General features: G+C 32.8%; 7 protein-coding genes and 1 long non-coding RNA gene across 18 annotated transcripts in view; 7 read left to right on the forward strand and 1 right to left on the reverse strand.

Moving 5' to 3' along the window:
* LOC117688856 (uncharacterized) overlaps nt 1–885 on the reverse strand; it is a 4,060-nt gene extending 3,175 nt beyond the window's left edge. Inside the window, exon 1 of the mRNA XM_034467550.2 lies at nt 790–885. Coding sequence (XP_034323441.2) covers nt 790–834 — 45 coding nt within the window. The 5' untranslated portion in view covers nt 835–885. The remainder of the gene's footprint in view (nt 1–789) is intronic.
* Nucleotides 886–15,577: 14,692 nt separating this feature from the next.
* Nucleotides 15,578–16,538, forward strand: LOC136275360 (uncharacterized). Its single transcript, XR_010713917.1, has 3 exons — nt 15,578–15,732; nt 15,925–16,093; nt 16,298–16,538. It is a non-coding gene; the product is annotated as an uncharacterized lncRNA (long non-coding RNA).
* Nucleotides 16,539–35,837: 19,299 nt separating this feature from the next.
* On the forward strand, nt 35,838–37,505 carry LOC136275607 (GATA zinc finger domain-containing protein 14-like). Its single transcript, XM_066085202.1, has 2 exons — nt 35,838–35,932; nt 36,635–37,505. Exons 1-2 carry the CDS (start codon nt 35,838–35,840, stop codon nt 37,503–37,505), a joined length of 966 nt encoding a protein of 321 aa, XP_065941274.1.
* LOC105338277 (myb-like protein D) lies at nt 37,506–38,160 on the forward strand (the record flags this gene model as incomplete). The annotated part of the gene is made up of 1 exon (XM_034483030.2): nt 37,506–38,160. A coding segment is annotated over one exon (522 nt), but the record flags the coding sequence as incomplete, so codon positions are not given.
* LOC136275608 (GATA zinc finger domain-containing protein 14-like) lies at nt 38,031–38,904 on the forward strand (the record flags this gene model as incomplete). The annotated part of the gene is made up of 1 exon (XM_066085203.1): nt 38,031–38,904. A coding segment is annotated over one exon (858 nt), but the record flags the coding sequence as incomplete, so codon positions are not given.
* Nucleotides 38,892–40,765, forward strand: LOC136275609 (GATA zinc finger domain-containing protein 14-like; the record flags this gene model as incomplete). The annotated part of the gene is made up of 1 exon (XM_066085204.1): nt 38,892–40,765. A coding segment is annotated over one exon (1,809 nt), but the record flags the coding sequence as incomplete, so codon positions are not given.
* Nucleotides 40,766–52,978: 12,213 nt separating this feature from the next.
* Nucleotides 52,979–103,903, forward strand: LOC105338278 (uncharacterized). 8 transcript variants are annotated; one of them, XM_066084233.1, is made up of 85 exons: nt 52,979–53,155; nt 62,674–62,924; nt 63,079–63,260; nt 63,560–63,666; nt 64,172–64,446; nt 64,642–64,797; nt 64,936–64,976; nt 65,080–65,177; nt 65,742–65,925; nt 66,154–66,231; nt 66,620–66,733; nt 67,609–67,722; nt 67,926–68,039; nt 70,605–70,718; nt 70,843–70,956; nt 71,436–71,549; nt 71,679–71,792; nt 72,652–72,765; nt 72,895–73,008; nt 73,374–73,487; nt 73,637–73,750; nt 73,989–74,102; nt 74,786–74,930; nt 75,324–75,505; nt 75,721–75,865; nt 76,503–76,681; nt 76,896–78,323; nt 79,358–79,502; nt 79,826–80,004; nt 80,402–81,283; nt 82,268–82,412; nt 82,734–82,912; nt 83,221–84,123; nt 85,060–85,204; nt 85,534–85,712; nt 85,908–86,052; nt 86,332–86,510; nt 86,835–86,909; nt 87,019–87,149; nt 87,474–87,628; nt 87,735–87,879; nt 87,979–88,174; nt 88,535–88,794; nt 89,094–89,358; nt 89,596–89,838; nt 89,939–90,070; nt 90,192–90,395; nt 90,532–90,786; nt 90,891–91,089; nt 91,367–91,533; nt 91,697–91,858; nt 92,159–92,278; nt 92,377–92,505; nt 92,628–92,750; nt 92,834–92,950; nt 93,057–93,308; nt 93,413–93,544; nt 93,631–93,756; nt 93,858–93,995; nt 94,088–94,219; nt 94,362–94,613; nt 94,844–95,083; nt 95,225–95,353; nt 95,469–95,591; nt 95,720–95,974; nt 96,201–96,461; nt 96,645–96,767; nt 96,866–96,985; nt 97,220–97,342; nt 97,434–97,553; nt 97,746–97,865; nt 98,320–98,442; nt 98,548–98,670; nt 98,792–98,914; nt 99,034–99,156; nt 99,320–99,580; nt 99,689–99,811; nt 99,901–99,927; nt 100,034–100,140; nt 100,266–100,327; nt 100,414–100,595; nt 100,750–100,849; nt 101,354–101,370; nt 102,220–102,370; nt 103,258–103,903. In XM_066084233.1, exons 1-85 carry the CDS (start codon nt 53,057–53,059, stop codon nt 103,442–103,444), a joined length of 15,432 nt encoding a protein of 5,143 aa, XP_065940305.1. In that variant the 5' UTR covers nt 52,979–53,056; the 3' UTR covers nt 103,445–103,903. The 8 variants fall into 8 exon arrangements, with proteins under 8 accessions (XP_065940305.1, XP_065940306.1, XP_065940307.1 ...); XM_066084234.1 differs by having other exon boundaries at nt 83,224–84,123; XM_066084235.1 differs by having other exon boundaries at nt 83,251–84,123.
* Nucleotides 103,904–123,950: 20,047 nt separating this feature from the next.
* LOC105338251 (homeobox protein Dlx6a) overlaps nt 123,951–144,179 on the forward strand; it is a 21,520-nt gene continuing 1,291 nt past the window's right edge. The window contains exons 1-4 of one of the 4 annotated variants that reach the window (XM_011443269.3): nt 123,951–124,146; nt 133,268–133,442; nt 133,675–134,033; nt 135,199–135,377. In XM_011443269.3, the coding sequence (XP_011441571.1) occupies nt 133,730–134,033; nt 135,199–135,377 (483 nt within the window). In that variant the 5' untranslated portion in view covers nt 123,951–124,146; nt 133,268–133,442; nt 133,675–133,729. The other 3 variants (XM_034467678.2, XM_034467671.2, XM_066084241.1) reach the window with 3 other exon arrangements.

Raw genomic sequence — 144,179 nt, forward strand, 5'->3', positions numbered from 1 at the left:
TCATTCTGTTATTATTTTGTTTATTAATTGAGATTTGATTTATAAGTCTCTATGTGTATAGTCTCCTGTTTAATTAATACGTTATGAAAGACTGGTCATTTTCCCCAGTAACAGGGGTGTCTGGGTCTGAATTGGGTGGATAATTTTGGTAAATATATGTCGAGTTTCTTAGAAAAACAATTGGAAACTGGACCTCTCGTAGACCTATAACTGATTATTTCTTTTATTCAATAATAGATATGAGGGTCTCCTAGATAAAATTCCAGTTTTTGATCTTAAAATAAAGGATTAATAACATGCACAAAACTCGTGTTATTAAAAACTTTTAAAGGTAAGTGAGTTGGTGTCTGAAGCCGGTGAGATGGGGGGGGGTCCTGTTTTACACTGATTTTCTTTTTTATTCAACATAGTATAATAATAAATAATATGAAGTCGTCCCAAAACTAAACCACGAATACAATTTTGAAGAAAATTTGTCCATTAAACTAAAAATAATATGATGCTATTTGAGTTGCTATGGAGAAGATACTAATTTTTCCTATGCAGAGACAAAATTGTAAAAATAAAATCTTCGTTAACTAAAACATTGCCAAAAACTACACAAAGCCACAATATAAGAATTGTTGGATATATACCGTAGAAGTTTTGAAGCAAAACCGATAAATCTAAGATTTCTGTTAATCATGGCTGCTGCAGTTTTGAACGATGGCGACCTATTCATCAAATTATCTAAACTGCACGTGATCTCTATGCAACTCGCGAGAGAAAAGATCTCAAAACAATCTTTACCCTCTTATTCATGCTTGGAATCATTTTCTCTTTCGCTCCAATCATTTTTTCTATCAAATTAGCAATTTTTATCTCTCGGCATTCAGACGCGTCTGTTCGCTTCGACTAATTCGTAAAGAATGAGTCGTAACCACAAACAAAATGTAGCTATATAGGTATGACGTTGTCACTGGCAACGTCATTTACGGTATCGCATAGCCCCCTAACTCCGTCACTACCCTAACTCCGTCACTTTCGGGAAACTCCTCGCCGTTTGAAATCAAGTACGATTATGACGTCATTTTTTACATGTCAAAAATCTTGAATCAAATGTCAACAATTTGCAACGGTTAAATTTAAGAATGTGTCAAAAAATAACAGAAATAAACATTGTTCATTTTATGCACCATTAATTGCGTGAAATCAGCTAAAACTTTTTCACGGGTGCACTAAAATATCGATATTTCTGACATGTGGGCCCATTCGATCATTTACGGTGGTCAGCCATGTTTAGAGAGGTCAAGATGAAACATTTCACATGTAAAACATTTTTGTTTAAGGTAATTAATACATTTTTTTCAGTCCGCAATAGCCTTTATGCACTACTCTTGATGATAACGTCAAATCGCTCATGCCGATACTTTTGCCTTATACAGGGTATAGATATATCCGGTATATCGCTATTTAGAATATGCTACATTTCTAAAAATGTAATAAATAAATAATATAATAAGTAATATATTAATTGATGATATAAAATATATGAAATATGTAAGGACATAAATCAAACGGCGTCCATACATTCCGAAAAGGCCATTGTGATTGTTGTTACATGGACTCATTTTTTATTCTGGCGATCATTTCATTTCGATGAAATTAAATACAATTTAAATTGTATGCATCATTTTTACTTACTATAACTTGGCCTAGATACAAATGGAGTTTTAACTAAATTGTTAATGGGTCTTCATTCCCTGTTATATCATAGAGCATGTGGGTGACGGAGTTAGGTTCATAAGATATAATAGGCACGCGTGGTGAACGTCGTATTCAGAAGGCTTATTTGAATAAAAATAAAAATATTTTTGTTAATAATTTTATAAATTATATTGTTTCAGATTATATTTAGTGATTGCAAATGATAAAAACCACAAAAAATAATTTACAGAGAAACGCGGGAGGTTTTCTGATTATGGTGACGGAGTTTGGGTACTCGGGGATATATGCATGGATCCAAGATTTTTTTTCCAGAGGGGGGTCCGAGGGATATATGTGTGCTGGGGTCGGAGGGTTCTGAGGCTTTTTTCCGATAATTTTTACTATGTACATTTAAGAAATTTGAAATATCCAGGGGTTCAGACCCCCCCCCCCCCCCCAACACGCATTCCCCATTTCCCAGATCTTGATCACAAATTTGAAAAGCAAGGAAAGATCTAGGCTATGAACCTTGTATACATTGTAATAACATTTTTAAAAAATCTTTGGTTCCAACATTAGATATCAACTGGAGGAGTGGAGAAAAAGAGTTGGCTAGTCAGCGTTGTAAACGTTACAGTACTGTGTTGTTTTTTTTGTTTTTTTGTTTTTTTTTAACTGGGCCTATCTAAAGTCTGTATTATCATCTACATATATATTTATTTACATGTTTTTACATCACATGCTTACTTACCTTTACATTATGCACAACTGAGATAAGCAAAAATCTTTTGAATGATATTTTGATAGGTAAACAGGAAGTTGCCGTCTGCTCAGGTAAGGGATATCACTCTATTCAGATATAAAAATTACTAATAATTAATTAGAGTTATCTTTCTTTTCTATAAGTTTGTGATAAAATATGTTATTCACTAAATTTGCGAATATAGCTACTTATTGCCACATGCACGTGTAATAAATGACCTACCCGAACATATTGATAATGTAAATTGTAATAAAATAATTTTGTACAATAATGTAACTAAATGCCCATTTGTACCGGGGGGGGGGTACATACCGGAAGCACGACTCCCCTTCCCTACCTCCCCCCCCCCCCCCCCCCCCACCAACACCACCACCACACACGTAAATGTACATTACCCACTTGAACTTCAAATTTCTTTTTAATTAGAGGCTGAATAAACTTGAGTAAATCAAATGTAATTGAGAGAGGGGGTAGAATAGATGTCTAAGTTTGTTTTATCGATATAGAAATAGAATTTTAAAAAAGACACCAGAAATTAGAATTAAATCATGAAAAAGATGAATATCAAATTGGAAAAACATTAAACAAAAAAAACTTGTTTAAAAAATTGAAATACAAATAAAAAAAAACTTAAATCATAATTTTTGTTCTGATATTCCTTCATAATATCAAACACGGGGTTTGATACATTATGAGAAAAAAAGTGGGCGTTATTCATCCCCTTTTTTGTTAAGATTGAGTCAAAACCCTGTGATTTCTAATTAATGGTTCATCCAAGCAAAGCTCGGAAACAACCGGAACTGATAGTACGTTTAAAAGAAAAATTAGAAAAATATATAGGAGTGTAATTCTAGTGTCAAATGTACAAAGGCCTTTCATCCACAAAAAGTTCATTGATTAAACAGTGAAAACCATACATTAAAGACAGAAGTCAGTGTTATGAGTTCGACGCCCAATGATGTCAGCCGTTCTTAATATTTGCCCAAATTTCACAATTTTTCTACACTTTTATTCACTAGCACAACTCATCTTGAAAATATTATCAATTGCAATGGATAAAAACACAATTTTTTTTTATTGTGCTTATATTATTCATCTATTAATTTTGTTGATATACATGTACATACTAAGCATGCGACCTTTAAAGATTATATTTTTCCTGAACATGAAATAAATAAATGATCAGTTTTAAGATACCCGTTTTGTTTAAATGAAAATCACTCTTTACTTTAAAATAAACTTGTTTCACAACTTAAGATCGCATCTGCTGTTCTTTAAAAAAATTTGGTTGAAGTTGCTTTATAATTTTTAAATGCTTCTTGTTGCTAGGTATTTACATAATAATGGAAAGCGTTTACAAGATTTATGTGCATGTAAGCATACTTTTATTTTTGTTTAGTTTTGTAAATCTCAAAATATCTAAAAGATTAAAGAAACAAAATCTTGCATTTGCTGTGTTCATATATTGAAACATGGATAATTTAAGAGGGAATTGTAGTGTTAAATTGTTACACACATAATATTTTAAAAAAGATATATGTCTGTTGAAAAGGCTCGTCTGGCTAGAAATTCCTATGATGTGTATGATTCATTTCTACTGTGTGTGATCCATTGAAGTAATAAACATAAATTATCAAAAAAGTACATATTTCCTGTTCTTGATATTCACCTGTATATATCCATGGTAAACGATTAAAAACAGATAACCATAGTTTTCTCATTATTTGAAAATGTTTATTTCTCTTAGTGCAAAGAAAGTGAGCGCACAAGATTGTAAGTTTGCAGGAATCCTCGACACGAATCAATTGGGATTTAAATGTCTATAACCTCGAAGGGCTAATGTTGAGAGTCGAAGTACATGGCTATTCCGGCTATTAAAAAACTCACAAAGCTTTCAAAAAATGGCAATGAGAGGTAAACCGATAACTAGTTGGAAATGTTAATGTAAACATATTTTAATGAAGTTATATTGTGTATATCCTAAAAAAAACTAGTAATAAGAAAAGAATTTATTTATAGTGTTCATACAGCAGATCTAGAAATCAATAAAAACAATTAAATTTACCGGTATATTATAATTCAACATCATGTTATAATAACAAACATTTAAAACAAAAAAGTTTATTTTTTGTTTAAAAAGACCACCAGTTGGATTTGAACCCAAAACACTGAATGACTTGTATGTATTCACTAAATCCAGGACAAAACCACTGAGCCACGGAGACTTGTCAATAAATGCTCTATAAAGTACTGTTTGAAACAACACTGTCATATCAATGGACTTTGTTTTTTATCCTTCAAAAAATAATTTGAAAAAGTACATAATTAGTCATCTCTGGGTCATCTCTCCATCTTTTTTTTAAAAAGCGACATTTTTAATGTTGAAATATGTTACCTTTACACGTTTCAAATTTGTGGAAAGAAGACCCAGAGACAACAAAATCATTTAAAAACAGTTGTAAATAAGTAGGATTTTGCATGAATTGCATCGTGCTGCTATATTTATATAGACCATATTATAATAAAACCTTTTGCATTTCAAATATTTTCCCACTAATTCCACATCCAACAGAAACCAAATAACGGTTATAATTCGAAAAATATTCAAAATTAATTGATGAAATTTTCACTCTCCTTGTGCGCCCAGATTCCTGCCGAATCTACATCTTAAGCGCCCACATTCAAATTTGCAAGAATCAATTGACAAAAGCAATGAAGTGGATCAGTATTCACAAAAATTTTCATGTATAATTTCAAGTGTTAATTAGATGCGCTCGTTTGTCGAAACTGCCTCAAAGTAACAGTCTTCTGTGCATTCAAAGTTGATTTTGTTTGAGATATCTTTACATGTATATATCAAAAAGTCATACTGGAAAAAGTAAAAACTGATCAGTTTGAGCCATCAGCGTTTAGAAGGAATTGATAAATTAAATTTTGCATTTTATAGTACTAGTAATACATTTAAATGTGTAAGTGAAATATATTTATGTGAGATGCAGGTCATTTTTTTCATCGATTGATTTAATGTCCTTTGGGGTAAAGATACATGATTAAAACTAGATTGAAAAAAAAATTCCATACAGCACTTTTTAATTTTTTTTTGCCAAGTAAATGTAACAGGTATAGAGGAGCTATACCGTTTTAAATGATCGTAAATTCATGTATATGTTTTACGGTTTCGCGAATATGTATTTGACCTAACAAAGAAATTCTTGGCACGTGAAGACGATTATCAAATGACCCCTTCTTTATCAGGCTACAAATTGAAGTAATAAGTTTTCAATTTACAAATTTTACGATGTCTAGATCTACAAAACAATTTACTGGTATTTAGCAACAAAAAAAATCCACAGGAACAAACATAATTTTCCTTCATTATCATAGCAATCACATTAATCTAATTATTCTAAAAGATTCAGAACAAATTCCATATGATTTTTTAAAAGCACGTATATATAGAATCATACTATTTTTGTTTTTGTATTTTTATCAAGCATCTTTACATGTAACTATATGGGTTAAGCGAAATCGATCGCAAATCAATAAATATTGACAGTTAATCATGAAATTATTACAGATTCACTGAAGGATAGCATACATTTATGCGTCTATTGATAATGCTTCATACACTTATGCATGTAAAAGTTACTGTAAAAAAAAAGAAGATACAGTGGCATCAGAGGCAGATTAAAAGTGGGGGGGGGGCTAGACTTATCAAAAAAGAAAAAAAAGGTCTTTGGTTCTGGTGTTGTACATGTATAACTTTGCAAAAAAAGTGGGAGGCTTAGGCCCCCCCCCCCCCCGGTTCCGACGCCTATGAGATAATATATATAAAAGATATAGATGTAACTCGTTGATGTTCCCAGACACTTCATACAAAGATCTTTATCTATTTTTGCAAAGTGTGAACAAGTAAATGTGCACCGACCAGACCTACATATCTATAGACCGTGTGTGTCTGTAATGTAGATCAACAGATATAAAAATTCCTAGACTTATCAAAAAAGAAAAAAAAGGTCTTTGGTTCTGGTGTTGTACATGTATAACTTTGCAAAAAAAGTGGGAGGCTTAGGCCCCCCCCCCCCCGGTTCCGACGCCTATGAGATAATATATATAAAAGATATAGATGTAACTCGTTGATGTTCCCAGACACTTCATACAAAGATCTTTATCTATTTTTGCAAAGTGTGAACAAGTAAATGTGCACCGACCAGACCTACATATCTATAGACCGTGTGTGTCTGTAATGTAGATCAACAGATATAAAAATTATCTGTATAATTTTTAAACTAAAATGCCAGTCATCTCGATAACAAGTTAAAACAAGTTATCTCTCTCTCTCTCTCTCTCTCTCTCTCTCTCTCTCTCTCTCTCTCTCTCTCTCTCTCTCTCTCTCTCTCTCTCCAGTTTTCTGAGATTTGATTGCATATTCAAACTGAAAGTTTTAAAACTGAATGTTGTTGTGGTCTTTTTTTCATATCAAAGAATTAAAAAAGGAATACTGAATACTTTAATTCATATGAGTATAGTTGTAATAAAATTTCGTCAATAAGCAGAAAAAGATCTTTTCAGAGTCCTGAAAAGTGTGTGAAACTTTTTGTCGAAATTTTGAACAAATTTAGCCCACCTTGTGACGTCATTGCATTTGTCTTGCGAAATGACACAGATGGGTGAGGCATTAGAATAATATGTACAGCCATGAAGGACTAAAGAAAAAAAGAAAAGAAAAAAAAAGATGGGCGGAATGACGTCATAAGCTTATTGACCCGTGATCTACCACGCTCTATGAGTGGTCATGCATCATCTAAAAGCTGTCACATTTCGAAAAAATTTTTTCTACCTCAGTAATCAATGTAATAAAATGTAGACATTCCCACTGTCATTTTCGCCTATATACATGTATATCCGCGTAAAGTTATATGGCTTATGACATTGAAGAGTACAACTGATCTTTTTAAATTTCAACTCCACTTCAATATTAACCTACAATCCCTTGAACTCTCTTGTTTATTTTTTTTTGGCGTTTTTTTGGTTCAAAATAATTTTCATTTAATCTAATTTTTGGAGAGGAAAATCACCATGGTCGTTGCAACTAAACCAAGTATTTCTTTTTTTAATTTCAATTTAGTTGCTATTATTCTCGAAAAATTTGATGGATTTTGAAGTTAATAATGAAGTCAAGTTTAAGGTTGTTTCTACATCTACAGGGGCGTAGCTTCCATTGTGGCAATGAGGCAACTGCCTCACTAGAATTTTTCTGATCATTTATGGGATTTTCCCTTCCACATAGTAGAAATTCTTTCTTTTGTAAATTTAAGAATTAAATCTATAAAATAAATGTTGATAATTTACTGTCATTTCAATGTGATCAGGATCAAACTTTATCAGATCATGCTCTTGATCCAATAAAATCGTAGAGATTTTTTTTTTTTTGGGGGGGGGGGGGTCTGGATCAAAAGAAACTCTGGTCAAGAGAAAAACAAACAAAGCTTACATCGTTTATAAAGAAAAGGAAGAACGACAGCCCAGAATCGGCATCAGGTACTTTACAGAAACACATATAAATCACTCAATTGTTTTATTAATGTTTAATTACTCGAATTCAAAATACATTTTAGCAGTTATTGCCAAACACTGTTTCAGATTTAAAAAAAATAATAATAACACCATTTCTCTTAGTTTAGTAATTTATCACCCCAATATTTTCTCACCAGGAGATGAACATGTAAAACCAGATATAGATATTCTATAACCCGAGCATAAAGATTATATAGAGAGGAAAAAACGCAAAACAGATTCATTGGATCTTGTGAATTTCGTTTAAAAAGTGTTAGATGACAGTGAAAAATACCAAATACTTTCAAACAAATGGAGCCCTATCTCACATTTTTTAATCATAAAGAATTCAAACATTGAGTACACGACAATCGCGTTCTCAATTTTTGAATTTCTTATGATTCAAAAATTTGTATACGACAATACTGTGAATAGATGCTGGTCTGAAATGTAAAATAACAAAACTTCGTTCCGGACATTCTAAAACTCCCAAATTCATTTTCCGTAGGGGGCTTCGCCCCTTGAACCTTCCACTAGGGCTCTGCCCTGGACCCGCTAGGGGCCTCAGGCGGCCCCAGACCCACTGCCGCAATAATTTTGCCTCACTAGAATATTATCTCAAGCTACGCCCCTGATCTATGTATGTACCTAAATAAAAAAAAATTCTTTTTTCATATACACTTTCAATATCGATTATAATCTTGAATTTTCAGTCTGATAGACTGTATGTTGCTGTCACTTAGAAATACAAGATTCATCTCTGAACTTCCCCATAGGCCAATTTCCTCGCCGTTGTTATGATACTATTAGTTTTAGACATAATTTTCTTCTTTATCCTTATAGATTCCGAATTATATCAGGGGAATCTACTCGATTCCACACAGAGCCTGAAGGACTTGGTAACATACCGGTAAATGTGTATTTAATCATGTGATTATCTTGTTTCTCATGTCGAAGCTATATATGATTTGAGTAAAATTTGGTCTTTATGATTCAATACTTTTTTAAAAACTCTATATCAAACTTGTTGAAAGGGACATGATCACGATTTTAATAAAATTCTATTTTTCTGTTTTTCTTATTTACAATGCTTTAGGACTGCATTTCTTATGATCAAATGAAATGAGAGTACATGTAAGTCGTCGAGTTATGAGCAAGTTACAGGGCTCACAGTTCTTTGTCATGTAAACAAGGCTCGTATTCTGTTTTTGTTTACGTAGGTTCAATATCTCAGTAAACAATCTTTTTTCAAGCTGATTTATCTATCTTCATATTCATTTCAAGCCTAAAAAAAACAGTTCCTAGCGTTTAACACATTTATTTTTAGTTCTAACACTGGAATTTTTACTTCAACATTAAAAATGTAAACAATTTATCTGTAACTCGCTTAAAACCCAACGAATGACACTTAAATTTTGGTTGCCTATTAAAAATGCCAAACTCAAGCATTGTAATATTACAGTCGAAAAATAATTTTTGACCAAAATCGTGACCATGCCCCCTGGCATTAAGAGACACTGGTAGTATTTGACACTAGACCCTATTTCTTTGATCCAATCAAAATCGGTAAAAAATATGCTTTTTTATGTTTTTCGGATGAGAAATAGAAGGTGCAGCTGTGAACAAGCAAAATAAGTCTTGGATGCATACATTTCTTGATGAAAATATTTTGCTTACGTAAGCCTGTGCTCGATGTTTTCTGGATGAAAATCTGACGTTATTTGGATCAAAATGAAAATTGTGAAAATATCTTTCACATAAAATATTATCAGATAGTTCTTTACGTCAATTTTGTTGAAAAAAAATACACAGTGAAATGTTGCAAAATTGTTTTGTTGAAATAATTACAATGAAAATTGTTTATCGTATAAACCCTTTTTATTACGTCATTTAATTAAATGATAAAAATGAATTATAGCAATGACATATTTTCCACGTGATACGTGTATGGTATAGGTGTGTCACATCATTTCTTTTTATTCCTAAAAGTTTTCATTCAGGTAGTTCAAAACAGATAAGCAAAATTTTCTTATAAGTCAAATTGTTTGATGAATTAATACATTGTATTGTGTTCTTTGTAATGAAACCTGTAAATATTTAAAATATGAAAGAAATATGACCTCAGAGTGTTTGGCCCATCGGCTCGAACCTAAAATATCAACCCCCTATTGGTTGCTTGTAAAATGAAATATTCATTGTTAGAATTTGCTATGCCAATACTTCAATACTTTTGAAGATATTACAAATGTTTGTGCTGCTATTCATACAAGAGACCTATCTGTTTCATTGAAATGTATTTAAACTGGTAGTTTAAGTAAAATCTGATGTAATATGATGTACGAAGACGACTTGTGAATGATCTTTAAAGTCAGACGACACGTTACTCAATTTTATAGAACGTTTTTCGGGAAACTGTTATTGATTAACATAATATAACATGTTCTCTCTATGCGTTTATTTACAACCAGGGACATATCAGCAACTATATCGAAAGTATATTCAAAGGTCGCAAACCCTTGGACTCTTTGCTACAAATAATGCACGTCGCCTTAGTTTTTTCAACAGAAATAACAGGGAGAATGATGTTTGTAGATGTAGAAGGATTTTTACGAAAATTTCGAACATTATCATCATTCACCGTTCATTCCATTTAACTCTTTTCCCTATCAACAGCTGCATCCTTTGTATAAATGGACTTACCTGATGCCGGGAAGACAAGGGGAAGGATTTCAGACTCTAACTGACCCACCCCCATTTTTTCTAATCTATAAACCTTCCTCCTGCATGCATTTTTAACATAAAATGTTACCACTACACACATTCTTTGCAAAGAACGAACTGAATCTACTTAACAGTACTTCACTACCAATTATACCATTTTCTACAGATGTCCTTGAAAATCAAACGCAACAATATTTGCTTGGCATGATTTTTTTATATGGCACCTGTTTTGAGTAACACAGAGTAAATTTAAAGAGCAAGTGTGCATTTAAGGAAGAAGATCAAAATCAAGTATTCAAAATGCGCCATTTTGCATAAAAAAAAGTGTTTATAATTGTTTGAAAAAGAAAAAGTATGCCCACAGATGGAATCAAACCAGGTCACAAATCATCACTTTTTACATAGCTAGCGGTTTAACCTACTGAGCTATCCAGAACTTACATTATCGGGTGTAGATATATAGACCACTATGATGAAAATTAGTTTCAGAAATGTTTATCGTTTTTTTTTGGAAAAAATCAGGGCCAGGATGCACCTAAAAAATTCTATCTAAATTTATTCCTTTGAACAAAACATATCAAAATATCTTAGATTTTTAAGGGAACCGGTGTTATATAGTGCCTTTTCCCCCTAGCCATCTTTCCCCCCGGAAAAATGGCTATAAAGCAGTTCTTCCCCCCGGAAATATGGCTATATAGCAGTTTTTCCCCCACGGAAAGCTGACTATATAGTGGGCTTTCCCCCTTTTTATAGCCAGATTACCCCCACGGAAAACCTACTATATAGTGGATTTACCCCCATTTTTACTTTCCGGCCATATTTATTGCGGACCACTCGTGACAATAATTTGCAATAACTGATATGATATTAATTTCTCACAAAAAAGGATAATTATGGCATTTATTAATACATAGAATAAAATACATGGTTTTTCAACCCCAAATATAAACTAAGGCATGCGCCTTCATAACATGCATGTGTCATCATCGTTTATTTCACCTGTTCTCACCCCTTTTTGGAACACCTTTTACACGGATCTCGGAATACCTCGAATCTTTTTCATCTAATCGATGCTTATCTACAGTTTTGACTTCGACGTTATGAACACGCGAGAACACATTTGAGTGAAAATACGCTGGTTTGGAAATTTAATTTTTCAATGTATTACCATCAATGTATAAGCTTCTCCCAGGGAACTAACTGACCAATCTTGACATAATTTTGTAGAGGAAGGGAATAAAAAGCGGAAATGTATTACTCCCTTCGTCCAAAAGGTTATCAATTTTTAATTAATACCGTTAGAATTGAAGATCTTAAAAACAAATATATATTTCTTCTGCTAAATATCAAACGGGAGACAGGATGCAATGATATGATGAGAAACTGAAATGTTTTAGTTTTACTTTGATTGATGGGGTTCTAAATCATGGGTAAGGGGTATTTTAATTATGTATTAAAAGCATATGTAAAGTTAGTGTTTACCATTTCGTTTTAAAGTTACGCATATTCATATTTTTAAGCACATTTCTACGAAACGCGAGATATTATGATTTAAACATTTTAAAAAACAATGAAATGCCTTCACAACCAGAACAATGTCCGTATCTTTGCTGGTTACTTTGGAAAATGTGAAATGGATCCTGAACTTACTTTATGTTTATATTGTCACTCACTATTTGCTAATTTTTCCACTTTTAAGTTTGCAACGTGATTTATAAATATACAATTTTGAAAACGATGTCATATAAATCAAGATGTACCATTCCATTACCTAAAAATTTATACTATTTGTTTCATATTTTTGTAAAAGATTTACTTGTGTACCATATTATTTCTTCGAACAATTAAACAAGGGTAATTAAAAATACAAAACAAAAAAACCTCAAAAAACAACCAACACATATATTGTGATGAGCTGACTTTTTTTTTTAATATAAGCTTGTTTTTCTAATCAACCAACAAGTAAAAAAGTCGTATATGCGCTTAGGTTGGTTATTTATTTTTGATTTTCGGTTTCTCCTTTTATGAATAAACGTTCATTGATTTATTTATCTAATTATTTATTATATCATTAGTCATCTTATGAATTGATTAAATGTTTTGAAGAATAATGAATTTTACCCGCGTACCTGTTTAAAAAATTTTGTTTGTAAATTAAAAAAAAAAAGCAGCAGAATTAAACGTAATTTTCAATCATTTTGATAAAGAAATATATGAGTGGTTGTGTATTTTTAAATGGTGGTTTTACTTTTAAATGACCGTAAAAATATGTTCATGTGGTCATCTATAGTTTATGAGATATGGGGCCCTAAAAATACATATTCTTTATAATTGGATTTCAAACAATCGGGCTCGAAAACAACAAAGGCTCCTTCCCTGCATGGGGGCTTGAATTTCCGGTGTCATCTACTAGTGGTATACCACTATCACTGTGAAAATATGGTTAATTGGTCATCTCTAGAATTTGAGATTTGGGTCACCACTCATAGAACACTATTCAATCATTAACATCGGGCCCTGAAACATTAAGGGCCCCTACCCTGAGGGCTGAAATTTTCAGAGTCATCTTTAAGTGGTAAACCTTTGCCACTATAAAAATATGGTGATATGGTCATCTCTAGTTTATGAGACATTGGACCCTAAAGAACATGCACTATAAATATTATAATAGGATTTTAAAAATCGGGCTCTGAAACATCGGAAACAAAATTTCTCTAAAACAGAGGTTTAGCTTGAATGAAATTTTCACAAACAGACAAACAGTCTGATAGATTTATCAAGAAATTCTTAAAACATTCTCGTTTAATACAATTTCAGAACACAGAATTATGAATATAAGTGTATAACTTGTAAAACTTTTTAAAATAAACTACCTAAATTAAGTTCTATGTGTGATTCCATTACACACATGTTCAACTTTCAGCATCGTCTATAAAGATAATAAATCGGCAAAACGAAACTTAACCTGTACAGATGAATGCAGATATACATGTATGCAACATGGGAGTGTAGAAACATTGATTTTAATCCTTACTGGATTTCCATAAATATTTTTTTATAAAATCTGAACCAAAAACGTGCGGGAGAAACCCTACTATGGGGGAAAAGCTACTATATAGTAGCTTTTCCCCCCGGGGGGAAAGGCTACTATATAGAAGGTTTTCCGGGAGGGGGGGGGAAGCTACTATGGGGGAAAAACTGCTATACAACACCGGTCGTAAGGGATATTTAGGCCAAAAGCAATGCAGAAATATACGATTTTACTGAGAAAATGCTGTTTTCGCCAACTTTGAAAATTAATTATTAAATCGCAAGAGCAATTTGATATGTTCAAAATGCAAATTCGAAAAATTTAGAAAACACGTACGATAGAAAATAACAAAAAAAACTTAGATTTTCAAAAGGTTTTTTTTCCAGTGAAATCCATCTCCGCTATAGGTCAATTCAATTGTTATTCGCAATAGATTCGTAATATTGTCATTAACTTATTGTTAAGATATATCAAAATAAGGAAAATTTGACGATGGGTTTTAGATTAATTACGATTTTAAAATATTTGACAGGTGAATTTTTTAAACATCCAAGATGAGGTCATAATATTTGTCTTTTGACATTGAAATTTGATGTGCATAAAGCCTAAAAATTTATGATAATTGTGTCCAAATTTCAGGTTTGATATAAAAAGTTATACATTTTTAAATGATATGGCCAAATTGCACAAACGTCAAAAATGTAGGTTTAGAAATTTTTAAGATACGCTGTACCTCATTTTTTCCGTAAAAGTAATTCAATGATGCGCATATTTTATAAATTTTAAAAATTAAGGAATACATGTACATAGCCTTCAGATTCTTTTTTCATTTTTGAGTCAATTTTTCTCCCATAAAATCAGTTAATTGTTGAATAGTTGAATCAGTTAAAATAATTTATTTATTGGTGTTCTGTTTTCCCACCAGTGATCCAATGTGATCTGTTTTGAAATAAAATCCAAACAATTTCTCTGTGTTTTGCGTTTTCAGTGACTATAAAATATTATGATGGCTTTTTTCTAAGGAAGAGACAAAGTATAATTTGATTTCCAAAATATAACGTAGTACTGACATCATTTCTACCCCAGAATTTTCTTGCCATATTAGCCAAACAATTGGAGTTGTCTGAGGTTATATAATTTGTACTATGAAATACCATTTAGAAAGTCGTACTGTACCGTTTAAGATAAATGTGCTTCTAGAAATTCATACCATTCTTTGCCATCTTATCAGGTATGGTGGATTAATTGGTGTTCACTGAATTTAATAGCAAAATGGCTTTTAACGCATATTTCTTCCAGTTGTACAAAGGAAAACATTTTAATTATTTAGAAAAACTGAAATGTAATTATAAATGATTTTACTTATATGCAAGTATTTTAACATATTGCTGATTCTTTAAAATTGTTTAAACGTTGGCCCCTGGACGATTCTTGGGCCTCACAAGGGGTTCAGAGTTTGATGTAGGTTTATATCCTGTATATAAACAATTGTTTAGGATCTTTTTGAGAACTGCAATGCTCAACATGTGAAATGACTATAAAATCATCTTGTTAGAAAGGGACTTCATCATAAACATAAGAATATCCCGGGGGATGGATTTTTATTTACACAGGATCTGCATGTATACCACATTTCCAAGATATTTTTTATTATGACTCCATTAAGCTGATTTTATCTCGCTAGTGTTGTTCAGGTGAACGATGCGGCCCATGGGCATCTTGTTTAAGTAAAAAACGAATATTATCAATAACACCCATATAGATCATTAAAATGTAATATATCTACATGTATATATACTTGTTTATGGGAACAGCTGGGCTTTTTTTCGTTGACAGTAGTATAAATATACATGTATAACTGTTTCATCTATTAATGCGTAATAACTATTTTCACATTGCCCATCGAAAAGGATCATGGCCACCAGCATAGCGGTGAAGATCTTCACTTTTAGTGTGCTCCTTGCAATAACAACAGGTATGTTAGGTTTTTTAAATCTAATAATACATATTATACCTAAAACTTGAATTAATATTTATATTTTAAAGGATGATTCTACTATACTTTATTTGTTATCTTCAGAATTACATGTATTAAGTGCGCTCTTCCTTTACTTGGAATATATTTTTCATGATTTTTTTTTGTAACGAATGATTGTAATAATTGAAGCGTTAACTGATGATGAAATAGCACAAGCGGCGTGCGCAGCGATTGCTCCCAGTGGTTTTGTGTCTGCCATTCGAAAACCGTGCAATAGGAAAAACCCATCCTGTAACACACTTTGTAGAGATGCCGCTTGCAGCATGAGAAAAATATATGGAAATCAAGGATCAACATCGTAAATTTCAATTTCATCTTGACGCTCTTTTTGAATGATAATTTTATAATAAATGATTTGTTCCATACTATTTATTTAAAGAATAGTAGCGTTAAAGAAAACCGATATGATAATTTTAAAAAAGAAAAATAAATATCTTTTTTCAACGATGGATTTCTTAGCCTATATAACCAATAGATGATTCGTTTTTTTTTATTTTGCCAGGGGAACCTGTTTCCAAACTTTCCATATTTACGGCGGTCGTAATCCTTTGGAAAACTCGGACATGGGCAAAGCACACATGGCTATGTATAAATACGGTAATGGATGTGGGAGTACCAATTGCGGTCCTAATTTCTGTTGTTGTAGAGCTTGGTATTAAATGTATTGTGTTCAATTCATAAAATAATGAATTTCACAAGCATTGTAAATTATATTGAAAATAAACAGTCAAAATGACTAAAAATGTTTGTTGATATCAAGGCCATTGCATCATTAGTCCAGCAAAAAGTGAGTGATTAACAGTCACTGTGGCAGATCCAATGGAATGGGGTACATGTAGGTCCGGCGCGTGCTGTCCTCTAATATTGTCAAAATTAAGAAACAAGTGTGTTCAACGTATCGAAAAACGTTGGATTCATAAGATGAACTACATTGTACATGTATCAACCGCCTGTAGCAATTAATGGTAAAAGTTAGTCCGAGTTCTTGAGTTTTTGAGGATATCATTATTTCTTTTTTTTTGATTTGTAATAAAAGCTAGCTTAGTATTTGGTATGTACGATGTATAAATATATATTTCGTCGTTTCTTAGAACATTACAAATTCCCTATTCTTCGTTAAAAAGTAAACGCTCAATCTTTTGGACATATATTCCGACAAAGATTTAAAATTTTGAAACTTAAATTATGGCACATCAATTATTGAACAGTAAACATACAAATCCTGTCTCCAAATGAAAGAACTATATATGATAAGAGTTAAATTTGGCCCCCATAATTCGCCATTTTTTAAGTGTTTCGGGTACCATAAAATGTTAACTAATTTTTATAGAAGAGTTGATATAAAATATATTTTTCATCTATTTATTTGATTTATTTGCACTCACTGGCAGTATATGACGTCAGAAGTGACGCCATTTCTATAATTCAATCAAAATCAGCCAAAAATTGACATTTTTCTATTTATCTATTTACGAATGGGAAATATAGAGCGCATGCTTGAACAAGGAACATTTTTTTGTCACTTATCAGTCTTGGCTAGATACATCTCTGATTAAAATATTTTATTTGTTTAAGAATGCGCTCTATGTTTTCGAAAGGAAAAACTGCTTGAAAACAAGCTGTTTTACGCTAAAAATGCAAAAATGGCTGGCGGGAAACGGTCGTCTTTACGATGTAATATTTCTAAATTGTGGGCACTTGAACCAAAATGAATATTATGTAAACACATCACATACATATCTGTACTAAGAAAACAAGGAATGATAGTAAAATGATGATGTTCAGTTTAGGGGGCCATTTTAGGCCCTTATCATATATAGTCCTTTAATTTTACATTTAAGAATTGAATGCTTATTTTATAATTTCATACTGATGTCTATTTGTATGAAATACATGTATTATGTATCGCCGCTATAAAGCCATTATCTGCGCTCTTAGTGAGGGATATGAAAGATACATGAAAAAGTATGGAACGCCATAGCTGCCTTAAGGTCAATTTCATATTATATGAACTGGTATTTCATTTATATGCAATAGTAAACACTGGCGTCGGAAGCAAATTGAAAGTGGGGGGGGGGGGGGGCTAGACTAATACTCAGAAATATTGAGAAAAAAGTAATTCCCAAAATCATGGAAATCCTAATTCGTGGGGGGGGGGGGGGGGGGGGGGAGGTTTACCTATACTTTAAAAAAAATAAAAAAAAAATTTACTATTTTCCCCAAAATCATGAAATTCCTAATCGGGGGGGGGGGGGGGGGGGGGGGGGGGGGGGGCTAGTATGCTTCTGAATCCAACTTCTCAATCATTCAAGGTAAATTTAGGAACAATAATCCTTCTTGCGAGAAAAAGTGGGGGGCTGAACCCTCTATCCTCCTATGTTTCTAATGGTTAGGTATAACTTTGCAAAAAAAGTGGGGGGTGGGGGGGGGGGGGCTAAGCCCCCCTGTTCCGACGCCTATGGTAATATCATTATATGCAGTGGTAACATCATTACATGCAGTGGTAACATCATTATATGCAGTGCTAACATCATTATATACTATTATTTCACCATTATATTCAGGGGTAAAATCTTTATATGAAGTGGTAACATCATTACGTTATGTCGTAAGATCATTGTGTGCAGTAGTTTATTCATTATATGCTATGAATAAATCTTTATATGATATGATAAACTCATTTCATACAGAGCTAAACTCATAATGAACTATTGTTCAATCGTTATGTTATATGGTACACTCTTCATGTGCAGTTGCAAAATCCTTTTATGCAGTGCAACTTCTTGACATTCGGTGATAAGTTCATTATATGCAGTACTAACATCATGTTATTGTGTATTAAAACCATTATGTATGGTGGTAAAACCTTAATGTATTGTTGTGAAAGCTTTACATGCAATTGTAAATCCTTTATATGATGTGACAATTTTATGATATGCCGTTGTTGAGTCATTATATTATGAGGTCAGTTCTTTACATGATGTGATCATTTCATTATATGGAGTGGTAACTTCTTTATATGCAGTCGTAACTCTTTATGATGATGAGGTTGTAAACTGGTTCTCGCTGAAAAGTTTTAATGGGGAAGAGGTCCAGTTTTATTTTGAAAAAGATGCCGCGTTCATTGTGACGATGCTACGAAAGCCGAGAAGGATCATTCGAGATTCGAGATTCAAAATACGAGATTCGACATACGAGATTCAAAATTCGAAATTCGAGATTCAATATCTAAATTAACCAATCAAATCATGGATCTGAAACCTGTATCCTAGCAACATCAAACTGTTCTAAATAAAGATCATTCGTACATGCTCTTTCCTACAAATAAATGTCTTAGTAGCTCTTATATAGTAGCTATAAAATGGTTAAATTAACATTGATAAATTAACCCCACACAGTATAAACAATTAAATTAATGATAACACTGTGGACTTTGCGAATCTATGTAATTTTGTTTGTCCGGTATGTATTTTACCCCCGACCCATTTAAACCGTTGTGTATTCGCCCCAACTGTGTAAAAATCGGCTCGTGAAGAAAGATTTGTTTAATCTTAATCAAAATAATTAAAACTGAGTGTGGTTTTAGCTATGAAATGAAATTCAATGTTCAATGAAATAATCGACATGTCAAAATTTAGGTTATGATAAAGTTTTAATCCATAGAAGATATAATGATTTACAACCACAACGACAACAATCCATATAGGAATAGTGTATTGTAAGGTATCAATGCCATTACCGATATGAGAGAGAGAGAGAGAGAGAGAGAGAGAGAGAGAGAGAGAGAGAGAGAAAGTTTTGTAGTGCCAAATTCAATTTTGATTTAGACAGAGGCAGAGACCAACTAGCAAGCTTTAATTTTAATGGTGTTAGCGCACCTTTACATCGACTCTCTCTCTCTCTCTCTCTCTCTCTCTCTCTCTCTCTCTCTCTCTCTCTCTCTCTCTCTCTCTCTCTCTCTCCTAGCATTTCCGTTTCCGTGAGGGGGTTTGGGATATTTGTGATGTATCTAGCCATTATTTTGCGTATTTGAGACACTATTTTAAATAATCAGATTTCATGATTGTATTGAAATACATTAATATCATGGGTTGACAATCTATCTCCTATGGCATGTCTCGCCTCTTTAAGTTACCTTACTGATCATCTAGGTCAAGGTGTGCGTTAACTCTGTATTGTCTTGGATACCTTTCATCTCTGAGTCATTACATGGGTTGTGATTTTGATTGCATGGCTTAATTCTTTTAAATACTCAAAACTGTATTTTATGTTTATTGCACGATTTTTTTAAATGGAGTTTCTATTTATCTAAATGTTTTTCAATGACTTGATCCAAACATTAAACTGAACAATCCAATAAATTTCTCATAGAAGAATTACAATTAGTTACAAAGAGCAAACAAAAAACCCTCTCTTAAACAGGTGAGGCCATAAAGTGAAACAAGCCGGTTCTAGAGAACTGCATAGCCGACTGAGTTACTATCACTGCTGAAGAAAATATTTGGATCTTTGAGATAAACTTCTTTTTTATTTCAAAACCTTTGCATGGCTAAATAAATTCTTATATATGCAACCTCAGAACCAAACCTTAATGTTAGTTATAATTATCAACCCTTTTCAGTTGCAAGTATGGCCAAGTACAATAAATATTGTTAACTGACACGTCCACTCCTTTCAACAATGTGACAGCATATAGCAGCATAGTTCTATGCCTGTGTATCGATATTATTGATAAAAGATAAAAATATAATTAGTCCAGACGGAACAAAATTATATCTATGTCCAAACTTCTGTATAATTGGTCGATATTTGAGGAACTGTTCTCCTGAGAGTGTTCTATCCTGTCAATATTAAAAAAAATGAATGTATTTTTGGATAATATTGCAGCATTTTAATTGTTGACTATGTATATATATATATATTGTATGTACATCTTAAGATGTACATCACTGAATCTTATAACATGATGTTTATTACGTTTCAAATATGCGATTCGATGAATTGCACTATTTCATTGGTTGGGAAAGTCACGTGACAAGACGAATGAAACTGAATATATAATTATCATTTAACTATATAAATGTCATATACATACCCTATCCTGTCTCTTTGGGAACATCGTAAACTTTTCCGTGGATTGTATGAACAAGTCCAGACATGTACAGATGACGTAAACATATGGATCATTTTTCAAAGAGTTTAATCTTATATTATAATTAAAATTTCAACAAAATTTAAGAAAAAGATGAACAAAAGAAATACATGAATGTTATTTGATAAAAAGAGTATGCAAAATCGATAATTAAAACATGAATATAATTTTTACAAGAAAAATCACAATTTCAATGCCCTTCGGAAACTTGATATTTTTTTCCAAACTGAATCAACTTTCGAAAGAAATAGAAAAACAAAACACTAGCAAGAAGAAGAAAAAAGCTGGCCAAGATGGAGTATTCATTTATATGTACTTATTGACTAGTGGTTTTCATCAATATATGATTTTACAAAATATGTTAACTATATGTTAATGTTAAAGTTAACTTCTTTTCGGCCTCATTAATCATGCGAGGCCAATATACACATTACGACTTCATCGTCATGGAATAATATCTGCTTTGTCATGAAATATCTTGAAATTATATAGAGCATATCTAACTTCTTCGGTGTAAATCAACTAAGACCACAATTTTGTTTTTTAAATGTACAGTATTAAATTTCCTCATTCCAGTTAACTACAAAAATTGGAATACTAATGATAGCTACTTGTATAAATAAGTTTATTTAACTGTAAAGGGGTAAATCTTCAACTTATTTTGAGTAACTGTAGGTGTTCTATGAAAATCTTGTTTTGTATACGGAAAAAACAATAGTAAATACACTGAGATTCCTCAAATTTTATATAAAAAATTTCAGTTATAAACAAACATTTGTTTAGTGTTGTTCAATAACCTAAACTTGACAAATGTATTGCTATTAAACATCGTCATAGGAACTCTTAACTTTTGAAATCAGAACGAAACCAGATCATGTATGCATCTTTCATTTAGATCTTGTTCTTTAGAATTCACTTTATCATAATTGTAAAAATCCTCTCTTTAGCAATGTTTTTCAATGCTTTGTACAAAGCTTATTTACAAGAAAAAAACCCTGAAAATAATTACAAAAAACATTGAACATGTCTAACCCAACTTATAAGGTTCTTTAACAAATAGAATAATAGCAATGATCAGATAGATTTAAAACCATCATCCACTACATATTTTCATTTAATTTATTTAAGGGGGCTGGGTGGTCGAAGCCATTTTAAAGCAATATTAACCTTCTTTTCACGAAAGACTCTAGTTGTATACAGATAAATCTAATATTCAAATTTTAATACCAATGAATAGTTTATGGATACATTTATTTTATGTAATTTTAATATATAGGACATATCTGAGGATCAATTTATTGATCACCTAGCCTCCTAAATGCATACATTTTTTGTTGTTTTATCTGGGCAAAAACAAAACAAACTAAAGCGATAGCTACTTCCTGGCGAAACATAAAATATCAATTCTACAAAAACCATAAAGTTACATAAATATGATAAAACGAAAATAAAATAAAGTTACGAAAGTATTCTAAACTTAGTCGTCATGTTAAAAAAAGATAAGTACATGTAAACTCTTTCAGCGAAAACAGTTTTTTATTCTCATTTCCTTACACATCAAATGGTTGATGATATCGCTGTGTCAGAAACTGGCGCCAATAAATAAACAAAAAGCAAAGCAGGTAAGTTTACAAACTGAAAAAAGTAAAGAAGTAAGGATTTAAAAAAAGAACCTTGAGTTCTTATTCAATGTATTTCCTTAAAACTCACACAATGATTATCGTTGAACAGTATGTGCATGTCATTTTTATCCATAATTTATCATATTTTATTGGACAAACAAGTGTGTAACTAGGATGTAATTTTTATGAGGCGAAAAGTTGGGGTGGAGTCTGGGGGCTGCCTAATGCTTCGGTAGCCTTGGCCTAAATTGGGTTTAATCTTTGATTATAGCAATTCCCTAGCACGTTCATTTTCGTTTATTATAAACTAATATTCTTTTTTTTTTTACTGAATCAGGCAATAGGGCGGTTGTCGAAATCACAGTAAACTAGATTAATCTACATAAAACGTTTATAATATAACGTAAGGTTTAGGATCTAGTATAGTGAGAATATTGACTAAAACATTGAAAAAAGATCATTTTGAAACAAAATTTTCATTTATTTTACCAAAAATTATGATTAAGTGACCATCATTTCTACCCCCCCCCCTTTTTTTTTTATTTCTGTTTGAATTTGTTAGGTCAAATTCGGAATGTGACATTTTCCTCTTGATTTGTCCATATGTAGTTACGGCACTGCTTGAGCAATGTATAAAGAGGAAAAATTGAAAACAGTAAAGGTCCTACAACTTTTTAAAAATTGTCAAAGCAAGCTATTTAAAGAAGACATAAACTTAATGATTTTATAATTGGTATTTAAAAGTAAAAATGTTAAAAATATTTTATCATAAGATGCACTAAGATATTTTTGTTTACAAATAATAGAGGTAAAATTCATATTTCATATTCAATTTTTTTATGAACCCTATCACATGCTATTCATGTCATAAAAATCGACGATTTGCATGTTCGTTTTACATGTCTTATTAATTCTAAAGCTGGTGTGAAAAATTCATGATAGGCGTTTTTGAACTTTTCTTTTGCATTTGCCATTCTGCACTTTATGATCAGAACTAAGATTATCATTAAAGATAAGAATTTAGAGATGATTGTTAAGCACTTTAAATTTTCTATTAGTTATGTGTACTTTGTTTGATAAATGCACGAACCTTGGTGGTTCAAAATAGTTTGTCTGTGATCAGAAGTACACATCAGTTAATATTTTCTTAGACTAGATTTTACAACAAAAACGATGTTAACAATTACTTTTTATTCCTAGCAAAACGTTTAGTTATTGTAAGTCGTTGAACGTTACACTTACAAATATATGATGCAAATAAAATATCAATAGTGTCACAATGTTTTCTCTCTTTATTAAAAAAAACTAGCAAAAGATTCGAGAGCCTTATCTCATATGCGATTACAACATTGACATTGAAGTGAAATCCAAGTTGTTGAATTAAAGTATCATGGGTTGGTCAACTTGTCTGGCACCCAGGTTAATGTCAAACAATTGCTTCTAAGTTTAAATTTTATCAATATCTTTAGAAAATTTTTGTTTATTATAGAAAACAACAATTTTTGGTGAATGTTAACCAAACATGTAACAAATATAAGAGAGTATATGACATATCGGAAATTCAAAGAACTTTGTATTAAAAGAAAATTTAATGGATATGCATAGAAAACCTACATTTTATCAGCAAAACAAAGGTGTGCGCCATTCAGAGAGCAAAAAGGAAAAGTATAAAATAATTTGTCAATTGCCCATTGCTTTCTAAGAATGATAGGTTTATACGCCAAAGTGTTGCTGTCACATATCTATTCATATCTATAGTGGCTATTTTGTACCGAGACAATGTAGATATCAAAAGGGTTCGTACTAAGAATGGTGGTTGTGAAAAAAACCCTAAAGTCTCATTTTTATATTAATATAATTTTTTTCTATCGAAAATTTACAGAAATCATAAAATCCGAACGTTTGAAAACCAAAAAATAGAGGAAAGGATAACCTCCTAAGATCTGCTTTTACCTGCAACGTGACAGGTGCACACACCCGTGAAAGGTATTACAATGCACTTTCGAAACCTTCATACTCCACGACCTCGACATGGAAAAACGATTGTGATAATTGTTTCAAAATCAAAAATTTGAAAGGTGGGATTTCTCATGCAAATAAGGGTACAAGCTAGTTTTATTTGCATATGAAATCAAGTTCAACAATATGATTGAAATCTGCTTTTCAAAAGTGTAACAAGAAACTCCTACATATTTTGTTTTCTTCAAAAACCGAAGATTTTCTAGAAAGTTTGCTTTTTTTCTCCGACAAGTATCCAAGATACATCTGGTGTTCAATATACTGGCCATAAAGATGAAATATTTAGCCATATTTTTAACTTTTACATGTGCAATCATAGAAATTGGAAAATCTGAGCATGAGTTCCTAGGCAGTGTCGTTAATTGGCGCCATCTTGAAAATGACGAGGTAGGCCTGAAATAACTATATTTCATTTATTTCTCATATCATTGATAAGTATTAGTCTTTGTTTTTATAACTGCATGAAATTCTTTGTTTTGTAACATGATAAAACGTTACAAAATCTAAAAAGATATCTTTAAAAATGTGACTTAATGATTATGCAACTATCAGGAATAAGTCTATTTGACTTTTTTTAACCATTTCCTGATTTTCTTTTCACTATTTACAAAGATAACTACCCAATGCAAAATGTTTACAGAACGAGAACATATTGGGTCTTAATTTTTTTTCGTACTAACTGAATTTGATTTTCTCCTCTGTATTTCGCTCATAATGAACTTGCCTTTCTGATTCTTGCATTATTACCGACCCAACGGCGAAAAGTGAGGTTTATTTTGAAAATCTTTTTATTTATTTTAACTGAAATTTATGTTAAATCTAGCGTGTGCTTAAAAGAAAATACTCGTAAGTTTAAAATGAATTGGAAAAATGTTGAATTTCGTCAATGCTTATAAAATATACCATAAAAAGAGAGGAAAAATTAACTAACACTTTATATTGAATCTACATGTAAAATCAATCCACGAATTCATGAATAGATAATATGAAAAGAACTGTGTGATAAACATATGTTTACCTATCATTATAAATGATACATTGTTACTTAAGTTTTTACGTTGATTCTTCATAATTTTTGAAATTATTTCAATTGTAATATAAATGATATGTTGCCATATGAAAATTAAGTGGTACAACCATTTCTTCCTTAATCGTCGAGGCTTATCGTGGATGTTACATAATAAATATTATCTTGATCATGATCTGCACTGCATTTGTAAACGGACCATGAACATGAAGGGATCAAAAACTGAACCTGTACCCCACAACCGAGTGAAAACTCATTAAAGTAATGAATAACTACACTTGCTTTGATATGCTTCTATTACATTCCTTTGGATATGACTTGCTTTGTGCAGTAATTATTTAAGCATGAGACCACCTAAAGGTCGCCATTTGGATTTCACCGCGGTGAAAACATTAAATTGCAAAAAGTACATGTGTTCTTTTATGGAATGATGAGTCTTAATTCAATCATTATAGATGTCATTGAACCAATACTGTTGAAAATGAAAGAGAAATTATGAAATTTGTTGTAAATGATTCCTCTTTTACTTGTAAAGAATTGGGGGGGGGGATTTCTCAATGATGAATAAATATAACTAGAGTTAAGAAAAACCCGAGTAAACATCTTCTATTTTAATGAATTCGTATCTTATTTTCAAAAAATAGTATCATTGAATTTTAATTAAGATTCCCTCACTTAAACACTAAAACTCGATTGGTGGCATGCATAGTCACTAGTTTTTTCTTCAAGTTTCGTACTTAATATAATTTGATAGACTAAGAAACAAAACCCCATTATTTATTAGTTTTTAGTCCACGTTACGACAGGAAGAGATACTAAAATTAACCAGAGTAGTGAAACTACTAAGGGGAGTTAATTTTTGTAAGTTATCGTTTAACCGATGTATGATCATTGCTGATCATTGCTGATTCAGTCTCAGTTGCTTAACTGAAGGGAAGTGTCTGAAAATTTCTCATAAAATTTTACCCACATTTTTAGTCAAAGTGTTACTTTTAAACATAAAGCAGAATCTGATATTAAAATAAAAAAGGAGGATTTTTATCTTTGGAATTGTTATGCATTTTTCGCAAGAAGAATAGGAAGCTTTATTCCTATATTAGTTATTTTAAGATATATATATATATATATATATATATATATATATATATATATATATATATATATATATATATATATATATATATACATAAAATACAGTTTCATTACGATTACCTAAGGGGTCTCTCACAAAAAAAAGTTTTTAAATAGTGAACTCAAAGGGAGTTTGTTAAAAATGCGCCAAAGTTTGACAATTTTAGAATTATTTTTGGTAATTTTCCTTTAACAATTTTGTTTCCTTTCGAATGTATGAAAAAAGTTACCAATGGGTTATCGACCATCTAGATTGGCTCCAGGGATCAAACTATTTTTTTCCATGACCCATCAATGACCCATCGCTGTTAATTTGGCATATCGCGGTATAGATTGACGATGAAGAATTATTTCATACAGAAGTAGAACTCCATATATACTTTTTTGCGATGTCCTATCGACAAATTCTTAGTAAAATATCGCACGAAAGTCATACTCTTTTAAACCTTTCAAATTTCATAAATTGTATTTTATTATTACATTGTTATCGTAACAAATGGTGTCAAATTTCCAAAAGGACATTTTTTCTTTTTAAGGAAATTAAAATTATTGTAAAGTATCTAGTTATAATTCATATTCAAAGAATATTTGATCATGTTATCCTGTTGTAATACGGGAAAAACACGCGGTAAGATCACTAAACGCTTCAAATTAGTGTTTATTCTATTTCAATTATGGTTTGAAGATGTTATGTGTTTCCTGAATAAAAATGTTGTGTTCTTTTTATCTCTCATAATTTTCCTCCGGCTTATGCATGTACATGTATTTAGTTTCCTTTTTTTGTCTTATAGATTAAGCATTTCCAGTTATTTTTTCTGCCGTTTTATTCCTTAAAGAGACAGTACAGCTGAAAACACATGTGCGAGTTTACCTATTGTATCGTTGGGAAATAAGAAATAACGTTGATTGTAATAGTTGGAATACATAAAAATCCCTTCCACATACTTAATTAACGTAATTATGAGCTTCCGGGAATTTAAGGGTCGTACGAACCAGAGTAATCTTATATCGTTTATTTGTACCTCGTGGACTTTGATTGACAGTAAATGACACGTGCTGAAAACTACAATATCTTCGTCCGACTACGGTCATCATGGTATACGAGGTTAAAGGCACTCTCTAAACGGAACACATCAGCACTTTCTCGATAATTTATAAATGGTTTACCAATTTCGGTTTATTTTAAAATGAACAGACAAATATATATATATCGAATAACCCTTCAAGGGGCATCTTTTACAAAATGAATTTAGGTTGTAGCAACTCCTATTATAAACACGCAAAATACATGCTTGCAAAATTATAATTTTGGTTATTTTAAAAACTTTGAACAATTATTACCTGAGAGAAGTAAAAAAGACATATTTTCATCAACAAACATGTCCAGGAGAATCTTCGCGAGCCCTGCATGTGTTTTTTTTTTTTTTTTAACATTAAATACGCATGCGTAATAGTATAAAATGTTGAACCCCGTAACACGTTGTGATGTAAATATGTATAGGTTGTACGTAATTATTATTTTAAAAAAATAATAAGAAATATTTTATGAAGAATTTTTTAATCTTCTGAAAGTTTATACATTCATGAGTTGTACAAAAATACAGAACCCGATCGGAGAATTTTTTCAAGTCAGTGTTTTGATAAGATGCGCCGTACTGTCTCTTTAAAAAACCTTATGCATTATCTAGACATTTAGATTTTATGATATTGCGCAAATTGTTTATTCAAAAATTACCTTTTTATCAGCCTTCTTTTAAAGATGCTATTTCTTACTATCTTTTATAAGTTCTTGACAATTTTAATTTTTTTTTTACCTTTTCAACTCTCACATAAATGTATCAACATTTAAATCTTAAGATGTTACACAATTTGTGCGCTTTAATTCGATTATGCTTTTTAAAAACCACCAATATTTCTATACATTGATATCTAATGATGATATGCAAACTGTGCGTTCAAAAATAGCTTGTCGACAGTCTTCTTTCACATAAAGAATATTTAATCATCCACCATTTTTCTCGGAAAATAATCAGCCTAAATATTGAAGATCTGAAACAGAATGAGTAATTTAGTAAGTACATTGTGGAACATTCCGGGCGTCAACAATTAATTCATTTTATTAGATGTACACATATCACCAATTTGGTATGACGGGCGTCACCTTCTCAACAAATTGTTTTTATTTTTACTCTTATCTCTAACTTTACATGAACCGCCCATCCACATATCAAAAAAACCAATTGAAGAAAGCATTAAAAAATAAAACCAATGATTTAAATTTACAACGAAAAAAAATAATTTTTTTTTATCTGTAATGACTCCACGGTATTTTTCATTTAAAGGATCAAGGTTAAAGCAATATTGATTTTATATTTCAAATGTTCAAAAGTTCTTACATGCTACATTTCTTTGCGAATTTTTAAACAACAGATCAAAAAATGTGTCAATATTACTTTGATTGTACAAATATCACGCAATGAAAAGTGAAAAAAGTTTGACTAATTAACCAACGAATAAAAAGAAAAAAAATATATGAAAATTTATTTTAGAAATTTAACGAATAATTTATTGCAACATTTAATAAACAATGCAGTATAAATATAATTTTAAATAAATGAATTTAAGATTGAAAGCAGTACTAGTCCAACTTTATTTACATTTCCATTAAAAAAATAAAAATATGTGTCATTGGCGAAACCTTGAAATTCCTCGTCAATTATTTGCTTATTTGCATCCGTCCTATTATTCGAACAAGGTAACACTTTCACATGATTTGTGTTAAATTGTCTGCTTCGGTCCAATTACAGATAAAAAGGTAAAAAGTTAAATCAATGATGCTTGAGCAGTTACTAAACTCCATAAACTTAAAAAAAACCACATTCGCTCGACAGATTTTGAAAATCTTTATCATAAAGGTAACCCAACTGCTTTATTTATTCATTTTCACTGAACAATAAAGGGATTATAATTATAATAAAAGTATACAAATTTCATTGAATAAAGAAGTGATTATTATATAGAATTACTTAAAATTTTATGCGAAATGTGATGTCTTTATTTATTTTTTATCTCACTTTTCTCTGATCCTTACTTTTGTTTATGTAATCATCCCGTGCCTGATATTTAACCCATTGACGTGTACATCTCACCCAATCAGAGGTGTTCAATTTGTGACGTTTCACTTATTAATCTTCTTATTTTGGACAAGAAGACACGCTATTGATGTAAAATCAAATCTGTACCCACTGCCCACCTCTTTCTACCTCCAAAAATAGTAGATGAATATTAGGCCTAATGTTTGCTTGACCTCATTCTAGTTTTGTGGATCCCCACCCACCTTTTAGTGGGCAAGCAGTTTTTATGCTTATTTTCACATATGCTTTAACAGTAGGTGTCTGTCATGTATTTTTTGTATATGTGTTGCAGAATCTGTCTTGTGTTTTGTGTAGATATTTATTTTCATATGTGTTTATAATAAGGGCCATGATTGCATTTAGCACCACATGTATTATTACTATGGTAACATGTTTATGTTCGAATAACCTCCTGTTTTGTATACATATTTTAGGACATTAACTAAATGGCATCATTCATGCTTATACAAGTATTCTGTTTTTGCCTGCTTATAGCCAAAAAAAAAAACAAAACAAAAAAACAACAACAACAACAAACAAACCAATAAAAAAAAAACAAAAAAAAACATGCTCAGTCTCTTTGACAAGGTTCTTCAAGCAAAGTAACACAAAAAGTTAAAATGTGATTATGTGAAACCTCGTTAATCAAGTAAAATCAATGAAGACAATCCAACTTGTGTTGATAAGTAGAAAATTGCAAGATAAATAGAAAATTGGTTAAGATAACAAACAGTTTTCTGTCAAAACTCGCCAAATAAAATAAAAATTTAACAGAAAGGAGTGTAACAGAGAGGAGTGTAAATCAATTCAATTGTTAAATTAAAAAACTATCAGTATTAAAATTTATCAATGAAACCTCAATCAATTATAAATTTTCTCTAAATAGAAAACATTATTTACAAAACGATGTTTAAAAATTAACATATTAAACAATTGAAAATCCAATCTTTAAAACATGGCTTCAAAAAAAAGACATCATTTTAATAAAAAAAATCACATAAATAAACAATTATCATTGAACTATAAATAAATAGTTTTACTTTCTTCTGTTTTTACAGGTATTCCTGAGTAATAAACTTTTCATTAAAGGAAGCTGTCTGTGCCAGCCTTCTATGGATAGCAAAGACGGAAATCTGTTTCCCATATCTAGGGTGATTTGTGAATCGGGCTGTTTAAACGACGAAGTGAATTTTAAATCTGTTTTCAAACAGTGTTCCGTAGTCAGCACGTTCCAAAAAGTGACTGCTGTCAAAGAAGGATTGTTATTAAGGATAAACACTTTAGACAACACCAATGTAACTATCAGGTATTTTTAAAATAAAACAATAAGGGGAAAAAAAATAAAAATAAAATCTACCTGTTTGAGTGATTTATTAAAAGAGTGTAAATTACCATCCGCTCATGAACTCCTCATCACATGCCAATGATATTGAATTAAGCACAAAGCTCCAACACGTATACTTGTTTAATAAAAGTTTATCCTTTTTATTGATAGCTTGTACAGTGAAATGCAGTGTGTCGCAGTTATTTCACTGAAGAAATATGGTAAGTTATAGTGAATACTTCACTCAAGAAATATGGTAAGTTATAGTGAATACTTCACTCAAGAAATATGGTAAGTTATAGTGAATATTTCACTCAAGAAATATGGTAAGTTATAGTGAATACTTCCCTCAAGAAATATGGTAAGTTATAGTGAATACTTCACTCAAGAAATATGGTAAGTTATAGTGAATATATCTACACTATAAGAGAAGTGACGCAGAACGCTGCAACTGATAATACATACAGCTGTCAAGCAAATGTTATGTTAACTAGCATGTCATAAAAGTATACAAGCATATTAATAATTATGTTATGAAAGACGATAGATTTCGTGATTTACAATATCATTTAAAGTGCATCGAAAATATTCTAAAAATTGCGAAAACATGTGTTCAAGAGATTGTGGTGGTGTTGTTTTAGGAAGATCGGTTCAATACGGAGAACCATCTTTGCTTCGAAAACGTCGGAGTAACAGAAACTCTGATAGAACAAACGAAGGACATGATGGGGACCAAACCCGAAATCAAAATGGTAAGGCAAATAATGTTAGGCAAATCCTGATTGAAAATCATTGATCGCTGTGTAGAAATAGAAAAATATCGATAACATTTTCAGGAAAGAGCAATGATGAACAAGGAGAAAACACAAATGAAAGGAAAACATCGGAGAATAATGGAGAACATCAGACAGCCGAAAACTCCGATGATACAAACAGTGAAGCCAATCACGTGAGCCCAAGTATGAGAACATAATTTTAAACCTTATGAAGAAAACGTAGAGAAAATTAAAATATTATCAAATCCAAAAATAAAAAAAAGCATCAAAGATTTGAAAAATATTTTTTTTTATCTGACGTATGTTGAATTGAGTAATCTTTGACGCACATTGCATAACAAACAAATTTAAATGTAAATTCGTTGTTATTCAAATCAGAAAATATGCAATTGTCCCTTTTTTAATTGTGTTTACCAATATTTAGATCCAATCACTCAACGATGCATATCAGACCTAAACTTGTTTTGTTTAGAAAGAGAATATTGACCATTCATATACATTCTATATGTAAAACACTGATGATAAGAAGGAAAGGGTTGAAAAAGGGGACGAAATCTGCGTAACATTACAATTGTCTGATTTATAGGTCGCAGTTGTAAAACAAGACAGTCTACCTGCAATACCAGAAGGAGCGGAAGTCAGAGTTCTGGAGACGGTTCCTGTCACTGTGACCTACTTTGTGAAGAACGGAAGGACTGCTGTGAGGATGTGTATGTCGTTTGTAACAGACGTAAGTATTGAAATTAGCGTTCAAGGATTAGGCCAAATTAATTTTGGATGATTTGCTTTTTAACATCACAATCGTTTTGGTTTTCCTTAATTTATAGAGCCTTCCGTTACAACTGTGGAACCATCCCTTCCTATTACATTACCAGAGGACGAAGCTAATAAGCAAGAAAATAATGCGAATATCGAGGAAAGTCAGACAACAGGGAATACTGATGAACGGCTAGAACAGACACTGCAGAGTACCGATGGGAGTCAGACAACCCAGAGTACCGATGGAAGCCAGACAACCCAGACTACCGATGGAAGCCATACAACCCAGAACACTGACAAAAAGAATAAAGGTACATGTATGGTATGACCTATGCAATCCAATGTGTTCAAAACACCACATTCAGTCCTTAATGTAAAGCATATTTAAGGATTACGTTTACTCAGGGGCGAAAAAAAATCCACTAATAAGAACGAAAAATTACGTATTGTACATTGTAGCCCCACTAACGTGGTGCTAGTTTTCACTTTCAAATAACTAGGTCAATTACCGACTTTTTGTGGCGTCGGTAGCAGGGTGGTTAAGGTGCAGGACTCATGACCGAAAGGTTGTGGGTTCGAATCCTGGCCGCGGCAAGTCGACGTTGTGTCCTTGGGAAAGACACTTTACATGTATTTCCTCACTCCACCCAAGTGTAAAATGGGTACCTGGCTATAGACAGTGAAAGATATTGTCGGAATGTGAGTGTTTGAGCGCCTTAACGGCTGCCGCACTGAGAAGGCTTTGGAATGCGTTAAGGTCTGCTGGGGTAATAATTGTAAAGCGCTTTGAGAAATGGTTCGCCAATTTTAAAAGCGCTATATAAAAACTTGCAATCATTAATTAATTATTATTATTTTATGCTACTGACCTCTGAAAGTTTATTGAATTTTTTTTCAAAATTTGTTAAAATTGTCCACCCTTTCCAAGGTTTTCTTTATTTTGTAATTATTAGGAATTATAAAACAATTTGTATGTTTGTAAATGATAAAATACGAATAGCTTTACTAATTTCGTATTTGAATTAATCGTTTTGAGCTTACATTTTAAGGTTATTTTAGTCCGAATTTCCTCTATCAATTTTCAAAATTGTATCAATTTTTGATCGGGTTTTATTACAAAAAACAGACTATTAGGAGCTCCAAACCATTGACTTCGTAAAACAATTTTTATTTTCTGTATTCTGTTGACATTAAAATCATATAAGGTCATTGATCAAAATTTCGAGATATTTTTTCTTGTATTGAGTTTATGTATTTTAAAGATTTTTCCAATCGCGTGCCAGCCAGTGATATAAAATTATTCACGAGAAAATACAACCTTTAAATATGTAAAATGATATGGATAATCACATAGAAACTTAACTTTTGCAATTACACTGCAACAGAAAATTTATTAGAGAAATTAGGAAAAATGAAAAATTAGTCCGAATTTCCTCTGTTTCAATAGTAATCTTCTATTCACAAAAGCACATCTTCCTAAAAAAAAACCCAACCCCCCCCCCCCCAAAAAAAATGGATATCAATATCGATATTTGTTAATAACATTGTTATTTTGTGTTTTTAAAACAACTTTGGACTTCAGGTATTGAACTTTGAAAAATATTGTTTGAAATTTCGAACCCTGAGTAAACGTAATCCTTAAAAACTAAATGAAATACAGGACAATGATTACGTGACTTTCATTGCAATGAACCTTTTGTGTGCTATCTCTAGTATGACGTCATAATTGATTGTTTAATGTCATGATTTGATAACATAATTTGATAGATCTTTTTCCCGTACTTTACGGCTCTGAAGTAGTCATTTTCAGGGCATGAGTTGGTAACATTTTCAATTTCAGAAATGAAAATATACAATATCAATCGGTTAATAGAATCACATATATATATTTATTCTGATTATTATTCTGTTCGTGTTCATTAATAAATCTAAAGAATGTATTACAAGATTGATTGTCACAAAAAGTCAAAATTTAAGAATAAGGGGTAGGGGTGATTCCTATTGTAGCATCACCATTGAATGCCAAGAAAGTTGCCATGAAATTTTTATTAATTAAAGCAGATGCTAAGTTGATATATGATTTTTTTTAAAAAGTCATTCAGAATTTTTTTATGTGCCATCCCATTTTGTTCAAATTTTTTCAATTTAAAAAATAGTTTAGCAATATTTTGATAAAATTATGATATTGCCATGTAAAAAAAGCCAGTCATGTTAATAGTTTTTAAATTTGTGCTTCCGTTCTTAAAATCAATGATTATAATTTGCAAATAAATTCTATCAAATAAAATAACAATTGCAGAAAATTGAAATTGTCAAAAAACCATAAAGGGGAACAATTTCTATCAAAATATCTCCCTTGAAAGATAAGAAAGTAATCAGGAAAATGATGTATGTTGTAGTGAACAACTTAATGTTAATGTGTCAACCCTCAGTTAACTAATTTGAAGATGCTGTAAAATTTTAAAGTGGTTGAGATATTGCACTTGTGGTTTTCCCCCTTTCTTAACCATCGTATTCGTTTGAGCATGATTAAACAAAAGTAAGTTGAAATATTACATATCATATATATTAATAGGACATATTTTTTTCTAATTGAAGTTCTTTATATTATTATTTAAAGAAATGATGATCAATTGGGACCTTTTCAATTGATTCTTAAGGATGTGCTTTGAGCATAATAATTCTACTTTATTGGATAGTTTAATACATTGTTTGCTTATAATAAGGGGGAGTTGAAAAGATAAATGGCATTCTAAAACTAACCAAAGCCTTAGCTAAATGCAAACTTAAAATTATATTGAAAGCCAAAAGAAATTGCGATGACATAATGATTAAAAATAAATTTTATTTAGCAATCAATTATTAATAAAATCTTCACCTAAAATCTTATGGCCCGTTCTCTGAAATAAATGCCTGACTTCGGATATTTTAATATGCAGTATATAATTTTGTATCTTGTAAATTCGATTGATATTCAATGGTTTATCTACTTTTTGATAATAAGATAAAAGCGACAACACTTTATTCTTTAAAAAAAAAAAACCCGAATTCTGATTTTTAAGGTAGTTGTGCGAAAAAAAAAAATATCTGCGATCACGATGACAGGAACAATGAAGGGAACTCTGCAGACAACTCGTGTCACTGTGACCTACGTTGTGAAGCCCGAGATGACTGTTGTGACGATGTGTACGACGTATGTGAGAGACGTAAGTAAACACTTACACGTTTGTAGATCATAATACTTATTCAAAGAATTTAAATGATTTTGTATCTGGAAGAACTTTTGTCTTTTTAAAAGACAGTTAGAAAAAAAGTAAAAAAAACCCCAGTTTTAATCATTAGAATGAAACTTATCAATCAATATAAATATTTGAATTGTAAAATTCTATAAAAACTAATTATGTCAACGGTAAAAGGTTGTATAGGATACTTTTGATTAAGGCCATATTAGGCGCTTCTCAATTTTGGATTCCAAATATTATGAATATAATTAATGTATTCCATTTTAATTTACATCTAAACTTTCTTACGCTAAAATACCATGTTCTGGGTAGATTACCAAGTTGTTTTTCAATATAGGTGTATATGTACCACAGACAATGGTCATAGAATATTTTCTATTGAAGCTATACATATAAAATAATACATGGTTTCGAAATAACTCAAGGAAAATTTTCTATTGCTGAGATATGAATAAAGGAAAATACTAAATATCGGATCTGACCATAGAACGTGCGACAGGACTAATTTTTTTTTTGAATTTTAAACACTTTTTTACAAAAATCAGTTTAATCTTATATTAGCAACATATAAATGGGCTGTTTTAGTTCTACTGTTAATAAGTTTATGTAATTATAAAATTTATAAAAATTTTACAATTTCAAATTTAAAACAGCAAGACCAACTATATCAACATCGACAATGACAAGTTCAACATCAACGGAACCGACTCTATCAACGTTGACAGAAGCCATAACAACAACAACATCAGAAACACAAACAGCAACATCGGCAGCGGCTATAACAACATCAACAGAACAAACAGTAACAACATCGACAGAAGTCATAACTACAACATCAGAAACACCAACAACAACATCGGCAGCGGCTATAACAACATCAGCAGAACAAACAGTTACACCATCGAAAGAAGCCATAACAACAACAACATCAGCAACACCAACAACAACATCGACAGCAGCTATAACAACATCAACAGAACAAACAGTATCAACATCGACAGAAGCAATAACAACACCAACATCAGCAACAACATCGATAGCAGCTTTAACAACATCAACAGAACAAACAGTTCCAACATCGACAGAAGCCATAACTACAACATCAGAAACACCAACAACAACATCGACAGCAGCTATAACATCATCAACAACAGAACAAACAGTATCAACATCGACAGAAGTCATAACTACAACATCAGAAACACCAACAACAACATCGGCAGCGGCTATAACAACATCAGCAGAACAAACAGAAACAACATCGAAAGAAGCCATAACAACACCAACATCAGCAACACTAACAACAACATCGATAGCAGCTATAACAACATCAACAGAACAAACAGTAACAACATCGACAGAAGCAATAACAACACCAACATCAGCAACAACATCGATAGCAGCTTTAACAACATCAACAGAACAAACAGTTCCAACATCGACAGAAGCCATAACTACAACATCAGAAACACCAACAACAACATCGACAGCAGCTTTAACAACATCGACAGAACAAACACTTAAAACATCGACAGAAGCCACAACAACAACAACATCAGAAAAACCAACAACAACATCGACAGCAGCTATAACATCATCAACAACAGAACAAACAGTATCAACATCGACAGAAGCCATAACTACAACATCAGAAACACCAACAACAACATCGGCAGCGGCTATAACAACATCAGCAGAACAAACAGTAACACCATCGAAAGAAGCCATAACAACAACAACATCAGCAACACCAACAACAACATCGGCAGCGGCTATAACAACATCAACAGAACAAACAGTAACAACATCGACAGAAGCAATAACAACACCAACATCAGCAACAACATCGATAGCAGCTTTAACAACATCAACAGAACAAACAGTTCCAACATCGACAGAAGCCACAACAACAACAACATCAGAAACACCAACAACAACATCGACAGCGGCTATAACAACATCAACAGAACAAACAGTAACAACATCGACAGAAGCCATAATAACACCAACATCAGAAATACCAACAACAACAATGACAGCAGCTAAAACAACATCAACAGAACAAACAGTAACAACATCGACGGAAGCAATAACAACAACATCAGAAACACCAACAACAACATCGACAGAAGCCATAACAACAACAACATTAGAAACACCAACAACAACATTGACAGCGGCCACAACATCATCAGCGACACCAACAACAACATCAACAGCAGCTTTAACAACATCAGAAATACCTACAACAACATCGACAGCACCTTTATTAACGACATCAGGACCAACAACATCAACGACAGCAGCTACAACACCACCAACAGAGCATACATCATCAACATCGACAGCAGCCATTACAACAACAACTTCAGAAACATCAACAGCACCATCAACAGCGGCTATAACACCAACAACGGAACAAACAGTATCAACAACGATAAAAGTCATTGCAACAACATCAGAAACACCACAAACAACATCGACAGCAGCTTTCACAACAACATCAACAGAACAAACAGTCTCAACATCGACAGAAACCATAACTACAACATCAGAAACACCAGCACCAACATCCACAGCAGCCATAACAACAGCATCAGACACACCACCAACAACATCAATAGCAGCTACAACAACGACAACAGAACAAACAGACTCAACATCGACAGAAGCCATAACTACAACATCAGAAACACCATCACCGACATCAACAGCAGCCAGAACAACAGCATCAGAAACACCAACAACAACATCTATAGCAGCTACAACAACAACAACAACAGAACAAAAAGTATCAACATCGACAGAAGCCATAACTACAACATCATTAGAAGAACCATCAAAAACATCGACAGCAGATATAACAACAACATCAGATTCACCACAAACAACATCGACAGAAGTTAAAACAACATCAGAGACACCAACAACAACATCGACAGCAGCTTTAACAACCAACTCAGAACCAATAACAACATTGGAGGCAGCATTAACAACAACAACAGAACAAACATTATCAACATCGACAGAAGCCATAACAACAACAATATCAGAAACACCAACAACAACATCGACAGGAGCTTCAACACCAACAACAGAACAAACAGAGTCAACATCGACAGAAAAATTAACAACAACATCGACAGAGACCAGTACAACAATAACAAAACCAAAAACAACATCGACAGCAGCTATAAGAACATCAACAGAACAAACATTATCAACATCGACAGAAGCCATTATAACAACAACATCAGAGACACCAACAACAACATCGACAGCAGCTTTAACAACATCAACAACAGAAGCCATTACAACAACGTCACCAGAAACACCATCACCAATATTGATAGAAGCCAGTACAACAAGAATAAAACCAACAACAACATCGACAGCAGCTATAACAACATCAACAGAACAAACAGTATCAACATCGACAGAGGCAATTATAACAACAACATCAGAAACACCAACAAAAGCTTCGATAACAGCTATAACAACAACATCAGAATCACCACCAACAACATCGACAGAGGCAAGTACAACATCAAAACCAACAACAACATCAACAGCAGCTTCAATAACATCAGAAACGCCAACAGTTTCAACATCGACAGAAGCCATTACAACAACAACATCCAAAACACCAACAACATCGACGGCTGCTTTAATAACAACAACAACAGGACCAACAACAATGACAGCAGCTATAGCAACAACATCAGAAACACCACCAACAACATCGACAGAAACCATTACAACGACATCAGAAATACCAACAACAACATCGACAGCAGCTTTAACAAGAACATCAGATTCACTTCTAACATCATCGACAGAGGAAAGTACTACATCAGAACCAAAAACAACATCGACAGCAGCTTCAACAACATCAGAAACACCAACAGTATCAACAACAAAAGCCATTACAACAACAACATCAGAAACACCAACAACATCGACAGTTGCTTTAAGAACAACAACGGAACCAACAACAACATTGACAGCAACTATAACAACAACATCAGAAACACCAACAACAACATCAATAGCAGCTACAACAACAATAATAGTACAAACAACAACATCGACAGAATCAATGACAACGACAATATTAGAAACACCAACAACAACATCTACAGCAGCTTTAACACCAACAACAGAACAAACAACATCCACATCGACAGAAGCCATTACAACAACGTCAGGAACACCAACAACAACAACAACATCTCAAACAGCTTTACAAACAACATCAGAACAAACAACATTAACACCAACATCAACGGCAGCTTTAACATCAACAACAGAACAAACAGTATCAACATCGACAGAAGCCATTACAATAACATCAGAAACACCACCAACAGCATCGACAGCAGCTTCAACACCAACAGTAGAACAAACAATATCAACATTGACAAAAGCCAGTGCAACAACATCAGGAAAACCAACAACAACATCGACAAAAGCTTTAACAACAACATCAGAACGAACAACATTAACACCAACATCAACAGCAGCTTTAACATCAACAACACAACAAACAGTACCAACATCGACAGAAACCATAACAACATCAACAACAAAAATACCAATTACAATAGTTCCAGCGGCAAGTTCAACATCAGTAGAACCGACCATATTAATTTTAACAGATACCAGCACATCACAAGATCCGCTCATTTCGACAGCGGCACTAATAAGTACAACATCTGAAGGACTATCAATACCAACATTAAAAGAAGCAATTACAACTTCAGAAGAACAGTCCACTTCAGAATCAACCGTGGCAAGTTCATTATCAGAAGGGCCATCCATTACAACATCAACAGATGCTAGTACAACCTCAGAAAAACCGACCATATCAACAACACAAGTGGCTAGTACAACTTCTGAAGAAGCGTTCGTTTCAACATCAGCAGATCCAACCTTATTAACATCGACAGAGGCCGGTACAACATCAGAAGAACGAGCCCTATTAACGTCGACAAAAACCATAACAACATCAACAGAACCGGTAACATCATCTAAGACCATTACAACAACAGCAGAAACACTTTTATCAACATCGACAGAATCAAGTACAATATCGGAAGAACCACCTATTTCAACATCGACAGAAGCAAGTACAACATCAGAAGAAACTATCATTTCAACATCGACAGAGGCAAGTACAGCATCAGGAGAACCGACTGGTTTAACATCGACAGAGGTCAGTTCAAAATCTGGACAACCGCCCACGGAAGCCAAAATAACATCAACAGAAACGACCATATCAACATCAACGGATGATTTATCAACAACAATGCCATCAGGTAATTCTTTATTAACAACATCAACAGATGATCCAACGACCAAAGTAGTTAAAGCATCAGAAGAACCCACAAACACACTGGAAACAGAAACAACAACATCGAAAACTGCCACAACACCATTTAGTATTACGACAACCGAATCAGTGTCCATATCAAAAGATAAAGATTCAATTACAAGTATACCAGACGAAACACAAGTGACCAAAGCAACTGAAAATTTGTTATCCATTACAGACCCTAGCACTGTTGCAGGTGAGCATTAAATCCGGTTGACAATTTCATAAATTATCAGGATTTCTCTTTTTTCTATTTCTATTATCTTTCTTCACATTTACGAAAATTGATTTACATGCCAATATATGCTTGAAAACAGAAAACTTCGAAGCCATCGTCGCAGTTGGTGTAGCACTACCGATTTTACTTTTATCGCTACTCTCTTGCTGTTTGATTTGCCTCATTCTGGCAAGAAGAAAAAAACGGAAAGATAACGAAAAGGAGGACACAGAATCAACCAGTGGAAGCAGGTATGTAGCTGAGTTACTACATTTGTAAGAATATATAAGCACTTCTTGCAAAAAAGTTAACAAAATACAAAATTGCAATCGTTCATCAATTTGAGAGCAGTCAAATCTTGTACTTGCTCTGGAATTCGACTCGAAAGTTGTTTGATATATGTTCATGATATATTAGTTCAAAAGTAGGATATACTATCAATTTCTTTTTAAATATAATAGTCAGTCGAGTGAATTGCAGTGGTTTGGCAATAAACCAATGTTTGATAGCACCGGTAGAAGCGGAACCTTTAGCTCCCCTGCGATTTATGAACCTACAGGTACAAAACCATATACAAAATATTTGATAGGTTAACAGTCTCTTAAAACACTAAATCTAAGACAGGACTGTTACATATTTTTAAATCTACTAAGACATGAAAATAGTATAATAAATTAATTTGATACAACAAATTTTGAAACTGTTTCATTTTCCATTTTTTATTATAGTTTACAGTTTCAAAGATCCTTCCCCATGGGAGTGGGAAGACGGAAATTCCAATTTATCCACACAGGTAAAAACAAATCCAGAGCATTTGTCAATATGTGGAATTTATTCTGCTCCTGTCTCCTCTATGCAATAGTGATGTTTGCGTTTACATGTTCTTAAGTCGTAAATTGGGCCTAAAAATTAAAACTTAATAACCTTTGACCACTAACATTATTTTAAACATAATGCTGTAAATGGTTCTTTCAATCATCGATGAAATGTTTTAATGTTTATTTTTTTTTCAGTACTATATACCAAGACCACTGGTTTCAAACACATAAATTGTAAGTGTTAATTACCTTCAGTTCTATTCATGATAATATCTATTATCTTAATGGGAAGGAAAACCATAAAAAAATTTTAACGTAGAAATAATAGAAAGTATCACTGTTTTGAAAAAGATTTTACCGCAATGAAAATTTACTAGTTTAAGAGTGTTAAACTGCTTAATTTACTAAAGGAATGAATTCAAAAGCCAACAAATTATTGTATTTCAGGAATTGCTAATATTTCAATATTTTTTTTTAAATTTAGAATTTTGGAAAAGAATCTTTGGATGTTCTGAGGAGTGAAGATAACATTTTGATTAACTAGTCAAACTTATGAGTGTTTGTACAGATTTAACAGATAAATAACTAAAACATATACACGTATTCGTATGACAATGTACCAAATGCTGTTCAATATATAATTAACACATTCATTATTCTTATGTTCTTAAAGACCATGTTTGTTGTTTATGTAATAACTTATTATATTAATTTATTTTTCGTTCACATTTTGTATGATATTCTGGATATTTTTCTGTTTGTGTACTTAAAGATATCTATGTAACAAGATTGTATTTATTGTCAACCTAACATTGACCAATCACCTATAAATGAATGGGCATTATGAGCATACCATGGAACAATAACGAGCTTCCAATTGATTTTTTCCTTTAATTTGTGTCATTTTTACTTTATCAACTATTTTGAATTATGTGTTCTTTCAAATTTCACGTCATGTGTTCCGTATTTATTTTTAAAACAGTTATGTGTTCCTTGATATTTCATAATTTTTACATATACATAATTATTATGAAAAAAGGAAACTATTATGATTTTTTTATGATTTCCAGAAAAAATTAACATGAATATAATAAAACTGCTTAGCTATTACTTCACATTGTTCTTTAAAGATACGTGTATCTAAATCCAAGAGAAAAAAGGTAAACAACATGTTTCTTTTCGTTTGTTGGGTAACATTTTTAAAAATTGCAACAGAAAAAGACTAGTAACATGACTAAGGTGGCACGGAACAGTTTATTTGGATACAGTAACTAGCTATAGCAAGGTGATGTGTGACTTCATAACTCTGTAAGTAGAATTTTCAACTCCCATTCAGCCCAATTTCCTTTCATTTACTCCTTGCAAGTCCCAGCAATAATTTATGAGGAAAATTACAAGCAAAAGCAAAACGAAGAGGCTTTTTCTGAGATTTTGACCCTATTCTATTTGTCAATTTTTTATGACTTTTTAGCTTTTTAGACTTTCCCCAGGTAGTTCCTTGCAAAGAGTTATCCGTACCATATGTATATACAGTGATTTGTTTTACCTCCTGTAGCTTACAATTTCACTGTGTAAAGCCAACACAACATTCAAAGTCGCAAGTTTCGCGTTTCTGATTCTTATGAAGTTGCATGTTGCATACAAATTTCAACAGTAGACATCCCTCTTTAATTAATGACTATTAAAAAGCCATTAAAAGTCGAATTTCATGAATTTTAGCAACATTCATGAACCTTAAAATACAGCAATTATCAATTTTACAAAAATATCGGATCGTTATTTGGTAGTTTTATTCAGTAAAATTATGTTTTATTAAGCTTATTATTTAGTTCAGTTTTTAAATCCAAACCCTTTCCCCACCTTTAATACTTTGTTTCAATTGATCTGCAAACACATGGATGCAGATCCAGACTAATCCATTATGGTGAAAAATTTGTAAGGCTGAATTCTTTTCTTTTACAAAATCCTTTTCATTGCACATCTTTGAATACCCACACTTCAAAATGTATTCATTTATGCTTTTGTTGAATTACAGCGATGTGCCATTAGTAACTGCTATTACGTCACCTTAAATTATAGCATATTCACGTGACTATCACGTCATACAATTTAAACAACCTGGCTGCTGTCCGTATAAAATTGAGTACCGAATTAAAAGGAGGAATCGTTTCTCTGCGCATAGAATAAAAATACTCAGACCTAGAATTTCATCCTAGTTGACTGATATTGCAAGTGGGGTATTGTTGAAAACATTCGTCTAAAAGGTAACATGCAAAATTAAGTGAAAGACACAGTCATAAGCTTTTGAGGCTGATTAAAAAAACATTCAGAGAAAATTATCAGACATCACAGCATTGTTTTATGGGCTCTTATTTTAAAAGGAGAATTTAATATCAACAGGGATATTCTAAAAAGGTTGGACGGAAGGAAGCGCTTTAGAATTCGAGAACCACACGTAAAAGCACGGCGTTCGTGGTGTTGAGGAAACAAATTTTAACTCTTGTTAATTACTGAAATAAAGTGATATTTAGTGATGAATGCAAAATAGATGTTAAGACTGAAAACATTGTTTTAATTTGGTGAAAGGCTTGTGTAGAGTGGATGCAATGTTGTCTATCACAATCTCCGACACCGAAGTGGAGTTTTATGTTATGGGACTGAATTTTTTTTAATATTGTACAATATGTAAGTTCTATGACTGTTTGTGGTGGTTATACTATTGCCCGAAAATATATTGATATTATTTATAACTACTTCCACCTGTTACTGCCCGTCATTTTCCAAGAAATAATTACGTTTATAAAAGCGACAATGCCCCCATTTACATAAAGCTCAAATCATTCAATTCCAATTCAATTCAAATAACAAAATAATATGCAACCTATGGCTTTGCCCGCTCAGACCCAGATTTGTACCAAATCGAAAATATCAAGTTAAGCATTTAACGTGAACTTAAACAACAATGAAATATTCATCTGTAAAAATCAGCTGGTGGCTGCAAACGACGTATCGTAGCTGGATAAACACCCCAAACATACTATGTTCAGAGTCCCTAAAGGTCGATTCCTACACAGATACAGAGAGTACTCAAGTCAAAAGGCTATACACTACAGAATATTAACTAAAGGTAAGTAAACATATTCCAAAGTTTTTTTCTATGAAACATCTGATAGGTTACTACGCGGCCATTTTAAATATAGTTGATCACTATCGGCACATTGCTGTACATATTTGCAATACTTTAAAAATCAAAGTACTGAAGTACTAAAGGCCGGGCTCTTTTGGTGTATCGTTATGCATATCGTGTAGTAAAGACTGAAAGTCTCTCTCTCTCTCTCTCTCTCTCTCTCCCAAATTTTGTAGCCTTGAATTTTGCAACAAGCATTATATATTCAATCCCCATTTCTTCAACGCCCAGCAAAGTAGTTCAGGGAAATTCATGCGCATTGTATGTGTCCAAAATGCATAGTCTTGATTTTAAAACACGTTATTAATAAGAAAACTAAAAAAGATAGACAACTCTCTCGAAATTAGAAAAAAAAGAAACAAAATGCCAACACTTTTGACAAATCGTGGCTTTTTGTGTAACTATTTGGTATAGCGGAAGCTTTTACCTTGACGCTGTTTGGTTTTTTGTTTACTTTTGAAGTTGTGCTATTTATAGTAACGAGCGATTTGCCTGCCTACAGCCGGGACATTGCTTTCAGCAGTGCCCGGCTAAAACGATGCAGATTTCTTAATAAATAAATATGGCCTATTAGTACAAATGATAAAAAAAATCTTTTCCCAGGCCTACAAGATACAGATTGATTCAAATGTTCATTAGACCCAAGAAATAAACCTGTCTTGTACTAAATAAGAAGACAAATGAACATAAGTTACGAGGTTTCATCTGTTTATTATTTATCCGTTGATGGTGCCGACGAGGCTACAAGTGAAAAAAAATTTCATTGAGTATAAAAGTCATGCAATAAATAACGTGTCATCAATGAACAGTACTAAAATTTATCAATAAACCCTATATCTATATTAAGAAGTCACTATTAATATGTGGCGTAAATAAACAGGTGTTTTTTTATTAATCAAATATAACGAATTGTTTTCAGTTCTTAGCCATGTGACCTTAAAGTTACATTTAAAAAAATAGTTAGATGGCTTGTCTATATAAATAGAGAAAATACATAACATTATCCATATTACACCTTGTATCAACCCAAATATATCAATACCTTGCTATTGGTTGAGGGCTGATACATGGTATAATATTGAAAAGGTTATGTACTCTTATATTTATTCCATACTTAGTAATAACATCGAAGACATTTTCTGTGCCTCAGCAAAATTAAGACGTATGGATCATTGCCTTAAAAGTTAACCTAATCTAAAGGGAAAAAGCCACACGAGTACTGTAAGGGGTGTGATACGAATCCTATCAGCCCTGCAGATCGATATTAGCCCTGGAAGCTGATACGCTAATTATAAAATAAGCTGTATTGCATATGTAAAAACGCTGTATTTTTATTAGGTATGTATTAAAGTTTAAGTAATACTCTATCTGCTGTCGAGATCTCATAAATAAGTATAAGGGTTATAGGTACGGTTTTATTAGGTTATTTGCACTCACGTTGAGCAAGCTGTTGGACAGACAAGGGATCCAAGTCCAGCCACAACACTCTTGCAGAGACTTTCACAAGCTCCTTGCTCCATATCTGGGGTCACCAAATGTTTGATCTGGTCAATGACACCATTAACTGAAAGAAAACGAAACTATGACTTACTTCACTCACTCTCTGAACTGGATAAAACACATGTAGTTTTGGAAATTACCAATAAACTGTAATATTTATCACAAAATCAGGAAAACTGTAAATATTGATCTATAGTTTATTTCTTCGTGTCTTTTTAAAACTGCATACATATATATATATATATATATATATATATATATATATATATATATATATATATATATATATATATATATATATATATAGATGCTGTTCATATCTCTTATATAATAATAAAACAATGACTTCTCTTCGAATTTCTACACATACACACTGAAAGTCAAATTTTTGACAATATTTTTATACTTCGTGGTCACACGTGGCACTTTATGTTTTCGTTTGTTTAAAAAATAGATGCACTCCTAAAAAACGTAGATGGGAGCCTGGCTCCACATATGAAACTTACGATTAATGAGCCATCTTTTGTCGAGGTCAGATGGGGCACAGAGCACCAATGGGATCAGACACAACAAAAATACGGCAACCTTCATGTTTCCTGTGGAAAACAAAATTTGATGAGTAATAATTCTATTGTATTAAGTTGTGCATCCTTTGAATTTTTATTCTCTGTTTTTCTGACTTTTTTGCAGTCTATCTACTGAGAGTACTTCGTACTTTTTATCTCTTCTCAAATTTCTTAATTTAGAGTAGATCACAAAGCATTGTGTAGTAATAAGAAATTGTCATATTATGAAAAATTAAGTATTTACACAGTCTTAGTAATTTTAAAATTTTAGGTAGGAAGAATCTTTATCTATAGAGGTTATGCAAAAAGAGAGATAAGCAGAGATATATGAGAAAATTTATGGCAAGACTAGATCGGATTTAAAATATAATTAAAATACAAAACAATAATAATAAAATAATATTTCTTTACATGAATAAGTGATGTCTCCGATACTCTCATAGTTTCGTGAATAAGATACGGTTTAAGAAAAAATATAATTACCAACACTATTCATAAGTTTGAATGATAATTTAAAAGAATTCAAAAATATGTCAATTCATGCATTTAAAAAAAGTCGTACGAGAAACTTTAAAAAAGAAGAAACAGGGAAAACAATGCTAGATACAGCAATCTTCTATTCAAAGGTAAGTAAATATATTCCAGTAATGATGTATACATCGTATACTATCAAATTTTACTTGTTCAAAAGAAGAGCAACATTGCATGCAGCAAATGTGTTTAAAATTTATACATATTTCTGTTATGAAGCTTCTAAAAAAAATCATAGCGCTTTGTATGCCATATCAAATTATTTTTAAACAATTAATTTCCATGTTCTTACCTCTCGACAGTCTTATGGATAAATCTTTAGACTGAAAATGGACTTTATATATTAAACTCTTATCTCCAGAGTCATGACTGTAGGTCACGGGGCCACATGGGGCCACAAGGTCATGGCAGGGTCATCGGAACGTGGACAATGGACATGCCGATGCACATACATAATAAGCAACCCTCAGACGATATCAAACAGTTGACAATAACGAATCTGTAAGGACTGTGTCATAGATAAAAAAAACCCACTTAAAATAAATAGATTTCGACGACAATTTTTATAATTTTTACGAAGATATCAACTTTTCTGGAAATATTATGTAGACTAACGACCTAGATAATTTTTTCAAACTCCACTGTAGAAATATAAAAAAAATTGAAATTGGAAATGAAGAAATGCAAAACGTTCTTAGTTTTTGTTTTGGGTTTTGTGTGGGTTTTTTTCTCTTATTTTTGTCCAATAATTCATAGAGCCCTAAAACTTCTCTTCGGACATTTTTTTGTTTGAAATTTCCATAACTGTTTGTTAGTAATACATGCTATTTGATTACTTGTTTGAGTAAACTTGGTATTTTGTCGGATATACTTTCGCCGAATTCTGTGTAACTAACTCCAAATAAATTTTATGATGCATTGTAAATATGATATTTTAGATGTTCTGTGCGTTTATCATGCAATGCCTGCATTATGTTAAAAATCGGTTGTGTATCTTATTTTGCGTGCATCATTTAGGGGTATATTGTTATTGTATGTCATGTTAAGCATGCCATCAACGTTTTGATTTTCTTATCTGATATAGATATGAAGATTCCTGCAAGTAATCGCTTGATTCCCGTGAGAAAAGGTCAATACTTCAAGTCTTTCATATGTACCTTATATTCAATAAAAGTTCATAGTACCAAAATATCATAGGTTTAAGATTCTTACAAAGTTAGCAATCTGCAAATAATAATTTAAACCTTTACCCTATAAGAGTTAATTTAACGAGTGACTGTACATGAAATGCATTGATCAAATGCATTAAAGAATCATTTCATATCAAAATTCCGCCACTCAAAATAAAAACAAGAAATATTCATAAACAGATACGGTTTACAATGTACATTGCTTTTGAAAATAAGTTAGGTTTTTCTTATTTCTGATTTTAAAATAAATGTAACTACAAACTAACTCTTTTCTAATAATTAACACTCTTTTAACATTTGATATGAAATATCTATAATTTTTTTTTTTTTATTCTTTAGTTAATGCAATAAAAATCAAAATTATTTAAATTTTTCGAACTACTCACACAAAAGAGTAAAACATGTGCTAAAAAAGGAATTAGCACAATCGGCCATTGCGTAAATTAATTGTACTTAATAAACAAAAGAATGGGTTTGAATGAGGCAAATTGTTAAACGAAAGCATTTAAAAGACCAAAAAGTACAAATAAATGTACATTAAAACAAACTATAAAACATAATTATAAATTACTAAGGCGGGCACTTTTCAAAGACCATAAAACACGCTCCAACAAGTAAATACAAGTAGACGCGTACATTAAAAATGTGAAACATTAGCATACTTTAATTAATTAGACAAGTGTATTAAACATACTATAGCACATGAACAAAATCTACTTAAATCATAATTACATAAGCGCTTTGAAAAGATGAATACAATGTAATTATTTGAACAAGTAAATTTTAAAAAAAGTTCAAAAAATGATTAAATACTGATATAGGGCTTTACAACGCCAACTACATGGGGCAACATTAAGCATAAGCGTGGTGGTATCAGAAGAAATGGAGACGAGCATAAATAAAGATCAAAAACACCCATCTGGAATCAACATTTTTTTGAAGTATTCAAATTTGGCACAAAAATTGAAGTTATAAAGCAGATCACACGACAACACAAATAATCGCTTTGTATAAAGTCAATATAATGATTACCACAAAACATTGTATTTGACTTTTGTGCGATCTTGGTTTTCAAATTGAATGAACTATCCATGTCAATAGTCTGTAGCTTCTAAACTTTTGGTGCAATGTCGACATAAAAATGGAGATAGTGTCTGAGTTGAATTAAGAAAGCTTTCAAGGGCAATAAGGTTTGGAATCCAGTGTTATCAAAGAAGAATGTAAATATTCTGAACACTTAAGACAGTTTCGAATCTTCACAATGAACAGTTTTAAAGAGTGAAGTGATAACAAGGTTTCTCAAGTCGATAACTGTCTTTTAAGTAGAGTCGTCGGATCAGAGTGTGTAAAGAAGACGACTGACATAATTTAAATGCACCATGAATGTCGATTTCATTGCAGTTACCTTTTTGTTTACAATTCATGTAATTTCAAGAATATTAGGCAGCAGAAGAGGTAAATGAACGTTATATTAGAAGGGGATGAGAAAATGCAACATTTCTTTTTGCGAACAGGTATTACATACACCTGTATGTAAAGTAAAAACAAAAACACAAAATAAACCAAAAAAAAAAAAGAATTCAGAGAAAAATTTCGCAAAAAACCCAATTTAGTCACAGGAAAGGGATTCTCCATCACATTTTCTAATTGACGTTCAAACCATTAGATCAATGATCAGACTGCAATAATATGAAACATGAAAGATGGACAAGAAAAAAATCATGATTTTCTTATTTTTAAATGTGTATCAATATGCATAAGAATATATAATCAATCTGCATAAGAATATATATTCAAGAAAAATCTTCTGTCACAATTCATATACTAAGGATACACTATTCTTGTCATCATTAAATATATAATATAAAACATATCAATTTTGTTTCTTCATAACCAAAAAAAAATGTCGTTGATTGATAAAAATATTGCTATAACGTAATATAAGGTATATATACATGTATATCAAACTTCAGTGATGCCTTGCACTGTAATTTTTTTTATGCAAATGAGCCTGAAGTAGACTATTTCCCATACAAGAGTTGAAATTCAAGCACATTAACTTTTGATTATTTACATTTTACCAAGAGTGAAATCATTTTTGTGTGGTTAAAAAAAGGAGTTAAAGCACAAAAGTTTAAAATAATCAAGAGATGGGGGAAAAACTTATGATTCGATCTTTCGTAGAGTGGGAAGTCGTTGTGATTCATGTTTTGCAGCTGGGGGTAAATATGTGTGATTTGATTTAAAGTCAGTGTGACAAAGGAATGATCCATACATAAAAGAAATACACCTACCTATCTTTCATACAACGCTTGAAACTTAGTCTTTTTTTAAAATATAATTGAAATTTTTCCGAATTATTAGATAGAGTACTTAGTTAAGTTAGCGTTATAAAGGGTAAACGTCTACCTAACAACTATAGAAGATTTTTGTAAAATGATTACATAGTAAGTGTATAATGTTTTTGTCTCCCAACAATGTATAAATATACATGTATGTGAAAAGGAAAAGAAAATTATTTACATTACAATCCCTTGAAATTTTACCACTAAGAGGTTAAAGACATAAACACAAATCCAATCAAAAAACTAAATGTCATACATGTGATTGCTGCCATCTTTCTACTGTATTTCATACGTCCTTTTGATTAAATTATTAAGGGTTAATCGGTTAAATTATTAAGGGTTAAGTAATACCTAAAGTATATAAATAAAGTACCGAAGTTTTGAAACACTAATTGAAAATATCTACAAATGGTCCATAGTTCTTTTGTCTGAGTCCTTTCTGACAAAGAGGTCATTTTGACGATTTTTTTTAAATCTAAAAACTAAAATATGCCTAATTTTCATAATCTTTTTGACAATCAAATGTACTAAAATAAGGACAAATAAAAAAGTTTCACACAACCATTCCTGTTTGAAAACTGATATTTCTGAGGAATACTTAATCTTTTCTTGCATGTTCCATTTTGAAAAAGGTCTTATTTGATTAAATAGGCATACTCATGCTGCATCTTTACAAACCACGCCTTTAATCACAAGATTGGCCCCTGTTATAGCTATATTTATCAGAAAGTTGCAGGGAATTGCTTATGGAATAAATTTTAAAAAAAAATCGACTTGACGGAACTTTCGGTTTGTGAACAGGGAACTGTTTTCTAAAGTAAGGTTGCGTAATAAAGGTTTGTGTTACACATAATTCAATACACATGTAAACTACTATTATCGATCGTAAATGAAGGTATTGGGTTTTTTTAAACCTGCTTGCGTTTAGCACGTTATAATATGTCTTATCTGTGTATAAAAACGATGGAAATTGATGTCTAAGAAGTGCATTTATATGACAAACATTATCACCTTGACAACTCATTTTTTTTCGAATTCCAATCAAATGTTAAAAGTTTAGATTATCAAGAAAAGGCGATAAATCATGCATTCCATGCCCCATTTGTTTTAAACCAAGCCGGATATCCATTTACAAAAGAACAATTACATATCAAGCATTAATGGACTAAAAAGAACCCCCGATTTTTAAAAAGATACTAGATACCAATGAAATACGCATGCTTAGTATATATAATTCAGTGCAGGGTATTTAAATACAAGAAGGAAATCTTTTAAACACTTTGCAGAAGTCGCATGTAAACGTGCAATGCCATTCAATTCAATTAGCGGAGTTCTGGTCAATAAAGGATGAGGCTTCTTTTGTTTTTGCTACTCTTTTTTGGTACAGCCTTGGGGTCCCATTTCCGAGGAGGTATCTTTACATGGAAACACCTTTCTGGAAATCAGGTATTTGAGGTTTAACAACTATTCTCACAAATATCTTCAGCATGTTAAGAATTTATGTTTATATTAATTTTGTTACCAAACTGTAAAAGGGAGTGATAGATTCTTACATGCAATTGAATTTGCTTTCGGCTAAAAGAAACCTTACAGGGGCCCAACAGGGATAGAGAAAAACACAATAATGATTAAATTAAGAAGAAATCCATATTTTTTTCATGTTGACTATTTCTCAATAAACAAATGTATTTAAAATGAACTGACTGGTTAAATTTAAAGATATGAATATAAATTAACCAACACAACATAGTACCTATAAATATATTTAACTTTTATAATAGAGGTTGTGTAAAAAAAAAATCCTTTGCAAAAGTTTCTGACGCAACAGAATATGCGTAGAAACATATTTTCTTTTGTGTTACTTTGTAACCCGTGAAAGTCTCAAAATCAAGTTTTTTTTAAAATAAATAAATAATGACTTTTATAGCTTTCCTCTGAAGTAAAAAGGAACATGCATTTTTTTATTTGCATGGCAAAATTCCAAAGAAAAACATTAACCGAAACTGAAATCTTCATTTAACAACCGAAAGTCAATCTTTTAAATTTCATAGCTAACTCAGAAATGCAATCATTGTTAACTTAACACTCTGAATTGACACAGGAAACGCTCGAGTGTTTTGCAAAACAAGGTAGAAATCTGCAAATGAAGTTTTTAAACAGACCTATATCATTTTTGATATAGGTCTCAAGTTAGCATAAATGATTTAAAAACGTGTTTATTAATAATTGAATTAATATAATAAAAATAACCTAGGTGTATACGTCTAGGTGTATTAAGCATATCAATTTAACCAAAAAAACCCCAAAAAACAATCGTTTTTCCTTTGACGAAAGTATGTATTCTGTTGAGAATCTTGGTTACTTTAGTTTTTTTTTGTTTCAAGATAAGGTTAACTTTTAAAACTAGGATCTCTGTTCATAATTTGAGATTGTTTCTAGTCTTCTTTCATCAATATGTTCTCATTGCACGCCCCCCCCCCCCCTTCCTTAAAAAATCTATCATAATGTAGTTTTAATGTGTTTTTGCTCGTGAATATAATATCCAAATTTTGAATAAAAATACGAAGTTTTATTCCCAAACATCTGATTTTACTACAGAATCGTTATTAATAAGAGACTTATGAACGTTAACGTTAGGATAATGTTTTTGAGAACTTAAAATTTCTTTGACGTAGATATTAATCAGTTTCTTTGTAGAAATCTATACTACTATATTAGAATAATAGATTCGATTTTTTGGGGCTTTTATACCGAGAAATTGGAAGAGTACTGTCTTTTGTTTTATATATTTTAAACATCAGTGGCACTTGAAAATTACCAATTTGTTTTTATTTTTTCTCAATCAAGCTTCGCTAATTAATAATTAACGAAAATTCTTGTAAAGAATCCGGAAATCATCCGTATTTTTTGGATTTTACAATCTTGCGCTTGCACATTTATTTAAATATCACAGGAGGCTCTTTAGTTTATATTTCCACAATATCACATTTGCATGGATAAACTCAGAAACGAAATCACAAATAGGTGTAAATTTTCCTTGCAGATTTGTCATATATTCTGTTTATCAAAGGAAATACGGGAGATGACTCTTACATAATAATACAGATTTTTTTATATGAAAAATTCGAGAGTTCCAAATGTCAACATGGTGTGTAAATTCGAAGCGAGAAAAAAAAAGTTGGTAAAAAAGTGTTGAATTTTTCATTAATATGAATTAAACTTTTAGATGAAAGGTATTTACTGCCTCAAAATGGTTTGTTATGAATAATTTAACTGTTATTTTCAATGCAGCTTCATTAATTTTCTCCAAAATCGTTTCGGAGCGACTCTGAAATATTTTGCTACAATACGGGGTATGGGAGGCATTTTTACTGTGGTGAAGGCCTGTCTCGAGACACAGATTATTCCAACTGAGCAGAGTATAGTGAAATTAATAGCATTATTGTAGGCTTAAGCTTGGTTATGCAAATGTCAACAATACAGTGTGTCGATGTATATATTTCGTAAATAACCGATATAATATGCAATGTCAACCCGTGCACGCAAGGGTCAAAGTCTAGTGTTTAGAATTTCAGTGACAAGGAATTTTAGTTAAAGCAAAAGAGTCATATTTCTCAAGCACGCCCAAGTGCACATTACACCTTTACCAAACTGCCTTAATGATAACATTTCTACTTTAAATAAAACATACACGATGTATTCCGGAAAATCAAATCTTTTGTTTAAATCCAAGTATCCTATTGCATCTATGGAGTGTCATGTCATTCAGGCATTTTTATTAGCATTTTATGTAATACGTTCAATCCTGATTTAAACGTTTCGGTTTCACAATTATAAGACCAAAAAGTGATATTCTAGACTGCTCAAAAAGCGCATTACCAAGAAATATAAAAGATATATTTATACAAGTCTGCTAATTTATTCTTCCCCACCGACTTCTGGATTTTCTATCATTATGGTGAGCCATATATTTGTACCTTTGCCAATTTTTTTTTTTTTTTTTTTTGCTGTTTTAAGGTATATCAAATCTATGATAAACCTTTTCAAAAAAAGGCTAGTAAGCAACATATATAAGGTTAAACAGATTTAGAGCGGAGAGGGTTTTTGTGTTTTCGTGTTTCCTCGCCAACAATAAGCTAACCATAATTACAAAATAACATGTAAAATCAAAGTACTGAAAGACGAGGTTTTGAAAGATTGAATTTGTAATTGTCCTGGATTTTTATCGAATATGCTTCCAAAATTTATGAGTTTGAATTAGTTGTTACAATCTATGTTAATTCGGCTTTTATGCAATTGTCTGATACTTTGTCTAAATTTTACTCAATCCCGGCCTTCATAATTGTAGAAAATTGACACAACGGTATATTATGTAAAATAAGACCCCAAGGAAATTTTTTACAAATTACTACTAACCGGGAAAATCAAACAACTATATCAAGGTAGAACATTTTAATCATTAGATTTATTCAATTTTGTGATCCAAGGGAAAATCCACAAGTCGGACGGTATCCGTAATGAAAGTTTTATGAAAACACCGAAAACTCCAAAACTGCTGAATAACAAACAAAGTGAACATTTGTATACCGATAACAAACACAGGCACCTGACGTTAGAAATATTTTTTTTTACAATAAGATTCCAAGAACTTTGACAATAAAAAGATTTTGTCACGGTCGCAATTTTGATTTTTAAGACCGACTTATCTGACACGATTTTCTTCATTTGCGATTCATGCAAAATTAATAGATAAAAATAAATCCGTTCGCCACTTACAACTTTTTTGTGTAAACTCGTGCATCACCTACACGAATTACGATACAACCGTTCATTTCATTAAAAATCATACTCCGAAAATCAGAGACATACATAACAGAGATTGTCAACTCCGCCATTAGCGTGTAAATGTTACGGGACCAACCTTACTTTGAGAACTACAAGTGCAACAGCAATCTTGTATAAGTCATTAAATTTGGACCTGATAGTGAACTTGAACATGAACCTGTAAATATTTTAAGCATGTTTTATTTATGAAATATTTACAAAAACTCTTTGTTTAGTTTTTAAATTACTTTTTAAAAACTTATTGACTTTTCAGAGAGTAATGGTAATGCATTACTTTACTCATGTAATGGTAATGTATTGCATTACTTCAAGAAAATTAAGTAATGGTAATTTAATGCCCTAATTCATGAAGTAATGGTATTGTAATGCATTATTTTACAATGTAATTCACCCCAAGCCTGATTCCAATTAAGCCGGAAAACATGAACATTAATATCTAACTTGGTTCTTCAATCGATAAGATTGTATATATTATATGATGTATAAGTCTTCCAAAATGTATAATCTATTATAGATTTTGCCTACAATGTATTGTTTAGAATTTAAATTCAGTTTAATCAACTAAAGAGCCAACGAACGAGAAGGCAAATTCAGACTTGTTTTTATTTTCTTTGAGAGACGAACAGCAGTCATACCGCATGTAGACTGGAAGCCAATGAAACACCTATTTAATTTGTAAAACATCTGTGTATAATCCGTTCCGATTTTAACTTGCTTGCGCATGAAGTTTGGTAGTATTAAGGTGAAAGATTGTCAAAATGAAATTCACAACTTTTCAAAAATGGCACATTGCGTTTGGGAACTTTAATTTCGATTCCACCATCAACCTCTTCTATTGATTAATGAGCTCGTACACCCACTGAATCGTCAACGACGCTGTGCATTCAGTTACGTAACTCATTTCACATTTCAACCCGAGCAAGAATATTTTTATCAATAAAACGCTTTGTTTATTTTCTAAATAGAATTTTGTTTATACACAGATGACTTAAAAGATTTAATGCGTGTTTTTATAATACATATTTACTGAAAGGCATGAAAACTTTCTGCTCTATTTTCTTACGCGTAGAATCAATTCATGTGTTCTACGCGTGCCTTCCGGTTTGAGACTTTGGCTGACAGTAAACCAATTATCGCATTGTAAGCATGTAAGAGAACTGTTGCCTTCTTAAACTGAAGACTGGTTAAAACAAACCACAAATTATGTTACGCATATCACCTTTAAATAAAAAAAATCTGGATAAAATTATTCACGGATAAAATACATAAACAATATATATAAATTAAACGAAGCGTTACTCATTGACCATACAATTTTTTACAAAAATCAGAATGATGATTATTCGGCCGTTTATAAATATCATTGCATTATTTTCTCGCTATAATATACAAAAAGTCAAGACAAAACCACTGATAAATTTATTAAAGTTAAGATAAATATTTATAGATCATTAATGCAAATCAAGGTCTAGCTCTTTATGAATTTGTAACAACTTAACATGTGGCAAACAAACCTTATACATTCATTTTTAGATTTTGCATGCATTCTACCTTAATGCCTTTGTAATGAATGATATTTTAAACATTTACACTTACATGTATGTCCCCAGTGGGATCCAAGCAACTTTGTTGAAACATTACGGAATCTTTTATGAAATATTAACTCTATGAACCTAGTAACAATTTTGAATTCATATATGATTAATATTGATTTGTCGCCTTCATAAAAAAAAAATTCTTTGTTATGTATACATGTATATCCTACGGTAAGTTCCTACAGAAATTTTGCGTCTTAAATAAGAAGCATGTTAATTTTGATAAGCTGTTTTATACGTCGACCGAATAAATTTGTCAGACCTTTTTCTGTTAACAGACTTTCTTTTTAAAAAATACTGACTTGACTGTTATTTTCCTCTTCTTAAAGTTTGAAAAACGTGGACAAAAACCAGAACTATACCACAAAAGGGTTTAGGAATTTTGAGCCTTATAAGGTTTCTTAAATATGAATAATTAGCTTAAGGTTTCAAAATGGTTAAATCGAACTATGACTTTCATAATAAAGTTTCTCAGATATCGGAAACGGCAAAACCACCATACCCTTCAACAATATTTCGGCTCTAATGATGATTTTTGAAATAAATGAGTTAGGGGCATCGAAGATAATGTGAAATAGATTGAATTTTGGCTGATCATTAAGTTTTCAAATTAATATATCAATACTGAGAGAAAAAAAATAGGAACGTATGTTTTTCTTGTAATTATTTAAAGCTTTCAGAAATTAAAACAATGTCTAGCTATTAAATGATATAAATAGCAATCTATTCTGTTCGACAATTAGTTCTATAGAGTTCTGCCAAATTCTATTTCGAAAGCGAAACCAATTAATTCACTTCCTTGTTTTTGTAAATTGAAAGAGGAATTCGACCTTTAGTTGTACTCAGTAGATTACTGTACTAAGAAGATACAACTAATAAAATTCTTTCAAGATTTAATGATGATCGATGTGGGGTATAACGATCAGATATGTCGACAGCTAGGTTGGCATTATGATATAGATTAAGGCACTGTATGAACAGAAGACAATCAAGCTGCCCAAATATAATGTTTAAACCTGAAATACACGTTGATTGTTCTCAAAAACAAGACAGGTGATTTAGATATGTACTAGTAGAATTTTTATTCTATTCGATATATAACTAAAACAAGTTTAGTTTCAACAATATTTATTGATATTTTACACTAACAAGTACATGTATTTGACATAATGTACAATAAGATTGGAAAACAAGCCAAAAGGCTTATACAATCACCCCTCTCTCAGATAAGAAAAAAAATGAGAGGTTCAAATTACATAAAACAAGTTTTATTGTCATTGTTCTTCTTGAATATTTTTACATCAGTTCTTGCAACAGTTCTTTACATGTTGACAATCCTTGGTCTGAACTTCTAATGGTAACTTTCTACACGCTTGCATTGCAATTTTTATCTTTACGCAAGTCCTATGGTCGATACAATGTCCTTGTCAGAAAGTATAATGTTTCATTGAGACATGCTGACTGACGTCTTTTATACTTGTTAGATCACCCGAACCCATCTCTATCTTTTAAGATGTCCATGTTGCTCTGCTTTTAATTTGTTTTTTGTTTTATTAATTTTTGAGATGGTTGGCGGTTTGTCATTTTCATTTTTATAGCACCGCTCTGAATGATTATGAAATTCAAAAGAAAACCTCCTGTTTTTAAGAACAAGTTGTTTTAAAGTTGTTTTTCGAAACCGCTGTTTAAAGGGATCTTTGAAGAGATTATTCATTTGCATTTGCAAAGAGAAGGGTGTATTAAATCTGCAGGATAGAAAAAACACAGGGGCCAAAATTTGGATAGTTACTAGTGGTCCACCATAACCGAGTCTATCTGTGGAAGTTTTAATAAAATATACTATATAGATATCATCAGTGCCATTGGATATTTTTTCTTAGCTATTGTGGATAAAACAATAAATTAATTATCAGACAACGATTATAAATCATTAACTATCAACGAATAAGTTGAGGATTGGGGTACTGAAGAAATCTAAATTACGTTAACTCATACCATACACAATCAAACTTAATTCAATTCTGAACAGTGATTTGGTCTTATAAAGATATACATCTTTAACCTTGCGTCTAGCTTAAAGATGACATAAGATTATAAGCCCAAAGTTTAAAAAATGCTGAATGTATCAAATATTTAAAGTTCTTCAGTCTTTTGTTCGAATGAAGATGAGAGATTAACAACACGACATGCACATTCGGCATATTTTCTTGCACAACAAATTGCAAAACAACCAACTGAATGACTTTAAAAATTATTCAGTTAAGTTTCGAATTCTTGATAATAATAAGACTACCAAAATACTTTTGGAGACAATTCATTTCCTCAGTGATTAAAGAGAATTTGTTCAAAGTTTTGGGATGTTTAATTGCATGTAAATGTATAAACAGAGTAATAAAAAAAAAATGAAAATAAAAATATGAATCGATGTAAACCAAAAAAGGACTCTAAAAATAAAATTCAATGCAACCTGTTTTTGCTATAGAAAAAGAAGAACAATATACTCTTATAAGATGTAAATGTATGTTAAACAATGAAAACTGCGGTAATATGATAGGTACAGTATTGAATATCATAATTATATATTGTTTTGTTACCAAGCATAGGACTCATTTGTCATTCTTTCTGTAATTTCATAATTTTTGGTTTCTAAAAATATCTAGGTATAATTCATCTTTTGAATGAATATTTCAAAAGGTTACCGAAACTGGGCTTTAAATGTTTTGTTTCACACTAAAAACATGTCCTTACATAGATATTTGCAAATATTTTAAGTCTGTAAACCTCTGTATTTTTTATCTTTAAAACAAGCAATTGCCGTCATCACTGGGGAACACTTGGTATAGTACATTTTCTTAACAAATATCAAATGCAGACTATGTGAATTATTTGCACCATAATGAATCTACACAAAGAGTTACATTTGTAACATTTAATTGAATACATTAAATTACAGGATGTTTTTAGAAAAAAATATCCAGATTTTAGAAATGTTTACTGGGAGGAGAGACACGATTAAAAAGCTAGATTTATAAAACAATAAATATTAGACTTATTGCTGCCAATGATATTACCAGTCAAGTCTGAACACAGCCACGACTGTTCAGATTATTCAACGGTCATACTATCTTGATAAATGAGTGAAATTAAAAAAAAGGCAAAGTTCTCTGGAAATTTAAAAAGTCTCTATCAACAGATTAGGAATATGTTACTTTAATCAAGGAAGAAACTAACAAAGTGAAGCCTCACTATGCATACCCCATATATAAGAGAAAAATGTTCACCAGAATTGACAATGAGATTACCCAGTTTACAATTACTGATCATATTTTCCTTGATATTTCACATTAAAGGTAAATATTTACATTCTACTCTGTTTTTCCATTAAATTCTGTGATCTTTAAATTCCTCTAAATGAAACAAATAACCACTGCGTATGAATTTACATGTAATCTACATAAGTAGTTCCCAGAAAGTGATTTCTGTGTTATCAGTTAAAACATATTTCATACATGTTTTAAAATAATTCAACAAAAAAGTTGATTTTATTGTTATAAGCAAAATTTCAAGAGCTTTTTTCATGGATTATATTTTCATGCTAATCGATTTCAACTTGATAACCATTTTAAACCGGTTTTGTAAAACAGCTGTTCTTGCTTTTACTAATTTACTCCCTCTGTGATCTGCAATGTGTATCGATTTATCTAGGTAAATAATTGTTTTCAGAAGTAAGGGAATGTAAATATAAGCACTTAATGATTTATTTACCTATTTCATTTTTCGAAATTCCATAAAAGATCAGATACAAACCTAATACTATGACATAAAATATGTATTGTTCAAAATGGTACAATAATAGCACATTATTTTTACCCACAAAGAGGGTGCAGAGGGTAATCTAACATCACCCTCCCTTTGTTTGCTCTGTTCAAAATTTAGGGACAATACATAAAAATGATAAAGAATTTTAAAAAAGGCATTACAATTTGAGAAATTTACCAAAACGCAGATGAGAAATCTTAATTTTCAAATGGATCATGACCAGAAACACAATATTCTTAGATACCTAATTTTTTGCTGATATATTAGAACATAATACAAAATTCTCATTCTAAAACCAAGATGGTGTGAATAAGAAGTACAAAAAATCTCAAAAAATCTTTAAACCAATCAAGATGGAGAATTCCTTGAAACGGTACAAACTTTGAATTGCTAGGAATAAAACTTTTGGTGAACTAAAATGATATAACAAAATTAGATAACAGTGCAAAACCAGATTATATTAATTAAACAATAAAAAATATACAATGGTTAACTACTCTGGGTTTGAAGTCATTTAAAGAAATATCCGAATATCAGAGTTGTGGACATGGAATAACTCATGCCTCTTAACAGACATGTTGATGACATTAGACCATGTACAATAAAACCTTTTCCTAAAATAATATAGTGTTTTATTTTTTAAAAAGCCAGATATACATGTTACACCCTCTCTGTAAAGTGATTTTGAACTTTCGTTTACTTTAGGTACAAGTTACCCACCGCATGTCCTGGAGAAATACTTTTTATTCCCCGGTGTGTGATGATAGTTACAAAACCAACAGAACACAGAGAACGTTTGGCACTGTCAGTTGTTTTGAAGGTTGTAGCTTATACAGTTGGAGCAGTCCTTCAATAAAATCAATATGCACAGACTACAGCACATCGGAAGATTGGGCAACATATGAGGGAGAATTTAACGTCACTCTACCATCTAGTTCGACCTCGTACTTCATTGGGTGTGTATATTGCAACACGACATGTCAACATTATCAAATGCAGTAATTTTACTTAACCGAGTGAGCAATTACAGGAACAGGTGAAACAAATACCTATTCATTATCCACAGTTTTTTGTAGTGTCTAATATAATTGTTGTATATATTAATTTTAGGTATTCTTCGTGTTGTTGGATAAGTACCCTTCTGTTGAATTCTGACTCTAGTTGGACTATAGGAACACGAATAGATCTTGCTTACAGACAGGATATTGGCCGTGTCAACACATCGCCCGTCACTGCCATGCAGCCTATTGTTCGACTACAGCGCGGATGCAGCCATAGCATCAAAATTCCAGGTAAATAACGATGAGCAACCCGAAAACTAATTATGAATTTGACTTAAATTGAAGGTTGATATCTTATTGTAAAAACTTATTTTTTTTAAATTTATTCTTAAAAGGAAAATGGCTGATTAATTATTTGTGTTATTCAATAACTTTAAATTTTATACCACGAAGAACACAGTAAGCTTAAACACTACTTTGCAACACCGAATTCATTGATGATTTTTTCAAACACGATGATTCTGTTTTATTGTCGATTTTTTCAAACACGATGATTCTGTTTTATTGAGAAACATCTTTGTTTTATTTAGTTGCTGATGATGATGGTGACGACATAAGATGTAGATGGGCAGTTAGTTCACCCACCGACGAGTGTGATGGGATTTGTGGTTCTCTCTTCGGGGCTGTTTTGCATCAGGTATGGTTTTGTGTTTTACTATAATTTGTCCTGAGCACAAGTACACTACCTATAGATACAATGCTAAATATTATTTGTGAGAATAGAAACAATGTTATTTGGTGGACGATATTTCTTTTTTTGTAACAGAGTATAGACTTTCTTTCTTGCGCTCGGTTTTTACTTGCTTTGATATGTGTACCTAACAACAATAAGCCAACACAAAGACGTGTATTGCTTAATTTACTTACTTGAGTTGTACTGAAATTGAAATATCTTTGAGTTAATTTTAATAGGTAAAATAGTTATATAGGTAGTGGCATTCTATTTACAACACAATTCCATCATTTCATAATTGTTTAAAAAGAAACGCTCACTTTTGTGACATATACGATGAAACAGGTAGCTTCAGTGACATGACATGTTGCATATTAATATCACTTAAAGTACCATGCTGCACAAAAAATGGAAACAGCAGACAAATTTTAAATCCACCTGTATGATAATTTCTTATTCTATAAACCAGAGCACGTGTACTCTGAACTACTCCGCTTCAACAAGTACCTCGGGATATTACGCTGTAGCCATTCAGATTGAAGATTTTGCCTCCTCCTCTTCTTCTACCCCATTGAGCAGCATCCCTCTCCAGTTCCTGGTCGAAATATTTGATTCCAATAGTGGGTGTGCCTCGGCACCTACATTCATTTCACCAACGCCGCCAAATGGAGGTTGTTATGAGGCAGTCCAAGGAGTGGCTCTCACTATCGAGATTCGCATCAGAACGGGAACTACCAGTCAACGGTAAGATAAACATTACAGGATGTATTCATAATTTGCTTCTGTGTTAGTATCAATTTGGCGTACAGTGTTTGAGACGTTCCATTAATTACTTTACATTCCTTTATGCTAAGTTTTTGAATGAAAACTTTATTGCCGTTCTCTTCTACGGAAAAAAGAGAAAGGAAGAGAGAATGAATAAATCAAATTGATTTTCAGAATCGAAGAAGTCACCACGCAAACTCCAGTCGGCGTCACAAAGTCCAGTATCCAATCAATTTCATCGACCGATTATTACGTCATCCTGAGCTGGACACCAGCAAGCACTCAGCAGGGATCTTATATTATCTGTTTTACCGCAGAGGACAATTTGGGGTAAACTTTTAACATTTTCCACAACAGATATACGGTATTGTGCAGTTACTGTACACCCAACGTTCTATTGTATTTTGTGTCCTCTTTTATCCACAAACAGAGATGATTATTTTAGGTATATATGACATCCAATTTCAGATTAACCACAGAGTCAAGATGCATCACATGGAATGCTGTCCGTGAGTAGTCTTTAGTTATACAATGACAAAATGACATCTTTATTCCTTTAATCCTATTTTGTGTTTCGTGAATGGTTACTAAATGTTTACCTGTAAATACCAGGTTCGAGTACACTCCCGACAATCGTATCAGGCACTCAGCATCCAACAGGTCTTGTGTATGGGGACAATAGAAATTGGTCCGTTCAGTATTCAAATTACGTAAGTGTTCTAAAAATTGTATTGAAACTTAAACATTCTATTGTGATATGTAAGTGTTATACCCGTACATGTTTTCGCTTCCTGGTAATTTTTACACACAAACCTTTAACAAGTTATAAATAGTTTTGAACCAGTTGCTGAGATAGGTTATGATAGCCCCTATGGAACATAATGTCTCAGATGGAATATTACTTTAGTATTATATTAATTTTTTCCCTAAATGTCATGTTGTTAGAACGTTATCCCAATACTGTTTGTAAAACATATTTTTTTTTCTAAATGCAATGAGTCCGACTTTTATTGTGTGAATGAGTTAACAAAGATACTAAATATGTACATTATCTATTGTGATATATTTAAATAAATAAATTACTATTTTTACACACCATTCATGCATTATATGTACTTGAAAAAGATATTAATATATGCCTACATATCAAAGTTTTACAGCATTGATTGTGCTTTTGAACAATATTGTGGTTATCATTCACAGTACATAACTTTGTCAATACCGTCAAGTTTCTAACTCAATACAGAGTAAAGAATTTAAATTTTTTTGGTCAGTTTGTGCGTCCCTCAACATCAACTTACATTCGAGTTTACCAATCCAATGGTGTTCTCATGGAGTCCATTGACGCTATGTCATCAGCTGTTGTTTACCCACAATCCACAAGCGGAAGACAATTGTCCTTTACGACTTCCTACAACTATCAAAGAGGCATTACTTATAATATACGGTTCGATGAAGGTATAACCAAAAACAAGTATTTGAGTATAACAAAACTCTCGTTCACTTTTTATTTTCTGTTTCATTTTGATTTACATCAATCTGATATTGCCCAAAATCTACATGAACACTTCTTGAATTCTTCATAGTGTGACATTTTTGAATGTTAGGACATTTGGTAATTTTCATACCAAAAAAAACCCCTACGATTAAATAGATGTTATCTTTTGTTTTTAACAATTCTTTTAGGTATAGCCAATAAAGAACTTGGCTGTAGCGTGAAGTCGCCAGCAATTACCAGTACAACATTTTGGACGTTCTCGATATGTAAGATGCAATATGTGTTTCAAGCGATTAAAACTGATTACGAGATACAAACCTAATTCTAGATACAGCTCTTTACAACATGTATTTTCTAGCGAACCAAATTGTTTACTTAAATTTTTTTTACTAGACGTTGTTTTGAATACACTAGATTACAAGAGTACAACATTTCAGATTTGACGCATGAAAAAAAAGAGTTTATTTTCGCTGCAAAAGATTATGTATCGGATTTAGCGAAAATTTATGTTTTATTAAGATAACCTTAACTGCAATTTTATATGTTTTTACTCAAATATAAGCTGTTTCAATAGAACAAAAAAAACCACACAAACAAATTTTGTTTTTTCATATGTTTTATTAGAGTGTTATTTCCTCTATTATACTTTTGTAGACTTTGTTCGCTGCAGTGATTATCCGTGTATAAACAGTGCATCGTGCACTGATTTGGTAGGAGATTACTTCTGTCATTGTCAGCAAGGGTTCACTGACAAGAACTGCAGCACTAGTGAGTTGTTCAATGTTTTTCCCCTCAAAAGTTCCTTGTTTTAGTATGAAATTATTTACCGAGTCTAAAATTTAAAACAAAAACTTTCTTCAAGTAAGTATGTGCCTGTACTACACATTTTATAATTGTAAATTCTTAAAAAAACCACAATCTGTATGACAGAAATGAAAATGTTTATAAGTTTCGTCTTAATGACAGAAAACCGTATTAATATGCATTATATTTGTATTTGATATACCGGTAAATGAAATCGAATACATTGCACAGATATATAGGCAAACATTCTATGTGTTTAAAATGGCTTGGTGGTTAGCATACTTATCAAATATACCTTCAACTTTAGATAGATTGTTCTCAGTGTAGGGAAAAATCTTATCTATTTAGATGATTTGTTTTCCTTTATCTGTATGCAAAGATATTCTATTCAAGAATATTTTGAAAATAGTAGAAACAATTAAGCTTTCTGAAAATAGGTATTTACAATTTTAATAAGTGACATAGGTTAAGATTTAAACTCGTCTCCCTGTTTGGATACATGTAAATCCGGTTAAGCGAAAAGGTGAAAAACATGGAATAATTGCTGTTAACGTTTTTAATTTATTATATTCTGTACAGTATTTTAATGATATTGATTGTGATGATAATTCAATAAGTGAGCGTTGATTGGATTTAGTGTATTTCTAGATTAAGGTATTTTATACATAAAGTGCATGTAAGACCAATGTTCCTAAAAAAAACCCTGCATGTCAATAGACTGCCCAACCATATATCATTTGTAACAATATTGCACGACACCAGCAATTGCAAGTAAGACTGCTTAACAAATTGTTTCGCTCTACACTTGGACACATCACCTGATTTTTTTTTTCTTTTAGATATCAATGAATGCGCTTCTAATCCATGTCAAAATTCTGGGACCTGCTTAGACGGAATCAACTCATTCTCTTGTAGGTGTGACGTGGACCATTATGGACCTCTATGCGAAAACCGTATGTAAAATACCCTATGTTTCTTGGCAAAAAAGATTTCGTTTTTAACCAAAAAAATCATACAAAAGAAACAAAAAGTCAAATGTTATAAAATTTTCAATTGTTTTCTGGAATACTATTTACTGAATAACTGCTTTTGAAACAAACGAATCACATTTACAAATTGAAAGTCAAATATTTTAGAATCTAAATTTGTTTTCTAGGTTACACCAGATGTAGCGACGCTCCTTGTCAAAATGGAGCCACGTGTTCTGACGTCATAGGTGGATACCGGTGTCAATGTCCCCTTGGATATAGTGACTTCAATTGTTCTACTGGTAACAATATAATTCGTAGAGAAAGGCAACGACATCTACAATTAAATGTTGCAAAAAAAAGCTCACAAAAAGAAGAATTTTGATATTATTAGACGAAAACAAATTAAAAAAAAAAGAAACAAAACCACAAAAATGTCTAATACAGTAACAGTTTGAATTCTAGGTGATCAGCTTAGGTTGATCGATTATCATAGTTTCTGTTATTGAAGTAAACTCGATTCCTATGTCTTCATAGCTAACATGTGGATAGAAGTATGTATTTATTTACATGCACACGTATAAATTGAATCTATAGATAATTTTGATATCAAATGAATTGAAAACTTCTTTGTTTAATAAATACAAGCTCAAGTTAGGTTTTCTGATTACCTTTTGTCCGGCGTTCTTCTGTCTGGGTGTCTCTCCTTACGTCTGTAAATACATTTTTACTTCCTCTAACTAACCACCCGGTTTTAACTCATCTTGGCATAAAGCATTCAAAAGTAAAAGGAGTTCAAATTTGTTAACACGATGGACCATGCATTGTTTGCTGGGGAAATAATTTTGTGCTTTTGATTTTTTTTTATTATCTTCAAAATTTTATTATCAAAAACCATATACATTCGGCCTTAAAAGCTTATAGCGGGAAAGCATCCTGAGTAAGTGTAGACTCAAGAATGTTCAAATAGTTATCTCTGGAGGAAGGATGGAGCCATAAAATTGGGTTAATTTTTACATAGAAATAAAAAGTGGAAAATCTTTGAAAATTTTCCTCACAAAAACATTTGACAAGAAAAGCTATTTTGTGGAAGCATCCCCAGGCAGTGTACATTTAAGTTTGTTTATATCATATTAAGGGGGTTAGGGTTGGGCCACAATAGGGGTACGGGTAAATTTATACATAAAAATACTTCTTTAAAACAAGAGACCCATGGGCCACATCGCGCACACCTGAACAAAAGTTTCTTGTCTCATTTTATTGCAGATTTTAAATATTTCCTAATATAACTTTGGATTAAACTCTGAACCCCTGTGGGCCCTCGTAATAGTATATCGTCACAATTCAAACAATTTAGAGTCTACTTTTTCTTACATTTCTTGCATAGTAATCTCACTAGTTGTAGAATTGTAGTTATTGAGAAGAAGATTTTCACAATATATTTCAATTTCAAATTTTGGACCCCTCTTTTTGGACCCAGTATTAATCTGGGGTTCATGTTTTTAACAATTTAGAATCTAAGTTTTTGGCAGATGCTTGCTTAGTTATCTCACTAATTTTAGCATTGTAGTTCATGAGACGATATTTAAACATTTTCCCTCATATATTTCTATCCTAAACTTTAAACCCCTCTTGGGGCCCCAGTATTATTTCGGGGGTCACGATTTCAGAATCAACATTATGTAATGTCGCATGTATAGTAATCTAAAAAATTGTAGCACTGTATCTCTTATGAAAAGGATTTTCAAATATACCCTCCTTATATATCCGTGTTAAACTTTGACACCTCTCTGGGCCCCAGTATTAGTTCGGTAGTCACGGTTTTAACAATTTAGAATCTAAGTTTTTTGAAGATGCTTGCTTAGTTATCTAAAAAATTTAAGCGTTGTAGTTCTTGAGAAGAAGATTTTTCAAAATGTTCCCGAAATTTCTATGTTAAAATTTGAATCCCTCTTTAGGCCCTAGTTTAAGATCGGAAGTCACGCATTTGACAATTTGAAATCGATGAATTAATTATTTGTAGATGCTTGCATAGTAATTTCACATATCGTAACATTGTAGTTCTTGAGAAGATTTTCAAATTTTTTCCCATATATATATATATATATATATATATATATATATATATATATATATATATATATATATATTTCTTTGTCAAACTTTGAATCCCTCGTTTGGCCCCAGTCTTAGTCCGTAGGTCACGATTTTAACAATGTAAATTTTCACTATATATACAAGCTTTGGTGTAAATTTTTGGCTTCTTGCTGTTGTAGTTCTTGAGAGGAACATTTTTTAAGGCACGTTCATTATTATTTTTGTTTCGCAGTCATTCCCCTTTTTAAAGGGTTTTGGTATTCACTTGAGCTGAATTGAAGCACCCTCAGGTAGTGTAGGCAAATCATAATACCCATGGTTGGTTGAGGCTTCAACTAGGGTTTGAGTTTTGACTTATGAATAACTGAAAAAAAAATTTGATCTGCTTCTTATCAACCTTGGGCCAGAAACGCTGAAACCTGAGTGAAAGTTTGTTCAGATAGAACAACCAAGGGTTTGATGTTTACCAAATATAAATATGTGCAGAAAAATTTGAATAATCTTTTAGAACAAGACATAAATGTACTCTTTTTTATTGTCAAGATAATTTGAATTTGAACCATGAAGTTGATTTGATCAAATTCATAGCTTATGTTACTCAGATGAACGATGTCGCCCTTAAGCTTAGGCCTTTTGTTTTTGTTGTAAATTAAACTAATTGCTTTGGTGAAGAAGTGTCCAGTTTTTTTATTGATGCATGTAATATACTTATCTTGGTTAAATAACTGTCTTTTATAAAAGAAATAATTAAATAATTTTCTTTTCAATAGATATTAATGAATGCGCTTCCAATCCATGTCAAAATTCTGGGAACTGCACAGACGGCATAAATTCATTCTCTTGTACGTGTGACGTGGACCACTATGGAACTCGATGCGAAAACCGTATGTAGAAAACCCTGTTTCTTTGCATATTTCAGAACAGGAAAACGATTTTGTTTTAAACCAAAACAATCATACAAAAGAAACAAAAAGTCAAATGTTATAAAATTTTCAATTGTTTTTCTAGGTTACACCAGATGTAGGGACGCTCCCTGTCAAAATGGTGCCACGTGTTCTGACGTCATAGGCGGATACCGGTGTTTCTGTCCTATGGGATACATTGACGTCAACTGTTCTACAGGTGGGTGTCTAGTTTAAATAAATGACAAATAATATATCAACAATCAAAGTCAGAAACAAAACACAACAGGTATATTTAATAAACACTAATAGTGTATTATATTCTAATTCTATAAATATCGACGTAACATTTAGTAAAAACAAGTTAAGGATATTGGCACCGCAAATACTAGTAATGTCAAACATTCAAAAACATCTTAAATATAAAGATGGGGACCTAAGATGTTCATTAATTTTATTTATGACCTATGTCACATGGCATTTTTTGAATATGGGGAAACTGATAATGATAAACTGCACACAAATAGACATACATATGATGTCCTATATAAAAGTAATGATAAGTAGGAATTACATCTAACAAAAATTGAGATGTGACATTAAATATGCTACTTTAAGGCAAAAGAGTCAAATTTTTTTTGACTTCTATGAAATAAAAGCTAGTTATGCCAAAAAATATCGGAATTTATTTCTTTATAGAAATAAATGAATGCATTTCCAATCCATGCCAAAATTCCGGGACATGCGTAGATGGCATCAACTCATTCTCTTGTTTGTGTGACGTGGACCATTATGGACCTCTATGCGAAAACCGTACGTAGAAAAGCCTATGTTTAATGTCTTACGGTGAATAACAACTGTTTCAAGCAATTCATCACAACTAGGTAGTGGGGAGCCAATAGTTAAAAGAGTGACCCTGATAATTTTGTTGTGATTTTCCAGGTTACACAAGATGTAGAGATGCTCCGTGCGAAAACAACGCCACGTGTTCTGACGTCATAGGTGGATACCGGTGTCTCTGTCCTATAGGATATAGTGACGTCAACTGTTCTACTGGTATGTACTCATAAAATTGGTATATACTTAAAGAAAGAATTTACAATTTTGTCACAACTCAAAAAACAACTACGACAAAAAAAAATAACGAAAACAAATTGCTTTACTAGTAAACATTTAAAAAACCGTATAAACGATATAAGTCTCGGCGGTCGGCTTTGGTTGATTGATAGTTTCGGCTGCCTTAAATATTTCTATTTGAGACAAACCAAAATATTTCCATCCGTATTTATCTTCATATTATAATACAATTCATTTTTTAAAATTTCTTTATCCACTGATCTGATAGTGTTCAGTGTCTTTACATCTTCAGTTAGAAAATATACACCTGTACATCGTTTTTCTCAGACATTGATGAATGCGCTTCCGATCCATGTCTGAATTCTTGGACTTATTATTTTAAAAATCTTATCGACCTAACATTAGTTTTAGACTAGTAAAGCATTATGTTTAACAAATTATTGAACGCATTATTAGTCTTCTATTACTTAAGCATCCTAATCTGGTTATAAACTACCTTTAAACATGATCCAACGCACGTTCTTTATATACTACGATCCATCACAATCGTCAAAAGATTGTGGTGATAACACATAACTTCGTGTTTAATAGAATGGCATCCTAATTAAATCATGTTTATATTAGAAAAAGTTTTGTACAGTTTTTAAATTTATTTTAATGGAATAATTGGGATCAAAATTCCTTCATTTTTGTTCCAAGCGCGCAATTTGCAACAGACTTATCTCTTGTAGTTGTGTTAATGTAATCTTTCACAATCTTGACGTAAGCTACTTCTATTAAAGTTTTCCTATATATTATCCCATAGACGCCACGAAAAATGTAGTTTATTTCTTTATAGATATAAATGAATGCATTTCAAATCCATGCCAAAATTCCGGGACCTGCATTGATGGCATCAACTCATTCTCTTGTTTGTGTGACATGGACCATTTTGGACCTCTATGCAAAAACCGTACGTAGAAAAGCCTATGTTAACTGTCTTACGGTAAATAACAACTGTTTAAAGCAATTCATCATAACCAGGACGTTAGGAGCCAAAATTCGAGAGAATGACCCTGATAATTCTGTTGTGGTTTTCCAGGCTACACAAGATGTAGAGATGCTCCATGCGAAAACAACGCCACGTGTTCTGACGTCATAGGTGGATACCGGTGTCTCTGTCCTATGGGATATAGTGACGTCAACTGTTCCACTGGTATGTACTCAAAAAGTTGGTACATACGTAGATAAAGAATTAACAATTTGTCACAACTCAAAAAACAACAATGACAAAAAAAAAGAATAACAAAAACGATACAAATTGCTATACTAGTAAAACATAAAAACCTTACAATCAATATCTGAGTATCGGTTATCGGCTCAGGTTGATTGACAGTTTCGGCTGTCTTAATTTTTTTCTATTTGACACAAACCAAAAATATTTCCATCCGTTTTCATCTTCATATTATAATACAATCCATTTAAAAAAATATCTTTATCCACTGATCTGATAGTTTTAAATGCCTATACATATTCAGTTAGAAAATATACACATGTATACATGTATATCGTTTTTCTCAGACGTTGATGAATGCGCTTCCGATCCGTGTCTAAATTCTGGGACCTGCACAGACGGCATCAACTCCTTCTCGTGTCTTTGTGATGTAGACCATTATGGACCCCGATGTGAAAACCGTACGTAGATATGCAACCCTTTGATCACCGATTTTGTTTCAGCTATGTAATTTTTAAGTCAATAATACACAAAGCTACATGTAATATTGAAAATGAATAAATCACGTTCTCTACAGTTGATCTTTACTTTACTGTTCACTCTTTTGAAGGCTACATACGATGCAGGGACGCTCCCTGTGAAAATAACGCCACCTGTTCTGACGTCATCAGCGGATACATATGTCATTGTCATAGAGGATATACTGACGTCAACTGTTCTACTGGTTGGTATCTAAGTAAATGTTACAGACAAAATGACAGTGGTACAATGTTGAATAAAAACAGAACGTTTTATTTTATTTTTTAAAATGAAGTAATATAATGATTTAGAATGTTTTTCTCAATTATAAATCTCAAGTCTTTTAATTATTATCCTTGTTTTGTCGACATTGCGTCATATTAACAATGTGCTGACTATATTCACTGCTTAACCAACGTAAGAGTTTTTTCCCCTTATTTTAGATATTGACGATTGTGAGTCTGTTCCATGTAAAAACAACGCTACATGTATAGATGGTATCGATGAGTTCTCCTGTCAGTGTTCTCCAGGATACTACGGTGATAACTGCACTGAAAGTAAGGACCACATTCTAATACATCATTATGTAACAATTGTTTGTGAAAAAAGTTATCTAGATTTTAACTTTACTTCAATAGACCTAAAGCTTAATAAATTCGATTTTAATTATTCAATTATAAGGCCATTTGCAAAAGGTCAAACATAATATAGAGAAATCTACCACGCTGCCACATCACAAAAACTTACGGTATCAATAATTTTGACCTTTTGAACATATTTGCAAAACACACCGTCGCGCCAACAAAATATCGCGCAACACACGTGCTATAATAGCAATTACACACACGTTGCGTTTGTGCTATCACCCAACACCCCGACTTGCTAACGTAACTTTGCAGAACTGGCCGTTGCGCTGTCACACATCACGCCAGTGCGATAACACTCTGAATTTATGACAGCGCAGCAGAAAGTTGGGTTACAGAGTGACAGAGAAGATATGTTGGCGGGACGGTGTGTTGTGCGTTTAATTGAGTCAGTAGAATGGCGAGTTGTATGACGAAACTCATTATGAACGTGCTATTCGGCCCTATCCGGACATTTTATTTAAGAAATGTGTGTTTCGTAATTTATTAATCAAAATTGATGACAATAAGCAGAAATGTGTCAATGCTTTGGAAACGATTTGATCGTATCTCTTTTAGGCAGTTATCACAGTAATATCTTCTGCTTCTTTTAAAAGAGAACTTAGTACGGCTTGTGGATGGTGCCACGCCCCATGAGGGTAGGGTAGAGATCTACAATAAGGGGGTGTGGGGGACGGTATGTGATGACTTCTGGGATGACCGTGACGCAGCGGTGGTCTGCGGGATGCTGGGATATTCAAGGTAAAAGACACAGAGAATATTATTTACTAAACAACACCTGTCTTTCATTAAGTATATACTCATATATTCAAAACAAGTTTTTCTGATATTTATTGGCAATTTTTAGATTTTATAATGAAACAAACCCACTTTTTTCAATCTTATAAATGTAAAAATTGTCTTAAAGAAAAGAAACTCTCTTGTTAAAAATAAGAATGCTATCTAAGGTAAAAAAAATCACCGACGTTGATAATAAATTTGCAACTGACTAATTTTGAACATATGTCGTATACAGTTATAACCAATCGTCAAAAGATATATATAACTTAATTTAGGAGAAAATGTGCGAGTTGTCTTTTTGGGACACTTTTGGATGGTTTAATTGTTTATCTTTGAACTTTTTGTAATTTTCAGAAAAAATGCCAAAGGCTTGTGCTGTGAAGTCTACGGCAAAGGCGGTCCACAGATATGGCTGGACAATGTTGAGTGTTTTGGGACCGAAAGCGATATCTTTCACTGTCAACACATCGGTTGGGGAAACCATAACTGTGACAATCACGAAGATGCCGCAGTGCAGTGTTATCCTAGCGGAACCGGTACAACAACAACAAAAAAATTAAAAATTTCTTTACAGACACAGCGTCAACAATTATTTACACCAAAGAAATGTGCTTTGACAATCTCCAATTAATTATATTAAACAAAATAAACTATACGATGCGTGTATTAGTGCAACCAAACTAAATAAACTATGGGTATGGCAGTTATTTTTTAAACTGTAGTTTCATTTTCTTTTTAACCCGGTTGACAGGAACACCTGTAAGACTTGTGGGAGGACAGACGCCGTTGGAGGGGAGAGTTGAGGTGTTTTACAATGGTGTCTGGGGAACCATTTGTGACGATTACTGGGACGACAAGGATACAACTGTCGTCTGCAATTCTCTGGGCTTTTCAGCGTGAGTTAGGCATTTAATATTAACATAGAAAAGGACTGGAAGGTCCTGGCTATTTTTTAACTTTATTTCTTTCCTTTAGTAATAGAAAAAAAAATTAAGCTTATTTATGTGCAGTGGTATGAATGATATTAAAGAAGCATAAGACTGCCACAGACCAAGCAATCAGTATTATTATATGATTAATTTCTAGTTCTCTGATTGGCTCATATCCAACTATCTTGAAAAACAGAATGTTATATTCACCTGCACGTGACCTATGAGGTTAATATAACATTTAATTTTCTCTACATTGGACTTAAAAAATAGACCGTCCAATGACGAGTTCAATAGGTTCGGCTATGGCTTCAAACTAAAACGTTGCTTTATAACACTCAATTTAATATATGTCTGTATCAATTCATCGCTGAATCATTTGTAAGATATTATTGCTGGGTTTTCTTTTCGATCAATACGATGATTTAGCTACCCTAGAAGTACAATACATATTCACCTCGGCTCCGGCTCGGTTCGGTGAATATTGTACTTCTCGGGTATCTAAATCATCGTATTGATCGAAGAAAACAGCAGTAATTGTATTATATATAGCTATAATCCTAATAAATTGTTTTAAAAAGAAAATCTTTGGTTTTTGTTGTAGGCGTGGCGCAATTTCTATGAGCTGTTCTACGTTCGGTTTTGGAAATGGACCAATCTTGTTGGACGATGTTGATTGTTTAGGAACAGAAACCGATATAGGAGTTTGCAAGCATCGGGGATGGACCATTCATAATTGTAATCATGTAGAGGATGTGGCTGTCAGATGTTCGCAACCAGAAGGTAAAAATCACTCATCTTAATTTATTTCTTTATTATACGGTTTATAAAATCCATGTTCAATCTGCTTAAAAAACATTTGAGGTAAAATTTATCACTTGACTTTTAATACTATTTTCTGAACACTTTTTGCAAATGTCTGTTTTCAAAGAGATTTTAGACAATAACAAAAATTATCTTGTAATGTATGCGTTTGTATTAATTCTTTTATCTAAAGTGAGTGTAGAAACTACAACAACTCCTTGTCCTAAAAATTCTACGACCCCGCGAACAGCAAATGGACAACATATCCAAAGCTCAACTACAGAAGCTTCAACGACAACCACAACAAAAAGCGCTTCAACTACGACCACGACGACAAAAGCTCCAACTACGATCATAACAACAACAGAAGCTCCAACTACGACCACAACAACAGAAGCTCAAATTACAACCAAAACGACAAGAGCTCCAACTACAACAACAATAACGGAGGCTCCAACTACGATCATAACAACAAGAGCTCCAACTACGACCACAACAACAAGAGCTCCGATTACAACCAAAACGACAAGGGCTCCAACAACAACAGACGCTCCAACTACGACCACGACAACAGAAGCTACAACTACAACCACAACAACAGAAGCTCCAACTACAACCACAACAACAGAAGCTCCAACTACGACCACAACATCAAGTCCTCCAAATACATCCACTACAACAAGAGCTCCAACTACGACCACAACAACAGAAGCTCCAACTACGACCACAACAACAAGAGCTCCAACTACAACCACAACAACGGAAGCTCCGACTACAACCACAACAACAACAGAAGCTCCAACTACGACCACAACAACAGAAGCTCCAACTACAACCACAACATCAAGACCTCCAACTACAACCACATCAACGGAAGCTCCAACTACAACGCAAACAACAAGAGCTCCAACTACAACCACAACAACAAGAGCTCCAACTACAACCACAACAACAGAAACTACAACAAAAACAACAACAAGAGCTCCAACAACAACAGCTTCAACTGCAACCACAAAAAAGGAAGCTCCAACTACGACAACAACAACAGGAACTCCAACTACGACCACAACAACAAGAGCTCCAAGTACAACTAAAACGACAAGAGCTCCAACTACAACCACAACAACGGCTCCAACTACGACCACGATAACAGAAGCTCCAACTACAACCACAACAACAATAGCTCCAACTACAACAACAAAAACAACAGTTCCAACTACAACCGTATACACGGAAGCTCCAACTACGACCTCAACAACAGAAGCTCCAACTAAAACCACAACAACGGAAGCTCCAACTACAACCACATCATCAAGACCTCCAACGACGACCACAACAACAAGAGCTCCAACTACAACCACAACAACAGAAGCTCCAACTACGACGACCACAACAGAGGCTCAAACTACAATCAAAACAACAAGAGCTCCAACTACAACCACAACAACGGAGGCTCTAACTACAAGCACAACAATGGAAGCTACAACTACGACCATTACAACAAGAGCTCCAACTACGATAACGACAACAAGAGCTCCCACTACGACCACAACAACAAGAGCACCAACTACGTCTACAACAACAGTTTCCCAAATTGTTCCTACCACTTTGGGACCGACAAGTAATTTTTACTGTTTCAGATTTTTTTCTCCTTCAGAATGTTAACGATCACGTTGTTAAGTTTTAAACCTCTGCGTTGCATATTAAGCCAAACCAGTTCTTGATTCAGAATTGTCTTCCTATGATAAGATGAATTCTGTTTCAAGGTTAACTCGTATGACCTTCAGAATTCACTTTTGATATCGATCGATAACAAGAAGCAGCTGAACATACAGTTATCTTACATATAATCTTACAAATAATAAATATATCACCTTAACCGAACATTTTTATTTCGGGTTTCCATACCCCGTCCCTAGTTTTTGCCTCTACCATTGAGTGATATATTGATAATCATAAATACCTTTGTGCAAAACTTCATTCATCCACTAATATAAAAAATATCAAGATTATCTGTTTTGAAATACCCCTCTACCGCCTCAGGCATCAATACACAATCCAAAAACAGAAAGTCTATAGGGTTTAAGCTGATAACTTTAATGAGTGAAAAATGATTATGTGTCAATGGAGATATCTTGGATATTTTCCCTTTATCAATTTCAACTGTATTTTCTTCATAGATATGTGTATTTGAATTAAAAATCATCAAAAAATTATAAAAGCAATAACTTGAGACAAACTATAGGTTCGAGTTGATTTGTTTGTTTACTTTACCAATTTTATTATTTGCGTAAATGTATTCTGATGTCAAGTATTTGTTTATAAGTTGTTCGTGATAAATATGATGATTGGAACCTTATCATTTATTAGAAGCAAATTGTGCACACGTCATTTCTTATATATATATATATATATATATATATATATATATATATATATATATATATATATATATATATATATATATATATATATATATATATATATATATATACACACTGATCATACAAATAGACGGATGTATATTGCAACCATGCATGTATAACATCAAGGCATTATACTTTGTAATTAGATATCAATAATCATTCCGAAAAGGAAATATATTACTTTGGTGCTGTAAAATACATCACATAAAACAATTTGCTCTCTATTCAGGTAATACCGTCCGACTTGTTGGAGGATCCAACGAATATGAGGGGCGATTAGAAGTATTTTACAATGGGGAATGGGGAACAGTTTGTGATGACGGCGATCTTAATGGAATTGCTGAAGTTGTGTGCCGTTCCTTGGGTCTGCCTTGGTAGGGTTCTTGTTATAAACTTTGTATGATTTTTTTTTAGATTTGATTATCAATCAGATCAAATATTCAGATTACAAAAAATGAAAAGAAAAGATGAATTAACTGTAAAACAGTTTATGTCTATCAGATTTCCTTTTTTGGACTTTACATTGCTTTTTGGGGATTTTTTTAACTACTAGCAGTTGTTTTTAATTGATATACTAGTTTAAAGAATATTCAAAACATATTATATACGATTAATGCTAATATTGGTTCATTTACATGTATCTCAGAATCGTTATGGAATAAAGAAATAATTCGGAATTCGGTTTTCAAATATTCAGGAATACATCCGAAGCCTATTGTTGTGCAAGATATGGACAAGGATCAGGTCGTATCTGGATGGACGATGTACGATGTGTTGGATCTGAAGCAAGAATTGAAGAGTGTTACCATATCGGCTGGGGATGGCACAATTGTGTCCATTTGGAAGATTTATCAATCGAATGTTTACCGTCCATTTGTAAGAAAATTTTATTTATAAGATTTATAACAATATAATGATACATTTACGCATTCATTGTATGCACCTCGTAATAATCATGCTTTGCGTCAAATCAATGGTAAAAAGGGGGTTTAAAACCAAATAGGTAGCTGAAGTGACATTTTGAAATAACGAAGCAAGCACTATAATTCATGCTGTATATAGATGCTACTGTTCGGCTTGTGGGAGGAGCGACTGAATATGTAGTCGATTAAAAATGGATTGGTATCTATATATTTGATTTGACAGAAAATTGTGTATTAAAGTGAATGGTTTATAACATTTGTTTAATATCACTATGTTTCAGTGAAATGCTTTTAAAGTAATCATAATTTTTTTTCTTATATATATTAAAACACACTTGTAAATAATTCAGTAGCAATCACTACAATATTATCAACAACAGCTCAAAATACAACCACAACAACAAGAGCTCCAACTACGACCACAACAACAACAGCTCCAACTACGACCACAACAACAACAACTCCAACTACGACCACTACAACAAGACCTCCAACTACGACCACAACAACAGAAGCTCCAACTACAACCACAACAACAGAAGCACAAACTACGACCACAACAACAGAAACTCCAACTACAACCGAAACTCCAACTACAACCACAACAACAAGAGCTCCAACTACAACCACAACAACGGAGGTTCCAACTACAACCACAACAACAAGACCTCTAACTACGACCACAACAACAACAGCTCCAACTACGACCACAACAACAACAGCTCCGACTACAACCACAACAACAAGAGCTCCATCTACGACCACAACAACAGAAGCTCCAACTACGACCACAACAACAACAGCTCCAACTACAACCACAACAACAACAGCTCCAACTACAACCACAACAACAAGACCTCCAACTACGACCACAACAACAGAAGCTCCGACTACGACCACAACAACAGAAGCACAAACTACAACCACAACAACAGAAGCTCCAACTACGACCACAACAACAGAAACTCCAACTACAACCGAAACTCCAACTACAATCACAACAACGGAGGCTCCAACTACAACCACAACAACAAGACCTCTAACTACGACCACAACAGCAGAAGCTCCGATTACAACCACAACAACAGAAGCACAAACTACAACCACAACAACAAGAGCTCAAACAACGACCACAACATCAAGACCTCCAACTACATCCACAACAACAAGAGCTCCAACTACGACTACAACAACAGTTTCTCAAAGTGTTCCTACCACTTTGGGAACGACAAGTAATTTTTACTGTTTTAGATTTTTGTTCTCCTTCAGATTGTTAACGATGACGTTGTTTAGTTTAAGACCTTTGCGTTGCATATTAAGCCAAACCAGTTCTTGATTCAGAATTGTGTTCTATGATAAGATTAAATAATTCTATTTTTAGATAAACTCGTATGACCTTCAGAATTCACTTTTGATATCGATCGATAACATGAAGCAGCTGTGCATACAGATATCTAACATATAATATACACATAACCTTAACCGAAAATTTATTCCGGGTTTCTCTACTCCGTCCCGAGTTTTTGCCTCTACCATTGAGTGATAATTCGATAATCATAAATACCTTTGTGCAAAACTTCATTTATCTACTAATATAAAAAATATCAAGATTATCTGTTTTGAAATACCCCTCTTCCGCCTCAGGCATCAATACACAATCCAAAAACAGAAAGTCTATGGGGTTTAAACTTTTATGAGTGAAAAATTATTATGTGTCAATGAAGATATCTTGGATATTTTCCCTTTATCAATTTCAACTGTATTTCCTTCATAGGTATGTGGATTTGAATTAAAAATCATCAAAAAATTATAAAAGCAATAACTTGAGACAGACTATAGGTTCGATTTGATTTGTTTGTTTACTTGACCAATTTCATTATTTGCGTAAATGTATTCTGATGTCAAGTATTTGTTTATAAGTTGTACGTGATATATATGATGATTGGAACCTTATCATTTATTAGAAGCAAATTGTGCACACATCATTTCTTTTATATATATATATATATATATATATATATATATATATATATATATATATATATATATATATATATACACTGATCATACAAGTAGACGAATGTATATTGCCATCATGCATGTATTACATCAAGGCATTATACTTTGTAATTAAATATCAATAATCATTCCGAATAGGAAATATATTACTTTGATGCTGTAACATTCATCACATAAAACAATTGCTCTCTATTCAGGTAATACCGTCCGACTTGTTGGAGGATCCAACGAATATGAGGGGCGATTAGAAGTATTTTACAATGGGGAATGGGGAACAGTTTGTGATGACGGAGGCGTTGATGGAATTGCTGCAGTTGTGTGCCGTTCCTTGGGTCTGCCTTGGTAGGGTTCTTGTTATAAACTTTGTTTAAATTTTTTGAGATTTGATTATTAATTAGATCAAATTCATTTTTAAATTTGAAAAAATGAAAAGAAAATATGAATAATCTGTAAAACAGTTGATGTCTATCAGATTTCCTTTTTTGGATTATATATTGCTTTGGGGTTTTTTTTTATAACTACTAGCAGTTGTTTTTAATTGATATACTAGTTTAAAGAATATTCAAAACATATCATATACGATTAATATTGGTTCATTTACATGTATCTCAGAATCGTTAAGGAATAAAGAAATAATTCAGAAACGGTTTTCAAAATATTCAGGAATACATCTGAAGCCTATTGTTGTGCAAGATATGGACAAGGATCAGGTCGTATCTGGATGGACAATGTTCAATGTGTTGGATCTGAAGCAGGAATTGAAGAGTGTCACCATATGGGCTGGGGATTGCACAATTGTGGCCATTTCGAAGATTTATCAATCGAATGTTTACCGTCCTTTAGTAAGAAAATGTTATTTATAAGATTTATCACAATCTAATGATTTATTTACCTATTCATTGTGGTTACCTCGTTTAAATCCTGCTTTGCGTCAAATCAATCGTAAAAAGGGGGTTTAAAACCAAATAGGTAGCTGGAGTGACATTCTGAAATAACGAAGCAAGCACTATATATAATTCATCCTGTATTTGTGTATTAAAAGTGAATGGTTTATAACATTTGTTTAATATCACTAAATTACAGTAAAATACTTAATTAATCAAACATTTTTTTCTAATATATATTAAAACAAACTTTCTAAATAATTGAGTAGCAACCAGTACAATATTATCAACAACAGCTCAAAATACATCCACAACAACAAGAGCTCCAATGACGACCACAACAACAAGAGCTCCAACAACGATCACAACAACAGAAGCTCCAACTACGACCACTACAACAAGAGCTCCAACTACAACCACAACAACGGAGGCTCCAACTACAACCACAACAACAAGAGCTCCAACTACGACCACAACAACAGAAGCTCCAACTACTACCACAACAACAGAAGCTCCAACTACAACCACAACAACAGACGCTCCAACTACGACCACAACAACAGAAGCTCCTACTACAACCACAACAACAAGAGCTCCAACTACGACCCCACAAACAGAAGCTCCAACTACGACCACAACAACAGAAGCTCCAACTACGACCACAACATCAAGTCCTCCAACTACATCCACTACAACAAGAGCTCCAACTACGACCACAACAACAGAAGCTCCAACTACGACCACAACAACAAGAGCTCCAACTACAACCACAACAACGGAAGCTCCGACTACAACCACAACAACAACAGAAGCTCCAACTACGACCACAACAACAGAAGCTCCAACTACGACCACAACAACAGAAACTCCAACTACGACCACAACAACAGAAGCTCCAACTACAACCACAACAACGGAGGCTCCAACAACAACCACAACAACAAGAGCTCCAACTACGACCACAACATCAAGTCCTCCAACTACATCCACAACAACAAGAGCTCCAACTACAACCACAACAACAGAAGCTCCAACTACGACCACAACAACAGAAGCTCCAACTACAACCACAACAACGGAGGCTCCAACTACAACCACAACAACAAGAGCTCCAACTACGACTACAACAACAGTTTCTCAAAGTGCTCCTACTACTTTGGGAACGACAAGTAATTCTTACTGTTCTAGATTTTTGTTCTCCTTCAGATTGTTAACGATCACGTTGTTTAGTTTAAGACCACTGCGTTGCATATTGAGCCAAACCAGTTCTTGATTCAGACTTGTCTTCTATGATAAAATTAATTTTATTTCTAGATAAACTCGTTTGACCTTCAGAATTCACTTTTGATATCGATCGATAACAAGAAGCAGCTGTACATACAGATATCTTACATATAATCTTACATAAAATATACATATAACCTTAACCGAAAATTTATTCCGGGTTTCTCTACTCCGTCCGGAGTTTTTCCTGTACCATTGAGTGATAATTCGATAATCATAAATACTTTTGTGCAGAAATGTATTCATCCACTGACATAAAAAATGTCAAGATTATCTGTTTTGAAATGCCCCCTCTACCACCTCAGGTGTCAATACACAACCCCAAAATAGAAAGCCTTTGGGGTTTAACCTGTTAACTTTGATGAGTGAAAAATTATCATGTGTCAATGAAGATATCTTGGATATTTTCCCTTTATCAATTTCAACTGTATATCCTTCATAGGTATGTGTATTTTGATTAAAAATCATCAAAAAGTTAAAAAAGCAATAACTTGGGACAGACTATAAGTTCGAGTTTATTTGTCTGTCTACTTTACCAATTTTATTAGCGTAAATGTATTCTGATGTCAAATGTTTGGTTACAAGTTGTACGTGATAAATATGATGATTGGAACCTTATCATTTATAGAAGCAAAATGAGCACACATTATTTATCATATATACACTGATCATACAAATAGACGGATGTATATTGCAACCATGCATGTATAACATCAAAGCATTATACTTTGTAGTTAGATATCAATGATCATTCCGAATAGGAAATATATTACTTTGGTGCTGTAAATTTCATCACATGAAACAATTTGCTCTCTATTCAGGTAATACCGTCCGACTTGTTGGAGGATCAAACGAATATGAGGGGCGATTAGAAGTATTTTACAATGGGGAATGGGGAACCGTTTGTGATGACGGAGGTGTTGATGGAATTGCTGCAGTTGTGTGCCGTTCCTTGGGTCTGCCCTCGTATGGCTCTTGCTATGAACTTTGTTTTAATTATTTGAGATTCGTTTATTTACACAAATATATTAGATTATATTCATTTTCAGATGAAAAAATGAAAAGAAAGTAAGAAAAATCTGTAAAACAGTAAAAGTCTCTCAGATTTCCTTTTTTGGATTATATATTGCTTTTAGGGGATTTTCTATAACTACTAGCAGTTGTTTTTGATATACTAGATTAAATAATGATTCAAAACATATCATAAACGATTAATGTTACCATTGGTTCATTTACATGTACCTAAGAATCGTTATGGAATAAAGAAATAATTCAGAAACGGTTTAAAAAAATAGGAATGCATCTGAAGCCTATTGCTGTGCAAGAAATGGACAAGGATCAGGTCGTATCTGGATGGACAATGTTCGATGTGTTGGATCTGAAGCAAGAATTGAAGAGTGTAACCATAACGGATGGGGATTGCACAATTGTGGCCATTCCGAAGATTTATCAATCAAATGCTTACCGCCCATTAGTAAGAAAATTTTATTTATAAGATTTATCACAATCTAATGATACATTTACCCATACATTGTTTGTACCTCGTAATAATCCTGCTTTGCTTCAAATCAATCATAATAAGGGGGTTTAGTTAAAACCACATAGGTAGCTGAAATGACATTCTGAAAAATAAAGCAAGCACTAATTAAAAGTTGATACTCTATTTAAGATTCTACAGTGCGGCTTGTGGGAGGAGCGACTGAATATGAAGGTCGACTAGAAGTGTTCCACAACGGAGAATGGGGAACAGTGTGTGATGATGGTTTTAATGGTAGAATCGCTTCCGTTGTTTGTCGAACCTTAGGGCTACCTTGGTAAGGGATCTTTTGTATCTTTTGAGATCGTGTTTTCGAAGTGAAAGTTTTGCATGTTTGGTCATTTCAACATTGCTTGCTAAAAAAATGAACGTATTTGAAGTCGTCCAAAATTTATTTTATCTATATTGTTGTTTGGTCATCAAAATATTTTCAACTTCAATGAGCTATTAAACTCACTATGATCAATATTAATTCAAGTTCGTTTCGCTCTAGAAATGAAAGACGTTTATAGTTTGAAATTGGTTGATGAATCAATTGTTATGGACAACTGTTTAGGAACACGTCTGAAGCATATTGTTGTGCAAGAAATGGAGGAGGGACAGGTCAGATTTGGATGGACAATGTTTACTGTGATGGATCTGAATCAAGAATTGAAGACTGTAGACATAATGGCTGGGGATCACACAATTGTGGTCATTATGAGGATTTATCCATCAACTGCTTACCGTCCAATGGTTTGGAAACTTTGTTCTTAAGCCTAAATATTTTCTGAAAAAGTTTGATAACTTTTAAAAAGGTTTTAGAGCAACTAGGTTTGGATCAATCCAGATACGAGTTGTAACTTTAACAAACCATAAATTTCATTTAACAGGAAATATTTTTTTTAAAAAATGGATTGTTATTCATTTATTGGATTAGACAGAAAACTGTGTATTCAAAGTGAATGGTTTATAACATTTGTGTAATATTACTATATTTCAGTGAAATAGTTAAGCTATCAAATAATCATACATTTTTTCCTACATATATTAAAACAAACTCTGTTAATACTTGAGTAGCAATCAGTACAACCTTATCAACACCAGCTCCAACTACAACCACAACAGTTCCAACGACGCCATATATAATTCGCGGTAAACTTATTTCATTTATTCACAGTTTTTTTTTAATCAGCATTGGTATTTACAAACTAGAGTATGTCATGAATGAACTCGATGCTTTATTTACAAATGACTTTGGTAGATACATTTAACTATGGATCAGAAGCGAGCGATTATTCGTTCTCTGGCGATGACGTAACAAGTCAAGCACTTTATCCACCTACACAGTTTTACATTGGAGACGGGACGGAAGGAACTGTTGACACGGTTTATGTGAGTTTTTCTCTGTGGAATTTTAATCATTAAGATTTTAAAAATGCCAAGAGATTTGAAATTTGATGTTAAAATCAAATAATCGTGTATAAAAATTGATAACGTAAGCACATTTGAATTTATTGATTGTGTTTAGAGCTTTGCTTTTTTATATTTTTCTTTTTTTTTTCCTTTTTTTTTGGGGTGTTGAGTTTTTTTTTTGGTTGATGTATGTTTTGTGGGATTTTTCAGGGGGAGGGTGTGTTTGGGTTGTTTTTAGATGTTTTTAAGGGGTTTTTTTCATTCGGTAAGATTTGTTGATTGTGAATAAGGCTTTTTCTGTAGGTTGGCAGCAACGGTATAATTAGTCTTGTAGAAAGGTACAATAGCCTATCGATCTCTGACATGTCGTCCTCCGCGGTGTCCGAAAGGAAAATAATCTGTCCCTTCTGGACGGACCTTACCTCTGGCAACAGAATATACTACAATACCTACACCAGGTACAGTTGTATTTGTTTTTGTTTTTTTAATTTGAAAACTCCATATGTATTAATCTCTACTCTTATAAACAGATTTGCTTTTTGACTTTGACACATATATTACTAGGGGAACATGGGGCGACAGTACAACATTAGAAAAAGGAAACAGAATCATTAGATCATACTATGGAGATGACTTTCCCTACTTCGAAGCTACGTGGATGCTTAAAGTTACCTGGAAAGACATGGCTCTTTACTCAGATAGAAGACAGGTATTTTTTAATTTGTAAACGTCAAAAATTATTAATGTATACATGTAGTTGTATTTTAAAACAAGCTAAAATTATTTTTACGTGTACACAATTTTGAAGACTGTGACAGTGCAAGCTATTTTGATAACGGATGGATTCAACACGTTCACAATCTTTTACTACATCGACGTGAACTTGAATACCATCGCTGGCTTGGATATTTCAATTGGGTACAGATTCAGGAGTTTTTATACCAGTAACCCATATTCATGTCAAAGTGGAGCATTCACTCTCAGTCAGATACCCGGAAACAGGGGTAGGTCAACAAAAGACTCAACTATGCTATAAAATGTATAAAACTATGTTATACATTAGCTTTAATACTCAGAATTTAAATTGCTAAACATTTTTTTAAACTTTCATTATCAATATAATCATTGCCATTTTATATACGATATATTGATGATGATCGCCCTTGATAAAAAAGAACAATCTCATCATCATTTATTCTGAATTTTATCGTTAAGCGTAAAAATATTAACATGATAATATACAACATATACATGTACACTGCTTTTAGTGATTTTTCTTTTATTCTTTTAATTTATCAAAATATGCTTTGATTAACACAAATCACCATAAAAAATTAAATATTAAACTCTTGTAACGATTGTAGGAAGTCCGGGATTTTGGATTTACAAACTCACTACAGAGATAAGATATGTTGGAAACGAATTGTCCTGCTTTAATTGGTATATAAGGAATAAAGTCCAACAAATGGATGTAGTACTACGCAATCGAAGACAATGGTGGTCAAATATATGCCCCTGCCAGCTTGACTGGCTGCAGTTCGACGGGGGATTTCAATATTCACGGACTGATTATACTAATGGCGTGATCTGTTATGCATCTATGGTGTCGTTCATAGGGAGTGCAGTAAGTTACAACCGCATTAACGGGGTTTTTTTGTTTTTATTCTACGTCCCTCTTCTTCTGTGTATAAAAATTTGACTTCAAGGACCTGCAATTTAGAAACTAGATTGCTGACCCCGAGTTAGTCAGCTCTATGTGTTTTAGGATGTTAACCAACCTAAAAGGTTTTAATATACGCATAAAAATTATCTAAAAAGAAATTGAGAACAATATTCGCAGAAATTATTATAGTTGGCAACATCTTTAAAACAACGTAAAAATGAAAATAAAACATATCATATACTATGTATTTTGTTAAAAAGGAATGCTGCTATTCAATAAGAAACACGTGGTTTGGGTGGTTTGGCTGGTCCTGGTGGTCGAGCTGGAGGTTCGGGTCCACTACACGCACCTGGACAAGACCAGCAGCCGGCACTCTGTTAGAGTACAGCCCGTTTTTCGACACATCCCTGTATTACAATGAGGATCTCCAGCCCAAGGATCAATGCTGTAGCACTGGACATTGCGATTGGTATTACGAAGTCCGCCCAAGGACTTGGTGTTATAGAGTTTCCAGGTTTTGGATATGTGAGTAAAGACAAATGTTATTTTGCAAACTGAGTAAACTTATAAATTAAGGGAATTTGCAAAAGGATATAGAATACTTTTATTTGATTGAATAAAGTCCAAATTAGCCATTGAAAATTAATTAATATTAGTTGTTTTTTAGTCTTTATATTGCAATTACATGTAATTGTCATGTTTAAAACTTTGTATGCCCTTTTAAGAAGGAAATTTTTAAAATAAGTTCCATAAATGATTCAGCATGGCTCTTTGGTGATCCTCATATTAACACTCTGGATGGACATCAATACACATTTAATGGATATGACGAATATGTCCTTTTGAGAATCAACACAACTGATAAACAATTCGAGTTACAAGCAAGAACTGACTTAGCAGAAAGAGCAAATGGGACCACGATAAATGCTACTATATTTAGTGCATTTGCTGCAAGAGATGACACGGGGGCCTTTGTTCAAGTAGAACTTTCGCGTCACAAAGACAGTTAGTATACAATTACAATGAACTTTTGAAGAGCAAAAATCATGAATTAATTTAACTGTTAAAGAAATATATTCCATTAAAACTTCCTTCTCTTCTCTAGGAATGTATATAAGAGGAAATGACCAGGATTTAACCAATCATTTTGAGGCCGACAATTCCTACAGATTCTCAAACAGAAATCTGTCAATCACAAGGGATAATCAGACATATATTGCCACCTTTTTGAGAACATGTAAATGATTTATCAAACGTTTTCATAACTGAAATTTTTACATTTAGCAAAGACTTAATTTTATAAATTACATGCCTATAAAAGTCTTTACATTGGGAGTTTTATATTGGTTTTTTAACAGCTATCACGCTTAAGGTAACGTTGGGAGTGCGTTTTCTTACCATTGAGGCTGTGGTTGATTCTAAATATAATGGCACAGTGACCGGATTAATGGGAAATTTCGATGGTGATTCAAATAATGACTTTGTTCTTCCAAATGGAACAATTCTGCAAGCAGAGGATGTTATTTCTGAAAGGAAGATTTACAACAACTTTGGACAAATGTGTAATGACTTTCGTCTTATTTCCAATCCTCAATTTCTGCAAATGTTGTCAATATGCCAATCTGCATTTACCTCGTTCATGTTCTGACTGATAATAATTCAGAATGTTTTCATTCTTGAATACATGTTTTATCACAGGGGCTGTAAACGAGGAAACATCAATCTTCCACTATGTTTCTGGGCTCTCCCACAGAGACCATTCCCATCCAGACTTTGTTCCTTTCTTTGTGGATGAGTACCCAGAGGAACAGAGGAACGCCTCGCGTGCGGCTTGTGGTGGGGACTCTGCGTCACAGGCCTGTATATTCGACTACCTAGCAACAGGAGATAAACAACTTGCTCTCTCTTCAGGAAATACTGATACCTCCAACAGAGAGGATCTCGTTAACATCGGTATTATATATATATGTCATTGTAAACCTCATCTCATAATTTTAATTTTTTTTGTAAAACAAGCATCATTGTATGAATTCTTATGGGGTTGTTTTTTATCGTAGAAAATGAGCCTCCATTTATTGACGGCGACGAGGTAATACATGTTGAGGTCAATAAGACGGCCAGAATCAGGTTTAACGCTTCCGATGACAAAGGATTCACGTACCGAATTCTAGAGCAACCGAATGTTGGGTTTACATTTAACAACGAGACGGGGGTTGCAATGTGGACCCCAGTCGATACCATTGCAACAAGCATCAGGTACCTTGCTTCGTCACTTGTGTGTAGAAATTACTTTTAGTCTTTTTTTAACTGACAAAAACATTAGTTCAAAAGTTTTCATACTTTGAACAATTCTTCAGATTTAATAAAAATTATATCTGAATATTTCTTTTCATTTTAAAGGTTATTGTTGCAGTTAATTATCTACCTTGGAAAAATGACTGGGTTTTTGTTATTGGCTTTTTAATAAACCACTTAAAGACGCGTCCTTCTTCATCCACTTGCAATACTGAATTAACATGTTTTTCTTTTTCAGTGTGACAGTGGTGGACAGTGATGGGGTTTCTGCTCCAGCCATGGACATTATCATGATTATGTGTAGTTCGTGTAGTCATCACGGAGTGTGCAATTATAACAGAACACGTGATGCCTCAAACAGCACGTTCCGGTTAGCCAGATGTATCTGTGATCAAGGATACACAGGTTAACACATAAAAAAAAATACTTTTTAAAGACACTAAGAATTTAGCTTCTTGGAATGAAGCTAATAAATGATATAGTATTTCCTTCTGACATGCAACTTTAAATATTATTTTAAATGTTTTTAATATAAAAACATTTACACATTGCTATTTCGTTCACATAGGAGACGATTGTGAACTCGATGAAGATGCATGCGCCGAGAGTCCTTGTGTTCATGGACGTACTTGTATAGATTTGACTGCCACTGAAGAACTTCGATTAGGCAGAGGTTACAATTGTTCGGATTGCCCAACTGGTTATGCAGACATTGATAACAAATGCCAAGGTATCTAATCATATTTTTTCATATAAAGTATTTTCTCGAATAATTATTACTTTTAAAATTTCATGACAAAGTCTTTGACATTTATGATTTTTTGTCAACTGATATTCGACGCCTAAATTTATCTCCCTGAGTTATTTGATATTGAAACGAAGGGCTGATATATCTAGAAATGAACAGAAATTGGCCTTTTTCCAATATGTACTGTAATGCACTTCCGAAGTGACACAAGTAAACTTAATAGAGAGGAATATTGCTATGAATATATTTTTGCTCTTATGAAACGAATTTGTTCTTCATTAGACGTCAATGAATGTAATGACACCACTGTCACCGTATGTCAACAAACGTGCGAAAATACGGAGGGAAGTTACGTCTGTCACTGTTTCCATGGCTACAGAGAAACCGGGGGAGTTTGTCAAGGTAAAGAAAATATTGTTTTATGGTATGAAATATTTAAATGTGTTTTGACTGGTTTCGATAGGAAATGTTGGATACTTTTGATGATTTCCAATTTACAGATATTAACGAATGTTCCGAGGGAACGTCAGGGTGCGAACAGAACTGTGACAACTCGGATGGTGCATTCGTTTGTTCCTGTGTTTCCGGCTTTCAGTTACAGGTTGACAACCGCTCTTGCATTCAGACAGGTATTTTGGGATTGGATAAAAATGACAGTTATAACATTTTCAGATTATCTTTTCTTGAATACATTTTACTCTATATAATTATTTATGTAGAATGGTGTAAAATTTGGGGTAATTTATTCCAGAATCGGACCTCTGTAAGCGAGCTGGACTTGTCTGTCAATATGCCTGCGACAATTCTTCCGGTGTCTACCAGTGCATATGTCCGGCTGGATTTGAACTCGCAGCCAACAATGAAAATTGCCAAGGTGGGTATCAGCAAATCCGGAGTTATAAATAAATCATCACATACGTTATTTTAAGTTTTTATATACCGAGTATATATTTTCAGACATTAACGAGTGTGAACGGAGAATTTGCTCGCAACAATGTACCGACACGGAGGGCTCCTATGCATGTTCGTGTTTCCCGGGATACCAACTTAACGCGGACCGAACCACTTGTTCACGTAATTTTTGTTTTTTTAACTGAAAATATCTAAATCTAAAGACTTATTGAAATGCTTCAAGTGCTAGGTATTTAAGATAGTGAATTTCTGTGCATTGTATTTGTAGAATGTGTTGCTCCATATTACGGAGAGGGGTGTAGTAGAATGTGTCAATGCGGGGCCGGGATGGACAGGTGTGACCCCATAAGGGGCTGTGTCTGCATGCCAGGTTGGACAGGGACCAATTGCAATCAGGATATCGACGAATGTAGCGCTAATCGAAGCATCTGTGGCACAGACAAAATATGTCATAACACTCAAGGAAGTTTTCAATGTGAATGTCGACAAGGTTATCAAAAAGTGCAAGATGACTGCAGAGGTAAGTACGTCATTAAAATTGTATGTACCAACAAAACAGTAAAGAAATATATGTGCACTGTAATCTTTTTTTTTAGGATAACCATTATATTCATCTTTTTGTAGACATAAACGAGTGTGAAAATGCCGGATTGCACAACTGTTCTTCTTTGACTTCTGAATGCAAAAATAGGGACGGCGGATTCAGTTGTCAGTGCAGGACTGGATATATTCAGAGAAATGTCTTTGAATGTGAAGGTCTGTATGAGTACTATTAAACGAGACAAAAGGTTGCATAGACAATATAGTCCTTCTCTTTTCAAAAAACTGATATTATTTTTCAGATTTTGATGAATGCGAATCTAATGTTGACGGATGCTCGCAGATTTGTATAAATGTCAATGGAAGCTACGACTGTGACTGTTATTTTGGATTCTCCCTCGATGACGATAGAAAAACATGTTCAAAAGGTATGCCAAGCTACCTTCTGTGATACTTTCACATATTGAGATTATTCTTTCTAGATTCTCTAATATATAGGTTATAAATATGATGTATTTATACTCTTTAGTTCAGGACGTGTGTCTCCTTTTCCCTGGATTAAACTGTAGCTATGGTTGTAAGCAAGATCCAAACAACCAAACGGTCGGTCATTGTTTCTGTCCAGAAGGGTTTATTCTTAGCGAGTTGGATATGTCTTCCTGCATAGGTATAAATCCGTTATCGACATAGTATGATATTTGATTAAGAACGATCTTTAATCATTTAATGATAACTATTAATGTTTTTTCTATCTTGTAGATGTGAACGAATGTGGTAACAGTGAATTAAATAAATGTTCATTAAAAGACACGTGTGTAAACACAGAAGGATCATTTAACTGTTCTTGTCCAAGGGGAATGTATTTGGCAAATGACGAAAGAACTTGCACTGGTAAGTTATAATTAAAAGAAAGATAAACATCTTTTAATGAACTGTATAATATCACCGATAAACGTCTTTTAATGATAATTGACTTGCATGATACTATCACCTCTTTTTCTACGTTAATGGAGATTATTGAATATTTTTCAAGTATGTGACGGTTTCTCTTACGGGTGGAACTGCGAGACCCCGTGTGAGTGCGGAGTTGGCGCCTCCCACTGTGACCCTGAATTAGGATGTCAATGTAAGGGTGGGTGGGCTGGCATCAAGTGTGATGCTGACATCAACGAATGTACCAGACAGAATCCATGTAATGGAAGTAATCAAGAATGTCGAAACATCCCTGGATCATATGAATGTGTATGCAGATCTGGATATCAAGAAAACTCTGGGTTTTGCACAGGTAAAACAATTATTTCAGTCTGTACTTTTTAGCTCACCTGAGCTGAAAGCTTAAGTGAGCTTTTCTAATCACATTTTGTCTGTCGTAAATTTGTAAACCTTTTCAATTTATTTCTTTTTAGGGCTTAACTACTATAATAAATCTTTAATTTTTAAAAGCATGTTTCGTGTGTTACAAATTATTAAGTCAACAACAATCATATATCTTCTATCCTTTCACATTCTGTGTAGATATCGACGAGTGTGCCAATCTTCCTTGCACCCAACTATGTAATAATACTATTGGAAGCTACCATTGTGGGTGTAATTCTGGATTTGCCCTTGTGGACAACAGTCGATGCATTGACATTGATGAGTGCAGCCTGCCAGTGAAACCGTGCGATCAATTGTGTACAAACACAATAGGCGGCTACAAATGTAGCTGTCACTTGGGGTATCTGTTGAACACTACGACTCGGAGGGACTGCTTAGGTGAGGTTTTTTAAGGTGTTAAGCGGAAGAAAAACATTTTCATCATGCAAATATTTGAAGATTTGAATGCTATATGGCTTGTTAGGTAATATCGGTATTCTATAACATGCTAAGGCTTTTGGATTTTAAACACTTTTCTAGCAAAAACGGAATGTCTGAACGCAACAGCAACCTGCTCTCAAAACTGTGGAGTCCTTAGCGACGGATCAGAGTACTGCTTCTGTAGAACAGGATATGAATTAGAGTCTAAAGATAACAAGACCTGTATAGGTAACTATTTTTCATCAATTACTTTGTATCTTTTTTGCTCATTTATTAAATATTAGAAATTAAATAATTGGTAGAACACGGGTAATCATTTAACCAAGATTATAATCGTTTGTAGACAAAGATGATTGTTCTCCGAACCCGTGTAGTGATACATGTACTGAAAAAGGCCCAGGTGAAGGTTATACTTGCTCTTGTGAGATTGGCAAATTTGTAGACGAAGACCAGAGAACATGTAGAGGTATTGTCTTTTATTTAAAACTTGTACCATTTTCTATATTTTTCCGTCTTTGCTGATTAAAGTTCCCAGCATTATCTCTGGTATGCATTCAATATTTTGGTTTTTTTTTTATTAACTTCTTTAACCAGACTGTTCTATCTGGACATATGGAAATAACTGTGACCAGCAATGTACATGCGACCAGGAAAAATCGGTCTCGTGCAATCAAGTCAATGGCACGTGTCTCTGTAAAACTGGATGGTATGGTAACAATTGTGACGTAGACGTGGATGAATGTGCTCAAACGTCGACATGCCCTACATCCTCTAGGTGTGTGAATTCACCAGGCTCCTACTCTTGTGAATGCGACGCCGGTACTACGATGGCTAATGGAGAATGTGTTGGTAAGAATCCTTACACTTTCTTTTTTACACTCTGATCGAACTATAAAATCGCTCCAGCATCAGTATACTTCTTAATAAAAAATTCCGCATCCAATTTTCGTGCTTAAAGTTTGATTTTGAATTGATGACAGCACACTTGTAAAACATCTTTACTTGCTTTTGCATTGAGTGGAATTTTGTATGATGAGTTACCAATCTGTGTTCATTTCACTTGAATGTTTTACAGAATGCCGTGGAAACACATATGGACTAAATTGCCAGTCACAATGCGATTGTCACGTTCAAAACACGGTTGCATGCAACAAAAAGAACGGTTCCTGTTTGTGTAAAACAGGATGGACAGGACACAATTGCTCCGTGGATGTAAAAGAGTGTACAATGACTCCAGAAATATGTGGTGACAATTCTGTATGTGTCGAGGAAATCGGATCCTTCAGCTGTCTCTGTAATCAAGGATTTGAAAAATCTTCATCCAGAAATTGTTCTAGTAGGTGTAAAAAATGATTTCGTATTGTCTTTTCAATAAAACATCCAATTGTCAAAACATTGTTTAAAGAATCATGTTTAAATATTAGCATTGTAAGTTTTTCGTTTGTGATCAAATCTTATGGAGGTAGTACATGCAAACGTAAATTTTTATGACATGTTTTTTCCTTTTCATAAAATAAAGATATTGATGAATGCGCATTGGCTAAACACACTTGCCACCAAAATGCTGTATGTGTGGATACAGTCGGAAGCTACAGCTGTTCTTGTAATCAGGGGTATACAGGGGACGGCCATTCATGTTCAGGTAGTCCATATTGTAATAATTATTTTCTTTTGCGTCATTTGCCCAATAGGCAATTATATGTATTGGGCACTTATGATTTTCAAGAATTTTTTTTTCAGACATAGATGAGTGTTCCTCTTCTAATGTGTGTCATCCAAATGCCATGTGTAACAACACAGTGGGCAGCTATATCTGTAAATGTAACCCAGGGTATACTGGAGACGGGAAAAACTGCACAAGTTCGTGTTTTCATTTCTTATGATAGCTAATACAAATAATTTCATAAAGAAAATACATCAATCTTGTTTTGTTCACAAATGATTATTCAAGAATTTGTACATATTAGAGGCACTCTTTCTACACTTTCAATTTGTAATCGTGATTAATTAAACACTACTACTACGCTTGAAATCAGCGTTTTACATGTATTGCCCATCTTGTAAAGATTGTTGTTTTTTTCTTGAACAATACAGACATCGATGAATGTGCGCTTGGAAAAAACACGTGCGATCGGAATGCTGAATGTTCGGATACAGTTGGGAGTTACAGATGTTCTTGTAGTCTGGGGTATACGGGAGACGGCCATTCATGCTCAGGTATACTGTTTTATATTTTTTTTATGGTCATTTTCCCAAAAAGGCAAAAATGGGCTACACAATTATGTTAATTTTGCGATGTCTATTTCAGACATAGATGAGTGTTCTTCTTCCAATGTGTGTCATCCAAATGCCATGTGTAACAACACAGTGGGCAGCTATATCTGTGAATGTAGCCCAGGATATACCGGGGACGGGAAAAGCTGTACAGGTTTGTAATTTCACGATATATAAGCGAAAGGCTCATATATTAAGTATTTTACAAACAAACATATAAACAGGGTACGGCCATGCATGTGCAGGTATTTTTTTTTTATATTTCATTTTTATAACATACATGTATTATCACATTTTTATAGTTCATTTTAAGCCAAACATAGAATTTAAAGAGTGTTTATTGCAGACATAGATGAGTGTTCCTCCTCCAATGTGTGTCATGCAAATGCCATGTGTAACAACACAATGGGCAGCTATATTTGTGAATGTAACCCAGGATATACCGGGGACGGGAAAAGCTGTACAGGTTTGTAAATCCAGGAAAAGCTTATATATATATATATATATATATATATATATATATATATATATATATATATATATATATATATATATATATATAATTTAACAAAGAAACATAGGTAGGAATTGTAATGAGTGTTTCAAATAAGCTGGATGTTATAAAATGTGGTAAAATATTAATTAATGCTGTTGTTCTTTTTATAAAAAAAAAATAAGGGTTGTGAAATAATAAAAATTAAGGGACATTTCTGCTGGGACAGACAACCACATGTCTACTAAATCAAATGACAAGCCCAACTAGGCTCGCAATACAATGGAAATAGTCTTAAAAAACATTGGTTACGTTTTAATTTCATTGAAATATTTTTAACTAGGTCGTTAACGCACAATTCAAACAATTTGCAATTTTACAAAAAAAATTGAAATTTTTATCGTATATTTACAAATCTCGAGTACAGATGTTGACGAGTGCTTAACTCAGAAAGCAAATTGTGATCAGAATGCAGTTTGCACAAACACTATCGGAAGCTTTGTATGTTCTTGCAAAGACGGGTTCCAAGGAAATGGGACGTTTTGCACTGGTAATGGCTATACAATTATTAACGACTGTTTCATTTAAATTAATCGCCTTTATCAATAAATCTTGTTAAATAGTTGAATTTTATTTCATTTTCCTCCCATTATAGACGTGAACGAGTGTACTCGTCCTGTACAACCGTGCGATACGCAAGCCACGTGTACAAACACAATAGGTAGTTATCAGTGCAGTTGTAATCCCGGATTTTATGGCAACGGTCAAACGTGTTTAGGTATGTCTTTGTATTTTCAAATTTCAATGAATTGCAAGTCTTCCTACAAATACCGCAGAAACGTTTGTCAACAAGTTAAGAGACTGGATATTTCATTGCACACATTGCATTTATATTGCAGAAAACGACGAATGTACTGAAAACACTCACGACTGCCATGCGAATGCCTCATGTACTAATACTTATGGTCATTTTTACTGCGAGTGTTACCCTGGATTTTTCGGAAGTGGTAGAAATTGTACAGGTAATAAAGCATTACATTTTATATTTTTTTTGGTCACTTAATATATGTTTTTAGTACAATTAAATTATCTAGTTTAACTTTTTCCCAAGCACTTTCTAAATCTAATGAGTTTTGTTTAGATGTAAATGAGTGTAAAGACGGTTCCAATGAATGTCACTTGAACGCCACGTGTTATAATTCGGTTGGGAACTACACGTGTGAATGTGACATTGGGTTCTCTGGAAACGGTTTCCATTGCCAAGGTGAACAATTCTAAATTTCAATCATGCCTACTCAGATACCATGAAATTTTCTTATTCTTTTGCACCACTAATGTATATATCATAACCTTTTGATAAATTTGTATAACGTTAATATAAGAATGTCACATCAATATCAAAACCCGATTTCATTTGTTATACTCAGAATGTCAAAATATGACATACGGCGTTAACTGTAAAAACCAGTGCCTTTGCAACACCAGTAATACTAGGACTTGCAACAGGGAGAACGGAACCTGTATGTGTAAAGACGGGTGGACAGGAAATACATGTGACGAGGATATCCCAGAATGCACCAACACTCCTCAAATATGCGGACCGAATTCTCGCTGTAACGAAGTGCAAGGCAGCTATCAATGCCTTTGCAATGATGGTTACCAAATGTCTGCAAATCTAGAATGTCAAAGTAATTGTTATTATAATTATAGATAAAAAAGATAACACTTAGTGTATACTTTTAAAATGTGTAAATAATTGTAGTAGATATGATAAACACTTTTGTAATTTGCTGCAGATATTAATGAATGTAACACCACCCGACATAACTGCCATCCAAACGCACAGTGCAAGGACACTGAGGGACATTATAATTGTTCCTGTAAATCTGGTTTTACCGGGAACGGTACTTATTGTACAGGTAAGTTTCAATGATGAAAATTCTACGGTAATATTGACATTTCAAATTTTAAAATTGGACCTCTCTAATAAATGAATATTTACTTTTAGCGATACCAATGACTCCGAGTAATGTTAGTAAGTATTATTTCCATTATTGGTCAAAGATAAGAGTAAACATTATCTTATACGTACTTGTTATAAAAGATTCAGAAAAATATTTCAAAGCTTGAAATTTTTGCAGGCAACGAAGAGGCAAAATACACAGTAAAGATAAGATTTGCGATGACAATGAATCAACAAACTCTTGATGAACAATATATTCAAATTTCTCAAAATATGAAATCATCGGTGAGTTGTTTGGTTTTTTGTTTTTGTTTTTCGGGAGGTTATGGGGGGTTTGATTGAATTTTTGACATTGTGAATAAAGCAAATGATCAAAACTTGCACTTATGTAATTGATTATATTATTCTAGCTTACGTCATTTTACCAAGCAACAATAACTGACTTCCAGCGGGTAGTAATTCTGTACTTAAGGTAATGTTTTATATCATTCGTTCAGGTCGATTTTGATGTCGTTTAAGATAAATTGGTAATAACGTGTCGATTTGTTCTTACAATAGAGTTGGAAGTCTTATTGTTGAACATGAATTGGTGACACGGAATACTCAGTTGGACCAGCAAAAATCTGACATCACAAGTACTATGCAACGACTGAACAGTGGATCAGTCAAAATTATATATGAAAATGAAGAGCAACAAATAACATCCTTGGAATTGAAAGATCCTGAGACAGAACAGTTTGGTAAAACACGTTAACCGTAAAACGGTCTTGTTTTCAAACACAAATAAAACATTGGGGAAACAAACACTGTAAAAGAATTGCCCATAGAGCTTTTCAGAATGTATTTTAATGGATAGATTTAATTCATATTGTATTATTATTCAATTTTTTACAGTAAACGTTAGCTCTGCTAGTGCATGTACCATATACGAGGCTGTTAATCCATGTCCAAAAGATCACCAGTGTTCAGAAACGGACGGTCAGCTAGCCTGCAGGTACTCTTGAACGTATTTCAAGTTGAAATTTGCAAATTACGGGTTATCATATTAAATTATAGTATACATGTATGTATGTTGCAATAATTTCGTTTTTATGTCAGAAATACTTTTATCCTACATTTGATTTAATTTCTAATGGAAATTTAGAATGTCTTATTGGAATTTAAAAATATCTTAAGAAATTATACACAGTTTATTCGGACTATACTGTCCCTTTTGTGTTTGCTATCGAATTTATTCCATCAACAGATTGCGTGTTATCTTTACCCAATAGCTATGAGACTAGAGTATTGTTTGTTTTTATTGACAATATATTTACCCACGACTTACTTTGATTGCTGTTCTCAAAAACTGGAAATAACAAACATTATAATTGGTTCAGTATTTAGAAAAAGCATTGAAACTAGACTGTTTTGAATGTTTAATCATTAATATAATTTTGTTATATCATATTCATATATCATACATGTATGACTCATTCCAGTACGTTTTGTTTTGCAGCCCGCGACCTCAATCTGGTAAGGAATACATATTTTAAAACAAAATATGTTTTGAATGAAACTTATGTCAATAACCCAAACAAACATTACATACTCTTTATTATATCCCCCGCAAACGAAGTTGGGGGAGGGGGTTATATAGGAATCACCTTGTCCGTCCCTCCATCTGTCTGTCTGTGCAAAATTCGTGTCCAGTCCAAATTTTTCTTATGGAGAGACATTGGAAGTTCTTACTTCACACAAAAATTGCTTATGACTGGAAAGTGTTTCATGATCTTTACCCAAGGTCATTAGGGCAAATTCAAGGTCATTGTTTTAAAAATGCTTAATTCTTATATGTGACATGCCTTGCATGAATGGAAATGATTAAAAGATAAAATTTGACACAAAGCTAACTTATGTAAGGCGAAATTAAATGAATTGTAACAATCTTATCCCCGCTCACCACACTGAAAATGGCCCGTCCCGATGTATTTTATCTTTTTTTCGAAAAAAAAATTGTTTGGAAAAAAAATTGGTAAAAAATTGGACTCGGTACAGCAAAAATGGCTGATTTATATATGGAATATCGTTTGATTCCAGTCATGTTTGTTATCATAAGGATATAAATATCTTCATGTATTAACAGTTTAGTTTTAATAAAATGGAATTTAAAAAATAGAAATTGATTTGTATACTTATAAGTCATTTAAAAAAAATAGAGCAGTTGTTATTGATAGAAAATGGACGGTTAAATAGATAGCATCCATCATTCTCTACAATAGCAAACTACTAGATTATGATTTTTTTCTTAACGCTTACTCACAGTACCTCTAGTTAAATCTTTATTATTGTATTATTGATATATTTCTATACTTTCTTATGCAGACAGCTACAAGTTAACGTTCGGACTAGGAGTAGGCATTTCAGTCGCAGCTACCATTATAATAGCTGTAATAGTTTATGTTTATATGAAAAGAAGGGGAAATACGTGTATGAGTGAGCCTCCTCGAGACTACGACAACGAATCCGAAACAAGGTAACAATATTAAGAGGGCTAGATGGTCGTGGCCATTTAGAGACTAAAATGATCTCCTTTAAAAGAAGAACTTTGAATAAGGATGTAGAAAAATACTCAAAGTTTAAGCCTAAAATTTATAGACTTTTATTACTAGGTAATAGTTTACAGCCTAACAAATCATAGGTAGTTCTAATCGCTATTTTCTTGTCAAATGAACTTCTTTTATTTTAAGAAGTACAGCCCAACAGTTCATAATAGTAATGACATTAGATATATTAAGAGGGCTCGATGTCATGGCCATTTTTAGACTGTTTTTATCTTCTTTCAAAGAAGAGATCCATATAAAAATACAAATGTATAGGAAAATACCCAATGTTAATAGGAAAAATATTATGGATATTTTCTATATTACGCAATTATTGCTATCATATTTTAAAATTTAAGGCAAATCTGATCGTTAATTTGTTGACCATCCAGCATCCTAAACAAACACATAAAATTCTTTGAGTTAATTTTTTTTTTGGGGGGGGGGGGACGACGGTAAAGATTAATTAAAAGGCAAGGACACCTTATCTTATTTTCATAATTGTACAAATTGGATGTAGGCATAACTGGATATCCTGTTGATATAGTGAACAATTTAAAATGAATTGTATAATTTAGATTTTATCAATTTATATATTGGCATTGTTTTCATTTGATATCGTAAATATCAATTAATTTAGTTTACAACTATTCCAATTGTTTCCTGTGTCCATTGTTTAAATTTCTTATAATTATCCAAATTGGTTTTTTTTTTCGTTATTTAACAACATTTCTTACATATGATTTTATACCAAGGATGTATATTTAAATAAGCTAAATTCACTTGAATAAAGTAACTCAAAGTATTCATTTCTTCGCAGTGGGAATAGCGGCGACTCCTTGATTCACACGTCTGTAAAAGGCATGGCAAAACGTTTAGATACAACAGGGATGCCGGGACCGTTCAGTCTTCCTCGGGTCACAGCTAATCAAATCAACGAGACGGGAGCTAGAGCAACACAGTTTCCACACCACCAAAACTATCCCAGATCGTCCAGATGGAACTAAGTGGACAAAGTTTACTCAGCCAGGATAACTTGATACATGTACCTGTGTGCAGTTGACTGTATCATAAAGATAATTATTTAGTATTGTTAGCAATTTGATATTTAAAAATGATGGTGTCTGTTTCCACGTAATCGTTTATGTTGTATTTTCTTGTAAACAGACGAACAATTATATAAGGTTTTTGCTCTAATTGAAATTGTAATCACTGATTTATAATTTTTATATTATTTTGTGTTTCATGGTAGCAAATAGTTATTCTCTATAAAAAAAAAAAAAACTTTTAATGTCTTGCATGAGAGTTTAACATTTTTGAATCAGATACTCTATTGCTGTAATCGAGAAACAGTTCACTGCATAAACATTCTGTCCAATTTTTATCATTCACACTTTGCCATCTTTTACTTTTACGCCTTATATTTAGATATATTTAGAATAATAAATAAAATGATTTTAACTTTTTTTGATACAGGGGTGTATCAAATGTGTGTCATTACGTTAATCATTTACTTCTCTAGATCTGTGATCATGTCTGAGGTCAAAGTTCAAGGGCAAAATAAAGTAACCCGACATTCATTGGATTGGCATGTACTATGTCAAGAATAAAATAAAGTGACCCGACATTCATTGGATTGGCATACTACTGTCTGATCATGTTAGACATTTAAAGCAAAATAGTTTTGCCAATACGTGTGGACCAATATTAAGTCTAACGGATTTTTATTTGTTTTTCAAAAGGAGTTGAGACATTGCATCTATTCCGCATGCTACATATATGGTTGCGTTTTCATTGACTTTGAATTGTATCCCAATTCAGGAAATTGATAAATAAATCGAACACAATTGAAAATAATATAATAATGACAAGCAGAATCCTTTTAATGAGATGCAACATCTGTCATTTAAATATTTATCGTTTAGGAGTTACACCATATACATGTAAGAAATATCGCATTAAAATTCGAATGATGAAAAGAAAATTCCAAGTTTAGACCTAAATTAAATGAATTGAAAAATCAGCATGAAAAAGAACTTTTACCGGTAAATTGAACCAATGTAAACAAAAGCGTGGCATGAGCCTTGGTTTGAAAGAACTAACGGCAACATGTAACTTACTCCATAGCGGAGTGGATAAGGTGTCGGGCTTGTGATGCGGACATTCCGAGTTCGTATTCCGAAGATGCTTTTGTTGTAACTCACGGGAATGAATTATTTAGATAATCAATTTTATCCCCAAGCTTCAAATTTTTCGCTTATTTGAAATATGTACTGTTTATTTATCACTATATCTATACTACTATATTAAAATAATAGACTCGATTTTTTAGCTTTAATACTGAGAAATCGGATGAGTACTGTCTTTTGTTTTATATATTTTTAACATCTTTTGTATTTGAAGATTACCAATTTGTTTTTATTTTTTCTCAATTAAACTTCGCTAATTAATAATCAAAGAAAATTCCTTTAAAAAATCCGGAAATCATCTGAATCACGGGAGGCTCTTTAGTTTATGTTTCCTTAATATGACATTTGTATGAATAAACTCAGAAACGATATTACAAATACGTGTACATGTAAATTTTCATTGAAAATTAGTCATATATTCAGCAAAGGAAATACGGGAGATAACTCTAACTCAGTGCATTTAATATTAAAAATCCCGAGAGTACCGAATGTCAACATGATGTGTAAATTCAAAGCGAGGAAAAAAGTTGGTGACAAGTGTTGAATTCTTCATTAGTATGAATTAAATTCTTAGATGAAAGATATTTACAGCCTCAAAATAGTTTTTGTGAATAATTTGACTGTTATTTACAAATTTCTCCAAAATCGTTCCTGAGCGATTCTGCAATTTTTTGCTACATTAATAAGGGTGTACATATCGGAGGCGTTTTAACTGTGGTGAAGGCCCGTCCCGAGATTTTTCTAACTAAGCAGAGTTTAGTGAAATTAATAGCATTATTGTAGGCTTAACGCTTGGTAATGTAAATAGCAACGATACGGCGTGCCGATGAATCTATTTCGTAAATGTCGATAGCATATGTTATATGCCAACCCGTGGACGCACGGGTCAAAGTCTAGTCGTTCATAATCAAATAATTTACTGTTAATTTGAGTGACTTTTTCCAGGTGTGTTATTCCATCTCAGAAGTTCTGAAAAAAAAGGATTTTCCAATAGGAAAATTACCATCATGATGATCTAGCAATAATGTACGGTGTTGGAAGAGGAAACGATGGCATACAGATGTATTTGGACCAATAACAACTGAAAGCTAGAGCAATGAAAGGTCTTTACGCAATTCAGATACTGTAATAGAAACAAAATTAACTCATTTGTTGGCAACCCACTTTTCTGTTCTCAATATGAAGCGTGAACTAAACCACCAAGTTTAGTTCAGTAATTGTAGAACATTCCCAAATACACAATTCAAAGAAAGTTCTTTAAAAATGTTTTGCTGACCAGTTTAGATTCGGTTTAGCAAATGCTTAAAATAGTAAGACAAGAACAACAAGTATCTTTGTTTTTACGTTCATAACAACAGTACCCGATGTAAACGCCTACATTAGTGTACAAATGCATGTATTTTTGCTTGCACCATAATGTCAGAGGAAGAGGCAAGCCGGGACATATTGGTTACTCGCAGCTTGTTTTCGAGTTTCTTTCATAATGTTGAGGAGGCTATTTGGTCAACAATTTACACAATGTTCTACCTCGAATTCTTATATATGAGGTTTATAATTTAAAACTTTTTTTAGTAAAAAACCTCCAAAAATATAAGTTTTAACAGTTGAGTATTTTCCCATATCCTTATACAAATAGCTTCTATGCAAGGAAGTTAAAATAATCTACAAATGGACATATTAAACAGTTCATTTAGGCATATTCGTGTCTTGGTATAGTACGATTTCATTCCTCCAAAAATACATTATAAAGCCTTAAGATATTTGTGAACCTCTGCTTTATCTTCAATGAATTTGTCAATTTCAATCAAACAAAATTGCGACATTTTATCCTGGGAAAAGATTTTGTTTTTATAGTTATCTTTTATGTGTATCATAATATAATCCATTCAAGAATCTTGTTATAACAAAAAAATAAGAGCGTGGTTTTTTTTTAAAATTAAATTTCATATTAAATTTATTTCAATTAAGGCAATACGACATGTAAATCCTTGTGTAAAGCAATCTGTGAGCAGGACAGGTGTGTTTTATTTTATCACTATGACATTAATCCTTACTAAGCCTTATTTGCTCTGGAGACTGATCATTTGAAAGAAAAAAGAGTTGTTCCTCTTTCTTCAAATCCATCAAGTATGGGAATCAAAGTTAATTAAAATTATAATGTTTCTAAATGTTTAATTAAGATTGTGTATAAAATGAATAAGCATGTTCCTTTTTTGTTTTCTCTTCTTTTTACTTTCTCATATTTTATCTACTGGTATTAATGTATATTTTTTGTTTTTGTTCTTTTGGGGGTGGGGGTGGGGGGCAAGTTTGAATTTTTGCAATAAGTGTTGATTAGCTAAACTCGCTGGAAATGGCCTCACTAGAAATTTCCATAACCGAACTGGCTTTCATCAATTTCCAAATCATATAAATATGTTCCTTTTATTGCAAGCATTTATGAATTTTAGATATGAAGTATAGTCCAATCCACACTTTACAACAATTGTTTCCCGAATTAATGATAATAATATAATAATGACAAGCAGAAACTTTTTAATGGAGAAGTAACATCTGTCATTTGAATATTTATCGTTTAGGAGTTACACCTTATACATGTAAGAGATATCGCAATACAATTCGAATGATGGAAAAAAAAAGTTTAGACGTAAATTCAATAAATTGAAAAATCAGCATGAAAAAGAACTTTTACCGGAATATTGAACCAATGTAAACAAAAGCGTGGCATGAGCCTTAGTTAGAAAGAACTAATGGCAACATGTAACTTACTCCATAGCGGAGTGGATAAAGTGTCGGGTTTGTGATGCGGACATTCCGAGTTCGTATTCCGAAGATGCTTTTGTTGTAACTCACGGAAATGAATTCTTAAATAGATAATCATTTTTATCCTCAAGTTACCAATTTTTGGCGTATTTAAAATATGTACTAGGTATTTATCATTATATCGTACATAATCAAATAATTAACTGTTAATTTGAATGACTTTTTCCAGGTGTGTTATTCCATCTCAGGATTCTAAAGAAAAGGTTTTTCCAATTGGAAAATACCATCATGATGATCTAGCAATAATGTACGGTGTTGGAAGAGAAAACGATGACATACAGATGTATTTGGACCAATAACAACTGAAAGCTAGAGCAACAAAAGGTCTTTACGCAATTCAGATAATTGAAACAAAATTAACTCATTTGTTGGCAACCCACTTTTGTTCTCAATATGAAGCGTGCACTATACAACCAAGTTTAGTTCAGTAAATGTAGAACATTCCCAAATACACAATTCAAAGAAAGTTCTTTAAAAATGTTTTGCTGACCATTTTAGATTCGGTTTAGCAAATGCTTAAAATAGTAAGACAAGAACAACAAGTATCTTTGTTTTTACGTTCATAACAACAGTACCCGATGTAAACGCCTACATTAGTGTACAAATGCATGTACTTTTGCTTGCACCATAATGTCAGAGGAAGAGGCAAGCCGGGACATATTGAATGGTTGCTCGCAGCTTGTTTTTGAGTTTCTTTCATAATGTTAAGGAGGCTACTTGGTCAACAATTTACCCAAAGTTCTACCTCGAATTCTTATATCTGAGGTTTATAATTTAAAATTTTATGTAGTAAAGAAAACCCCGAAAATATAAGTTTAAACAGTTGAGTATTTTCCTATATCCTTATACAAATAGCTTCTATGCAAGGAAGTTAAAATAATCTACAAATGGCCATACTAAACATTTCATTTAGGCATATTCGTGTCTTGGTATAGTACGATTTCATTCCTCCAAAAATACATTATAAAGCCATAAGATACTTGTGAACCTCTGCTATATCTTCAATGAATTTGTCAATTTCAATCAAACAAAATTACGACATTTTATCCTGGGAAAAGATTTTGTTTTTATAGTTATCTTTTATGTGTATCATAATATAATCCATTCAAGAATCTTGTTATAACAAAAAAATAAGAGTGTGGTTTTTTTTAAAATTAAATTTCATATTAAATTTATTTCAATTAAGGCAATACGACATGTAAATCCTTGTGTAAAGCAATCTGTGAGCAGGACAGGTGTGTTTTATTCTATCACTATGACATTAATCCTTACTAAGCCTGATTTGCTCTGGAGACTGATCATTTAAAAGAAAAAAGAGTTGTTCCTCTTTCTTCAAATCCATCAAGTATGGGGATCAAAGTTAACTAAAATCATAATGTTTCTAAATGTTTAATTAAGATTGTGTATAAAATGAATAAGCATGTTCCTTTTTGGTTTTCTCTTCCTTTTACTTTCTCATATTTTATCTACTGGTATAAATGTATATTTTTTGTTTTTGCTCTTTTTTTTTTGGGGGGGGGGGGGCAAGTTTGAATTTTTGCAATAAATGTTGATTAGCTAAAATCGCTGGAAATGGCCTCACTAGAAATTTCCATAACCGAACTGGCTTTCATCAATTTCCAAATCATATAAATATGTTCCTTTTATTGCAAGCATTTATGAATTTTAGATATGAAGTATAGTCCAATCCACACTTTACAACAATTGTTTCCCGCCGGGGTCAACCCAAAAGTCAAGTAAAAAACATCTTTCCTCTTCTTTATGCAATCAAATATTAAGGCGTCCTGTAATGAAACCTCCTTGAATATGATGTTATTCCTTTGATATGTGGGTTGCCAAGGGACATAACTTTTGTAAAGTGTGGATTGATCTATGGGGACAATACCTAGCTAGTTAGAGAGTTTCCATTTAGATTTCTGTAAGAAATTAAAGTATTTGATGTTAAGAAGAGGGTAACGTCTATGATGGTAAATTCTGAATTGAGACAGCATTGGTCCAAAACATATAGATTGTTAAAATCGGATCAAAAATAAAGAATATTGACAATTGTATTATAATCAATATATATCAAGGACTGTTAATTTACATGTATATGTATAACAGAGGTGTCTTCTTATTGTTGTTGTCTGTTTGTCTCATATAAAGGTTGATTAACACTTAGGATTTGGATAAATAATTATGTAATTGTAAGAACAATTTAAAGAAGATTTGTTTTACTGGAGATGAAACAAAGGGTAACTGATATGTTCACACAAGAAGCTCTTAGTTATCTTAAGGGATTGGCGATAATGGACACAGCTGATATATACATATATTTATATTTTTAGATTTAGAAGTCAAATATAATGTTTGTTCAATATTCAAAACATTATACAATATAAGCAAATGTGACATTGACCCTGGGATGTGCGGCGGTCAAGGCCAAAGTGTCAAACAACAAAAACAATTGTAAGTTGAACATATGACAGTAATGTGACCTTGCTCCTGTGAGGTGCAAGACTCAAGGTCACAGTTCAACTCATATACAATGTAAGCATATTTATTGTATTTACCTCTCTGATGCATAAATGTATGTGTATTTTACTTTTTCACATCCAGGTTGTCAGCCGTGCTAAGTGGTATGATTAATGGTGGATAGTCTGCAATAAAGAATTAAAACGAGCAGTGTCGTATTTCAATGAATAATTGCATACAGTCATAATTAAATAACAAAAAGGGGAGGGTGAGTTTGGGATTTGAAAAACTAAATAATGTTTTGCATGAAAAGTTCTCTGAACACATAATGCACAATACTTTTGACCGGAGGGTGTTTCATGATCTTGACCCAAGGTCATTTGGGCAAACTCAAGGTCATTGTTTTAAAAATGCTTAATTCTTATATGTGACATGTCTTGCATGAATGGAAATGATTAAAAGATAAGATTTGACACAAAGCTAACTTATGTAAGGCAAAACTAAATGAATGGTAACATTCTTATCCGCGCCCACCTCACTGATAATGGCCCGCCCATATAGCTTTCATCAATTTCCAAATCATATAAATATGTTCCTTTTATTGCATGCATTTATGAATTTTAGATATGAAATATAGTCCAATCCACATTTAACAACAATTGTTTCCCGGGGTCAACCCAAAAGCCAAGGAAAAAAACATCTTTCCTTTTCTTTATGCAACCTAATATTTAGGCGTCCTGTAATGAAACCTCTTTGAATATGATTTTATTCCTTTGATATGTGGGTTTCCAAGGTACATAACTTTTGTAAAGTGTGGATTGGTCTATGGGGACAACATCTAGCTAGTTAAAGAGTTTCCATTTAGATTTCTGTAAGAAATTAACATATTTGATGTTAGGAAGAGTGTAACGTCTATGATGGTAAATTTTGAACTGAGACAGCATTGGTACAAAACATATAGATTGTTAAAATCGGATCAAAAATAAAGAATATTGACAATTGTATTATAAGCAATATATATTAAGGAGTGTTAATTTACATGTATATGTATAACAGAGGTGTCTTCTTATTGTTGTTGTCTGTTTTCCTGTTTTAGGATTTGGATAAATAAATATGTAATGGTAAAGAACAATTTAATGAAGATTTGTTTCACTGGAGGTGAAACAAAAGTTAACTGATATGTTCACACAAGAAGCTCTTATTTATCTCAGATGTATTAGCGATTATGGACACAGCTGATATATACATATATTTATATTTTAGATTTAGAAGTCAAATATTAATAATGTTTGTTCAAAATTCAAATCATTATACAATATAAGCAAATGTGACATTGACCCTGGGATGTGCAGCGGTCAAGGCCAAAGTGTCAAACAACAACAAAACGGTCACCTGTAAGTTGAACATATGACAGTATGTGACCTTGTGAGGTGCAAGACTCAAGGTCACAGTTCAACTCATATACAATGTAAGCATATTTATTGTACTTACAATGTACCCCTCTGATTCATAAATGTATGTGTATTTTACATTTTCACATCCAGGTTGTCAGCCGTGCCAGGTGATATGTTTAATGGTGGACAGTCTGCAATAAAGAATCAAAACCAGCAGTGTCGTGTTTCAATGAATAATTGCATACAGTCATAATTAAAGAACAAAAAGGGGAGGGTGAGTTTGGGATTTGAAAAACTAAATAATGTTTTGCATGAAAAGTTCTCTGAACACTTAACGCTCAAACCTACTACTTCTGAATTTATGGGAAAAGGGCGACTGAAATGCGTGCGCATGATTTATACGCACAAAGGAGAAGTAGTAAGTTGCAGAGGGGGGGGGGGGGTGGTAATACATTTTTTAATAAGGAAAAGGAAAATCACTAAAGTTGCATTCCTTCGATAACAGCATCGTATTCCTATATAATACGGCATAGATGCATAATTTCTTTGAAACTTCTCCCAACTTTACAACGTATCAGCATTTAAATGATTGAAATACAACTGTATTTGAGAAAACCAATACCAAATGTTTATGTACTGCATTACAGTTATTAATAGAATATTTTATTATACTCTCATGTTAAATACTGAAATCTGATTTGTTAAGACACAGTTGACAATTCGTTCTATTACCCTCAGCGTTAGCTACACACTTAGCAACAGGTAACACAACGAATTGTTACATGCGCGTAAATTATGGGCGTACGGTTCGGCTTAGAATTCACGTCATTTCTATATAAAAGCAGTAAAAATTCTCTAATATTAAGACATTCAGTATAATAAAATAAATAGTGCCTGTTTGGGAGGATAACAGAAATTGACAATCCGAGGAAACCATTGTCAACCGAAGCGAAGCGGAGGTTGACAATGGTTACCCTCCCACACAGGCACTATTTAATATAAAGTGTATCTTCCCATCAGCTGGACATGGGCGATTTTTGTATCATTCAAAGAAACGAGCGGATTTGTAAATCATGTTGTCTATCGCAGATTAAGGATGTGTTTCATTTTATTGTGATTTATTCTTTTACGAAGAAATATCTCAAATGTATTGAATAAATATTGTTTTGAAAATCCTTGTGTTGGTAAAGTCACTCAGTTATTGTCAACAAAAAAATACCAGAGTTGCGAGTTAGTAATTTGGAAAATATCTCTATAAGTGATCAAAATTAAGATAAAAAATATAATGTTTTTATGGATTTTCCTTTCTATAATCATGTTCACTATCAACATTATTGGTTAAATCACATCATTGCTATTATAAAATTTATTACCATTTGTTTTTGTTTTTAAGTTTTGTTTCAGATATGATGACTATTTTGCTATCTAACAGACTTTACGAACGATCAAAAACAAACATACACGCACATGTAGAAGGAAAACAATAATAATTTGTTTTCTTTTATTACGGAATGAGAAATCTTTCTTTGAGTATTATGAGGTAATCAAATATGGTCGTGGGTGATCATAACCAATAAAGCCTGAAAGGCTTTATGGGAGATTAGATCTACCCCGATCAACCGAACATATAATTCATCACGGTGCCTCATTTAAAGAATGATTCCTTATTACTTATATTAATACAATATTCAACAATTGTATTATTATATAATGAATTATCCATTGATGAAAGTATTGGACAAAATCGATTTGTATATTTTAGAATATAAGATATTAAGAAAACACAATACATATATTATTTATATGCTTCACTTTACAAGTAAGTTTTTTCTTTGCAGGCATTGTCACTATTGTCAGCGAGATAGTGAATTACAACTTTGCAAGGAAGTTTTGTATTAAAAATTGAAATTTGATACCATTTGGAAAATAGAGAAGAAAAAAGTTTTTTGTTCAGATCTGATGACTCCGGTGCAATTTAATAGACTTTTCAAATATATATATCAAATGATAATAAATCAATATACATGTATAAAGAGATCTCAATGAAAGTTCAATACATGAGTTGTCAATGCATGAATATTTTTACAACAAGCGTTGGCCCTACCCCAGTTACCTAATATTAAGAAAATACAAATACATATAAATGTATACCAGCTTTATTGTCGCATAAATATCCTTTTTTTCGTGTTTACGGCGATATTTCGGTAACAAAATGCTTTCCAACACTCCATTTCACACATTATTCAATATATCAATATTGTTCACAGTTTACAATATTTGGTTTTACCTTTAATGTTTCAATATTTTTAAATACTCTTCACTTTCAAATTATAAACTTTAGTTATACCAATTATATTATCTTATTAAAAAATGATAGAGTTTTTATAAATATTGATGACTAAATTGGCACATAGTGGTGTTGAAAGGTTACTTTAATGTGACTGAAATGTTACATAGCGGTGAATCAAAGGTTGCTGAATTGTTACACAGTGGTGACTTAAAGGTGACTGAAATGTTACATAGTGGTGACTTTAATGTGACTGAAATTGAATACATAGTGTGACTCAAAGGTGACTGAAATGTTACATAGCGGTGACTCAAAGGTGACTAAAATTTTACATAGTGGTGACTCAAAGGTGACTGAAATGTTACATAGAGCTGACTCAATAGTAACTAAAAAAGATATAGCGCACTTAATATACGATTTTGCCTCAAATATAGCCTTTTGCAAACATCGGACATTTTCAATATCACACAATATTTAGTTTAAATATAACCAAAGAAGGGCAAATTACACAATCACGATGTTCTAAGAGTCTTAATTATCTTACACGACATCATTAAAATATTCAGGGATATGTAGGAAAGTACTTTGTATACGATAAAAAATTGGATATTTGACTATTTGAACTACTCTAAACCAAAGAAATCCGATTAAAATTATGTTCTACGGGTATTGTAGTACACGTTTACATTGAATTAGTTTTGGTTTAACGCGGTCTTCGTACTGAAAATTAGACAAATATTTCAGATAGTGTCTTTTCTATTACAATCATGTATATAGCCATATATATTGAAAATGCATCTGCTGAAAATGTTAGATGCGTGGCCTAGTGGTAACGCAGAGGTCTTTTTGATTTTGTGGTCGCTGAGTCGAATCCACTGAGTAGTATTTTTTTTCACTTAAATTGAAACATGAACAGAATAGAGAGGTTAAGTTACATGTATCTATTCTTCTGGGTTTTTTTTTTAAAATTATCTTGTTTAATTCAGACTGAGTATGAGCACACCCAATATACTGTATATAGATCTCTTCATTAACACTATACATGTACTCTATTTACACTTAGACCATTGCATTTTGCTTGAACTTATCACGGTTCAGAATATCAACTATTATTACCTAATCAAAGGGATTTTGTTGTTTTATTACAAATTAAATGTTTGCGTCTATTTTGAACTGCCGGTCAATAGACTGCGACCTATTAGACCGCCGGTCAATAGAATTCGATCTATTGGACTGCCGGTCAGTAGACTGCAATCTATTGGACCGGCAACGTATTTCAGAACGTGGGTATGTTGATGTTACATCCTTTCGATAGTTCTCAGGGAATGTATATTCCTTTACATAGACGCTGTTTTAGTACTTGGTGAAACCAAATTCAATGTTATCAAAATGGAGTATCAAATAATCAACAGTTTTAAAGCTTTATATAAGGTAAAAGACTATTTCAAATCTAATGGGTTGAAGACTCCCCCTTCTTTGTGTAAACTATTACTAAATTGAGATGTTGTAATGCATGCAACAGGTTTTGTGCATGTAAAAGATGAAAAAAAAAATCTGAGTATATTGCATAATGGCACGAAAACCATCTGCAATATGCAAATTGTAAACCCCGAAAACTAAATAAGGAATAAGGTAATAAAACAATTATTTGATGCTTGAACAGTCAATAGACCAGAATTTTTTGCCTTGGTGCAGGGAACAGCTCAGTATGATCTATTGCCCTCGGCCGTTGGCCTCGGGCAATAGATCATACTGAGCTGTTCCCTGCACTTCGGGAAAAATATTCTGGTCTATTGACTGCTCAAGCATTAAATAATTGTATACTGTTATACACAGAGTATCCCGAATTTATGACAAATCAACTGTTACAGACACAATTATAAAATCAGTACAGTCAGTGTATCCACTGTCCAGGTTTCGAAAATCATATTGCAACAGCTAGGTACCTGAAGATATTTTTAGTAACAGGTACTTTTCGTTCAAACACAGTTGTATGCGAAATAATGGGAAAAGGCGCTATACCTCTTTTAAATAGTGGTGACTCAAAGGTGAATGAAATGTTACATAGTGGTGACTTAAATGTGACTGAAATATATCATAGTGGTGACTTAAAAGTGATTGAAATGTTACAAAGTGATGAATTAATGGTGACTGAAATGTGACCAAAATATTGCATTGTGGCGACTGAGTGACACAGCTCTGCTTTTCAGTCACCTTATTCAAGGACCTTTTAGTTATCATTAAACTATATTTGAATGGCAAATGTTTATCTTTTCTACGGGTAACCACGTTTATAAAAGAACTTCTTTTTTCAAATCACTCATATAATTTACAATAAGTCCTCTTCACATGAATTGACACCCCAGATTAAAGATTGTTTTATATAATGCATTACTCTGGTTTGTATAAAGTTCTGGTTATTATTATCTCGTTGTCACCGTTATGGCCTAATTTTCATTTGTAAGTTTGTTACCATCGTAATTATATGTACTTGATAACAGAATCAGGTCAGCCCTTATCATGAACTTCTTATCATTATGCCCAAGCAGGCGAGAATTTCTTTAAGAGGCTTGGTTTTATAATAACTACTGTAATATACATAGTCCAATACATTAAAAGATAAAGTGTCGAAACCAATGTTGTTAATTCTTAAATTATACATCACATATAGTTTTAAATTATTATATAAAAATGAATGTCGGTGAATTATTTTTTTACATTAATCATACAAAGAAAAATTATCATATTAGATAAGTTGCAATTATACTGAAATAATCTATGAAATTGAAAAGATTTATTCCAACACTGATTGAGTTAAACGTTCTTTTTTTAAAGTAATTTTTTAGATAATTTATAACACATTCAGGAAAAAAATATCATGATTTAAGATTTTTTAAAAATATATTGGAAGAGCAACCCAAAAATTAATGTAAATATTCGTATGAAAAATAAAAAGTTAACATATCTTTCTAATATAGGATGCGGTGATGTAAAAGAACAAAAAAAATTCCACTTTATTTAATAAAAGGGATTTCTTGCACACCGGTACATAATCTAAGTAAATATTCCAGAATCAAACTACACCAAGTGCATTACGGAATATAATGTAACAAAATTCTTTATTCAACCCATTTGGGGCGTGATTTCATACACTACATGAATTCATTTATAAATCGTTTAGTCAAGTCATAAAACCAGATTGCAGAAGGTACAATTAGAAAATAACAGCTTTTGAAACCCATTACCTCTTTCAAAAGGTGTGTGAAAGTGAACGGGTAAATTGTTAACGATCAAATTATAGCGGTATAGTCAGTAAAGATCTGCTAAACTATTGTACATAATTATCATCCATAATGATATAAAATGACCGATATTATGCCATAATTCCCAAACGCAAATCACCAGTTTAACCTTTGCAAATTATCACCACATTATGTGCTCGGCTAAACTAGCGGGAGATACTTTGATATGATTACTGTTTTCGTGTGTGTTATTATTTTTTTAAGCAAGGAAACTCGCTAGAGTTAATCTTTTCACTTTCCGTTGGCACATTGTCAAGAATTGGGGAGTCTATTTTGAAATATACGAAGGAGAAAGAAAACGAAAAGAGAGAGAGAGAGCGAGGGGAGAGAAAAAAAAAACACCGAGGAGAAAGCTTTAAATGGTGATCTTGTGGACAATGCACTGGCAGCTCTAACACGCGATCAGTCTGTTTGGTACCCTCTCTGTTTGGCTGTCCCTGGAGCCGATATTGACAAAGAAATGGAGACACAACTAAAGAACCACATTGTACCCCTGTCCAGGCGATGGGAGCTTGATAATCAGAAAACCAAGATAAGACGCGTGTATCAGCCTAATTATATCCTCAACAAGTTTTTAATAAAACAAATATTGCAGGAGATAAGATGGTTTCTTGGTAACTTGATCGGGTATTATTACTTAAGTGTAAGGGTAGACGTCAAGGTTTTCTGAACAATAAAGCTATTTTGCCACTCCGCAATTTTCCGATCAAGGAAGATCCATTGAAAGTCAGATGAGTGTTGGACACGTTAGGGTGATGGGGTCGAACTTCGAGCCAAGATCGCAAGAATTTCAAACTTGCATTTGATCTGCGTGCAACGCGTGTGTGATATACTATACTAAAAGTTTCACATGACAAATGGATTTGGCAAGCTTCTTTTCCAAAACCACAATGGTTCAATGAGAATTACGGGCAGCCCTTTCATTAGATCTTTCATCCGAGTTTTCATCACTGGAAAACTTGCTCCTACATGTACACAACAACATCTGCATTGCATAATTTAAAGGTATCAAGAGCTCAAATCTCTACTGTGTTTTATTATGAAGCTATACATTTCGGTATTCTTATCGAACAATCTGTTTGTCAAAGGAACCTATATGAGATATGCTCAACTTTCTTTGAATGTTCTCTTGTATTTTCTTCTTTCTATTCTACGTGCATGATGTGTTCTCCCTTTTTTTGTAAACAACATCTATTTTCAAGTGGAAGAAAGTGATATATTTTCTTATCGGGGTTTTTGGTCCCTAATGTGATGAAAAATGAAGTAGAAAGATAAGGCAAACCTGTAATTAACAACTTCTTTAAAAAAAGGTGTGGTTATTAACTTCGAGTTATCTACGGAATCGAAAACGGAAAGCTAGACCCTTAATGCCAAGGAACTGCAGGAACGAAAATATGAAAACTTTGACGCCGTTTGTACGAGGGTTTTTATCCTTTTACTGTAATTATGTCGCGGCGAAATTTTACAAATGGTGGTTCTGACAGATTAGTCAATGAAAACGCTGATTTTATCACCTTACAAAAAATGATCCATGAGACTGCGAAAATCATTTTCAAATTATACCGCTTTAACAATAGGTCATGTGAAAACTACACTGGTACTCAAAATCTCAATTCTTCGTTGGTTAAATGAGCTGCTATTCTTTGTCAAACAAGTAAATTAAATACAAAATTCTCTCTCTCTCTCTCTCTCTCTCTCTCTCTCTCTCTCTCTCACACACACACACACACAAAATGACTGTATTTTTTAAATTGAGTTCGATTACGCAAAAATACATGTACTTACATGGGTAGATAGTTAGTATACACTCACTTTTGTTTGTTTTTGTTTTGTTTTTTGGGGAGGTTTTTTGTTTTGTTTTGGTTTTGTTTTTTTTGTTTTTTGTTTTTTGGGGTTTTTTTTTGGGGGGGGGGGTTGTTATTTTGTGTCATGCCTGACAGTTTCTGTAAACATGCTACATTTGGCTGTGTTTTCTATTTAGCGCTTTTGGTGGGATACGGCTTCCGCTAAATCGAGTATCGCTAAATGCCATGCGTATATGTATAAGAATATTCACATTTAGGAATACGCTAATTCAAATCCACGCCAAATTGTTCAAAAACTAATTTCCGCCAAATATCGTGCACGCTACATTTGATACGTTTACAATATATATTTTCACCTCATGGAAAAATATTCATTTGGTAAGATTAAATAATTTAAATTTCTTATAGAAGTTATAAAAACAAATTCTGTGGGATCTCGAAAAATAAAACAGGAGTCTTTTTTTTCATTTAGGGTAATAGTATTTCCACCATGGAGTACAAGTACTTTTGGGTAATTAGTTTTCTGTTGTAATTGTAACTTTTCTACAATAGATTTTTTTGTATTCTTTAAGTATTTATTCAAATCCTATCGAAATTCTACTTTCAGTAAGAAGTTATCTATTTCTGGTCGAAAATTCTTAATATCCCATTAGAATTTTTTCCAACCGGAATTATTCACACACACACACCCCTCCCCCTTATGAAATCTATTCACGCCGGCAAGTGCCAACCCCTCTTTTATAATTTTTCCCTTTCCAAAACATTTTTAAACATATTTTTGTTAAAATACTGTTAAAATTTAAATTCTTAAAGTTGAAAATATTTTGATTATCATATTCTTTTATCCACTTCAATATCGACAGGTGTCCCATACCACCTTAATTAAGGTAACCAACTACATCAAGAGTCAAACTTTTAAGACAAAATGTTAAAAGATTTTGTTGAATTGTTTGTTTGCAGTTGAGTTGGTTCAATATCACTAAGTTCCGTGGTTAATGTATCTGGCTTGACTGAGAACCGCATATCACGAGTTCGAATCCGCTTAGGGCATTTGTTTCTATTTACTGAATAAAATTGTCGACAGTCAAAATATTTCACCCCAAAAATGCTCATTGTTTGCCTAATTGACTTCTATACTTCTCAGGCACCACGCCATATTTCCATATCAAGTAATTTGAGAAAAGTTGAAGTGAGCCATCTTAATCCAATGGGAAATGTAGCTGAAAGTATACTTTGCTGGAAGCAATGCGTTGGTTACACTGCTGCATTCTGAAGGCGATGAGCAGAATCTACTAAAATATATCTACCAATCAACGAATTTAAAGACACGGGTGACTAGGTATTAGTTTGTTAGTCTAGTAATTACACCATTTAGAAGCATAAGTTCATCATTGATAAACTATTATTACGTTTATCCAACATGCTAATACATGTATATAAGCGGGAACTTTCAGACAAAAGATTAAGTGTAGTCTGCTCATTAATAGCTGTCTAAAACATTTGCGAGTCGCCTACTATCTTTGAAGTGCGTCAAAAGACGAATATTATTCACACGTTACGCAGCTACCGGAAGCAATCGTGAAAGGTGAGAAACCGTTGAGGCATCAGCTGTATGCCAGTGGTATTAAAGCTCAATAAGTTTTGTCCATCTAGTTCATGCGCATAAATAATTTCAGCCATTTTGTTTGATTCTTCTCTCCCGTATTTTATATTATCATGACTAATTTTGACAATTCAAAAGTGTCTTTGGAATTTAAGGTGTCAGACATTTTACATTCATCAAATTAAGTATTTGATATCTAACAAAAACATCAACAAAAATATCTCCCTTTTGCACAATTGAAAAATATTATTATCATAAATTTTCACTCTGAATGTCTCCGACTGTACCTAGTATTTGTTGCAAATATTATCATCGAAAAAGAAAAAAAATTAATGGACTAGAAAAGCTTTGAATACATCTAAAGAAGGCCATATGAAAAGGTTATCCAGAAAAAAAAATGTTGCAGGGGGGATGACAATGTAATGATGCGTCGATAGCATTGAGAAGTAACATTACTGTACACAGACCGAAACACATTATGCACAACTGAACTTTCTTCTAAATAGCATTTTCGTCTCCTTCATCAAAACGTTTCATCGTCCAAATCGCAGATTACATTTATGATTATCGGTAAGAGAAGAATGCTCAATATTGTGTAGCAAACGGCATTGCCGTGGGCTATCCAGAGTTATGTCTCATTTCGCTACAGTCAATTGCTCAAAGAAACCTAAAAAGCTTGTAAACTGAAAAGCCAAAAAGTTTTTTCCCTATTAAATCTATATATCACAAACATCTTATTAAATTTGGTAAATTTCATTACTGAAGCCTTCTTGTGATAAAATCTCGTTTTAAATGTTCGTCGCCATTTTTTATAATTGCAAAGGCACTATTAAGCGATCTGTCTCGCTTATTCAAGTGTTACTACATATAGTGCAAACACGGTTCACTTATATTAACAGTCTTTGAAATAAGTTTCAGATTTATTATCTTTTTTTTAAAACATTTTTCTTCATTCTGATATAACTCCATGCGATGTGGCGTCTCAGATTTTGCATGCAAAATGTCTGTAGTCTGTGCCCTAGTCTCCTCCATACGCCCACCCTTGTAACTTGACAATTTCGAGTGCCCCTTAGAAAAAACACCACAAGGTCGCACGACATTGTATGCAGATTTCCTAAGTGTGAACATTTCTCCCAGCGGTTTTGGGTAATCAGACCTAATTTTTGCCAAAGCCGTCGTTAAATCTATCGTTTGATGGGCACCGTATGGAAGCTGTGCAACAGGTGCCCTTTTAGCGCCGAGCTAGTACAAAATGCCCGCTTCCTTTACAAACGTTTATTGGAGAAGCCTTGAACGAACATTATTTTTCCTGATAGAGTCAATTTTAAAAAGCTACAAAACATCGCCAAGAAATGTGAAAATCCGTCTCGGATTTTTCAAAAACTTGTTTTCTATTTGTTTCTTAAATTTATGAAAGCCATTTTATAAGCTGTTTTATACTTTCATAAAATGAAATTTATTAAATAAATTTGTTGCAGGTTTTCTTTTAATATATGAGTGGATTTTTGTGTGTAAAATACAGTTTACCCTAAGATTTTGTTTGAAGGTATCTCAATCCTCTCGTTTTGATTTCATTGCGCAGATGATTATTGTACCGGTATTTAAAATAAATATGATTTTATTTATTTAGTCATCTCAGAAAGATTGATGTTTCATAATTACACAATTTTCATGAAGAAAATCTATTTGAATTCCAAAAACAAACAAGTTTTTGGGGGAACTATTTTTTCTTGCAGAAGATTGTTTAGACGAAACTGGCAGAAACAAGCAATTTTGAATTTTTAATATACTTTTCTTTCATTATACTTTATTCATTATTCTCATTTTTAAGATTAGATAGGTTTTTAATAAACTATATAGGTACTGTGTGAATGCACAAAATTAAATCTTGAGAAAGTGATAGACGCTTAGCAGAAAATCACGCAAATATATGTAAAATGTCTGAATTTTTTAAGCCTAATTTTTCGAGAATTTTTCCTTTTAAGCCCTATATCTAAACTTTGACATCATTAACCTCCATGTTTTATTATGTCAAAATGATACTGAATTACTCAGAGGGATGAATATTGACCTCATATTATCTTTGTATCTGTTAAGGTGGATTAACACATCATCACAAAATGGCTGACCTCTAATCGAAACCACATTTCGTTTTATTAAAAGGATTTTATCGACGAAAACATGTAACTTACTCCAAAGCCGAGTGGATAAAGTGTCGGGCTTGTTATCTGTACACCCTGAGTTCGAATCCTGCAGGGGCTTTTGTTTTTAATCTCTGAATTGAATTTTTTAGATATTCATTTTTTATCCCCAAACTGCAAATTTTTCGATTATTTGATATATTTACAGTTTATTTATCACTATATCTTTTATAATTAAATAATTTACTGTTTATTTGAGTGACTTTTTCCAAGTATGTTATTCCGCCTTAAATATGTTTTTTATACATATTTCAATTACATACTTCTTAAGAAATTCTTGATACAACATTGAGGAGTGGAATAAACTTAAACTCAAACAGATGCAGATATTATGCATTCGCTGTTTTGCTTTGTCATTTCATAACTGTAACTAACAACCCAAACATATGTGTTTTTGTTATTTCTTGGTCTTTGTTTGAAGACTGTGTGTTACCAATTGATAAGAGCATTGAAACAAACACAAGTTTCACATAAACATATTTATGTCTGAAGAGCGACCTTTACAATCGAAATTTGCAAATCAGCTTCAAATAACATTTTCCGATAGACCATCAAAGTCATAATGATTCAATGAAAACGTTTGGCAGAAACATATTAACTCATATATGTTATTCTTTAAATAATGCACAACAACAGCCGTAGAGCCGAGTCCTATAAACATACAATTCTTGTTATAAAAACATCATTACAATCCTCCTACTTATCATGATGTATCATCATCCTCATCATCATCATGCATCTTGATGGGATGGTTCACTACACCAGCAATGCCCCTACATGCTAAAATGTATTTGATGTCGTAAGACCTTTAAATTCGTTTTGATTTCATTGTGCAATACATGAAATTGCTCCATCCCTATGTATGGAAATCTACAAGTTGCCTTTCTAAGATTGTCATTTATTAAACTGAAGCTTCAATTAACGTCATTTATGTAACTTTCAAGCCTGTAGTTATTACTTCAAGGACCATGTAACGGTCTCTATTTCAAATTATAGACTATTCATGAATCTTACCACTAGAAATAAAAAAGGGAAACCAACAAGATTATAATATATTAATTTAATTCGAGTTATAAGAGGCAGCGGGGTGTGTAAAAAGACTCGGTAATCAAATCATCAAATTAGCTGAGACTTGTACAATTGCTTTTGACAGTTTAAAAGTGAGAAGCACGGGCAGGGCAATAGCTTAACAATGATTTGCGACAAGGATAATTTGATTAGCCTTATACATTAGATAATAACGCCAAATTCTCAAATAGCTGTGTAAATACTGTAATTTTAAAGTTATCTCCTCTATTTATCTTAAGCACTCTTTCAGAGATCAAATTGGATGAAAATTACAAATTTCCCCGCGGAATAATCCTGTATAATGTATCGCTCAACAAAACCTGGGTGGGTATACTCATTATCAAACAGGAATTGCTCCGTACAGAGGAAAAGAAAAAAAAAATTCCAGAGCCTAGATAGAATCAAAGACGATTACTTGATGCTGTTGAAAAGACGGGGAAGTGTTTAAACCATGTTTTATGTTGGCTAAGACGTACAACAAGATGACCGAGACTGTTCAGCTATGTTTGGTCTTGCAAGCTATTGAATGGGAATCGGCAGTTTTGGTGTGTGTTTTTTTTTTTTCTGGAAAGGACGGAGAAGAGTAAGTGAGATGAAACTTTTTATGTATATAGAAATAATGTGTGTTTCCTGGTGTTTTTTACGCTGATTTTTAATTATATTTACGTATCTGTGCGTCATGCACATTGTATTTCAAGAACTGGTTGTTTTTTTCTGTTCTGGATTGTTTTTCAACGGCATTAGAAGTGGTTGCTGTCCTGATGTTAATTGTATACGTGCTTGAGGCTTGGAAGAAAATATGTATCATAAACAAACACGTTGAATCCGTGGGGGAAATGGAGGAGCACGGCACGTTACGTATAGGGGAGAGGAACCCCGGGCGACTTCCACTGTTATGGCGACACTTCCTGCTGTTCATATTCATTATTCGGAGTACATCGGCCTTTCATTTACACTGCATACGACATCGCGATTGTTCATTCGGCATGTTCTTGTAAAAGGGAAAAACAGCAACACTGCACGAGAGGACGATATATAACTTAGTTATCCTCGCTAGTTCCCACGACCCGACCCGGTCGAGTGAGTTTATTTACCCTTGTAACCGCTTACCCATCTCTTTTACCACACACCTTACAATTCATTTTAACATTACACTTTTTTGGAAAGTTTCAAATTCGTTTTATTTTTCTGTTTCTTTGTTATTTTCCCCCTTTTCTCTTGATACCGAGACCCCCCTTTCTTGAGTCGTAAATCACATCCTTTACTCAGCGGCTGAAGCAACACCCCCCCCCCCCCACCTCTTCTTTTAACCTGGGGATAAATAGCTAAAAGCTGGATAGACGGCATATAACCGTATTATATAACAACAAATTGTCATCGGATATTTCACAACTAGCAGTGAATAATGTTCGTGGAATTCACGTCCATCTGTGTGTTAAATCCGCTAGGTGGGATCGCTGGCAAGTTTAATGCACATTAAGAGACGATGAAAGGCTGAGAAGTAGTCAATAAAAATGATAATACACTTCAAATTGAGACATAAACGTATCGTTGATATATGCCCAAGTATGATAATGCGCATTTAATGATACGATATTCAAAATTCATTGTGCGTTTTTTATTACTGTCATCATTACACTGGAAACTTAGATCTTGTTGTGAATATTTCACTCCAACAAATACTGAGAGCTTCCTTTTTTTAAATGATAACTTCAAAAACTTCCAAAAGAAATAGCATACGGGGCTTGAAGCATTTTCTTTTTTTTCTTTTTTTTTTAAATTGTCGATGCAAGGAATTATGTGAAAATGTTTGCTTGTTTTTATACGTAAATGAAATAGTTCTATTTTATATTCTACATTAATAAGTAAATTAGTGAGGAAAATATAGGCTTGATTATCAAGTGAGTGCGATTATCCTTATGTATACTAGTATATTAATTAAAAACAAAATAATCGCAATATTTGTATTAGTACATTAATATTCATGTCAAAAATGTACTAGTGACATATATATTACGAGACATAAAGATTTTAAATTCTTTTAACAATTCATTTTAAGGAGGAGACCTCGTTTATAATCCAGAAATCGCATGTCAAGTCAAAGTTATTATATCAAACCAAATAACGACTTTTGACTTTAGAAGTGTCCGATATCCAATTGACCTTCTTGTGACATCTGATATCCCCTACAGGGGGCGCGCCGACCAATCAGCGCATAGCAAAATGGTTTCTGCGTGACAGACAGTTGTAAAAAACGTCTACTCCAAACTCCTCTTCATTGCCAGATTTGTAAGACTTTCCTCATAGGTCACACGTCCCATTATAGTATCTGCGTTCACAATTTCTATAACTTATCATAATCAATACTCTAAATCAGCTGAAGCGAAAAACTTCACTAATCTCCCCCACCGATTGATTTTTTTTATTTCCTTTTTCAAACAATAAGACATTTGGCAAAGAACCGTTCCTGATAGACCGTTGTGTGCTATTTCAATGTATGCTGTTCCCTCAAATAAACTTTGCTGGCTTTGCAGCAATTTTCTGATCCCAATGTCAGATAAAAAGTCATTTTGAAACAAAACTTTTCTGCAAAGTCACGCTTTGGTTTTAATTCCTTTTCAATATTTGCGAATTTTGAAGAGTTTTAACTATAATGGTCTGACCTGGATCTGTTGTATTGTTCAGGTGCAGAAATAAAGATATAGGCCTATGGATATTTGGTTTTTTAATTTTATAAGAATGGTTATGAATATCTCTGCCTTGATTTCATTTGGTGTTCATTCTCATATAAACAGATTTTTAAAGATCACTAATTTAACTTTTGTAGCTTTTTGTAGCTTTAAAATGTTTTTCTTATTATTTTCTGTCAGTGATAATCTTTGTATACATGTATATCTTTAAAAGAGACAAAAAATAATTTTTATTTTCTACCTTGAATATTACTATGGTGATTTTCAATCTTATATATTATCAGGAGTTTGGGCAGTTTTTCTAACAAAGTATAAAACTCATTGCATTTTGCATTTTAGTTAAATGAAAAAATGTTGAAAATAATGTAGTCCGTTCGTCTAAACTATTTTCTATTATCATATTTTTTTGGGGGGGGGGGGCATTTTGTCTTCCATCAGTTTCTCATGGAAGCACAGTAACATACCGTTATTCTTTCATCTAAATCTCAAAAACTCTTTTTTACTTTGCCCTTTTGTAGTTCGGCAGGTTTTGTCCTTTCGGCGCCAAGGTTGTGCGAAGATCGTCTGCTTTGTTGGGAATTTCATATCGAGACGAGGTTCAACAATGGCTCCACTCCCTTGCATGTTGTTTTGACACCCAAGTGTGAAGGAGTTGGTTGTCGGACCCCGGGGCACAAGGTAGATCGGGGTCTCTGTCACTTTGATCCTTGACCTATCGATGTTTATCGCAACCAGTTAATTGTGTGAATTAATTAATGTTAATCATCATCTTATTTTGTTTACAAGCACACTCGGGATGTTTGTATCATAGTTTGTCATACGTTGTCGCATGCCAAAACGAGGCGAAAGCTTGTATAGTGACAGCAATACGATTTTTTAATACATTGTATCAAAGGAGTTGTTTTTGTTATAATTTTTTAATGGACAAAATTTTATTTTCTAACGCATTTTTTTTTAATGTGTTGTACTTATTGATATCAAATTTCACAACTGCACGTTGATTTTATTAAGTGAACGATTTTTAAGCTTTTTGTTATCGTATACATGTTTATAATAAATATCGTGCATGTATTAAAAAAACGGTAACTGCGTAAAGCATAACCTTTGCTACAACCTTTCCAGAAAATTGAAACAGTCATTAATTAACACGTTTTTGGCTTCTTGTTGAAAAACATCCTCATTTATGCCCACATTTTACCATTTTGTAGGCATATTCTTAATTATCAAATGAGACATTCTTCAGAATGCTATCAACAACTATAATTACATTTAAATGTACCTTTTAAATGAAGAAGGTTATGAAAACTTTAAGTTTTGATTAAATGTTTTCCCCTTAACTTATTGTTATTATAATAAGAAAACAAACAGCGACAGCACGGGAAAAAAAAGAAAAAGAAAATCTGTTTGATAACTTTTACATATTTAAAATAAATATTCACATATCATGTACATTCATTTTTCGTATCGACGAAAATTATACGTTGATAGTTTAGGGACGTTAGAATAAGCGATTTTTTTTCCCAATAACGTAGCGCAATAGGTTAAATCGTTGGCTGTTCCACCGGACAAGGGTTCGAAACTCGCTGGGGCTTTTACAATATTATTTATTTTTTAAAGAAACTTTGAAATATGTGTTTGGTCAATTATTGTACACTATTTGATAATTTTAAAAATGATGATTATATTTTAAGCATCATGTATTTTTTTCCATGTATATACATACTCACAATATCTCATGGTGTAACATACTACATTAAGCTGTAAATATCATAGATAGGATCGGAGTTTTTTCTTAACACGTGAAACTGTCATTACAACTATATTCATTTCTTTCTATGAATTATGATTCATAATTTGCTATCGTTTTTAAAGAAATGTTTCACAAATTTAAGGTGAAATCACAATCCGTGCGTACAACTACCATTTCTATCATTAATTTGTATGAAAAGAATTAGATTACTATGAAGTTCATTAAATAATACATGTATAAGCCCAAAATAAAATGCTCAAACTGTGATATGACCAATAATTCCTAGACATACTTTTTTGTTATTAAACGGAATTTTAGCGTACAGACTATGTACTAGTGTAAACGTACACTGAGAGCATATGTATCCGTCAAAGTTAGTTCCTTCTTTACTTCATTGTTTTTCTCACTTAGATATCAAAATTGAAAATGCCATGCATGATTCTCCAAAATCTTGGGCGCATATTCATAACTTTTATAGAGACCCGAAAGAAAGACTATAAAATGATAATTTATGAATAATAGTCACAATGACTTAAGTGCTCCAATATGTGATTTCAAGTATTTCATTGATCTCTCTCTCTCTCTATCTCTCTCTCTCTCTCTTTCTTTCTTTCTTTCTTTGGAGGTGGTGGGTGGGTGGGGTGGTTATGTTCGGGAATGGGTATGATAAACACATGCCACAAGATCAAATTTTATACTAAATTAGTATTTTGTTTTCCTGTGTCCTTGGCATGAAAAACAGCTGCCTACAAAACAGCACCTGTAATAAACAAAACAATAGCTTACAAATTTATACGATTAATTAGTAAAATTATTGGATCGATACAAACTAAAAAACAAATTCATTAACATTAACTTATAGTCCTGTTTCGTTGTTTTGTTTTGTTTTTTGTATTTTTTTTTTTGGGGGGGGGGGGTTATTTATTTATTGTTTTTGGCTTTCAACCTTATATATAAAATAGAACTGACGTGTATACTCAAAAGTACACTTTCAAAAAAATCAAACAAACTGAGCTAAAAAAGATATATTCTATTTTTCTAATTTAATGTCTAGAATGGTCATCTTGGGCAATTATTATGCTCGAATAAAATTTGAATCTCAGAAGTTAGGTTACAAGTGATATACTTAGCTTAGAATTCTTTCTTGATAAAAATAGGGGGCCAAGCCTTCAAGTTGTTTTTGTTTACAAATGATGTACTGTTAATATTCAATTATATTTTACATATGATGACACATCGATATCATAAACAATATAAAATGTTTCATTTGCATTCATATTCAACTTTTTTTACAGTAAAATACACCATAGAAAAGTTTTGGCATCAACACACCTAGATATGTAAAAAAAAACATGCATAGAGCTTTGTTTACAAAACAAAGAGTTTTGATTTCTGCATCTCATAGGAACTCCACTGATGATATTCCAGATTTGATGACGAATAATTAAAAATGTCATATTTGTTAGTTCTAGACATCGAAGACGAAAAAATAATATTTGACAATGCTGAGTTCAGATCGTATGTAAGTCCCTGATGACGTCATGCAATAATATGCATACACATATCAATGGATTGGTTTATAATGCGGATTAGCTCGAAGAAAGATAATTATAAAACACTCTGTAAATGTTTAGATAAGGTGATTGTAAGGCCTTATGTGCATTCACTTTGTTTTGGTAAATGTGGTTTCATAAACGATCTCTTCATGGTCGATTCTACTACTGATAGTAACAACAAAATCAGAAAACAGACCATGTTGATTTATTTAGAGAAATTAGTTGAATTGAAATGCAGTGTTTTCATTGGAGTATAACAAACAGCACACAGCCAATAGATACTCAATCTGAAGCACAGGTCCAAAATTATGAAGGATTCAAAAAAAAAAACCGCAATGTGTAAAAGGAACACTACCACCCACCAAAATATTTAAATAAGATTAGTTAAGTCATATTCTTTTAATCTTATTGCGGAAAATGAATAAATTATTGCAAATTAAACAATCAATTATAAAACATAGTTTGAACATTTTGACCTATTTACAACATGGCTCAAACATATTGAGCAATTTCCATCGTACAAATTTAAGTAATTTTACTGAATAATGCATCCTCAAAGATTGAAATACAGTGCACTAGTAGACTCAGAAAATCAAGTAAAACAACCCCAAACATAATGACTTACAAATACATTAAGATTTACAATAAATAAGAATTTACAATTACATTAGGACTTACATAAGGATCTACAATAACATTAGGACTTACATAAGGATCTACAATAACATTAGGACTTACATAAGGATCTACAACTACATTAGAACTTAAAATGACGTAAGGGCACATTGGTCCTTACATTTACATGACGACTTGTAATTTCATTTGGACCTACATGTACAATTACATTTAGACTTTCAGGTAGGCTACATCAGGACTTACAATTACATTAGGTCTTATAATCGACTGGTTTAAATATTTAGGGGGACTTATAGTTTTTTCTTTGAGCTCTGTAATAAAAATCAATTGGTTGATAAAATGCATGTCCCTTTGTCTCATGTATTTACTCCTGAGTATACATGTGATATATTATACGTTAAGAAAAAGAAAAAAATTAAACTCTTTCTAGGGGGCATGTGAAAGAAAATTTGATCGACAAATCCTGTTTACATAATCCTGTAATTCTTTTACATTTAAAACAGCCACTGCGTGACGTTACAATTTTAAAATGATATTGTACATGTACTTTAGAAAAAAAGCGATAATGAAATCTTTTTTTAAAAAAATACACTCTCTTTATGAGGCTGTGTGGTCAATATTTTTTTTACTTTGTTTCTTCTTTCCTTACTTTACTTACTTTATGACTAACTGACTGCCTGCCTGACTGACTTAATTAATTAATTAATTACCCATTCATTCACTTATTCACTTACTTACTTTCTTAAATTACATTTTTAATTACTTACTTACTTACTTACTCATTCACTGACTCATTTACTTATATACTTACTACAAAAATTTTACCAGTCACATTTGATCCTTCAAAACTTTTTTTGTTCAATTCCATCCTATTCCGAATAAGGCTGTCCAATTTAGATCACATGACGTACCTCAGGATCTTATTCACTCTTCTTTTTTTCCTGAGATACAAAAAATCAACAATATATCAATGCATGACATAAAAGAAAAATCTTAATGATACTAAATCAATTGGAAAAAAAAATTGTTGTCAGGTAAAATCTGCTTGCGTAAATTAGAATAATCTTGTGCTCTAACTAACTTGAATTATTTTAGCAATTCAAAAAAATTGCAAGCAAAATGGTGGATATAAGCAGACACCCCCTCCTGCTCACCCCCTCTTTTTACCACCCCTTTCATCTTTTTGCCATCTCCTTGTGTAACTCGTTTTGTTTTCGTTCTTTAATATAAACTTCTAGATTTCCGCTGTTACTCTGCCCCCCCCCCCCCCTCCTCCTTTCAGATTCGCTGTCTAAATTCAGAACTGACATATATTGCGAAATGGTGATAACAATTAATCAATATTTACTTTAAGTCCTTTTTTTTTTACAATTTAATCAATCTAAGGTTTGAAATCGGACAGCGGTTGCTAATTAGGTTTCATACATACATGAACCAATGTATTTAAGCCAACTGTCTTTTCTAAAGTACATCTACATGTATTTTCTATTGTTGCACAATATGTTCTACGTTTATATGTTCAAACACATACATATCTCTCTCTCTCTCTCTCTCTTTCTCTCTCTCTCTCTCTCTCTCTCTCTCTCTCTCTCTCTCTCTCTCTCTCTCTCTCTCTCTCTCTCTCTCTCTCTCTCTCTCTCTCTCAAGTTTTTCATACAATATGTACAAGCTTTTTTTTTTTGCGTTAGTCACATATCATCATTTATATTGATATATTTTAGGTGATTGTTATAAATCTAATTTTTTTTATCTGAACTATAGCGGTGTAATATTCACTAGTAATCAACATGCTTAATGCATTTCACTCACGATATCTTTATTCTTCTTCAGAATATACATGTAGCTACCCGTTTTGTCGTGCAATTATTTAATAAGAACTTTCTTTTCTCATTTCAATACAAACACAGAATAAAACCTTTTCCGTTTTGATTTAAACAAACGCCCAGGAAGAAAAGTTCTACGATAGGAAAGCATGGGTCAAGATGCATACAACACCGTGTGATAATTCTTTTTATCTTTTTTTATTTAAAAAAATCCTAATTTCTAACGTGCATTGTTCAATGGTAATCTTATTACTTTTCTTTGTCTAATTGATCAAGTTAATCGGCCGCTCTACATGAGGAAGATACCATTGGGCGTCCGTCCTGTTTTCGTTTTCATATTCCGTCTAATATTGGTTTTTTCTAAAACCACGAAAAAACATCTTTAATTTTATTTCTTTCAAAATAAACAGTACAAAATATTTACAAAAAGGCTTTTTAATGAAATGTTTGCGTTGAAAAATCAAAAGTCATTAGCCCTGTTGTTTTGCTTTCCATTTCAAATGCGAGAGGTTTATTATGTGGAATTCGAGGAATATTTTCGAAGAATACTTTTGAACATGTATTTGTCATTTGGTGATTTTTTTTTCTTCAATCAAGCTATCTGCTATTCACTCCTCTGTTTTAAATTTATTTGCATGAAGATGCATTCGACATTCACCTTTTGATTTATTGTTGATCTTTACACGAAACAGGGGTTTCCAAACCTTTCTACAGCATCGTAATACATAGAAAAGATTCAATGATTCACCCCACCCCCTTCAAATAAAAATGACGTAAAAATCTAAACTTATTTATGATAAAAGTATAAGGCATACTATTCTGTGGAGAGAGAGAGAGAGAGAGAGAGAGAGAGAGAGAGAGAGAGAGAGAGAGAGAGAGAGAGAGAGAGAGAATGTGAACTGTCTAGCCAAGAAACAAGACAAAATGGAGAATGCATCGACAATAACAAGATAATCAATATATGTTTTGGGCTCGTCTGTGGCTATATTTCTATCAAAATATCATTTTAATGATTGCATAGTTACAATATATGTAAAAGTTGCATTCTTAGTTTCCGGAGCTTTTGAAACCATTTTCAACGATTAAAGATATATTTATTTGGAATAAATCGAGACTTGATTTTCTTTCAGCCCTAATTTGTGGTGTTTGCTGGATTACTGGTTTTGTTGTTTTGGTTTTTTTTTTTACTTCTATCCTATTTGCTTTGTGATAATAATTCATATTTTTCTCTTCTCATTTTCTCCTAAAGAGGAGTATTAAGCGGAGTATTGGACGGTGCTGATTGCTCACAGTGAATTGGAACTCAGTGAATTGGACCAATGGCGTGCCGTCTTGTGATTAGTGGGCGGGGCTTACGAACCGTGACAACTTCTCCACTGTATTGAGGACGTCTCTTGTGATTTAAGTACAGGGTACGGATGACGGTAATAGCATTTAATATTGAGATGAGTACGTGTACTTAGGGTGTACGATCAGTCGCCTCTTTGAATACTTATCCCTAAATTACCTTTAATAAGTTGAAAAGGAAATATTGCCTTATTATCAAACCAAGTGGGTCGTAATAGCGAATTGGGTCTACCCGACTAGATTCAATGCGCTGATATTGAGGTAACAGTTTAATCGGGACCTAATAGACCTTAATTTTTGCATCTGCAGAAATTGGACTTAATTTGGAGGAATTTCTGATTGTGATTCTCAAGCAGGACGAGTTATGATTAATGTGGGAAATGTAGATGGCCATGGACTGGACCAGGAAATGTCCGGAAAATCGGCCTTCATGGAGCTCCAGCAGCAGGGAATGGGGATGGGACATCCCGCTTACCCTATCCGCTCCTCGTACCAGACCCACCACCACCCCAGCCAGCACGGGGACAGTGTGTTCTCCAACCCACAGACCAGACCGCCGCTGGGGTACCCGTTCCACATGAATCCGATGTCTCCATCATCCTACAACCCCCCTACAGGACACCCGTTCTCCATGCCTCCGTATCAGAGCCCTTCTCCCACCCGGGATGGTAAGTAGCCAATAGATATACTTATTTGTTTAGCTGTTAGTGTCAAACTTAAATATCACACATAACTACAAAAATGTAATTAAACTATGGATTTTCCTCCTGTGATAAATCAAACTCGACCAAACTTGGACTGTTAATTTACTTTTCTGACCGCATCTTTTATAAAATTAATTTTCATCAATGAAATCGTCTGATTTTCCCGTGAAATGTGAAGGAAGAATTAAGTATCCTATTAATTCTTAATTGTATTATGCGGACAAAAACAAGATGGTGTTAATTATATTGAATTCTTCCTTTTTCTTTTATTACTTCTCAATATTTTCTAAAATAATTTCCCATTTAGTAAAATCAATTTTTTCCCATAAAAAATTCGAAAAACTAGGTTACCTATATTCATAAGGTTTATGGACAAATTACAAGTCGGGTAATTTTTTTTTCTTTTACTTTTTTTTTTTTTTAAATATCCAAAGTTGAAATAAGCGTTGAACGGTAATAACTCTTTGTTTTGTGCATTTTTTTGGTGATGTTCATTTTGAATGGCGGACACACTGAGAAGAAGCACTGCGGGAGACAAGACCCGTACAAAAAGAACTTGTCATCATGCGGTGTGGGTTTATAATGCCACATCAGTCTCTGTCAGCAAATCGACGCTTATTTCCTCTCAGGTTGTGAAAAAGTAAACAATTTACACAGACACCAAGAAAATCGCTCCAGTACACGATTCAAAAACATAACATTCTTTTTTTACCCAATAACAAAGAGACCTCGTGTCGTGATTTTTTTCTCTCTCCATTTTTTTTTATCCGAGACTGTTGGCAGTCGGCGTCGTCCCTATGACAGTCATGTCTGTGTTGAAATCTGCCTGCAACAAACGTCTGCAGGATCCGGCTTAAAAACAATATCACGATATCAATTCTTGCATTCAATCAGATCATTGTCACTTCAAACTCTTTTGCCCAGAGAAATCTATATCTGAGATTTTAGAGAAGCCTGACTATTTTTTGTTGCCTAAAACACATTTCCTATTGTGTTAATTTGCAATATGTTGAAAACGGGGCTTAAAAAGAGATCTGTCAGAGATGATGGTATAACGTTCATGGGTTTTTTTAAAGTAAAGAACACGGGGCCAACTTTCCATTCTTTTGTAATTTTTTTTTTTTTGCAGATAAATCTCAAATGGAAGAGCTTCGAATTAACGGAAAGGGCAAAAAGATGAGGAAACCTAGAACTATATACTCAAGCCTACAATTGCAGCAACTGAATAGGCGCTTCCAGCGGACGCAATACTTGGCCCTTCCCGAGCGCGCGGAACTCGCCGCATCCCTTGGCCTCACGCAAACACAGGTATGTAAATACAGAAAATACCGTGCATTATTGAATATGTTAGATGAAAACTTTTGTAATTCAAAACAATTCGAATAGCTTTCGCCCCCCCCCCCCCCCCATGTCCTGCACGTGTATTGGCATCTTTGAAAAAACAACAGTGAGAACACCCCCAAAAAAGTACATCATGATCAGATCAGTTATTTTAATGTTGTTTATAAACAAGAAAAAACCTTTGATAATTTTGAAAGTTATGGAAGTAACCGAATTGAAACGAAACTTCTTCATTCATTGTTAAAATCAATTCAGAACTTGCAAGCGGCTATTAAATTTCTTGTTCAGACTCAAATAAATATTAAAGCGGAGTCCTATAAAACTTACTTCAAACAATCATTTTTTATAGTTTTTTATGTGTTTTTATTTGGTGAAATGTTTGTTCTTGTAGTATACTATATAGTCAATTATTTCTAGCATAGAAATACGTTTTTAAGTAAGAGTTATATAATTTTAAATTTTATCAATTCTACAAGGTTTACTCAGTGCCATTCGAGGGCTCTCTCCGCCCGAGGCAATAGTGTTCCGTTAATTGTCTAGTAATTACTAGTCTTACCTACTCCATTCAATAGCATAAAGCTCTGTTCAAACAAATAAGACAACTGTTTTTAACAGATATTTTCTTATCAGATATTGTTTCTTTACCCTAACCCCGGGGGGATTTACAAATAGGCCACATACCTACCAATTATCTCTCTTATTTATTGTAAAGATCCCTATATCCTCAGGACCCGCTACGGAAATAAATTTACGGATAGGGTCATTCAAAGTGCCTAATTTTACACCTTCCCGAGATCTGTGTCTCATTGCCAATATTGTTTCGTGTGAGAAAATAATGTGTAGAAATTTTGAAACTATAGTTTTCCATATTTTGACATATTATGAACTTTAAAATGCAATAAGTTATGAGAATTTTTTTCTGCGGTTTAATATAGTGTTAAATATTCTAAAGTAAATAAACAACAGATTAAAAAAAAATAACGCAGTCAACTTTACGACACATTTTATTTCAAACTTCACAACTATACAATTTTTTTAAATTCATCATCTTTTTCTGCATTCTTAGATTAAAAATGAATTCATGTTTTAAAGAACGATAAACAATTTAGTTATTTTTATTTCATTTGTAATAAATATTAATTATAGGTAGTAATATCCCATGAATGTACTTTGTGTTTTCCGGATAAACTTCCGTCAATTTTTTAGCGGTGCACTATGCGATTAACAAACGCGTAAATCAATACACACCTAGTCCCGTCGCTTTGTTTATAGATCTATTTCGTGTGCTCTGTGCGTTTTGACCCGTTCTACTACAAGACACCGAATACTGTACCAGGTTTCACTTGGCAAACGCAGATCAAAATCTATAACCAGCTGATTTCATCCCCAAAACACGTGAACTAGAAGAATTCGCGTGTCACTGCCCAAATTTGGTTTTTAGTGCATCATGGCGAGAGCGTCTGGTTATAGGTCGATAACAGATACAATGAAATTGAAAAATAAAATACACAGGTATACAAACAAATATCTAACATAAATGTGCAAAATTATTCTTAATATCCTAAAATACAATAGATTTTTTTTTTCAAATAAATACTAAAGATCGAGTAGAAAAATGTGTAAATTTTATTAAATCAAAGTTCATGTGCAATCCTATTTATTTATTTATTTATTCTTTGAATGAATTGTTTGGTAAATTTCATATATAAATATATTGATATAGGTAGGTCAGAATTTCTTTCTATTGTCTTGCTTTACAATAACTCCATCGATTTTATCATGCTTATTCAAAACTAATATGTTCAAATCACGTTCTACTTAACTTTTTGAAAAGCGACCGTTTTTTGTGCCTGTATTTTAACATTCTACAAAATCGATGTGAACAGATTCTCCGTTTATTTCTTGATTAACTAGTTACTGATACGCTATCTCCTTCAATAGGCCCTCAGAGATAGGATACCAAATCAATTTATCTCGATAATGCCCGAATCAAACCATCACGGTGACAAGGAAAACGTTTGAAATCAAGATAATTCTATAAAAATGGTTAAAATGAAATCAAGCTTATTCTTAAAATTAGTAAAACTGTTTTAGATACTTATTGTTTGAATGTAGATATTCTATTCATTTTTTTTTTAATCGTTTTTTTTTTCGTCTTCAAAAATCATTTTATTTAATAAGCCAACACTGGGTGTTTTGTAAACTGCAATGATCTAGTTACGTTTGATAATTTACAATAATGGAAATACAATCTTCCTAATTCATTTATTCAATTTTTTTCTTCACTCTTTAATTATTAATTTGGCGTGAAATTGAATATAAGATTTCACATAGTAAATTGCAGATATGTAGATTTGCATGTTTTATAATACTAGTATATACCAAGATAAAAAAAAAAAGAATGGAATTAAAATTTCCTACGCTGACCCAATCAAATTCAAATTATTCAAAATATCTTAATCCGCAACCGCTTCTGAAACGTTTGAGAAGCGGTAGCTGACTAAGAAAATCCGATTCTAGAAATATATTAACGCCGACTGACATACATATATATATTCATTCATTCTTTCTTTCATCCATACAGGCCTCTGTTACATTTGACAAGGTTTTCAAGGAAAATTATTACGTACATGAAAAATAAATACTAGTAAATGAAATCAATTTAAACAGGCTATTATATTTAATTTTGTCGAGCTGTAAATTTGGTTAAAGCGTACGAATTTACAAGGTTTTAACCAACAATTCATAAATGCAGGATGATTAAAAAAGAAATAGAATTCACTTGAGAATGAATCTTATTGATTCATTTCAGAATAATTATGTTTAGAATTCATGGGTTGTGGCAATGAAACGTATGATAAACGAAAATCTATCTATCTTATCAGAGTGGGGATGAAGGTGAGGTGTCCCAATGAATCAAACAAATATAAAACAATAGGCATGCTCACCGTGAACTAATTTTTTTTTAAATTATGATTTACTTGATACACTTTATCAAGGTGCTTTGTACATAAATCAGATTTCTTTCTCTTTCCCAAGAAACTCTTGCATTATTTACAAGAAAAAAAAATTAAGAATGCATCGGATAAATCATTTACATGTATTTATTTATCTTATCGCTATACCTGTAGATTGTTAGGTATATGCTGGAAGAGAAAAACATAGTATATTGGTGAATCATTTCGAACGGAATATCTTGTTTCTAAAATTCTAACCGAAGGACGTAGTTCTAACGATCAGAACTGGACTGGCTCATCAAATTCATGATGTATGTGCTGTTAAAACATCACCCCAAGTACTTAACAAGAAATTGCAAGGTGTTATAGCATTTTAAAATTCACAAATCTGCACTTTATATTCCAAACATTGTTGCAAGTAGCACCTGTGAGATGGGTTCCCAAACACATCAAACCGAACGCGCCGGCCCTACCTGAATTTTATGTGTGGATGGGGGGATCATATGTAACCGTACCCCTCTGTTATTTGCAATATAAAATTTCGCGCACACAATCCACGTACTGAAATTAGTTTTTATTATCCCCGTTGACTATGCGCCGAAAGAGGGATCTGTTTTAACATTTAAGATCGTTTTACACAAACTTCGTATTATATTCCTGTCTTCAAGCAATGCTTGGTTGTGAAATGTTGATTTTTTTTTCTCACATGAATAATTAAACCCAACACTGTTTCTCTTCCCATAAAACTCTTTTCCCCCCCTGAAAAGAATGGGTAAAAGTAAACTTGAGCAGTGATTTGTGGAGGGGATAAGTTTACCGGTATCTTTGGCGAACACCCCCTCACCGCCGAACAACATTCTTTAGAACTTCATAGCTTGTACCAAAATATGATATTATCAGATGTTTCAATAAATATACAATTTCCATGTAGTATTTTAATTGCTTTCACACGTGTCTGAAATAGCTTACCTCCTCGTTTTCCTGTTTTCCATTTTATTGTTTCTTGGTCTTAAGAGAGAAAACACCTTGACAAAGCCTTGGATTAAGAGTTGTTGCAAAAAAAATATGAATGTAGATAGTATAAAGAGCGAAAAGGGAATATTCGAATTTCTGATAGCAGTTATATATTTCATTTCGAAAGTTGAAATTTAAAATCATTAAAATGTTGTGTTATTAATGTTTAAGTAATGAGGGGACAAATTAAATTTGAACTTAGAGAAAATATATGATATGAAATAATTCTTAAAGTTTTAATGGTAGTCTCGAAAATCTCAAGATTTCCCTCACTTTTTCCCGCGAAGATTGTGTGTGAATTGGATCGAAACTTATTGCTGTCTAAATTGGAGTTTTCATCAATTGATCACGCATGCGTTAACTCATTAGAGAGTCGTATTTACAAAGCATTAAATGCATGCGTCTGTAATCAAAAAGTCTAAATCCGTACTTACACTAACACTGGTTTCCTTTTAAACTGTTGCACATGAAGCGCAACAGAACAAAACGAGAGTAAATACACACCTAGTATCACTTCAAAATGTAGCCATAAATTGATTCCCTAAAACGTTTAAGTTGCGCCTCGCTCCATACTAAGGCATCAGATCGCTTTACAAAAATTCAATTTTTAAAAGTAAACCTAAGTTTTTGATGGGAAGTCTGTATCAGGCGCCAACATGTCGAATAACAAACCCTCGCCGTCTTTTTTTCAAAGTGAACATAGGGTCTTTTTCTCAATGTCGTTGTAGCACCCCATCGCCGGGGGAGTGTGGAAAGACTTTTCACAAGTCTTCTACACTGGGTTCCCCTTTTGTGTGACCAACACCGTTCACCAGGCTCCCGGCTGTTCACGGGTAGAAGCAAAAACACTCTTTTTGGCACACATTGCGAACAAAAAAAAACGAATTAAACAATCGGTTCAAAAATAGTCTAAAGGTGAAATATCAAAAATGTGAATATGCATAAATTTACGGGGTTTTTTCTTTAAAATAAATTTCTGCCATGTCATGCAAATATACATTATCAATAAGTTGTTTTGAAATTTAAAAAAAGGAGAGACGAAATGGCGAAGGTGGCATATACTCTACGGACATATGTTCAGCGACAGATGTTTAGGGGGGAAACGTCCCGGACTCCCTATCCCAGACTTGGGGCCCCTTTCACCAAGACAGGGGCGGGACCGGTGTCACTATGATTTGAAGCGGCTCGTTTCCGCTCCCCTCCCACCCGACTATTCGGACATTATTGATGAATGGACCCTCGCTGTGAGCAATCTGAAATAGCGGAGACGAGAGTTAGCGCTAATATCAATAAGTTTATATTTTCCCCATTTAAATGGAAAAACTTCGACAGCCATTTCTATTCTAAAAGCCTTGGGTCCTTTCAAATGATGAATACAACACTTCATATAAAGTCAGTTTTTTCTTAATATATTTTTTTTCACGGTCTTTTAATCTTGCTAGTGAATGGTGGAGAGAGGGAGAGAGAGAGAGAGAGAGAGAGAGAGAGAGAGAGAGAGAGAGAGAGAGAGAGAGAGAGAGAGAGAAGATATGTCTTTCTTTCGTTTTATTCAAATTCACTCTGACCGTATAAGGCTGAGTTTTGAATTTCTTTAACTGGGCTTGCAAAGCTGAATCAGACTTTGATCCGTGTATTGCATGATAACAAAATAAACTCAGCGGTTTGATGTCTTATTTACACCACTAGATCTAATTCTCTTGTGTTAAAGAATTAAGGAGGGTGATTAGATCTAAATATTCCATTATCGACAAAAATTACACATATCGGTTTCTTCTTACAGCCAAAAGCAAACAAGTAACTCGGGGGATTTTCATACCTAGCGAATCAAATTGGCCAAATTTTTTTTCATAGAATTCCCGTGAAACTAGCCATTAATGACAGGGATGATTAACATAATAATCAAATACTCACATAATAAAGATCCCCCCATTTAATGATATCATCATATTAAAGCGCAATTATTGTGGAGACCTCTTCTATAATATAAATTGACAATGAAAAGAAGGCAAAGAAAAAAAAACATTTTTCGAACAATAATTTTCCCGATTATTTTCTAATGTTAAAAAGGTATGCCCCAACAACTTTATTGTAATTCGTTGGTTTTATAACTGAATGACCTAACAAGATCTCAGCGTAGTTCAATTACTAGATCCATTGACAATTTTAAGGGGGCTTTTTTCCTCATCACAGTATGGTTCCAGATTTAGAAGTGAAAAATTAGTCAAACATAACACTATTATCAATTCACCCGACTCTACGATCGACGAAATAATTGATTTTCTGAATTATTGAAGAGGTCCTACGAATAACTTTTGTGTCTATTCATAAATTGTTTATATACTAAACACTCGGAAAGATGTGTTTGATAAGGCAAAAAAAGTAAAAAGAAATTATTGATAATACTCAATTATGAAAAATCGTAATTATTATACGTTGTTAATACACCCGTAAAAACTGTCATAATATTTTTATATTTTCCTATCATAATTATTAGTTTATGTTCTTCAGGCGCGTTCTTAAACTATTATTTAAAATTACAATAAATAAACAGTGTATTTTAGTCAATTAGAATCTATAAAACAAATGCTGTGGTATAGTCTATTTTAACGGAGTCACCTAATTATCATTGAAAGAATTTATTATGATAAAGGGAAAAAAATCATTTTACTTCATATTTTAAAAAAAATAAACATATTTATAAATTCTTTGAATTTTGAAAACAAAACTGTTTTTTAAATTTATTTACAAGTATTAGAACAAGAATGACAATCTTAAGATTTGTACGCTAGATGTCAAAAAACGAAACTGAAATAAATACATCAGTAATATCACTATAGGTGTCTGTCAATTGTGCCTAGAGTGACACTGATATAAAACCAGCGCTTGACGACTGCTGTTGTTTAGAGGACAACGTGAAAGAGAGAAAGAGTTAGAAAGAGAGAGGGAGAATGAGAAAGAAAAGGAAAAGAAAGAAAAAAACAGTCGGTGTGTGATCGTCGATTCATGTGACTGCCTTTCGCGATAAGATCTAAAACCTTAGACATGTTTCACCTACCCATACCACAGAATAGAGGCAAATAAATTGGAAATGCCAATTCGAATATTTGATGTTTGCAAGTCAAACCCATTTTTATTGCAATGTGCGATAAAATCAAACGAATACAATTGAGTATACCCGGATTCTTCAAATGAGTTGAAGAAATTGAAATTTCTAGTAGAAAAAAAAAGTCTTGTTCAAATTCCCCGACATCTTATTTTTGATTATTTTCTTTGGGGTCTCGTTTTAACTTGAAATATAACTTGACGCCCTCCTATATAATTGTTATTCGTTTTTTATCTGAACTCGAAAATAAAAGTGTCACATAATGATATCTAAACCCATAAAACTCGAAAACTCGAAAAACTTTAGACGGACAAACCATGTTTGACAAAAGTTTTGGGTTGTGTTTAAAACAGGAGAAAAGACGACCAGCAAGTCGAAATATGCAAAAAATCTATTTCGCGTTTCCCCTCTGACTTCTAACAAAAAGATCTTGTTTTATTTTCTGCACCGAGTTTTTTCCTGTTTTTTTTCCGATGTTGATATTGCAAAACAAAAAGTTGTCCCGGCAAATAACGGTAACATTTGCTCATAATGGAATGACGCATCAACTCTCGAAGAAAATTTAATAAAATGGTCTACTTATGAAAACTTGTTCAATCGAAATCTACTCTGTGTAAATAGCCTTTTCAGTCCTGCTAAAGTGGGGAACAAAATGTACATCTGCTTTATTGAGTAGCCCTTACCCGAACCTTATGAAAGCTTTGTTCACCCTCGGCGCTGCCCCGCCCCCTTTTTCTTCTCCCTGGCGGAACAAGGGCGCTTGAATGGGGACCCACCTCTAGAATCGGTGAGTCCTGCGTCTTTTCTCAGGCCTTAAACCCGTCAGTATTCAAAAAGACATACACTACTCTCTTGTATGTTAATATTTCATAATAAAGCCATGAAAAGCAAAGGATATAATTAAAAATCCGAATTTTTATTTTGCATTCTTTTGATGATTTTCAAAAATGAATTTATATTTGTGAGTTTCTTAAAGAGTAGTCCACCTACCGTAAATTAATGATTCAATTTTTTGTCATCTATTTAACAGTTACCATTTCTGGGTGATTTGCAATTAATCAAATTCTTACTGAAAAATGCCCCGCAAGAAACCAAGTCTTTGCTGCATTGTGCGACGAACAAACAGCAAATATACTCACGATCAAATGAATTTATTATGTAACTAAATAGGTTAATTTGTATGATCATGTTATACCAAATTGAATTTTTCATAGAACTTGCAGCTAAGAGTTCAGCTCGCTGTATAACCGACGACAATGCAAGATTTTGTGATACGCGGTTTGATGAAACGTAAAACAATTTTAGGGGTGGGTTTCCATTGTAGTTGTTTAGTGAGAAAAACAAGCACCTCTAAAAGCCTCAAATTCCAGTCGGTACTCTAAGAGGCTGGCATCCCCGTAGGGTGATTAGGTGCATCTTCTCTACTTGTGAAATGGCGCGTGCTCAGTTAGACACATTCACTAGTTAACCCCACACCCTGATCAAAAGAGATTTGATATTGATTAAGTCTACCAGATAAGATCCGATCTATTAACAAAGTTTCTCCCTGTTTTAAGTTTGTTTCGCGAGCAGGAGGCCTCGGAAATTAGGAGTTGTCAATCGACATTTTTGATTGGTTGACAAAAATCTGACACGTTCCGCGGTCTATGGTCAAAACAATGCAGCCAAAGTGTTAAATTACCACCTTTCAAAAGT

The sequence above is a fragment of the Magallana gigas genome, chromosome 5, assembly GCF_963853765.1.
Source record: "Magallana gigas chromosome 5, xbMagGiga1.1, whole genome shotgun sequence".
NCBI lineage: Eukaryota > Metazoa > Mollusca > Bivalvia > Ostreida > Ostreidae > Magallana > Magallana gigas.

Excerpts from the sequence above, each read along its gene's own strand:
- LOC136275607 (XM_066085202.1), top strand. The coding sequence starts at position 35,838 with ATGACAGGAACAATGAAGGGAACTCTGCAGACAACTCGTGTCACTGTG. Across the intron at positions 35,933-36,634 it reads GTTGTGACGATGTGTACGAC|CAAGACCAACTATATCAACA; the intron begins GTATGTGAGAGA and ends AATTTAAAACAG.
- LOC105338278 (XM_066084233.1), top strand. The coding sequence starts at position 53,057 with ATGAGGCTTCTTTTGTTTTTGCTACTCTTTTTTGGTACAGCCTTGGGG. Across the intron at positions 80,005-80,401 it reads CGAATGTTTACCGTCCATTT|TAGCAATCACTACAATATTA; the intron begins GTAAGAAAATTT and ends TAAATAATTCAG. Across the intron at positions 94,220-94,361 it reads TGACGAAAGAACTTGCACTG|TATGTGACGGTTTCTCTTAC; the intron begins GTAAGTTATAAT and ends ATATTTTTCAAG.